At 32.7% G+C, this 114043-nt stretch overlaps 11 protein-coding genes across 12 annotated transcripts; 5 read left to right on the plus strand and 6 right to left on the minus strand.

Annotated features, from left to right (window-relative positions):
- Nucleotides 1-13048: 13048 nt before the first annotated feature.
- On the minus strand, nucleotides 13049-24520 carry LOC25495522 (proline dehydrogenase 2, mitochondrial). The gene is made up of 5 exons (XM_013595745.3): nucleotides 24444-24520; nucleotides 16323-16886; nucleotides 14068-14713; nucleotides 13314-13554; nucleotides 13049-13209 (listed from the first exon to the last, which is right to left on the minus strand). The coding sequence occupies exons 2-5, from the start codon at nucleotides 16863-16865 to the stop codon at nucleotides 13170-13172; spliced, it is 1470 nt and encodes a 489-aa protein (XP_013451199.2). The 5' UTR covers nucleotides 16866-16886; nucleotides 24444-24520; the 3' UTR covers nucleotides 13049-13169.
- Nucleotides 19976-24437, minus strand: LOC25495523 (proline dehydrogenase 2, mitochondrial). The gene is made up of 4 exons (XM_013595746.3): nucleotides 23861-24437; nucleotides 21005-21650; nucleotides 20270-20510; nucleotides 19976-20163 (listed from the first exon to the last, which is right to left on the minus strand). Exons 1-4 carry the CDS (start codon nucleotides 24401-24403, stop codon nucleotides 20124-20126), a joined length of 1470 nt encoding a protein of 489 aa, XP_013451200.2. The 5' UTR covers nucleotides 24404-24437; the 3' UTR covers nucleotides 19976-20123.
- A 10704-nt stretch (nucleotides 24521-35224) lies between the features above and the next one.
- LOC25495524 (proline dehydrogenase 1, mitochondrial) lies at nucleotides 35225-39541 on the minus strand. The gene is made up of 4 exons (XM_013595747.3): nucleotides 38851-39541; nucleotides 36289-36934; nucleotides 35517-35757; nucleotides 35225-35410 (listed from the first exon to the last, which is right to left on the minus strand). The coding sequence occupies exons 1-4, from the start codon at nucleotides 39391-39393 to the stop codon at nucleotides 35371-35373; spliced, it is 1470 nt and encodes a 489-aa protein (XP_013451201.2). The 5' UTR covers nucleotides 39394-39541; the 3' UTR covers nucleotides 35225-35370.
- Nucleotides 39542-50059: 10518 nt separating this feature from the next.
- On the minus strand, nucleotides 50060-53574 carry LOC25495525 (protein YIF1B-A). Of its 2 annotated transcripts, none has more exons than XM_013595748.3 (5): nucleotides 53421-53574; nucleotides 52189-52366; nucleotides 51433-51531; nucleotides 51180-51331; nucleotides 50060-50611 (listed from the first exon to the last, which is right to left on the minus strand). In XM_013595748.3, exons 2-5 carry the CDS (start codon nucleotides 52357-52359, stop codon nucleotides 50224-50226), a joined length of 810 nt encoding a protein of 269 aa, XP_013451202.1. In that variant the 5' UTR covers nucleotides 52360-52366; nucleotides 53421-53574; the 3' UTR covers nucleotides 50060-50223. The 2 variants fall into 2 exon arrangements, with proteins under 2 accessions (XP_013451202.1, XP_024641153.1); XM_024785385.1 differs by having other exon boundaries at nucleotides 52189-52369; nucleotides 53421-53567.
- Nucleotides 53575-55910: 2336 nt separating this feature from the next.
- Nucleotides 55911-58765, plus strand: LOC25495526 (uncharacterized). Its single transcript, XM_013595749.3, has 2 exons — nucleotides 55911-56375; nucleotides 57622-58765. The coding sequence occupies exons 1-2, from the start codon at nucleotides 56059-56061 to the stop codon at nucleotides 58499-58501; spliced, it is 1197 nt and encodes a 398-aa protein (XP_013451203.1). The 5' UTR covers nucleotides 55911-56058; the 3' UTR covers nucleotides 58502-58765.
- Nucleotides 58766-60144: 1379 nt separating this feature from the next.
- Nucleotides 60145-64489, plus strand: LOC25495527 (tryptophan synthase beta chain 2). The gene is made up of 6 exons (XM_013595750.3): nucleotides 60145-60317; nucleotides 61306-61630; nucleotides 62433-62649; nucleotides 62821-63358; nucleotides 63771-63869; nucleotides 63959-64489. The coding sequence occupies exons 1-6, from the start codon at nucleotides 60248-60250 to the stop codon at nucleotides 64213-64215; spliced, it is 1506 nt and encodes a 501-aa protein (XP_013451204.1). The 5' UTR covers nucleotides 60145-60247; the 3' UTR covers nucleotides 64216-64489.
- A 980-nt stretch (nucleotides 64490-65469) lies between these two features.
- LOC120575960 (glutathione S-transferase T3-like) lies at nucleotides 65470-65943 on the plus strand. The gene has a single exon (XM_039826886.1). It carries the CDS (start codon nucleotides 65470-65472, stop codon nucleotides 65941-65943), a length of 474 nt encoding a protein of 157 aa, XP_039682820.1.
- Nucleotides 65944-66747: 804 nt separating this feature from the next.
- On the plus strand, nucleotides 66748-67716 carry LOC120575961 (uncharacterized). Its single transcript, XM_039826887.1, has one exon. The coding sequence runs from the start codon at nucleotides 66748-66750 to the stop codon at nucleotides 67714-67716; it is 969 nt and encodes a 322-aa protein (XP_039682821.1).
- A 1586-nt stretch (nucleotides 67717-69302) lies between these two features.
- On the plus strand, nucleotides 69303-80433 carry LOC25495529 (cell division cycle protein 27 homolog B). Its single transcript, XM_013595752.3, has 16 exons — nucleotides 69303-69522; nucleotides 71578-71650; nucleotides 72224-72333; nucleotides 73129-73175; nucleotides 73445-73542; nucleotides 74782-75077; nucleotides 75322-75489; nucleotides 76141-76348; nucleotides 76768-76994; nucleotides 77295-77360; nucleotides 78425-78544; nucleotides 78867-78943; nucleotides 79036-79155; nucleotides 79232-79451; nucleotides 79571-79852; nucleotides 79996-80433. Exons 1-16 carry the CDS (start codon nucleotides 69418-69420, stop codon nucleotides 80044-80046), a joined length of 2268 nt encoding a protein of 755 aa, XP_013451206.1. The 5' UTR covers nucleotides 69303-69417; the 3' UTR covers nucleotides 80047-80433.
- A 2112-nt stretch (nucleotides 80434-82545) lies between these two features.
- Nucleotides 82546-83607, minus strand: LOC25495530 (F-box/LRR-repeat protein 3). Its single transcript, XM_013595753.1, has one exon. It carries the CDS (start codon nucleotides 83605-83607, stop codon nucleotides 82546-82548), a length of 1062 nt encoding a protein of 353 aa, XP_013451207.1.
- A 19413-nt stretch (nucleotides 83608-103020) lies between these two features.
- On the minus strand, nucleotides 103021-105656 carry LOC25495535 (F-box/LRR-repeat protein 3). Its single transcript, XM_013595758.2, has 2 exons — nucleotides 103762-105656; nucleotides 103021-103240 (listed from the first exon to the last, which is right to left on the minus strand). The coding sequence occupies exon 1, from the start codon at nucleotides 105609-105611 to the stop codon at nucleotides 103797-103799; it is 1815 nt and encodes a 604-aa protein (XP_013451212.1). The 5' UTR covers nucleotides 105612-105656; the 3' UTR covers nucleotides 103021-103240; nucleotides 103762-103796.
- Nucleotides 105657-114043: the final 8387 nt, after the last annotated feature.

Here is a 114043-nt window from a genome sequence, read left to right on the forward strand (position 1 = left end):
CATTTATATCCACAAACCATCCCAATAGTGCTTGTTGTGAGGGGATGTGTTAAAGAGTCTCACATCGGACAAAAGATGGTCTGAACATGTTTTATAAGTATAGGCAATCTATACCTCATAATCCGATTTTGTGGAATTGTGTTAGGTCGAACCATAATTTCTAAGAATTTCATATACCTTCTGAGTTTCTAAAACCGCACTATGTTTTTTCCGGTAACTAATACTATCAGTAATTAAATATGAACCCTGGTGAAAGGTAATTAGTTACCGCTGGGATATATTTTATGTAGTTCAAGGTGCTGAAAGCCATGTATAGGTGAGGACTATATATGAGTCATTCCAGTTGTTTTTGACTTCACTTGTAAACTGCAACTTGGTCATATCCCCAAGAATATTGGATCTAGAATATGCACATAGATTGACTTTTGACCTTCTGGCCAGGTTATATTATCTCACAAAAAGTACTAACAAAAACCAAATTTTCTCAAAGTCTATATTCAATTTGATTTTAAATATTTAATATTATCAATTTTGCAGTTCCGTACAACCACTTGTTAGATATGTTTAAATATTATATGCTGACTAGATTTTGACAGAACAAACATATTCTGAGTCTATCACTTTGAAAAATTTCCAAAGATATTGGATTCTCGAAAGAAGCATCACATGTTCATGTTGTTTATGTGGGAGCAAAATCTTACTTTTGTTCTTTTACTCTGGCAATGGAATTCAATTACTTCGGCATTGGTGGGCGATGGAATATGCAACTTGGACTTTGATTTTTGTACTTTAGAATTGATGGAGTATCTTCGTGGAAATTAATGGTGCTAGTTGAATTTTGGTTTGTACTTTTCGTCTTCTGTAAATTGTTTACCAACTTGTTGGAAAATTTGAACAATATTTTGACATATGGAAAATTTGAACAATATTTTGACATATTGATGCAATGAAAATGACAACTATATACTATCAAATATCCTTGAAAAAAACTATATATTATCAAATACGTACGTGCATTTTTATAGGGATCAAACACGTGCATTATCTCTGCTGCACCAGCTGATCGTTTCGTTAAATGGAACAGCAATAATCACACTTTGTTATTTTTAACTTGGATGGTAGCTGTCACGGCTCTCCCATCCGATCTGGGTTTAGAGGAATTTTGAAAAATAATGTTGGCTTCTTCTTATTTGCCTTTTCAGGTTTCATTTCAGATGATATTATTCTTGCTAAACTTTATGCTATTTACCATGGGTTGATTATAGCAAAAAATTTGGATTTTGTGGAGTTAGTTTGCTACTCGGATTCTCTTGTTTGTATCAATCTCATCAACGGCCGCCAAGAGATATATCATGTCTATGTTGTTCTTATACAAGACACAAAAGAGCTACTTCGTCAAAGTAATGTCAAAATTTGTCACACTCTTAGGGAAGAGAATCAGTGTGCCGATTTTTTCGTAAACCTTGGGGCTTCTTCGGATGTTGATCTCGTCATTCACGCTTTACCCCCATCTGAGCTACTCAACCTTCTTAGAAGCGACACTAATGGAACCTTCTTTCTTAGGTATTAGCTAGGTTCTGTTAGCCTTTTTCTTTTTCTGTTCTTGTTTTTCTTTTTTCTGTTGTCTCCTTTTCCTTTGTAACAAAAAAAATACGTGCATTGATTTTTTAGGATCCACGTTGATTTTAGTTTATAAAAGAGTTAATTCATAAAGAGTGTTAAAAAGAAATGATTTTATTTTATAAAAGAGTTAATTCAGAAAGAATGTTAAAAAGAAAATGTTTATTTTTTTGTCAAGTAGCTTAGTGGATAGAGCGCTCACACATTTTAAATGTAGAGAAATGGAGTATCCAATTTTGAACCCCAGCCCCTGCATATAATATGCAATATCCTACTAACTGAGCTCAGTTCACGGGAATAAAAAATATATATTTAAATTTAAATTTAAAAAGGATCACATCCGCGTTATCCACATTGAAGGTATAAATGGATTGCACTCAATATATTACTATATTACCTTATATTTTTTCAATTATTTAAACTCAACTACATTTTTTAAATATTCATAGCACTCTTTCAAAACTCTAAAATGAGTCTCACTAATCTCAACTATTAATAAAATAGTCGTTGTAATATTTCTTTTCATCTATCAATTGAAAAAAAATAAATCAAAAGTCAGCAGTGTCATGTAAAAGAGAGTTGTCGTGCAAGGATAATATGGTGAGTTTGGACACTCTCTTACCATGCCAAACATACAAGACACGCTGACAAAAAAGCTTAAACTTGTGAAGACACTCATCTGTGTCGGCCAATATTTATGCTCTCAAGAGTAATTTTGTGCAGGGAAAAAAGTTCGACTAAAAAGTAGTTACTCTTGAGAGTATAAATATTGCCCTGACACATTTGTCATTTCTCTTAGTAACATATGTACATTTCTTTTATAAATAACAATGTGTATATTTCTTTGAAAAAAAACAATGTGTACATGAATTAGATATAATAGTCACAAGGAGTGGACCTTTTTAAAATTAAATCGGTAACTTAAAATTGATTCTCAAGTTGAAACTTGGAATTGTTAAGTTAAATACTGACTTCAGAACGTTCAGAAGTGTTAGTGCAAAAACCACTTTAAATAAATAAATATGTTTGTGTGTGTTGTGTTAACTGTAAGTAAAAGTATAAGGAAGAGAATAAAAACACACAAAAATTTATAGTAGTTCACCCAATGTGGGATAATCTACTCCTCACAATCTTGTGAGAAATTCCATTATGATGCTTGAGATACCCTCTCAAATCCTGCACCAAACAATTTTGTTCCCTTGGAACAATTACAAAACTGTATTCTCGAAGCCTCAGCAGGCTTACAACCTTGTTTGCTAAGTCACACTAGACTTTACAACTTTCTGCTCAACCTAACACTTTAATACCCTTAAAGCTAGATGAGACTTTTCTCTTTACAATGTGTTATACCCTGTTTTTGGACCTAAAAATACTGGGCCCAATTTCATTTCAAACTTTGTCAATTATCAAATTTCAACTGCACAGTTCAATTTGTCTCTGCCTCGCAGTATTTTCAATCACAATTTTACCTATGTTTTTCTTGCATAAAACCTTTCAAAATGTCTTTACTTGTCTTGTAAGTCATTCAAAAGTGTCTCTGAATCATTACATTGCTTTTTCTACAGTTTACTTCAAAATTTGCAAAAAGTCATGCAGAAGGGTATTTTGGTCATTTCCTGCAGTGGGACCCATTTTCATCCTTGTGACTGTCTCTGAGTCTTTTCAGATTATTTTTAAACATTTCATCAGTAAACCTTGTTAAAATTCATTTCGAACTTGCATCTGAGTCAGTGTCGAGTCAATTTGATTCTGTTTAGGTCATTTTAGCCCTAGGGGCATTTTGGTCATTTCACATAAAATTTTGGCATGGGGAGGTTACTTTGAAGTACCTCATTTGGGTCATTGGTTCGTTTTAGTCCGTTTTGTCAATTTTATTTTTGTTTCGCTTTACGTTTGATCAAATTGCGTTTTTTATTCAATTTTATTTTTTACCGCATTTTGGTCCCTCAATTGAGGTCCCAAAATTGCGTTTCAGTCCAGTTTCTTTTCCAATTTTCATTTCAGTCCTTTTTGGTTAATTACAGTTTAGTCCTTAAGTTTTTTGTTTTTGCAGAAAAGTCCAAATTTCATTTTTTGTCCAAGCCGTGCCATTTCTTCTCCAGGTCCAGGTGTCACTATCCCATTGGTTCCAATGTACACACCTCAGCTATAAATACTATTCACAGTGCCACATAACCCACTAACCACGCGCCACTTCACCATAGAAAAAACAGAATCAATTTTCCTCTCCCAAATTCAGTTAGATCAAAAAACAGATTCATCAAGAACACAAAAAGATCTCAAAAACCCTAGAATTTCCAGAATCACAAAAATCACCAAAATCCTTTGAAGTTTTCGCAATTCTCAGAAGATTCATCAAAGAATCGTCATCATCGAATTGTCCTTTTCGCAATACGAGTGCGAATCCATTGCTGGACTCAAGCACGATCACGAAAAGCGCGAATCGGAGAAGAAGAGGAAAAAACGCAAAAACAGCGCAAGCAACCGAAGCCAGTGCGAAACAACGCAAGCAACGGAAGCCATTACGGAAACAACGCAAGCAACAGAAGCAAGCACGAACGTGTCGTGAGCAAGAAGAAGAAGAAAGCAGTGGATTCGAACGCAACAAGCCAAGCCAAACCAAGAATCACGTTCGTGAGCCAAAAGCAACAAAGAGGTAATCCTTTTCACTTCTTTCTCTCTTTCCTTTTTCCGTTTTTGTTCCAAAGTTTCTTCGAAGTTTAAACTCAGATCTACTCCGATTCAAACCTTTTTTGAAAAATCTAAGCTCGGATTCGAGAAGTACGTAAAAAAGGATGTTTAAAAACGTAAAAAAATTTTGAATCGGAGAAGTTTCGAACTCCGGCGCGGAGGCGCCACCGCCGTCCGCCGCGCCGGAAAAGCCATGCCAACCGGAGAAGATGATCGGAAAGTTAGAGAGAAGGTGGAGCTTCTCTCTCTAAAGGAGAGAAGAAAGAGAAAGAGGAGTAACAAATGAAAAAACCGGATTTCACCTCTATATATAGAGACTTGAACCGGTCCGGTTTATTTTCGGTTTTACTCCCTCGTTCTCAGCCTTCAGATCAATCTAACGCTCCCTGATGCTCCAGATTTTCTTGTTATGGTTTGGGCCTTTCATTTTCGTTTTTGCTGCTTTTTTTTGCTATCTGCACCCTGTCTCTTTGCTACTGGAACCTCTGCATGCTTAAATTTTCTTAATAAAATCTCCAAAAATTATCACATATTTCTTGATGAATTTTCATGCCTTTTTGATACTTCTCAATGGTTTTAAAATGATAAAAGAGAGTATGTGATATTTCTTGGTTAATTAGAGTGCTTAGGCATAATTTTGTGCATTTTAGTAGTATATTCCTCATGAAAACGTTGGCATGTGATATGAGTTCTTAAGATGCGATTTTTGTGATGAATTTATCACTGGTTATGGGTGCAAGTTGCTGCTTGTGTATAGTGTTTTTACTTCCCTCTTTGCTTTGCAATTAACATGCACTTTTACTAGTTAATAAAGTGCCAAAATATTGTGAAAGTGTGCTATAAATTCTAGCATAAAATGTGTCCTATTTTCCCTCATTTCGACACCAAACAAGACCTCTAAAATTTGTCATAATGAAGGAATTAGGGATCATGCATGTACTAGAATTCTATAACCACTTTCATGCGTATTTTTGACACTTTATTAATTTCTTTTCATTTCCTCCCTTTTCAATATTATTTTGTCTTGTGCATTTCTTTTACTCTATGCTTTATTTTACTAACTATTTCATCTCATGTGCCATACATTTCATAGCATTTCACTACCTCCTCCACTTTCTTTAGCCTAGCATTTATTTTTTGCAAGTTTTAATTCATTTAGAGGTGTAATTTGTTATCATTGGTTTGTAGCTTGGCAAAGGGGCCATAGAGTGTATTTAGGCAATTGTTGTAATATGGACTATGGACACTATGACGCACCGACACACACACACTCACCTTAGATGTATGCATAGGATTGTATGGTTAGGTGAATGTTTAGGTTTTAAACACTTAAAGAAAATCCATCTTTTTTTAAAAAAAAAAAAAACAATTGAACTTCACTTCAAAAATTTTCATAATAAATATGAAGTCAACACTTCATTTTTTCCTTTCTTTTTTTTCTTAAGAAAAATTCAATTCATCTTAATCATTTAGACTTTCTTTTTAATCACTAATCAAACCTCACTTTTTTGCTAAATCTAATGCTCATGAAGCTTCCCAATCTCCTTCTTCAAAACCATTTTCAAAACTTAAAATCAAACAATTAAAACAAAAAACAAGTCTTTTTAGCAAGAACTACGCCGGTTTTGATCCCGTAAAACGGTACGTAGGCAAGGGACTTTAACCCCTCCAAGCCGAAATAAAACCAAGTTCTACTTCTTCTCACCCCCATTCTTAACTAATCACACTTTCTTTTTTACAAATAAGCAATAAAACTAAAGCGTAGAAATCAACTTAGGAGAGCGGTTCTTATGGAATACCATAATCGCTCCGGGTGCCTAACACCTTCCCGTAGCGAAAACGACCCCCGAACTTAGAATCTAAGGGTTTTCCTCAATTTTGCCCTTCCCAAGAAAAAATAGAGAATATCAACGGTCAAAAGGTTCAAGTCCAATTAATGGCTTGGCACCCAAAAACCATGATAACACAATGATTTGAAAGTTTTAATTAAATCGAACAAGAGAAAGAGGAAGAGGCTTACAGGCCTCAGCTAACTCGCCGTATAGGTATGCCAGTGTCATCCCTCCCCATGAATAATTACGCATCCCCGCGTAGCCCTCCTCCATGGTCGTCAGATAGACCAACTCGATGCGTTTGTTGCTTCTATCACCAAACAACAAGCATCCAACAAGATATAAGAGATAACACTTCACACAAAATGTCATAACCATCTGCAGCTCCTCCATCTACTCTGTATCCGCCAATATGTTAGCCCTACCAAGGTACCTCGTATATAATTCCCTCAGCTTCGGATAACTAATGTACCCACCATACTCTGTACCGTAAATTTTCTCTGCCTCCTGCTGCAACACACCCAAGTGCCTCATCAGTAGTGCCGCCCCCTCATGTCTCAACATCTTCTTCCCATGGCTCAACATCCTCCCTTCAATCTGAAGATGCATAAGACATGCGACATCATCCAAAGTCACAGTCATCTCCCCCAAGGGCATGTGAAAAGTGTTGGTCTCGGGATGCCACCTCTCGCATAGAGTCATCAGTAGAGCATGAGGCATAGTGGCGTAGCCCAGGTAAACCAAATCATGTAACCCGCTCTCCCTAAGCGGATCCCAAAACCAATCATGACTTCCGTTTGGACGTCCGAGACTCAAAATCTTAGCCCCATGATTAATCGGTTTTACAACATGTAGCTTACGAATCTGAAATAATAGAAAAATAAACATAGTTTAAACAATTTATACATTAAACAATGTAAATATTTAACTCAACAAAATAAAACTTAACAAATGCAAAATAAAACATAACACATGTAAACCTTAAAATTTAAATAAAACACATAACAAAAAAAATTTAAATCATAATTAAACATAAAGAAAACAATAAAAGTTGAAATAAAGAAAATTTAAAGAAAATAATTAAACATAAATAAAAGAATTAAACAAACACACATATAAAAAAAATTATAAGAAACACATATATAAAAAAAAATTAAAACATTAATTTGTGTTGCATATGATAATTTAAGATAATTAAAAATAACATTTACATTATCTGAATTATACCAAAGCGGCAATGCCACATGCTTGGCATAAGAGTGCAGCAGAGATATATCTTCCGGTCCTCCAGGAAAGGGAGGCTCGAAAGGTAACACTGCTAGGGCAGGCGCTGCTGCAATGTCATCATCATCTGCTATATGCTGCTGCTCTGGTATATGATCCTGGTCATACCCACCATCAGTCACATCATGGTGTACATTATCCTGATAATTCAGGTACTCCACCTCCTGGCTCGGATCAACCACATGCGACTCTTCAGGCTGTGTAGCCTGAGAAGCCTCCTGCGAAGTCCCTGAACTATCCACCGTACGACCTCTTCCCCTCTTTGGGATGTGCCCGCTTTGCCTCTCCTTCCGATGGCTTTGAGTCATCGCACGCCTACCACCAATCATCTTAGATGGATCAACCGGGTTCTGATCAGACACATCTACACAAAAAATTTAAAAATTAACATCATTTCCATAACCTAATCAAACAAGTTAAACCTAAACTAAACATTAATATAATCAAACACATTAAAAGTACAACAATGAAGATCATTTCCATAACCTAAAATCATTCAATATAATCATCATTACAATAAAATTTATGTCCATCATTTCCATAATAACCTAAACATCATTCAATAATTAACATACACTTAATTATTTCTATATACTTAATCATTTGTGTCCATCATAATTCTCGTAACCTAAACTAACTAAAAAATCAATATACACTTAACCAAACTATAATTAACATCATTTCTATCATTTCCATAACCTAAACTAACTAAATAATCAATATAATTTTCATTGAGGCATTTGATCAAACGCTTTGTGTGCAAAGTATAAAACATATTCAAATTGTGTTCATTTGCCACCATTCAAAGCCACATTATGATTTTAACAACATAGGCAACAACTACATTCATTTATCAATTCATAAACTACACATGCAATCATCAAATTGTCAATTTTAAAATCAACCCTAACCACATGCAAACTACTCTAATTTTTTAAAAATGATTGATACAACTTACTTGTGATAATGTGCAGTTGATTTGCTTGCAATTCGTGAAAATGGCTTTGGTGAAGATTGGAAAGAATTTGAGAAGTTTGGAGAAGTTTTGAAACTGATGTGTTTCTGTTGCTGCTTCTGTTTATGTTCAGCACGCTTCTGCCGGATTTTTAATTCCTCGACAGTTAACTGCCGAGGAGACAAAAACATATTTTATTCGTGTTTCTCAACCTTATCAAATATGTCAACAACAATTCTATTTATCTTTATTGATTTTATTTTTACCCCTACTTAATACATGCATCCTCTCAATTCCTTTTTGTACAAAAAGAGAAGATCATTGCTAGCTGAACATAAAGAATTTTTTTCCCTATGTCAAGCTAACAAAAACGTTTATATGACTTTCAAAATGTTTACATTATTAAATGATACTATACAATATGCATTGTCACGTGTGTCTAAATGATTTTTTATTTCAGATTGTGATCATAACAGTGTTTATCATTTTTATGACACAATGCAAACCCAGCTGTCCTTCACCAAATGTATATAAGACAATATCAATCATTATCAAAGTATCACTTATCACTAATTAAATAATAAATAATAATTACAAGTTGTAAAACAACACACTAAGATGCTGGCAAATGGGCAATTTGGTGTACAAGATTTGCTTACTTGCTTGCTGATGTGGATTTATGCAATGTGACACTAGTTGCCAACGATCAATTCACACTTACTAATCACATAAAACAAGTTTAACACATTCTCACAATAAAATATTATCAAACTCATATATTTATATTGAGTTTAATTTATGAGGAGTGTTAAGAGCATACACATCCATACCTTGAGTAGTTTAAGTGGACCCTTTCAATTTTTATCATGTTTTAAACTTTTCAATTATTTAAACGTCCCTATTACATTTTTTTATATTTCATATTACTTATCAAAAAAATTAAAATGGATCCCACTAAACCCACAATAATCCATCAAACCTCAAAAGGTATGCGTTGTTTTCAATTCCATGTATTATTTGAAACAAACTTAGATGAAAAGCAAGCAGTTGTGCACCGCAGAGGAACGATGGAACACAATACCATGTAGCCTAAGATCATATTCAATATGAGGATTTCTCGTGTTTAAGACTTCGTACCTATGCCGTACTTATATTGGGGGAAAATAATTTTGAGTATCTAATAAGCACAAGGTCTCAAATAAGTACACTCTTTCTGTGAGTCTCTCTCCTTTTAAAAATTAAAATATTGAAATGTAATGATATAGTTATTGATATATAATTAGTGGATCTTGTTTAAGAAATTTGTGTGAAATGCTAGATGAGAAGGGTTGAGTGCTTAGTAGATACTAGTGTTAAAAAATTATAAATGAGTGATGTGTAAATGTGATCTATTTTAAGTATCTAAAATTAGGTTTCACCATTGTGGATGCCCTAATGTCAATTATCCATGGAGACCTGACTTGTCTAGGTTAATGTGAAGCTATCACCGATATTCATGTTCTTATGGACACTCTAATATTGTGTCTCTTATTAGATGGAATTCATGTGACCACCATACTTTAAAAATTGGTCTCACATAAAGTGGCGAGGTTCACATGAATTTTATCAAATATGATATTAAGTTTAGAGACAATGTTAAAAAGAGAGTATTCATGCATTTCTCTTTATATGCGCATTCAATGAATTGATGTCACATTATTTAATAAATTAAAAATATATATTTTACCATAGATGTATGTGTAAAATGTTTTACACCGACATTATATACAAATTAAATTCTATTATACAACATATACCACATCATTCCTAAAAAAATATCATCACATCATAATATGTTGATTTATTATTGGGAGTTGAGTAATTATAAAATATACACACGCCCTCAAAATCAAGTTGGCAAGTTATAGTAGTACTGCTAAGGATCATTACAAGTTTGTTTGCGATCTTTGTTTATTATTCAAATGACCCATTTTTGTTTTCATATGTGCTTGAACATGTTTGCGATAAAAGCGGTGACTTGGCAATTGACAGATGATTAATGAGTCATATTTAAAAAAATTGTGTCAGACATTTGGTTGGATGGATTAAATATTTATGATGGGTTTTGCTAGAAGACATCTTTTATGAGGGTGTTTTTTAACAAGTTATTCTATTAGCATTTGTTAAAAAACACAAATTAATTTTTATGAAGGTGTCTTTTAGCAAAGTTATAACTAAAAAGTGGAAACCACACCTTAAGGTGTGGATTGCTAAAAGACACCTTCATGGATGGCTTCTAGCAAAACCCTATTTATCAGATACTACTCTTCAAAAATTATAAATAAATGATGCATATGCATGAATTTTTATTTTTATTTTTGTACAAAAGCCAAAGGCCCAGCAGAAAACTCAATAACTAATTGAACATGCCTAGGAAAACAAGTCCTAGAAATATCATCAAAAAAGAAACTATGGAGCTCACTAGGTGGATACTCCAATCTAGTAACAACAAAAGAGTCTAAAGAAAGGATAAAGGTCGTCAGCCAATCAGCACAACGTTTACCCTCTCTCCAAGTATAATGAAACTGGACATGCCAATCTAAAGTCAAAAGGTTGTGAATACGCCGCTCCAACGTGGGAATGGCTCCACTAAACATACAACTACCAGTAACCATATCAATAAGAGTTTTAGAGTCACTTTCCACAATGAGCTGTGTAATATGTTCTCGCCAAGCCATATCCAAACCAAGGTACATGCCCCACAATTCAGCATGAAGCGCGTCACACACTCCAACCTTTCTAATGTAGCCTTTTAGCCATATTCCATCTGAGCTGCGAAAAAGGCCACCGCAGCCTGAATTCTCTCCACCACCTTTGCAAGCACCGTCACTGTTGAGTTTTATCCAACCTTCAGGGGGTTTATCCCAACCCACGTAGATCATCTCTTTTTGTTGAAGATTGCGATGAGGCGGAAGGGTTGAACAAAAATCATTTTCAAAGATACCTTTTTTCTCCATGTCCATAAGAACCAACAAGATGTCATGAAAATTGTCTTCCAGTTCTTAGTAGTTGCACATATGCCACACTTGCCGAGGTTGTTGAAAATCCAGTCCCTACAATCAAAAGTAAAGAAATCAATTATGAAATGAAATGGAACTAGGTGCAGCCATACCTGAATTGCGTAGTCACAATCTCGGAGCACATGAATGGTAGTTTCATCTTCTCTCCCACATCTAGAACAAAGTGGAGATATGCCCACTCCCCACTTGCTTCTACGAAAATTGGTAAGATGCGCAAAGTTTGAACACGATGAGGTCCTTTCTAGTCCCACAATGAATTCCAATCTCCTTCCAAGGCATGAATATCTCCATGTTGCAACCTATAAGCACTTTGAATGGTAAACTGAGAAGTATTAGTGCCTTCTCATCCCATAACATCAGACACATATGCATCAATTGGGGTTGGTAAAGCAACAACTTGATTCACAATATTTGTTGGCAAATTTTCACGCAAGAACCTTAGGTTCCAATCTCCCTCTGCATTCAAAACATCCCACATAGAAATGGTAGTATCAATGAAATTTTGGGAAGCTGTTGGGAGGAGCTTGGTCCTGTTAGGCACCCAATTATCAAGCCAAAAATTTGTATGTCTTCCATCCCCTATTTTCCAAAAAATATGGCATTGAAAATCATTGCAAACTCCAACCAAAGCTTTCCACTTTGTGTAAGTACTAACGAAACTTATGTTACTTGAGATTTTTATAGTTCTTCTTTACTTTGAAACTACTTGACCTCGTGTACTCTTGTTTCATAAATCTTCCTATACAAATTTTTTGGCTTAATTGCACTTTTGGCCCCCTATCTTTTCAAAAGTTGCAATTTCGGCACCCTAACTAATTGAAATACAAATCAGCCCCATGTATTGTATCTTTGGGGGCCAAAACTGCCAAAGATCCAATACATAGGGGGCTGTTTTGCATTTTAATTAGTTAGGGAGACCAAAATTGCAACTTTTGAAAAGATAGGGGGCCAAAAATACAATTAAGTTTTTTTTTACTAAAAATCTCCCTAGACATAGATATGAATCATTTGCAACCGAAAAGTTTTGATAAATTTATCAAAACAATGTCACAATTTGAAAGGAATGAATTATTCTTTTGTTGATTTTTTTTGTTGTAGTGGCCGGATTTTGAATCCCCACACCTTGCATATATTATACATTGTCTAAACCAACTCACGAGGATCTCTTGTTGAATATTTAACTATTATTGAGATGCCTTCTACTAAGACAAAAATGATTCCTTTTTTTTTTTGGAAAAACAAAAAAAATATTCCTAGGAGCGCAATTAAAAATTTGATAAACGAAAAAAAAAACCTATAACTAGCACATTTTTCTTCCAAAAAAGCAAAAGTATAAAGTTCCACTTACATCCCTTAATAGCACATTTCCAAATCAGTTTGAATAGTTCTAACACAAGAAGCACATTGTTGCTTCCAAATTAATTTAAATAACCGACATGATTAAAAAAATAGACTAAGATTGCTTAACCAATCAGCTTAAATAATTTAGTATTCTGCCTCATATTTTTAATAATGTGGGTAGGCAGACTTTCCCAAACTCACATAAAGCACAAACTAAAAATGTGACATTCATTTCCAACAAAAATACCATAATAATTCAAAATTCATTTCATTAAAATTGCAATTTCATCAAATTACAGCATTCGCTAATTTTTACACAATTTAAAAAAATCATGATACTTGCTTAATTACAAGACATGATTATTATTATTAACATTGTTAAAGCTCTTAAAATATTGCAGCTTTAAGTCTCCTTCCAAGCTCTTTTCTGTACAAAAAAATAAAAAATATGACTATGAGAAAACATAAAATAAATCATTTTCATGTCTCAAAATAATTAAAAAGGTTAATAAATATTTTTATTTTTGTTACCTTATGAGTTGCCTATCAAATCCAGAAGCAGCCAAAAGGCCTCTATTTTCTTCAGCTCTTCTCAATAGATAAGGCATAACCATCTCAACTGGTCCAAATGGCATATACTTGCTTACTCTAAATCCAGCGTTGCTCAAACCAAATGAAAGTGCATCTGACATTCCACATAGTTGTGCAAATTCAAGCTTGTGATTCACCTTTCCCATCCCAATTTCATATGCTTTTGCTGCAGCCAATTTCCCTACACAGCAAAAAAAAAAATCAATACATTTTAGATACATTAATTGAAATCATGGTTATTCTAGTATTCTTATTGGTACATGTAGCATATATATTTCAGATTTAAGGTGTGTTGGTTGATCGATGTGGGTCAATGTCTGATACCGACATATGTAGTTACATTTATTTACTTATATTTTCTTGAAATATTTCTAATGTCTACGTGTCAGTGTCAATATCATATATGTTGTCTATGTATGTATCAATGCTACATACCATTCAATCTAAAGATTGACACTTCATATTAATGGATGTCCGGCATGCGACGACACCAACACATATGATTACATTTTCTTAAAATATTATCAGTGTTCGACATGCGACGGCACCGACACATATGATTACATTTTCTTAAAATATGTTCTTTCAGGTGTTCATGTATGTGTCGGTGCTTCATACATTAGTCTATAAAGTCTAAAAAATATGAAATTGAAAAGTAAAAAAAACCTAATGAGTAAAATAATCTAATTAGTACCTGATTCAATGTTGTGTGTAGCAAGAACAACAGATCCTTTTCCATTAGCAAACTTCTCAAGCAAATAAGATGAACAATCATTGAAGCAATTATGTGTATCTTCAATAGTATCATGAATTGGTGACTTAGACCCAAAAGATTCAGCCAATGTACTTTCTGTGGACATATAAGCACCTCTAACCAATTTAAATCCCATAGGAATTCCAATTTCTTCAGCAGCTTTTGTTGCAAGAAACAATCTCTCCTTAGCATCTTTCAAATAAGTTTGAATTGTACCAAACACAATTGGATTATCATCTTTATTATGCATAATTGCTGATGAGTATGTGAAGTAATCAATAGCTGGTTGAACAGTAGTGTGTTCAGCATCAACCAAAAGTGGCATGTTTGCTTCAACACATTTTTTACAAAGTTGTTGTAATCTTTGGTTTGCTAGTTGAAAATCACTTTCTTCTTGTGGTGTTAATGGTTCTGGTTTTTTTGTAGTATGGTATAATGGACTTGATTCAGAGAAAATTGGTAGAGAATCTTGTTTCCATGGTAAATTGAATGAAGGGTCTTTTTGTTGCCATCTTAGGAGATCACTAATTCTTTCTAGTAATGCCATTGGACATATTGCAGTGATTTTCACAATCACAAAACTCACCTATCATAAAAAAAATCAACAAATTAGAATCGTGTGGGAAATGGGATCGCGTATAGTTGGAAATTTTACTCATTCATGCGATCGGCACATTCGTTACAGCTGGATCAAGTTCTGCAATGAAATTTGCATTGAAATATGAATTGTTCGATCTTGATCCAACGAATGTCTTGTTTGCATGAATACGTCAAATGCAAAAGATTTTGGTTCTTCACATAGTGTACCAATTTAGTATAAACACTTTGAAAATGAAATAAATAAAACTCTAGTTAGAAATGGTAAAAATCCAAACTACTAATGAACACTTTTGTCCAAAATACCAAAATCAAATTTCTAAACACTAGTTTCCAATTTTTGTTACAATGCCAATCACATTGTACATCAGCTAGGTGAGAGTGGGACCAACATTATAGATAATATATGAATACAAACATTATGATGGAAATGAAATAATGAAAACTCTTGTTAGAAATGGAAAAAATTCAAACTAGTACTTAAACCATTTTGTCTACAATAGTAACAATAACCTCTAAACACTACTTTCCAATTTTTAAGACACAATGCCAACCACATTGAACTTCAACTAGGTGAGGGACCAAAATATATATTTATTATTTCAAACATTATGATGAAAATTAAAATGATTAAATCTATGATTTTTTTTTTTTAAGCATTTAAACCTATGGTTAGAAATGGTGAAAATCCAATCTACTAGTTAAACCTTTATCCAAAAATACCAAACTCAAGTTTATAAACACCATATGCCAACAATATATGACCAATGAAGCACTAACACGTATCCGACATCGACACTTGTAATTACACTTAATTATATAATTTTTTCAAATTATTAACTATGTCAAAATGTAAGTGTCTTTGTCGTGTCTGATGTGCGTCCTTCAATGTCATGCCAACCTCATTGCCCTTAAGTTAGGTGGGACCAATAATATATAATATGAGACAAAAATGTTCACTCTGTCACATGATTCGAAGATTTTTGCAACTTAAAAAAGCACAAAAATGTGACTAGAAGTGCATGACTTGAACTGGCATATCAAGTTGCTTACTTGATGATATTAATACATGCAATGTGACACTTGTTGCCAACTCAATTCATACTCATCACAAAAAATATTATTATTTTTATTATTATTATTATTATGAGGGAAGAGATCCACTTATATTAAAACACGTTTCAAAAAATATTGAATATTCATAAATAGAAAGATCATCTTCGATCTTTATTTAAAGAAATAAAGAATCCCATTATTATGAGTTTATAATTGTATGATTAATGTCTACTTAATTATATCACTAATTTTAGGAATATGTCACTTAATATATTCTAAAAAGAATAAACAAAATCCAATTTTGTTTTTAAAAAATAGAGAAAATTCAAACAGAAAAAGTATTTGTTGAATGTATATGATGATGATTCACAGAAACTACTTAATGTTACATTATACGACCAAATTAATTTGACCAAAACCTCTTTTCTTTAAATAAAAACAAACAAATCTTTAATTAATCTAAACAGATCTTAACCAATTTATTTTACCATGATGATAAAAATTAATCAAAAAAATAAATCAAGATAAAATTAGAAACTTACAGAAGAAGGAGGAAGTGATTTGCTAACATCAACAGTATGAAGAAACCCTTTAAGATTACGATCACAACCATCATTCTCATGTGCATCTTCAACACCAAAAACAAGCATGCCACGTAAGCCAGCTTCATTAACAGACCTTATACTCTTTCCAGCAGTAATAGCATCTTCTCCAGCACAAAAATGTTCATAGAATGTTCTCTTTGTAACTGCCATAACTGCATCTTTCAATATTCCCGTTTGTAACAATTTTGATTGCATAGCCCATATTCCAACGTCCACGACAGGTCCTATAGCCGTTGCATGCAGAACGGTTGAGGATCTTATCAGCGTGGACGTTGGAACAGCTGAGAATAATCTCTCACCGTCGTTTAGGTCAAGATAAGATGGTTGTTGGTGTGACGGTTGTGGTGGAGAAGGTTGTTCTCTTTCGAGAATGGAGGCGACGGTGGCGGTGGCTGAAGGATGGTAGGAGTTTAATGGTTTTGTGGTGGTTTTGAAACGGAGATTCTTGATGATTTTTTGTGGGACCACACGAGTTGCCATTCAAAAACAAGAAATTTTGATGTTTTTGATTTCTTTGACGTTGTTTTTCTTCTTTTTTTTGTGATGAAACTCTCGACAACCTTCAGGGTTTTTTATCTTTCAAAGGAACACGTGATTTTGGTGTTGTTGTTCTATGTAACGAGGTTAAGGGTGTGGTTGTTTTTATAGGCATGAAAAGTTAATAGGGTTTGGTCAAGCAATGAAAAGTACAACGCTGCATGATGATGTTGTTGTTCTAATAACGTGGCTTAATCTTTTATCCTTAACAACCTTTTAATTTTAGTTTTTAAATTTTATCCTTAACAACTTTTTATTTTGATTTCCCTTTTTAATATAGTTTTTTATGGTTTAGTCGGTGTTTTTTATTTGTAATTTCTTTCCGTTTATAACTGATTGTAAATTAATCTGATTAACTTTCAACTTTAATGAGATAACTATGATAATTTTTAATAAGGCAAATATTAAAAAAAGTAATTATGATAGTTTAACAGTTTAATTTCTATTTGAAAAAACAATTTAATTACTATGCATAGAGGTGTAAATAATTATTTATTTTCCCTTAAAAATCATCAATTTTAATTATTTTTTCATTTGAAGTGGCATATCTTAATTTGATATTTAATTTAGACAAAAATAATCATAATCAATACTATGTATGAACGAAATGAGGGATTTTGGACAGATTTTTTTACTATTTCAATTATACCCTTAATTTTTTTATAATAATGTTATATTGTTGTGATATTAAAAGAAATAATTCCGTAGCATTTCAAAAACGCCTTGATTTGTTTTGATTTTTAACCAAAACGTTTGCATTTAATTACCATTTATTTTTTTTCAATTAAGATTGTAGGGGTAAAATTGAGCTAAAAAGTGATAAGCGAAAACAAGCTATAAACTTGTGTAAAAATGACATTTATTAAATGGATTATTTTTTATCAGGTAGGTTGTGGCTAGAGCTCACACATTTTAAATGTGGAGAAGTAGAATGTACGGGGTTCAAACTCCAACCCCTACATATATTATGCAATTTTCCTACCAACCCAACTGAGTTATACTCACATAACTTTTTTAATCATGAGAACTTATAAACAATATGTTATAAACTTAAAATAATGTCTTACTAGATAGACCCTTAAACCCCTTTTTTTTTTTTTCTTAAAAAAAAAACCCTTAAACCCTTTTCTTTTTTCTTAGGAGAAAAAACTTCAAACGCCTATAAAAATGCAAAAAATATAATTACTACTACCTCCGGTCCTATTTATAAGAGAAATTTAGGTCAACAAAAGTGAATGTATTTGGACTGAATTTTTAACTAGATACATCAACTTTTGTTGACCCAAAATTCTCTTATAAATAGGACCGGAGGGAGTATATCGCTATTTGGATGGTAACTAGTTGTGTCATGTTGCTGTGGATAAACTATGGCATGAAAAAAGTTAGTAAAATGGAGTGAAAAAGAGAGAGCGTAGGTAAAGGAAGATGAGTAAGAGTGGTAGGTAGGTGCTAAATTGTAGGGGAGAGTATGGACATGAGTTATAAAAGGTAACATGATAGTTTGCAAATACACGTAGATATGACATAGATACTTAAAGTAGAGTATGCATGTAACATGTTATTAAATTCAAGATAATACTGCCATCATCTTGATTCAGTCAATTCTACAATTTTAATTTCATATCTTACCAACTATAACCGCAATAGATCCAGGAGATTCCTTTCTATTCTAAAATTAATGGATATTATATACTTTTATCTACGGTTTATTCGGGTTTGTTTGAAACAATTCTAAGAAATTGGTCAGCTATTTGGAAGCTTAAATACTTTGGAACTTAGTTTGGAGGATGTGTCGGGTTGTTTGTCTAGGAGGATTCGACTTCATGACAAAGGTGTGATGTGTCCAACACATTGCGTTAGTTGTGTTTCTACACACGATGATCAACACGAGTCTTTCTCGCGTGTTTTGTCATCACTTGCACGCTTACTGAGAATTTTTCGGTAGGTCACCAATCATAAGAATACTCAAAGTCAAGCACGCTTAACTGTGGAGTTCTTATGAAATGAGCTACCGAAAAGAAGATGCATATTGTTGATATAGGTAGTACCAAACAATTCTTATAAGTCTTCCTTCAACCATGTAGTCTCATACCTACACGGCCTCAGGATCCATCTCATTCCGATGTGATTCGGCTTGTCTAGAAGTTGTCGGGAGCCGCTCATTGTCATGCCTTGTGCACCGGCGACCACTCCCCACCCTCGTCAGCCTTGGGTGTTACATGCCCACCAGCTTCCGCTTAGTTTGTCCCCGAACCACACCGTACTCAGAGAGGTCTGCTCTGATACCATTTGTAACATCTCAGACTGCTTTCAAGATTGCCGACTGACCCTACAAACCAACACGAGTCTTTCCAGCATGTTTTGTCAAAGTGCTTATAATTTACTTGTTGTAATTTCTTATGCGTGACAGAGAAAATAGGGCCAAGGAAATTTATGCAACAAAATTTGCTTCAATTGCACCTAAAATTGTTAGCTGCTTAGTAAGTAACATTTTTTTAGGTGTTACATGTAATACCTTCAAGTGTTACTGAAATCATTAAGTAACACGGGATTTACCTAACAATTGTCATATGTTACAAAATCTAAATAGTAACATTTGTTTTTTATTTAGTTACACTTTTGAAGTATTACTAGTGTTACATGTAATACCCTTAAGTGTTACTGAAATCATTTTGTAACACAGGTTTTACCTAATATTTCTCAAATGTTATAAGATCTAAATAGTGACATTTGTTTTTTATTTAGTTACAACTTTAAAGTGTTACTAAATCTCATATATGTTGTAGTGTAGCAGCACACTTCCAAATCATCAATTTGAATAGTTCTAACACAAGATGCACATTGTTGCTTCCAAATTAATTTAAATTAACCGACATGATTAAAAAAATAGACTAAGATTTTATTTTTGTTAAAAAAAATAGAATAAGATTGCTTAACCAATCAGCTTAAATAATTTAGTATTTTTATAATGTGGGGAGGCAGACTTTCCCAAACTTAATATGCACATAAAGCACAAACTAACTTCAAAATCTGACATACATTTCCAACAAAAATACCATAATAATTCAAAATTCATTTCATTGAAATTCCAATTTCATCAAATTACAGCATTCTTTAATTCTTAAAAAATTTCAAAAAAAAATCATGATGCTTGCCAAATTACAAGACATGATTTTTATACTATTAACATTGCTAAAGCTCTTAAAATATTGCAGCTTTAAGCCTCCTTCCAAGCTCTTTTCTGTACAAAAAATAAAATAAAAATCACTATGAGAAAAACATAAATTAAATAATTTTCATGTCACAAAATAATTAAAAGGTTAAGAAATTATTTTTAATTTTGTTACCTTATGAGTTGCCTATCAAATCCAGAAGCAGCCAAAAGGCCTCTATTTTCTTCAGCTCTTCTCAATAGATAAGGCATAACCATCTCAACTGGTCCAAATGGCATATACTTGCTTACTCTAAATCCAGCATTGCTCAAACCAAATGAAAGTGCATCTGACATTCCACATAGTTGTGCAAATTCAAGCTTATGGTTCACTTTTCCAATCCCAATTTCATATGCTTTTGCTGCTGCCAATTTCCCTACACAACAAAAAAATCAATACATTTTAGATACATTAATTGAAATCTTGGTTATTCTAGTATTTTATTGTTACATGTAGCGCACATATATATTTCATATTTAAGGCATGTCTGGTTGATCGATGTGGGTCAATGACTGATACCGACATATATTGTTACATTTATTCGCATACATTTTCTTGAAATATTTCCAATGTCTACGTATCGGTGTCAATATCATATATGTTGTCTATGTATGCGTCAATGCTACATACTATTCAATCTAAAGATAGACACTTCATATCAATGGGTCTGATGTTTGACATACGACGACACCGAAACATGATTATATTTTCTTAAAATATTATCAGTGTAAATGTTATTTGTAAATGTTACTCCAGGTGATCATGCATGTGTCTGTGGTTCCGTACATTACTCTATAAACCCTAAATAATATGAAATTGAAAAGGAAAAAAAAAAAACCTAATGAATGTAAATATATCTAATATTATTACCTGATTCAATGTTGTGTGTAGCAAGAACAACAGATCCTTTTCCATTAGCAAACTTCTCAAGCAAATAAGATGAACAATCATTGAAGCAATTATGTGTATCTTCAATAGTATCATGAATTGGTGACTTAGACCCAAAAGATTCAGCCAATGTACTTTCTGTGGACATATAAGCACCTCTAACCAATTTAAATCCCATAGGAATTCCAATTTCTTCAGCAGCTTTTGTTGCAAGAAACAATCTCTCCTTAGCATCTTTCAAATAAGTTTGAATTGTTCCAAACACAATAGGGTTATCATCTTTATTATGCATAATTGCTGAAGAGTATGTGAAGTAATCAATAGCTGGTTGAACAGTAGTGTGTTCAGCATCAACCAATAAGGGCATGTTTGCTTCAACACATTTTTTACAAAGTTGTTGTAATCTTTGGTTTGCTAGTTGAAAATCACTTTCTTCTTGTGGTGTTAATGGTTCTGGTTTTTTTGTAGTGTGGTATAATGGACTTGATTCAGAGAAAATTGGTAGAGAATCTTGTTTCCATGGTAAATTGAATGAAGGGTCTTTTTGTTGCCATCTTAGAAGATCACTTATTCTTTCTAGTAATGCCATTGGACATATTGCAGTGATTTTCACAATCACAAAACTCACCTATCACATAAAAAATAAATAAATTAGGATCGTGTGGGAAATCGGATCGCATATAGATGGAAATTTGGCTCATTCATGCGATCAGTATATTCGTTGCAGTTGGATCAAGTTCTGCAGTGATATTTGCATGGAATTCTACGTTGAAATATAAACTGTTCAATCTTGATCCAACAACTACGAATGTGTTGTTTGCATGAATGTGTCAAACCCAAAAAAAAAAAAAATAAATAAATAGTTTTTTACATGGTGTACCAATTTAGTATAAAACACCTTGAACATGAAATAATTAAAACTCTAGTAAGAAATGGTAAAAATCCAAACTACTAATGAACCCTTTTGTCCAAATACCAAAATCTAATTTCTAAACACTAGTTTCCAATTTTTATGTTACAATGCCAACCACATTGTACTTAAGCTAGGTGGGAGTGGGACAACATTATATATAATAATATTAATACAAACATTATGATGGAAATGAAATAATGAAAACTCTTGTTAGAAATGGTAAAAATTCAAACTAGTACTTAAACCATTTTGTCTAAAACAGTAACATTAACCGATCTAAACACTGCTTCCCAATTTTTTGGTTAACCCTTTATCCAAAAATACCAAACTCAAATTTCTAAACACTGCTTCCCAATTTTTTGGTTAACCCTTTATCCAAAAATACCAAACTCAAATTTCTAAACACCTAGATGCCAACAATATATGACTCAATGTCATGCCAACCACATTGTCCTTAAGTTAGGTGGGACCAACAAAATATAATATGAGACAAAATTGTTCACTCTGTCACAAGATTTCAACAAAAAAAGCACAAAATTTTTACATGAGAGCATGACTTGAACTGGCATATCAAGGTGATTACTTGGTGATATTGAAACATGCAATGTGACACTTGTTGCCAACTCAATTCATACTCATCACAAAAAGTAGCAATTCAATTAAACACACGCCTCACAATAAAAACACACACGTTCACTTTTCAAAGTCAAGGCCCACAACCATTTAATTCATTAAAAAAATTATTTAATGTAATAATACTCCCTCCGTCTCAAATTGTATGACGTTTTGGCCATTTCACACGTATTAAGAAATGTAATTAATATTGTGTGACAAAAAAAATTATGAGTTGTTTTACAAAATTATCTCTAATAAATGGTATGGAAAAGATAAATGAAATAATTGAAAGAAGAGAGAGTAATTAATAGTTAAGGATATAATAGGAAAAGTAACATTAATATTTCATTGGTATTGTAAAGCGACATACTCCCTCCGTCCCAAATTGTAAGACGTTTTGGGCATTTCACACATATTAAGAAATACAATTAATATTGTGTGGAAAAGGGATATTATGAGTTGTTTTACAAAATTGTCCTTAATAAATAATATGGGAAAAATAAATGAAAGAATTGAAATAAGAGAGTAATAAATAGTTAAGGTTATAATAGGAAAAGTAACATTAAAGTTGCATTGGTATTGTAAAGCGACATACAATTTGGGACGGAGGAAGTATAATTTAGGAAAAAAAATTTCCAAAGCGACATACAATTTGGGACGGAGGGAGTACAAAGTAGTTAATGGCCTTCTATTTCTAAAAGGGATTGGAGAAACTTCATTCACCTATAGTTTAAATATTACATGTGCTTTATATGTTTTTCAAGACATGCTAAAATATCCTTATTTCCTTTAACTATTGGGGTGAGTCCACATAAAAAATTAAAAAAAGTAAATATGATTAGAGATCTCTTATATTATTTTTATTATTACTAATCATATTTGGTATTCATAAATAAAAAGATCCTCTTCAATCTTTATTTAAAGAAATTGAAAAATCTCATTATTATGAGTTTAATTGTATAATTAATGACTACTTAATTTTTTTTTTGAAGAAAATTAATGACTACTTAATTATATCACTAATTTTAGAAATATTTCACTTAATATATTTTAAAAAGAATAATAAAGCTCCCATTTTTTTTAAAAAATATAGAAAATTCAAACAGAAAAACTATCTGTTGAATGTATATGATGATTGAATTCTATTTCCACGCTACATTATACGACCAAATTAATTTGACCAAAACCTCTTCTCTTTAAATAAAAACAAACAAATCTTTAATTAATCTAAACAGATCTTAACCAATTTATTTTACCATGATGATAAAAATTAATCAAAAAAATAAATCAAGATAAAATTAGAAACTTACAGAAGAAGGAGGAAGTGATTTGCTAACATCAACAGTATGAAGAAACCCTTTAAGATTACGATCACAACCATCATTCTCATGTGCATCTTCAACACCAAAAACAAGCATGCCACGTAAGCCAGCTTCATTAACAGACCTTATACTCTTTCCAGCAGTAATAGCATCTTCTCCAGCACAAAAATGTTCATAGAATGTTCTCTTTGTAACTGCCATAACTGCATCTTTCAAGATTCCCGTTTGTAACAATTTTGATTGCATAGCCCATATTCCAACGTCCACGACAGGTCCTATAGCCGTTGCATGCAGAACGGCTGAGGATCTTATCAGCGTGGACGTTGGAACAGCTGAGAATAATCTCTCACCGTCGTTTAGGTCAAGATAAGATGGTTGTTGGTGTGACGGTTGTGGTGGAGAAGGTTGTTCTCTTTCAATAAGGGAAGCGACGGCGGCGGTGGCCGAAGGATGGGAGGAGTTTAATGGTTTTGTGGTGGTTTTGAAACGGAGATTCTTGATGATCTTTTGTGGGACCACACGAGTTGCCATTCAATAACAAGAAAATTTGAGATTTGAGATTCTTGATGATGTTTTTGATTTCTTTGACGTTGTTTTTCTTCTTTTTTGTGATGAAAACTCTCGACAACACTTTAGTTTTTTTTTTATCTTTCAAAGGAACACGTGATTTTGGTGTTGTTGTTCTATGTAACGAGGTTGTTTTTATAGGCATGAAAAGTTAATAGGGTTTGGTCAAGCATTGAAAAGTACAACACTGCATGATGATGTTGTGTGAGATAAGATTAAACTCTCTAATTACGTGGCCTAATCTTTTATCCTTAACAACTTTTTAGTTTTTAATTTTGACTTATCTTATTCTTAAAATAGTTTTTTTTGGTTTAGTTGGTGTTTTTAATTTGTAATTTCTTTCAGTTTATAACTGATTGTAAAATAATCTAATTAACTTTCAACTTTGATTAGGATGACAATTAGACCCAGACCCGATGGTAAAACCCCGCTTTCATGGATATGGGCATGGATCCGGGTAATTACCCGCAACTTAAAAGGATACAGGCACGGGTATGGGCACTATACTACCCAGCCCCGCAACCCGCATATATGATTTTATATAATATAATAAATAATTTATATATTAATTAATTAATTAATTAATTTATCTAACTATTTAAGCTTAGAATGAAACCTAAAAATTGCTTATTACAATAATCTAAACCTAGCCTCTTGTTGCATTGAATAGGGATGGCAATGGGTACCCAATGGGTAGGGTACTATAGTGCCCATCCCCATACCCACATTTGTAAGAAATATCCATACCCGTGCTCGTACCCTCGTGGGCAACAACTTTAGTGCCATTCCCCATACCCTATGGGTACCTAAGTGCCCATACCCGCACCTATTACCCACACTTTAGCTATGAAAAAGGAATAAAAACATCACAATTGAAATAAAACTATGATCCAATAAAAAAACATCTAAATTAAAATATCCCTAAACAATTGTACATCGGCAAGATGAAGTTATTGTATTAAATAGTTTTTTTTATTTAGGTTTGAGTTTAGGCTTAAATAGCTAAATTAATTAATTAATTATACACCAAAAATAAATAATTATTTAAAATATTATATAAATATGTATATGCGGGGTTGTGGGGCTGGGTAGTATAATACCCTTACCCGTGCCCATACCCATAACAATTTGTGGGTATTACCCAGACCCATGTCCATACCCATGAAAGCGGGGTTTTACCCTACCCATTGTGGGTTTTTTTTGCGGGTATCCATTGGGTCTGGATCCAATTGTCATCCCTAGCGTTGAATCTCTACCGCCTGCCTGCCTTTCATTGCTTTTTGTTATCCATCTCTTATGCTTCTAGGTAACTATTTCTTGAATCTCATATTTCTAAAGGGATGTCAATTGGACCCAGACCTGATGGGTACCGCAAAATACTACGATTCATACTTTTTTTTATTTGGTTAAATACTACCATTCATACTATTTTATGAGTTGATTTGAAATTTTCTGGATCATAATTGTATTTCAGTTGTGGTGCTTTTTTATTGTCTTTTCAGTATTAAACTGCGGGTAATTGGTGCGGGTATGAGCTCTTAGGTGCCCATAGGGTATGGGGAAGGGCACTAAAGTTGTTGCCCACGAGGGTATGGGCCCGAATACGTGTATTTTTTACAAACGCGGGTATGGAGATGAGTATTATAATTCCCTGCCCATTAGGTACCCATTGCCATCCCTAACTTTGATGAGGTAATTAACTTTCAACTTTAATGAGATAACTATGATGATTTTTAATATGGTAACTATTAAAAAAGTAATTATGATAGTTTGACAGTTTAATTTCTATTTAAAACAACAATTTATTTTCCCTTAAAAAACATCAATTTTAATTATTTTTTCTTTTGAAGTCGCATATCTAAATTGATATTTTAGACAAAAACAATCATAATATTTATCAATACTATGTATAAACGAAATGAGGGATTTTGGACAGATTTTTTACTATTTCAATTATACCCTTAAAAAATGTTCTATAATAATGTTATATTATTGTGTCATTAAATGAAATAATTTTGTAGCATTTCGAAGACACGTTGATTTGTTTTGATTTTTCAACCAAAAGGTATGCATTTAAATACCTTTTTTTTTTTTCTTTCAATTAAGATTGTAGGGGTAAAATTGAGCTAAAAAGTGATAAGCGAAAATAAGTTAAAAAATGATTTTTTTTTTTTTTTGTCAAATGGCCTAGTGGCTAGAACTCACATTTTAAATGTGGAGTAGTAGAGTGTACGGGGTTCAAACTTCAACCCTTACATATATTATACAATTTTCCTACCAACCCAACTGTGTTATGCTCACATAACTTTTTTAATCATGGAAACTTATAAACTATATGTTATTATAAACTTAAATTAATTATATCTTACTAGATAGACCCTTAAACCCCCTTTTTTTCTTAAAAAAAAACCTAAACCCTTTTCTTTTTTCTTAGGGGAAAACTTCAAACGCTTATAAAAATGCAAAAAAAAAAAAAAAAAAATTACTATATCGCTATTTGGATGGTAACTAGTTATGTCATGTTGCAATGGATAATATGGCAAGATAAAAGTTAGTAAAATGAAGTGAAAAGGAGAAAGCGTAGGTAAAGGAAGATGAGTAAGTAAGAGTGGTAGGTGCTAAATTGTAGGGAAGAGTATGGACATGAATTATAAAAGGTAACATGATAGTTTGCAAATACACGTAGATATGACATGGATACTTAAATTAGAGTATGCATGTAACATGTTATTAAATTCAAGATCATATTGCCATCATCTTGATTAAGTCAATTCTACAATATTAATATGTTCATATCTTACCAACTATAACCGCAATAGATCTCGGAGGTTCCTTTCATTCTAAAATTAATGGATATTATATATTGTTATCTACGGTTTATTCGGTTTGTTTGAATCAATTCTAAGATATTGGTCAGTTATTTGGAAGCTTAAATACTTTGGAACTTAGTTTGGAGGATGTGCCGGGTTGTTTATCTACGAGGATTCGACATCATGACAAAGGTGTGATGTGTCTAACACATTGCGTTAGTTGTGTTTCCACACACGATGATCTGGCACATTTATTCCCTGCTTGTCCTTTTGCTATCCTAGTATGGCGTTTGTCGGGGCTTTGGTCCCAAATTCATCATACATTTTTTACTGTTGCTGTTGTTTCTGCTGTAGATACTATTTTTGTATTGGTCGAGATGTTTCCACTGAACAGAAAAAATTATATGCTGCCATTTTGTGGAGCCTTTGGAAACATAGGAATTTAAAGGTTTAGGAGGATGTGACAGAAGTTGCCGTTGCGGTTGTTGATCGTGCGTGTGTGAAGATACGGATTGGCTGCCTGCAAACACTCATACCCCCGCTGTGCGCACAGCTGCTACATCACTCCACTTTTGGATGTGCATTCCAATTCTGCAGAAGCTAGCTCTTCAGCTGTTCCAATATTATTACATAATACAAAATCTGAAGAAACAAAGCATGAAGAAAATGCAGTACAAGCTACTTAAAATGTAGTACAATAGCTTAAGTATAGTAGTACATTCACATATAAGATAGTACAATTCATTTGTATAAATAACTGGATGTACAGTACTCTTTTCAATCTTCAATGAATCAGTTTTTATCTTTCTTTGATTCTTAATATGGTATCAGTTTTCTCTCTCTTCTTGAGAGAGTTAGTTACGATCTAGATCTAGCTTCCGCCATTGATGATTCCTCTTCTAGCTTCATCAAACTTCTTTTTTTACTTGATTTTTCCTTGAATCTTCGTGATTCTTCTTCATATATCCTTGTTTAATACTCAATTCTGTATTGAGTTACTCTTGATTTCTTCAATCACATTTTTTGTGGTTTTTCAATTTTCATCTTCTTTGAAGCTATTGAAGCTTTGTTTTTTCTACTTTCCTCTTGAATCATGCCTCCTCGTGCAGTTCCGGTTGTAGTTCCACAAACTAACACCGATTCCGTTACTATGTCCATCCAAGTGAAGGACCAAATTCTGTGACTGTCACTCCTCTTCTCACAGGCTCCAATTATCTCGCTTGGAGTCGTTCGATGAAACGTGTGCTTGGTGCGAAGAACAAATTCGCCTTCGTTGATGGATCCATTCTGATCCCTGATCCTGATGATCTGAATCGCAATGCTTGGGAGCGCTGTAATCATCTCATACAGTCTTGGATTTTGAATTCTGTTTCTCTGCAAATTGCACAAACAATTGTTTTTCATGAATTCGCCATTGATGTTTGGATTGAGCTTCAAGAGCGTTTTTCTAAAGTTGATAGAATTCGTATCGCTTCTCTTCGCTCTTCCATCAACAATCTCAAACAAGGTGCTAAACCTGTACTTGACTATTTCACAGAGATGAAATCTCTTTGGGAGGAGCTCAATTCACATCGTCCTATGCCTATGTGCACTTGTCCATATCCATGCCGTTGTGAATCTATGCGCGCTACTAGAGAATTTCGCATGGAGGATCAAGTAATTCAGTTTCTCACTGGCTTGAATGATACTTTCTCAGTTGTGAAGACTCAAGTTCTTCTTATGGATCCACTTCCTTCAATCAACAAGGTTTATTATATGGTTGTTCAAGAAGAAAGTAATAATACTGCACTTACTCCAGTTTCTAGTGAAGATTCTAGTATACCTGTGAATGCATCAGATGCTAGAAAGCCCTATGGACGTGGTAAACCTTCTTCAGGACCACCTCAATCTAAGAACAATTCCAGATATTGCACTTTTTGCCATAGGAACAATCACACAGTGGATTTTTGTTACATGAAGCACGGTTATCCCAATGCAAATAAGCCTCATGCTTCTTCAAATGCTGTTGTTAATGAAGGCATTCCTGATTCTCAGAAAGATGGTGAAGGATCTTCCATTATCTCTCAAACTGGTCTTACTCAAGAGCAATATGGTCATCTGGTTGCTTTACTTCAGCAATCATCTTTGGTTCCTCAAGCATCTGCCTCAAGTCCTGCTAGCACCAATCATATTACTTCTTCTATTCCATCTTTCCCCTCAGGTATAAATATTGTTATCTCTTGTTCTATACATACTCAAAATAATCATTGGATTGTTGATTCAGGGGCTAATGAGCATATTTGCTCCTCTTTGCATTTGCTTCATTCCTTTCATAAGATTAAACCTATGCATGTTACTTTACCTAATGGTTCCACTGTGATTGTTCACTATGCTGGCACTGCTGTTTTTTCACCTTTTTTTCATATTACTAATGTCTTATATTCACCTCATTTCAGAGTTAACCTAATTTCTGTTTCCAAACTTTGCACTATTTTGTCTTACCAAGTCAATTTTTTGCCTGATAAATGTCTGATACAGGATATGAAATCCCAGAAGATGATTGGTTTGGGTAATATTTGTGATGGTCTCTATAGGCTGAATACTGCTTCATGCAATCAGAAGTCTTTTGTTTCTTCTTCCACAAGTCTTTGTGCTCCAGTTTCTTTGAACTCTTGTAATTCTGTTTGTTCTAGTGTAGCTATTTCCTGTATTCCTTCCAATGCTATTTGGCACTTTAGATTAGGACATTTGTCTAATCAAAGATTGTCCAAAATGCATAATTTGTATCGCTCTATTTCTGTTGATAATAAAGCTACTTGTGACATATGTCATTTTGCTAAGCAAAGAAAATTACCTTATCATTCCAGTCAATCTATTGCTAGTTCTAAATTTGAACTTTTACACCTTGATATTTGGGGTCCTTTAGCTCAAACATCTGTTCATGGCCACAAGTATTTCCTCACTATAGTTGATGATTTTAGTAGATTCTTATGGGTCATTTTACTTAAAACCAAAGCAGAAGTTTCTTTGCATGTTAAAAATTTCATTCACTTGATCCATAATCATCATCATGTTACCCCAAAATTCATAAGGACTGATAATGGTCCTGAATTCTTTTTACCTGATTTTTATGCTTCAAAAGGCATCATTCATCAAAGAGCTTGTGTAGAAACACCTGAACAAAATGCTAGAGTAGAGAGAAAACACCAACACATTCTCAATGTTGCTAGAGCTTTGTTGTTTCAATCCAAACTTCCCAATGTTTTCTGGTCATATGCTGTTTTGCATTCAGTTTTTCTCATAAATAGAGTTTCAACTCCTCTTCTCAAACATAAATCTCCCTATCATGTTTTATATGATTCATTGCCTGATATTCATTCTTTTAAAGTTTTTGGTTGCCTTTGTTATGCTTCTACACTTCAAGCTCATAGAACAAAATTACAATCTAGAGCCAGAAAGTGTATTTTCTTAGGTTACAAGTCTGGATTCAAAGGCTCAATTCTTTTTGATTTACATTCCAGAGAAATCTTTGTTTCCAGAAATGTTGTTTTTCATGAATTGATATTACCTTACAATTCATCATCATCCTCTTCTTCCACTAAAGATTGGCAGTATTTTCCTACTCCTTCCACTCATTTTTCTAATTTTGAGGATCCTGACTTTTCACAATCACCACCTTTTATCACACCACCTGCACTCCCCACTCCTTCACAACCTACATCATCACCTCCCAATGTCTCTATACCTATTAGAACTTCCATCAGGAATAAAGTTACACCTGCATATCTACATGACTACATTTACAATGCATCTGTCATTTCTTCTGCTAATAACAGTACCAGTCAATATCCCCTTTCCAATTTTGTTTAACATGCTCATTTATCTAACACTCATTCTGCTTTCGCTATGTCTCTTGTTTCTTATACTGAACCAAAATCCTATGATGAGGTAATCAAACATGACTATTGGAAACAAGCAATGCAGACTGAACTTAATGCTCTTGAACAGACTGGCACTTGGAAGATAGTGGATCTCCCTTCATCTGTCAAACCTATAGGGTGCAGATGGGTTTATAAAGTGAAGCATAATGCAGATGGCTCTATTGAGAGATACAAAGCACGTTTAGTTGCTAAGGGATATAATCAGATTGAAGGCCTTGACTATTTTGATACTTTTTCACCCGTTGCTAAGGTTACAACTGTGAGATTAGTTATAGCTTTGGCTTCAATCAATCACTGGTTTTTGCATCAGCTAGATGTAAACAATGCTTTCCTTCATGGAGAGCTTCATGAAGATGTTTACATGATTGTGCCTCCAGGTGTTGTTCCTTCAAAGCCAAATCAAGTTTGCAAATTGTCCAAATCTCTCTATGGCCTCAAGCAGGCTAGTAGAAAATGGTATGAAAAGTTGACTAGCCTGCTCATCAACAATCAATATATACAAGCTACTTCTGACGCTTCCTTGTTTACTAAGACAACTTCAGATAGTTTTACTACACTACTTGTTTATGTTGATGATATAATCCTTGCTGGAAATTCTCTCACTGAAATTACTTTCATCAAGAATGTTTTACATCAAGCCTTCAAAATCAAAGACCTCGGTACTTTGAAATATTTTCTAGGTCTTGAAGTTGCACACTCCAAAAGTGGAATCTCTCTTTGCCAAAGGAAGTATTGTCTGGATTTGTTACAAGATTCAGGTTTACTTGGCTCAAAGCCTGTTACCACACCTTCAGATCCATCCATTAAGTTGCACAATGACACTTCACCACTCTTCACTGATGTCTCTGCTTACAGAAGATTGGTTGGGAGATTGATCTATCTCAACACAACTAGGCCTGACATTACATTCATAACTCAACAGCTCAGTCAATTTTTGAGTAAACCAACACACACTCATTACAATGCTGCTCTAAGAGTTCTTAAATATCTTAAAGGCTCTCCAGGTCGTGGCATTTTCTTTCCTAGAGCTTCAGGATTACACATTCAAGGTTACACAGATGCTGATTGGGCAGGGTGTAAGGATACTAGGCGTTCGATTTCAGGCCATTGTTTCTTTTTAGGACAATCCCTTATATCTTGGAGAACCAAAAAGCAGCCTACTGTATCTAAATCTTCTTCAGAAGCTGAGTATAGGGTAATGGCATCAGCAACCTGTGAACTTCAATGGCTTTTATACTTGTTGAGAGATCTCCACATTGATTGTGTTAAGCTTCCTGTCCTATATTGTGACAATCAAAGCGCCATGCATATTGCAGCTAATCCTGTCTTTCATGAGCGCACAAAACATCTTGAAATAGATTGCCACATTGTGAGGGAGAAACTTCAAGCTGGACTGTTCAAGCTCCTGCCAGTTACAACACATGACCAACTTGCAGATTTTTTTACAAAGTCTCTGTTCCCACAGCCTTTTAACATTTTACTTTCCAAGTTGGGGTTGCTAGACATCTACCAACCTCCATCTTGTGGGGGGCTATTACATAATACAAAATCTGAAGAAACAAAGCATGAAGAAAATGCAGTACAAGCTACTTAAAATGTAGTACAATAGCTTAAGTATAGTAGTACATTCACATATAAGATAGTACAATTCATTTGTATAAATAACTGGATGTACAGTACTCTTTTTAATCTTCAATGAATCAGTTTTTATCTTTCTTTGATTCTTAATAAATATTATAGATTTTTAATATTATTATGAAAGTGCTTAAATTAAGATGAGAAAAATAACATATATAATGATTAAAAATATATATATGAATGCAACACACTTAAAAAAAGGCTATATATAGTGTTAATTTATCTGTGTTTCAGATGATTTATTTTCAATTTTGCAAAAAAGATAGATAGGTCAATATAGAGATTAGATTTAGTTGATTTAATTCAGTTTACATTCTAACAAAAAAAAACTGAACCGCTTTAAAATTTGTGTTGATGTTGTTTGAATCTGTTTCTGGCTTAAAAGTTAACTTCCATAAGAGCATGTTATATGGGGTCAATATCTCTTATTCTTGGTTGCACGAGGCGGCGTTAGTGTTGCCATGTAAACATGGTAGGCTTCCTTTCTTGTATTTGGGGCTGCCTATTGGCGGTGATCTAAGGAAGATTGTTTTTTGGTACCCTTTGGTTGATCGGATTAAAAGAAGGTTGTCTGGTTGGAAGAGTCGTAATCTATCTACAGGGGTCGTTTGATTTTGTTTAAGTTTGTCATGTCCTCCATTCCGGTTTACTTTCTTTCCTTCTTCAAGGCCCCTCAGGGAGCTGTAATCTATCCATGTCCTTCATGGGGGTCATTTGATTTTGCTTAACACCTATTTTGATATTCCTTTTCCGTTCTCTCTCATCACCATCTCTCTCCACTATCGTTCTTTCCATTCACCAATTCCGTTCATCACGTCGAATCATCTATGGGTTCTTGGCTTTGATTATCCCCTAATTCTCATCTTAGGGTTAATGGTATCAAAGAATATTTTCTCCATTCATATTGCGTTCATCGTGATTTGCGAAAATTTCATCTGTTTACTAATCTCGGTAATGTGATTCACCTTCATTGATGCTTCTTCATGGTAACTGAGCTTTGAATTTTGCTAAGGTTTTGTTTCAATTTGTTCTTCTTGTTTTTTATACACAGTGATATTGTGAGATTATTAAATTTGATAATTCTGATGCTTTTCTTGGTGTTATTGTATTGGGTTTGAAGTGTTTGATGATTTTACTCAATAAAATTTGACTCTGTTTCGCAATTGTTTGCCTAATTTGACTTTAACATTGTGTTGCCTATGAAGTGTTTGATAATTTGATTAATGAAATTTGACTCTCTAATCGTGAGTATCTCCATAGAAATCTGTTGCAATTTGTGTTTAGTTATCTTAATATTTTATGGCAATGATATTAATGAGAAATTGGGATTGAATTTTATTGATTGTGTTATTGAACTCAAACTCTAACATATTCTTATTTCATAATTAGAGGTACATTTCTATGATTTATGAGCTCAGCCTTTGAGATTTTTGGCTTGGTTATTTGTTAATTTATTAGTATCTTTAATCAATAGTTAGGCATGTGCTCACTTTGATGAATTTATGAGTTTCTTTCAGATTGTTTAATTTATAATGAATTTACATGGGAGATAGTCTTGTGTAGACACAAGTGTTTAGGCATAAAAAATTTAGATATGATCAAGTAGTGGAATCAAGAGATAGAATTAAGAAGGTATGTTGTACCAAAAAGAAGAATAATAATTAAGAAGGTATGAATATATTTATAGATAAGTAAATTACATGTTCTTTAATGTTTTGTTCTCGCGCTCCTATAATTTTTAAAAATTTCGTACATGTTGTGGTGGTATGAATATATTTATAGATAACAAAATTACAAGCACTTTAATTTATTTATTTTTAGGGAAAAAAAAAAAATCAAAGTGCTTGAAATTTACTTGTTGTACTTTCTTATTCTTGACAGAGAAAATAGGGCCAAGGAAACTTATGGAACAAAATTTGCTTTAATTGCACCTAAAATTGTTAGCTAGCCTACAAATTAGCTACAAGTTAGCTACTTGGTAAGTAACATTTTTTAGGTGTTACATGTAATACCCTCAAGTGTTACTTAAATCATTTAGTAACATAGGCTTTACCTAACATTTATCAAATGTTACAAAATTTAAATAGTAACATTTATTTTTGATTTAGTTACAATTTTAATGTGTTACTAAATCTCATATATGTTGCAGTGTAATAGTACATTTCCAAATCATCAATTTGAATAGTTCTAACACAAGATGCACATTGTTGCCTCCAAATTAATTTAAATTAACCGACATGATTAAAAAAATAGAATAAGATTTTTTTTTGTTACAAAAAAATAGAATAAGATTGCTTTACCAATCAGCTTAAATAATTTAGTATTTTTATAATGTGGGGAGGCAGACTTTCCCAAACTTAATATGCACACAAACTAACTTCAAAATCTGACATTCATTTCCAACAAAAATACCATAATAATTCAAAATTCATTTCATTGAAATTCCAATTTCATCAAATTACAGCATTCTTTAATTTTTACAAAATAAATAATAATAAAAAAAAAATCATGATGCTTGCCTAATTACAAGACATGATTTTTACTATTAACATTGCTAAAGCTCTTAAAATATTGCAGCTTTAAGCCTCCTTCCAAGCTCTCTTCTGTACAAAAAGTAAAATAAAAATCACTATGAGAAAAACATAAAATAAAATTTTTTCATGTCACAAAATAATTAAAAAGTTAATGAATGATTTTTATTTTTGTTACCTTATGAGTTGCCTATCAAATCCAGAAGCAGCCAAAAGGCCTCTATTTTCTTCAGCTCTTCTCAATAGATAAGGCATAACCATCTCAACTGGTCCAAATGGCATATACTTGCTTACTCTAAATCCAGCATTGCTCAAACCAAATGAAAGTGCATCTGACATTCCACATAGTTGTGCAAATTCAAGCTTATGGTTCACTTTTCCAATCCCAATTTCATATGCTTTTGCTGCTGCCAATTTCCCTACACAACAAAAAAATCAATACATTTTAGATACATTAATTGAAATCTTGGTTATTCTAGTATTTTATTGTTACATGTAGCGCACATATATATTTCATATTTAAGGCATGTCTGGTTGATCGATGTGGGTCAATGACTGATACCGACATATATTGTTACATTTATTCGCATACATTTTCTTGAAATATTTCCAATGTCTACGTATCGGTGTCAATATCATATATGTTGTCTATGTATGCGTCAATGCTACATACCATTCAATTTAAAGATTGACACTTCATATTAATGGGTCTGATGTCTGACATGCGACAACACCGACACATATGATTACATTTTCTTAAAATATTATCAATGTCCGACATGCGACGACATAGACACATATGATTACATTTTCTTAAAATATTATCAGTGTAAATATTATTTTAGGTGTTCATGTATGTTTCCGTGCTTCATACATTATTCTATAAAGTCTAAAAAATATGATATTGAAAAGAAAAAAAAAACCTAATGAATTAAATATCTAATAAGTACCTGATTCAATGTTGTGTGTAGCAAGAACAACAGATCCTTTTCCATTAGCAAACTTCTCAAGCAAATAAGATGAACAATCATTGAAGCAATTATGTGTATCTTTAATAGTATCATGAATTGGTGACTTAGACCCAAAAGATTCAGCCAATGTACTTTCCGTAGACATATAAGCACCTCTAACCAACTTAAATCCCATAGGAATTCCAATTTTTTCAGCAGCTTGTGTTGCAAGAAACAATCTCTCCTTAGCATCTTTCAAATAAGTTTGAATTGTTCCAAACACAATAGGATTATCATCTTTATTATGCATAATTGCTGAAGAGTATGTGAAGTAATCAATAGCTGGTTGAACAGTAGTGTGTTCAGCATCAACCAATAAGGGCATGTTTGCTTCAACACATTTTTTACAAAGTTGTTGTAATCTTTGGTTTGCTAGTTGAAAATCACTTTCTTCTTGTGGTGTTAATGGTTCTGGTTTTTTTGTAGTGTGGTATAATGGACTTGATTCAGAGAAAATTGGTAGAGAATCTTGTTTCCATGGTAAATTGAATGAAGGGTCTTTTTGTTGCCATCTTAGAAGATCACTTATTCTTTCTAGTAATGCCATTGGACATATTGCAGTGATTTTCACAATCACAAAACTCACCTATCACATAAAAAATAAATATATTAGAAAATTGAATTGCGTGTAGTCGGAAATTTGACTCATCCATACGGTCAACACATTCATAATAGTTCAATCTTGATCCAACAACTACAGATATGTTGTTTGCATGAATCCACCAAATGCAAAAAATTCTAGTTCTTCACATAGTGTACCAATTTAGAATTAACATTTTGGAAATGAAATATAGTTAGAAATGGTAAAAATCCAAACTACTAATGAACCCTTTTGTCCAAAATACCACAATCAAATTTCTAAACACTAGTTTCTAATTTTTGTTACAATACCAACCACATTGTACATCAGCTAGGTGAGAGTGGGACCAAGATTATATATATATATATGTAATATATGAATACAAACATTTATGATGGAAATGAAATAATGAAAATTCTTGTTAGAAATGGTAAAAATTCAAACTAGTACTTAAACCATTTTGTCTAAATCAGTAACAATAAACTCTAAACACTACTTTCCAATTTTGATGACAGAATGCCAACCACATTGTACTTCAACTTGGTGGGGGACCAAAATATATTATTTATTAATTCAAACATTATGATGAAAATTAAAATAATAAACCTCTAATTAGAAATGGTGAAAATCCAAATTTAGTTATCAACCCTTTGTCCAAAAATACCAAACTTAAATTTCTAAACACTAGATGCCAACAATATATGACTTAATGTCTATGAAGCACGAACACTCCTCGAAGGCATGTCTCGGTGCCCGACATCTACACTTATCGTGTTCGACATCAACACGGCATCAACACATGTAATTACAATGAATTATGTAATTTTTTCAAATTATTAATTATGTCGGCATATCAATGTCCATGTAATATCCGGTATTCATATCCGTACTTCATATAGCTCAATGTCAGGCCAACCACATTGTCCTTAAGTTAGGTAGGACCAACAAAATATAATATGAGACAAAATATTCACTGTCACAAGATTTCAAAGAAAAAAAGCACAAAAATGTTTACATGAGAGCATGACTTGAACTGGCATATCAAGTTGCTTACTTGGTGATATTAATACATGCAATGTGACACTTGTTGCCAACTCAATTCATACTCATCACAAAAAGTAGCAATTCAATTCAACACACGCCTCACAATAAAAACACACACGTTCACTTTTCAAAGTCAAGGACCACATCCCACAACTAAACCATGAGGCACAATATGTCTAATTTAATTTAATAAAAAAAATCATTAAAATATTAGTTTAATTTAATAATACAAAGTAGTTAATGGCCTTCTAATCTTCTATTTCTGAAAGGGATTGGAGAAACTTCATTCACCTATACTTGTTTAAATATAACAGGTGCCTTATGTTTTTCTAGACATGCTAAAATATCATTATAAAAAATGAAAAAGTAAATATGATTAGAGATCCTCCCATATTATTATTATTATTATGGTGCAAATGAGGGAAGAGATCCACTTATATTAAAACACGTTTTAAAAAATATTGGGTATTCATAAATAGAAAGATCATCTTCGATCTTTATTTAAAGAAATAAAGAATCCCATTATTATGAGTTTAATTGTATGATTAATGTCTACTTAATTAGATCACTAATTTTAGGAATATGTCACTTAATATATTCTAAAAAGAATAAACAAAATCCAATTTTGTTTTTAAAAAATAGAGAAAATTCAAACAGAAAAAGTATTTGTTGAATGTATATGATGATGATCCACAGAAACTACTTAATGCTATTTCCACGCTACATTATACGACCAAATTAATTTGACCAAAAACCTCTTTTCTTTAAATAAAAACAAACAAATCTTTAATTAATCTAAACAGATCTTAACCAATTTATTTTACCATGATCATAAAAAATTAATCAAAAAATAAGTCAAGATAAAATTAGAAACTTACAGAAGAAGGAGGAAGTGATTTGCTAACATCAACAGTATGAAGAAACCCTTTAAGATTACGATCACAACCATCATTCTCATGTGCATCTTCAACACCAAAAACAAGCATGCCACGTAAGCCAGCTTCATTAACAGACCTTATACTCTTTCCAGCAGTAATAGCATCTTCTCCAGCACAAAAATGTTCATAGAATGTTCTCTTTGTAACTGCCATAACTGCATCTTTCAAGATTCCCGTTTGTAACAATTTTGATTGCATAGCCCATATTCCAACGTCCACTACAGGTCCTATAGCCGTTGCATGCAGAACGGCTGAGGATCTTATCAGCGTGGACGTTGGAACAGCTGAGAATAATCTCTCACCGTCGTTTAGGTCAAGATAAGATGGTTGTTGGTGTGACGGTTGTGGTGGAGAAGGTTGTTCTCTTTCGAGAAGGGAAGCGACGGCGGCGGTGGCCGAAGGATGGGAGGAGTTTAATGGTTTTGTGGTGGTTTTGAAACGGAGATTCTTGATGATTTTTTGTGGGACCACACGAGTTGCCATTCAAAAACAAGAAATTTTGATGTTTTTGATTTCTTTGACGTTGTTTTTCTTCTTCTTTTTTGTGATGAAACTCTCGACAACACTTTGGGTTTTTTTAATCGTTCAAAGGAACACGTGATTTTGGTGGTGTTGTTGTTCTATGTAACGAGGTTGTTTTTATAGGCATGAAAAGTTAATAGGGTTTGGTCAAGCATTGAAAAGTACAACACTGCATGATGATGATGTTGTGTGAGATAAGATTAAACTCTCTAATTACGTGGCCTAATCTTTTATCCTTAACAACCTTTTAATTTTAGTTTTTAATTTTATCCTTAACAAATTTTTATTTCGATCCCTCAAAAACAAAAAAACTTTTTATTTTGATTTCCCTTTTTAATATAGTTTTTTTTTTGTTTAGTCGGTGGTTTTTATTTGTAATTTCTTTCCGTTTATAACTAATTGTAAATTAATCTGATTAACTTTCAACTTTAATGAGATAATTATGATAAATTTTTAATAGGGTAAATATTAAAAAAAGTAATTATGATTGTTTAACAGTTTAGTTTCTATTTAAAAAACAATTTAATTACTATGCATAGAGGTGTAAAACTGTCAATAATTATTTATTTTCCCTTAAAAAACATCAAATTTAATTATTTTTTTCTTTTGAAGTGGCATAGCTAATTTGATATTTTAGACAAAAATAATCATAATATTTATCAATACTATGTATAAAGAAAATAACTATTTCAATATACCCTTAAAAAAATTCTATAATAATGTTATATTGGTGTGTCATTAAAAGAAATAATTTCATAGCATTTCGAAGACGCCTTGATTTGTTTTTATTTTTCAACGAAAAAGTATGCATTTAATTACCATTTATATATATTTTTTTTTTCAATTAAGATTGTAGGGGTAAAATTGGCTAAAAAGTGATAAGCGAAAACAAGCTATAAACTTGTGTAAAAATGACATTTATTAAATGGATTTTTTTTATCAAGTAGGTTAGTAGATAGAGCTCACATATTTTAAATATGGATAAATAGACTGTACCGCGTTCAAACTTCAACCCCTACATATATTATGCAATTTTTCTACCAACTCAACTGAGTTATGCTCAGATAACTTTTTTAATCATAGAAACTTATAAACTATATGTTATAAACTTAAATTAATGTCTTACTAGATAGACACTTAAACCCTTTTCTTTTTTTTTTTCTCTAGGGGAAAACTTCAAACTCTTATAAAAATACAAAAAATGTAATTACAATATCGCTATTTGGATGGGAATTAGGTGTGACGTAGTTGCAATGGATATACTATGGCAAGAAAAAAAGTTAAAATGGAGTGAAAAAGAGAAAGCATAAGTAAAGGAAGATGAGTAAGACAGCTAAATTGTAGGGAAGAGTATGGACATGAGTTATAAAAGGTAACATGATGTTTTCAAAATACACGTAGATATGATGTGGATCCTTAAATTAGAGTATGCGTGTATCAAGGTATTAATTTCAAGATGATATTGCTGAGTTGGTCCATCATCATCAAATTGATTTAGTCAATTCTACACTTTTAATATGTTCATATCATACCAGCTATAACCGCCATGAATCCAGGAGATTCCTATTCTAAAATCAAATTATTTTATCTACTCATTATAATGCTGTTTAATCGGTTTTTGTTTGAATCAATTTTAAGATTCTATTTTAAAATACACACATATATTCTTGATAGAAAAACAAAAACATACACATATATTTTGTTCGTTACATAGAAGAATATAAAATTAGAGATTAATTCATGAACATAACTCAATTGCTATAGATAATACATTGTTATATGTAAGATTGAGATTCAACTCCGAGCGTCCCACTTAATTCACCTTAATATGAGAATTTTAGTCACTAACATACTTAACAAAAAAATAAAATTAGAGATCAATTTAATTGAGTTTAGTGGAAGGACCTACAATGTGACAGTATGACGAATTAAAATTAGAGTTTAGGAAGAGGTATTCACACCTTCAAATTGGATTATCTTCTTTCTATGAAACTATGAAAAGCAAAAATAGATAAATGAATATAAAATAGAGAACTAATGTTGTTAACATAGAGGAACGGATTAGTCTCTTATAATTTGTTCAATTTAGCGAATTAAAGTTTGAATTTTAATTGAAAGAGACATTCTAATTTACTATCCGATAGAATCTCGAATATAATTATCTATAATGATTGGAATACATAGAGACAAACAAATTTAATATTAGGGAATATTTTATCAAAATAAAATTAGAAATACAATGTTTATAATTATAATCTCAGTAATTATTAAAAAAAAAACTTTGTAATTGTAATCATAGATTAATAATTAAATATAAAATTATTATGAATCATGTCTAACTATGAATTGTGGTTTGTATATGCAACGAGTACGTTTGATTCGGTAAAAAATTGGGGAGTATTTTTTTTGTTTTACCTTGTTTTATTTAAAACAAACTATGAGATGCAAGGGACCGGATACAATCAAAAATTCATGTGCATCACTAAACCATGAGATAACTTTTTATCTAGAGTACATAGTATCAAAAATACCAAAATTCCCTTTTTTATTTTCCAACATAAATTATTTGCTCTATTCTCTCCATTATTGTTATGTCTCGTATTGTTTTGTTTAACACATACTATTATTTTGCGAATCAAATGCATCATATACTCTTAATGCAAATCTGGTCCATTTATGATGACTATATTTAAAGTTTTTTTTTTTTTGAAGGATGACTATATTTAAAGTTGTCAACATAAATACAAAATGTTATAAATTTTTTAATGTTTTCCTTCATTACAACAATCCAATAAAATAATACTTAGCATATAAAAATTATTTATCGAATTTAATTTGAACATTCACTTAGACAAACACATAGACCGATTAACCAAATAACTAAATTCAAGTGGTAATGAACTCCACCAAATAGCAAATTGTTTAAAATAATCTAAATTTAATTATTATTTGACCTAGCTCCAAATAATTTATTTTGGAACAACATGAAATTTTGCTCTATAACTCTTGATCAGATTTTATTTATCTCCCGACAAAATTTCAGATTACCAAACTCCCTTCCTCTATGAACGGAAAAATAAAAAAAAAACAAAAAACTCATAGACTAGTTACAACTTCCTACCCTATTAGATACCTCTATCACTAATCATATCCCACTAAGTCGTCCTCATGTCCATGGTAACCATGATTCCCTCTATTGGATTCCAGCCACTCCTGCCTAATTTACTCTTAAATCAACTAATAATTTGCTATTGGGTAGCCATCATAATCAAATAAGAATGTGTTCTAATCATTTGAGGATGGCTCATGGTAAATTACTCACTAACATAGAGCGTTGTCACTAAGGTATGTCTATTGATAATCTTTGCCCTACAAGATCTCAAGCAAGACATTCGGGATTATGACAACGTTAAACCCTTATGAAATAGAGTGATCATTCAAAACATATGAAATAAGTTTTTTTAGTCTTGGCACTTTATTTGTTAATCTTGAAAATACAAATTATTACTTTTGTCGATACAATAATACTTCCTCTTTTTAATATAAACTTACTACTTTTAATATTTTAACCAATGTTTTAAAGACACTCATTAGCAAATATTTTTCCTATTGTTGAGCACGTTGATCATCTCTTAAATTCTTTTTTATTGTATGATGGTGGGACTGGGGATTCTTCCAACAAGTTTTCTTTCTGGCGAATGCAATGCTTCATTTATAAAAAAAATAAAGGAAAAAAGCTACATATGGGTCCAAACGATAAATAATTGGTGGCCCTATGCCCCTATCTAATTTCCATAACAATCACATGCATGATGCATAAGCATTAGTTGGCTGAATATAACATCCACAATAACTAGCTCTAGATATGGAGACAATCGAACAAATGAGCTATCACCTTCTCCAACCAATTACATATTTCTAAATTTATGTAAATAACAAATTGTCTCTCAATATGGATGCTTGGAAAAGATAGAAGGAAATGAAACTCATGTTTGGTTTTGCACGATAGTTTTTTGGCACCCTTACTTCCTCTTTCTCATATACATTCACGACCTACCTAATTATAAATTGTCTAACCATTATAAAGAAAAACAACCAAAAAGAGAAAACTGATAAATAAGATCTATATTGGACTAAGCTCCACTCCTACCTAATACATAAGGATGTGGATTGATTATGAATTTGAAAAGATTCTTTTCTCACTATATAAGTTTCTTGCGCGTTTTATGTCGTTTAAATTATAAAATCTAAACGGCATAAATAATACCTCATAAAAACATCTAAAAATACATTGAAATATTTTAGATTTTAAAATTCAAATAGGACACACGAGAAACTCATAAAGCGAGAAAAGTTATGACCATTTGAAAAGGATAGATTGCAATTTCATAAGCTGATTCAGGGAAAGATTGTATGTTAATGAAAAAATGCATTAGGGACGTTACTCTTTTCAGCTTCCTCGGAAACTCTCCCTCTCCCATTTGAAAGAATTGGACATTGATGTGTTTGCAACAACATGCTTCAACTTATTATTTTGACTGAAGCCTCAACAAATTATAATTTAAAATGATATAATAAATAACATCAATACAATGATTCGCCAACAACTATTTTGACAGAACTTTTTGATCGATGTATTTTGTTCACCAACAACTAAAAGAAGTTATTAATAATAAGGGTAAGAGCAAAATCTTCAACTGGTGTGGAAGAGAAGAGTAGCAGTGAGACAGGGTGAGGAGAGGATAGGGGGCGGTGAGAGAAAGAGGGGAGATGATGTATTTGATTGGCGGCGACGATGGCAACGGTGGTGAGAAAGATGAACTGGACAGCCATGGTGGTGAAGGTGAATAAGAAGAGAAGAATAGCGTGGTTTCTGAGTTTTATTTATTTATTTATTAAAAAAATACATGTTTTGATTATTTTAAATCTGAACAATTGAATCGATTTTTACCACATGTCATTCATCCAAGACCTTAAATGTAGTAAATGGGACATGTGGTAAATGGAGCATACCTAAACTCTTCAAATTCTAGTTCAACGGATAAAAATACCAAAATTGTTAGATCATACGTCAGGATTCGACCCCCGACCACTTCACTTATGTGCGTAAGTTTGATGATTAGTTGTTTATCTCATCTATCTACCAAGTAAAATATAAAATTAGAGATCAATTGAGTTGAGTTTAGTGGAAGAGGTCGACTAGAATGTGACAACACATCAAATTTATAAATAGGATTACATTCATTCGATAAAACTCTGAAAGTAAAAATATAAAATAGAATATAAATAGAGAACCAATGACGTTAATCAAGAGGAACAAATATGACGAATTAAAGTTTGAATTTTATTTAAAAGAGACATTCACATTTACCATCCCACATAATCTTGAATACAATTACCTTATATTGAATGAAATCCATAGAAGACAAACCAATATAACGTTTGATAATATGTTAGCAAAATAAAATTAGAAATACAATGTTTATAAGCACAATCTCAGTAATTTAAAAGAAACTCTTTAATCGTAATCATATATTAATAATTAATTATAAAAACTCTTTTTTTAACATTACCCTTTCGGCTTCTAGGGAAAGGGGCTCTAGTAATTTGGAGTTTCACCATGAGGTAAGGATAACCTTGCTATGAATTGTTTAATCTAAAAATTAAACTCGAATTCTCTCGAATGATCGTCCTTGGTGAAGCTCATTGACCACTTGAGCTCAATTGATTAACTTAGTACTTATTGTTTTGCAAATCAAACACATCATCTGCACTTTATGCATATCTTATACATTTATGATGACTATTTTTAAAGTTGTCAACAAAAATAGAAAATTTTATAATCGTTAAAAGAAACAATAAAAAAATACCTTGGTATATAAAAATCATTTATGAAATTTCAAGTTTGAACATTCACTTAGACAAACACATAGATTGGTTAACCATGCAACTGGCCTCAAGTGGTTATGAGCTCCAACAAATAACAAAATGCTCAAAAGAACCTAAATTTGATTATTGAATTGAATCATTTTTTGTCAGATTTTACTTCCATCTTAATGAATTTTGAATTTTTTACTTCCATCTTAACGAATTTTGAATTATCAGAGTTCCTTCGCCTTCGACTTATGATGTACTATTGGGTGACCATCATAATCAAATTCAAATCCCACTGTCCAATTAAAATATGTTTTACTCTTTTAAGGATTGCACGTAAGAAATTACTCGCTAACATAGAGCGTTGTCACCGAAGTATGTTTACTAACAAGCTCTCATGCATGTCATTCGGGATTAATCAAGTTGAACATAACCTTTGTTACAAGTTGATTAATTAAGATGAATAAGTTCATAATTCTTTAGAGTGTGTTTGGACGAGGTAATTGGGAAATTTTGAAGAATTTAGAATTTTAAGTAATTTAAATGATTCAATTAAATTATTTTCATTTCTTAATACTTTTGTTTGGATAGAGTAATAAAAATTTCATTGTCTTAATGTTTGGGCAAATTTTATAATTTTTGAGCCAAATTTAAAAATTGAAATTAGGGGTCATATTATAATTTTTGAAAAAATGGAGGTTTCATTTTGCAATTTTTTGGGGTCAATTTGAAAATTTTGGAAAATTTGAGGACCAAAATGCAAAATTTTAAAAATTATAACAATGAAGAAATTTGAAATTCTTATCTTTTAGGTGTCATTTGAAACTCTCTAAATTTAACTTGGACAAAATGCTTAATAAATTTCCATTATTTTGAAAATTCTTCAAATTATTATTCTAACAATAGAATTCACCACAAAGTATTTAAATTCTCTCAAAACATTACATTACCTCAAAACACGCTCTCATCTAAACACACTTTTATTTCAATGAAATTTGAATCAAAACTTGAACATTGTTATTGTCTAAACAAAGCATGTTGTTGGTGAATTCAAAATGAATATTGATTGTGTTCTTTCTTGCATTTTCTACTTTTTTATTTTATTTCTATTGTTGAGCATGTTGCTCCTCTCTTAAATTCTTTTTTGTTGTATGATGGTGGAGCTTCTTCCACGAAGTTTTCTTTCTAGTGAATTCAATGCCTTCTTTATAAAAATAAACAAATAAATAATTATGGGTCCAAATCATAAATAATTGGTGGCCCTATGCCCCTATCTAATTTCCATAACAATCACATGCATAATGCATAAGCATTAGTTGGCTACATTTAACATCCATAATAGCTAGCTCTAGCTATAGAGACAATCGAACAAATTAGCTATCACCTTCTCTAAATTTATGTAAATAAACAAATTGTCTCTCAATATGGATGCTTGGAAAAGATAGAAGGAAATGAAACTCATGTTTGGTTTTGCACAATAGTTTGTTGGACACTCTTACTTTCTCTTTAGTCTTTCTCATATACATTCACGACCTACCTAATTATAATTTGTCTAACCATTACAAAGAAAAACAACCAAAAAGAGAAAACTGATAAATAAGATCTATATAGACCTAAGCTCCACTCGTATCTAATAAACTAATACATAAGGGGTCATTACTTTTCCCACCTTATGAGCTTCTCGTGTACCGTAAGTAGATTCTAAAATCCAAAATATTTCAACGTATTTTTGGATGTTTTTATGGAGTGTTAATGTCATTTGAATTCTATAATCTGAACTGCATAAGGCACACGAGAAACTCATAAGATGGGAAATTGAACCGTATACATAAGGATGTGGGTTGATTATGAATTTGAAAAGGATAGATTGCATTTTCATAAGCTGCTGATTCGGTAAAAGATTGTATGTTAATGAAAAAATGAAAACATGCATAGGTCCCCATCAATTATATATAGCTGGATTTGGGTTCATCATGCTGGAAATTGATATATACCAAATTCAGTACATTTTGAGAACTACCTAACTAATTTGAAAATATTTAAGTACAACACCAAATTAATACCATCATTTTAAATTTAAACTAAAAAATATTTGCTAATTTTTAAATACGTCACCATAACTTGATCGAGACACTGGTGAGTGGGATTCCTCTAAAAACACTAGTGGTGTTGAATAGTTTTAGAGAGAAAAAAAATTCGAAAATACAAGATTTATCTTAAAAGAATATCTATTCAATCTTAATAGATGAATGTTCTCAAAATCAGATTAGACATTAAATTATATAGGCAGTGATTCAAGGTTCGAATGCCAGATTGGAGTTGGATTAAGGTTCGATCAACTATTTTTTTCTTTTTTTAAGTTTTAAAATTATTATATATAAAGTCATAATCGATAATTTTTTTTTTTTTAAGAAGCTAAAATGGAATATTATTATCAACACCAAAAGTCTTTCCTAGCATAAGGTGTGCAGAGGAAAAACAAGAAATTTGTATAATATTTACAAACCGGGAAAAAAAAAAAACAACAAAAAAAAGCAATGAAAGAAATAACAATTAACTATTGTCTATCATGTCAAAGGGACTAAGCCACCATCCATTGTAGTTGAAAGAGAATAGAACAAGTTTCTCCTTCAACCACGAAAAGGAAAGAGACTTTATTTTGTCCACTATGCGCATAATCGAGCAATCTTTATTCTTGAAAATTCTATCATTTCTTTCTTTTCATATTTCCCAAACTGTAGAAAATCAAATGACGTTTAACAAGCTCTTACGCGCCTGAGAGGCTCCGCCACCAAAAATGAAATGTGTATAATGATCCGAGACATCGAACGGAGCCACCATGGAAAGGCCAACCCAATGAAGAATACCATTCCACACCCATCCAAAGAAAGAGCAATGGATGAATAAATGATTAGCAGTTTCTAGAGATCCGCATCCACAAGCACACATACAAGAATTATTATCTAAAACGTTACGACGAAACAAGTCATATTCGATAAATATATCTATGTAACAATGACTTGAGGGATTAAATCAAAAGCTCATCATTTTTTATACAAAAATAATGTTATTATTCTAAAACAATTCCTCAACTTATAGAAATATATGTATCAATGACTTTAGGGACTAAATTAATAACTAATCATGTTTATTAAAAAAATTAATGTTATTATTCTAAAACAATCCATCACCTTATAGAAATCAGCAGACCCGGCCTTGAGGGTGTGCAAGGTGCTCAATCAGGCCAGGCCTCCAAATGCTACGGGCCTCTAACGAAAATTAAATCTAATATCCACCCCCCACTTAAATAAAAAATATATATGTTATATCATTTTCTTTCTTTAGTACACGTTTGAGTTTTTTCTAGACTCTAGTTCTCTTTTTTGCACATAAATCGGATCCTATCAAACCACCCTTAATTTGTATAATCACTTAATCAGTCAATTTGAAAAGTTATTCATTGAAAGAATCACAACAATCATTTTTTTCTTCGTATAAACCATTCGTTTTACCCTTTTCCACAACAGAGGAGTGACAAATTCAAACGACACCGTTAGATAAATTTCATCTCTTTCACTTATTTTTTTTTAATTCCTTTCATGTTTAGAAGTTCTTTTGATTTTGATTTTTTTTTTTTAATGAAATTTAGCTACACAAAAAAGTTATGTTTTATTTTACTAGGGACCTATTTTAAAAAGAGAGCCGAGCCTTCTATTTCACAGGGATGGTCCTGGAAATCAGTCACTAATACACGCTACCATCAAATTGACGTCAAAGACTAATTTAGTTATTATCTCTTTGAAGATTGAATTGGGTTGTGAGAATTTTTATGACAGAATAAATTGTATTTTTATTCTAGAAAATTGTTCGAGACACCTTAATTTTATTCCCAATCGGAACGTAACTCTTAATCGATTATTTTAATTTGTAAAATTCGATCGAATCGTAACTTTTTACCTACTATTTTCAATACAATGAGTAATTTTGAGGTGACTAACACTAAAAACCATTAAAAGATAATGCAATGGACCAACTTATCTAGGCCCAGTACTTTTTCTATAAGAAAGTAAAGCAACCCTAACCCGTTTACTACAACATCCACTTCTCATTTTCACAAACAAATACAGCCGCTCCTTGTCATTATCCATTTATCAAACCCTAGAATCATATACCCAAGAATAATGTGACATTAACAAATAACCAAATATGAATGTTACTTTTTCAATTTCTTTCTTATTGGATTGCAAAATCTGAATGTGTATTTCGTTATTATTTTAAAATTTTAGAAATTTCACCTATCTAAATACTAAAAGGTTATAAATCTTACCTGTCTGAACTCTAAATTTCTGATAATTTCAAGGGGCTTAGGAAAATTCACGAGGATTAAAAAGGTTTAGGAAAATGCGCGAGGATTAATAAAGTTGTTTCAAAAGTGTCACAAAATATTCATGCAAATATTATTACTCAATCGTCACAAGATGCGTGCACGTGTGTACTAACTATGTCACTAACATCCACATAAAGTTATTGTATTTTTTTTCATTTCAATTTCAACGTATTTGATTTTTCTTCCGGAGTTTGATTTCGCCTCTGAGAACACACCATCAACATTAAAAACTTTATGGAGAGTTTAACTGTTCATTGCAGTATTACCCTATTCAAAGGATTACTCTTTCACGGTTGCGTACAATGATATTGTATCAAAATTAAAACATTTTTTTTTAACTGTTAAGCATATGAAAAATCAAAAATATATGCGAAAAGGCTTGTACTTGTGCATTTCTAATGAGGTGTATTCCAACCTTTCAAACAAAACAAATAATGGTAAAACAAAAATTTCCATGTTACACCTGACCAACATCAACAATCAAGAATTTTACTGTAAACTACTTCATTACAGAGTAAAAAGCTATGACTCTACAAAAGCCAATTGATAGTAATGTTGCCAAGCCAAATGAACAATGGGAACTGAACCAGAGCGATAAAGAGCAAGAGATAGTGATGTTTGCTCGAGTCGTAACTTCTGACCTCCGCAAAAAGGACTCGTTTCATAGTTTTTACCAAGAATACTCCCATACATAAACAGGTCCATGGCATTAAAAAGTAGTAGGAGTATCCAGATATTATTCTTCCAATGACAGCCAAACAAATGCCGGTGAAAGTGTATCCAGCATATGCTATGATGTCTAGCAAGGGTGCTTCGCCGCTTCCCAATGAAAGCAATGTCACCTTAAGCAGTGCAGCTTGCATAAACCAACCAAGCAATCCCTTGATGAATAACAAGTTCAATGCTTCTGGACTAAACCTGAACATTCATACATGATCGGTAAGAAACCAAAGCAAAACAAACTACAGAAACGAATTGGAAATGGAACCGTGTTTCAATAAACAGTTTCATTAAGCGCTTATCATAATAGTTGATTCCATAAACTCTCAGATACGTAAATCCAAACAGACTCTAAATGAGTTATGTGAAGTGAAAAAATCCAACTGTGAAAATCTTAAAATAACAATCATGAAAAGAAAAAAGCAATGTCTACAACAGCTAAGAAGCTAACTCATCATCTATGCCTTCCAATAAAGTTCTTACAGTTTTTTAGATGGAAATACAAATATAAAATTAAATTTTTGAATTAAAAAATAACAGCCAAAATATTTCCTGCAACCAATGCCAAGAAAAATGTTGAAACTAAAACAAATCATCAGACAGTGACAAAATCCCTTGCAGAAAACAAAGTTGTCAACATTCAACACTGCTAATAGAGTACCATGCCACATGTGTTAGGACCATACAAATTTGAGAAAATTAAATAGAAAATGTGTTTGCTCAGGACTACATTATCGAATCAAGGTAGAGGAAGAGGAATACGTACTTCCCATGAAGACCCAATGAGAGGCCAGCAAGAACGACGTAGGTACCAAATGCCATTAATGGAATGTAAAGGTCTGGTGCATTAATGTCATATATCGGTGGTTTATAGGAGAGCCTACCACCAACTGGCTCAGTGATTCTAGTCCAATGACCCTGAATCACAAAACAAACGAGATAAGAGAAGCATTAAGATGAAATAAGATAATCAAATGAAAATATGAGAGAAATAGAAAGAGTTTGAAGTTATTGCTTACCCTGTGCAGAAATGGAAACAAAACCACCTTCAACTTGTTTTTAACGTAATGGTCATTCACTTGAAAGTAGTATTGAGGATCAGAAAAATACCGGCTTATCTGTAATTCAATATACAAGACTCATTTAAAATGAAAACCTTGAATTTATACCTTATCTTATCCGTACATGACATGAGAGAAGATAGAAAATCAGGGAACATTAAGCTATTATATGTCATGTTTCAGATACGTTTTTTTTTCCGCTCAGTCGAGCCTACATTTATCAATATGTAATCATGGAAAGTGATATATTCAGATGAAAATCACAGGTTACCTCCTAACGTCTTAACAGAAGCAATCTTGTTCAAAACCCACAGAGCAACAAAGGTATGACATCTTCTTAAGAAATATGGTTTTCACTTTTCACAAAGAATCAAACCAGAGACATCCCTCTAAAGAATATTCGTATACATATCCCACAAGGTTTATCAGGTTTCATGGAATGTAATTTTGAACATCAAATTAGACGCTGTTCTTTTAAATGGGGATGTTAATTTGATTTCTCAATGTATCTTTGCATATCAATTTGGTCACTAAACTAAAGCATATTTTATACTATGAAGAACGAAATTTCCCTATACACCAATATATTTGGAGAACCGATTTGAGTATTTACTCAAATAACAATTCAAGGGAAAATATAAAGATCTAATCTTATGAACCCCAAGGCAAATTAAATAAATAATTAGAAGGGGAACAAAGCCATTTTGTTCTTACATTGCTCTGGACATACTCCGAGCTGGATCCTAATATTTTGCCGCCATATGCACCCAAGCCACCTCGAATAAGTCCTGAACCAGCAACTTGAAATGCACTCCCAAAAGGATTAGGCTGTGTGTTTGTTGGAGGCTGCACAACCCCAGGTTGTGATCCAACATTATTATACATTCTTACACTGCTACACAAAAAAAAACCACAAAAGAAGTAATGAGAAACAAGTTCAATGTTCATCAAAACCCGCATTCACGTCAACATAACAATATGTAAAAGACATAGAAACCCTCTTGAAATGAAAACAGATGTGGCAAAAATCAATATGTGATTGAATTGATTTTGAAAATCGATAGTTAAAAGTGAATTTAAGGTAAAATGATTTATGTTTGGATGTGAAAGTGAGTTGAACAATAAATTTGATTGTAAAAATCACTTTTGGTTATACGGTGACAAAAATTAAATTTGAGTGGCTAAAATGAGTTGAAGGTAAAATGATTTACGTATGAATACATTGATATAAAATTGAGTTGATCAGAAAAATTGAGTATAAAATTCAATTCTAGAATCAAAAGGTGAAACTTCTAGCTTCTAGTTGGAATCAATTATCAAGACAAAATCAATTCGACTCGAGAGAGAAACCAAAATGTTAAAATCAAGTATAAACCTCTAGAATCAATTTTGGTTGATTCAAAAGTGGAACGAAACATATACTAAATTAGAGTGTACAAATCACATTTGAGGCAAAACTACAAATCCCAGCTTCAAGTTATAATGAATTCTAGAGGCAAAAACCAATTCTAATCAGAAACTCTAAAACATACCAAAATCAATTAATCACTTTTCCCCAATGTGAATCCAAACATGCACTAATCAGAAACCAACATTTTCAACAAATCATTACAAATAACAAAACCATTCATAAGATTGCAAAGAAGAAAATCATAGACAATATGAACACCCATTTCACCAATTTATTCAATTATCAATAATTTAAACAAAACAAATAAAACCAAAATAATCACAGATTCAAAAACCCATTTTTACATAAAAAAAAATAAAATAAAAATAAAATCACGGTTGCATACAAATCTGAAGCAATATAGATAAAATTTGTAAACGACCCATTAAGTAAATTAGATTAAAGATGCAAACTTTATATTTAGAGATAGAAAAAGGCGTCAAAATGAATAATGGGTCGATCGAGAGAGATTGAATGTGTGAAGAGGAAAAAGGACCTGAAGAGAAGATGATGAGATTGGTGGCGGTCGAAACAAGAAGGGTTGTTACCGGCGAAAGGGAAGTGAGATCTGAGAGCTGTAAGAAGAAGAACTGTAGAGGCAAAAACGGTATTTGGAATGCTTCTTTCTGTTTTATTTGTATTGTTTTTTCGATTTTTTATTTTATTTTTTTAATCACATTTTCATTTTTCCCAAGTCCCTCTTAATTTTATTCCTTTTTTTTTTGAGAGAAATTAATTTTATTAGTTTTATTAATAGTTCAACTATGACAAAAATTAATTTAAAAAAAAATTTGATTATGTAAAATTGATTTCGATTAATAGTGATGTAAATGTAAAATAATTATTGTTTGTATACATTTATGCAAATGTAGGTCGTATTATATATTTATGGGTAAAAATTTAAAAGTTACAAATATAAGTTTTAAACATAATCAGTTTGGTCGACAAAATCATTACTATTTAAAAACAATCAAATATCTTAAAATTAATTCTACATTTTTAAAATCAACATTAACGGCCTTCGTGAGCTTAGCTCAGTTGTTAAGGACAACATATAATATATGCAAGGTCTGAGGTTCAAATATCGCCGCCACAAAAAAAAAAAAAAAATCAACATTGACTCATTTAGAAGGGAAATCAAACATAGACTAAATGCTCTCGGAGATTGATCGTAGTAGACTCGACGGGTTAATATATATAAATGGTTGAATACATTTTTTGATCATTTAAGTTCGACAAAATATTAGGTTAATCTTTAAGTTTTTTAAATTTCAAATAGGTCATTCAAGTTGTTAATCTAATGCACTTATTTGAGGTTTTTAAGTTTCAAATAGGTTTTTAAATCGTGTTCTTACTAGGCATGACAACAAAATATCTACCGAACTCACTCGATTGGACGAGGGCTTTTCTGCTTTGACTGAGTTTGAGTATGTGTTTGAGTTTTTCACGTTTTCAAAACACTGATATGAGTGCATAACAATGATATATGTACCCATCCGAACTCATACTCAAACCCTTCTCGAATGTAGAAAATTATTTTAGGGTTAATTAAGTTTTTAGTCCCTACAAATATTCACAGTTTTGTTTTTAGTCCCTAATAAATAAAATCACACTTTTTAGTCCCTGTGACATTTTCCTTAAGCATTTTAGGAACCAAAAATGTTGATGGAAATTTTTATAGAGACTAAAAAGTGTGATTTTATTTTGTAGGGACTAAAAATAAAATTCTGAATATTTATAGGGACCATTTACTTAATTAACCCATTATTTTATTACCCATTGAGATGTCATCTTATAAAAACTACGATTTAAATTTAAAGGAACAATAAAATTATTCAGTCAAGGAATGTTAAAGTAAATATATTGCAGGATAATACATTACAACATTGTCCTTAAAAATGAAAGAACAACATGTTTATAAAAAAAATCTATATAAAAAATACATGTTATAAATAATATTGCAGCAAAACTTTAGAAATTCCTATTAAATGGTGCATTTTAGGGTCAGATTACAAAATAGATAACTTTTAGAGGCAATGTGATAAATATTAACATGCATAGGACTCTTTTGTATATAACTTTTTCTAGTTGATGATATTATTAAAGATGGGGGAAGACTGAAGAGGAACCGCTACTGATTTGGAAAGTTGATGATAAGAACTTTCACTAAATATTGTGGTGTGGTGCTACAACTTTTTCTTTTTTGACAATCCGAGTGGTGCTGCTACTTTCCCTATTTATATTCTAAATTCACTAAAATGTTCATGTCCACTACCGAAAAATAAATAAGTAAATAAATGCTACTGTCTATCTACTCATATCTTCTTATTAATAATGCTCATAATACTACTACTACTACAAAGTAATAATGCATAATGTAACTCCAAACAGTTGATCTAGTGAATCATCATGACATAATTTGTATTGAATTTTAATCCTCCACTAATTCTTTTAGAATAAAGCAAATGTAATTCTTTTTGTAAGGGTTCATTTTAAACTGAAGAATCATCTTTGGTCTACATTTTTTATAAACCAAATCATATAAAATGGCAAAATTTGACGGAAGGATCAATTTGATCAACGTTTGTAAAATTCAAGGACCTATTTACTATTTTGAAAAATTCGGAGATGAAATTGACCCGTGCATATAAATTTAGAGACAAAATAACCTATTCGATCCCTCTTTTATTTCCACTAATTACTCTTTCTTTTTGTGTGTATTGCACTAAAAAAAAAGCAGAAAAATTAAAGTAAAAGCATGGTTCTTTTCCTTTTTCTCTTCAATTCTCTTTAATCTTTACCAATTCAATCATACATGAAGTCTCTAAATACCGTCATAATTTAATCGACAAGCCAATGAGGTTGCTCACACTTTGCCTCCAGTAACCATAGGTCTAATGTGCCATAATTTTTCTATTCCCTTAATGCTGCTACTTTAAAAAAATATTTTAATACATTGGTATATGAAAAATATATATCTTCTAATTAATAATTGAAACGTTATCCAATCTTGAACTTTAATAATGTGTCTTATCATTTCATATCTTCCCTCATAAGGAATTAAAACTGATCATGATATATAAATTCCCCTAAAGATTTCAATTTATGTTGTAACTCTTAGAAGAAGAAGAAAGATGTATGTGACTAGACCTTTGTCTATGTACAGAAAATCTCCAAGTAGTTTGGAGATACCACCACCAGATGCACCATATTCAGGCTATCTAGTAATCACAGATGAAGAAGCAGAATATGAAGACACATGTTGTTGGCGAATATGTCGGCGAAAGAATGTGAAGAAGCTTCCTTTCCCTCAAGACAAATTGTTCTCAGTTTTTCATCCTTCAGAGAATGAACAAACTACAAGTATTAGGGTTTGGTTTCTTCCTGTTCCTGATCATTCTTTGTCTTCTAACAGATACTATGTAATCCGAGCTAAAGGCAGACACAAAGGGTATGTATGTATTAAATATTTTGCATAGTGTTGCTTCGTATTAGTATATGAGTAAATTGTCATTTTGGTCCGTAAATGTGTGAGGTGGTGCTATTATAGTCTCTAAATGTATCTAAACTTTGAAAATATCTATGGATGTGTCTTCTGCTAGTAATTTTAAGCACCAAACGAAGAAACTGAACACATGTTTGACGACAAAATTGACGAACGAAAGACACATTTAGTGATGTTTTATAAATTTGGTGTATTTGTAGAGACTATCGTGACACTGCTTGACATATTCAAGAATTCAAACCAATTGAACTTAATTCTTCCATATGCTTACTTAGTGTGTTTGGTTTCACGTTTGCAACACAGAAAAGCACGTTTGCACGCTTCCCGATGCATTTTTGCCGTGATTTTCATCAAACTCCGTTTTGCAAACGCAATACCTAACATGCACTTAGTTACTTGTCTTTGTTTTCTGTGAGATTTTATATTTTTTCAACAATAATATGTGCCATATGATCTTCTTTTGTCAGTATGGAACTATAATTGATCATGTGCTCAAGCTTATAAGGTTGTTTAAGTCTTTTGTGCTGACATTAATGTTTGTTATTATTATTATCAGTACTTCAGAAGCCTGTCCAATTGTTATGCTTAGCAATTAGCATAAGCTGAATTCATAACTAAGATTATGTCCTAGTATGGATTAATATCTAACTTATAAGAGTTTCTCATTTAAGTTCATAGTTCTTAAAAAGAAGTAAAGAAGTCACTATAAGCTTAAGTATATGGAAACTCAAATGAGATAGCTTTTAAGAGAATTGAGATAAAATAACTATTTTTAACTTATATGATAAGCTATTGTTTAAAAAACTTTCATGTTTAAGAAAAAAAACTCATAGTTATTATAGATTTATAGGATTATTTTTACGTGTATGTTTGAAAACAATTACGATTAAGGCAAAAGCTACACTTTAGAGCTTCAACAAAATCGTAGTGTCATTGTGATTTCGTCAAACTCATCGTGGTTTCTGTTAAGAGTCCCACATTGGACAGGTGATGATCTAACAATGTGTTTATAAGTGGGGGCAATCCTCACCTTATACAAGCTGATTTTGTAAGGATGAGTTAGGCCCCGATGTGGGACTTGAGTTTTTCCCAATAGTTCCAGACATGCACATGTCAAATAACATTTGTAGTAGTGTGCCTCATAAAAATTCACACATACTCACAAAATGTTGAAACTTTTGTGATTTTGTAGGAAAGTATACAAATGTTCAAGAGAAGGTGACATAGTGAGTTGTTGCTTCAATAATCTCTTGAATGACAAAAGTCCAAAACCATTCAATCTAAAAGACTTGCACCAGATTTTCAAGATTCATACTCATCAAAGTGGTGGTTTCTTTGCAAAATCAATTACACCAGATGGAATTCCACCAAAATTCCTAAGAAAAAAAGGATGGAAAGTTAGAATTTCAGGTTCATATAGATCATGCAAACTAAATGAAGCTCTAGGTGTTGATTTTCCTCTAAGAGAAAAGCTTCCAAGTTTTCATTTTCCTATCTCAAGAAAAAATTCACCACCTTTAGTTGTAGGAAAATGGTATATTCCATTTATATTTGTGAAAGAAAGTGCAAGAAAAGTCAAACAACAAATGAAAAAGTCAATGTTTTATAGTATGACACTTGAGCAAAAATGGGAAGAGATTTATTCATGTGGAAGGAATGAACATGAAAATGAGAATCAAAATGAAGATGATGTTGTGATTGTGAATGTATATGTTGAAAGAGAAAAGGTATTGATATGTGGAACGGAGGCTACAAAGAATGGAACAATTGATAATAATGGTTTTATGTTGTTTAGGGTTTATAATCCTTATAATAAGAGAAGGGTTAGTGTTGGATTGAGTTCAGCAATTATTGAGAATATGAGATGGGTTGAAGAGCAAGGTGGTTGGGTTTATGGTAATGGGAGAGAGAGGGTTGTAACAGTGAAAGAAGAGGTAACATGTCAAAATGAATGGAATAGGTTTGGTTGTTATGTGTTGGTTGAAAGTTTTTGTCTTAGGACATTGGATGGAAAGTTGGTTTTGAGATATGATTTTAGGCATACTCATAAGATTAAGTGCAAATGGGAGTAGGAATCAAGTTTTAGATTTTCACTCTCTAAATACATTAAGGTTATATTTGGTAACACGGTACACTAATTATTCTTGCGTGTTTAGGCAACTTCAAACAAATCCATTGTGAATTTTGCGAAGCAAAAAATCAGAGAGATGGACTGAAAAGTCACATTAACTATTATAAATGGTGTATTTTTATATGATGTCGAAATATGTTACTAGATTTTTGATGTTAAAACCACATTATTGAATGCTAATTGTTATGGTTTTAACAAAAGTTTAAATTCTATCTTGAGCTTTAGTATATTGTTGTTTACTTAGTATATAAGCTATCATAAAATTCGAATAAATGAATAAATATTAATCAAACATTTAACTACTAATATTTGCCAAAAAAAACTACGTACCATGAAACTTTGTTACATAATTCATGTCTTGTCTTGTGACAATTAATAAAATGAATATGTTTGATTTTGGACACTGGAATTATCTGCAAAGTTTTGGTTATAAAAATCATTATTTAGATTATTAATAGTATAAACACATATATGTTGAAGCCTAATGAGAAACTTATTAGTCCACCTATGTGAGTGCCCATTTATCCACAAATTTTTAGGATGTGGGACTCTCTTATTTATTTCCAATTACAACACTACTAAATACAGAATAGAAATGAAACGTGGACTATGAATGACCGGTAGTATAAAAGAATTTTCTATAATCCCCAACCACTGGCATCAATCAAATTAACAGTCAAATCTTACTATGCTCCTGAGGCACCATCACTATCGTTCTTGAAAGTAAAAAATAAAAAAAAAACATATTTAAATATCTTTTGTTAATCATTTTGATCTATAAATGTGTATTTTGTTGATTAGTTTAGTTTTTATAAGTGTTTTTTGTTTTTATTTCATAAAATTATTAATGAAAAAGATATTTGAAAGCGTGTAGATAATTTCAATGCATTTAAGAAATATAGAACAACATCTCATACGTTCTCATGAACTTAACTTGATAAGAGATAATGTATAATATATGTAAAATCTGGAGCTCGAATCCAAACACCCCACTTATTAACCTTTAAGGTAAATTTCTCTAACCGATTGACTGCTTGACCCAAAAAAAAGAGAACAACCTCTCATACATCCAAGACCAAAATGTTTGTTTGTCCAAATATATTTTAATTGGTGCTATAGGATGGAGAATAAGTGGAGTGGAACATATAAACCAATATTTACTATATTTTATAAAAAAAATTAGAAAAAGAAGGTATGTATTTCCTTTACTTAAATAATCATATTTGAAATGTGTCAAATATTAAATATAGATATCTCTTTAATATTCAAAATTTGATTCGCCATAACTAAATTCATTGGTTTCTATTTTAAACATTTAAATAGCTTATCCAATTTCATTCACTCTTTTACATAATATACTATATATATATATATATATATATATATATATATATATATATATATATATATATATACCATCAATCCAAACATGCTTTAAGAAAATACAAAAAGAAACAAAATTGAGTTGGACTGCTGACTCAATAACTTCCAATAGTCAACAAATCCATACAACATTTTTGTCTTTAGTGTCTGTCACATGAGTAGTAGTAATAGTCAAAGACTCAAAGTCTCAAATTTAGTTTAATTTCTTAACTCTACATTTCAAGTTTCAACATCAACAACTCTTCTGACTATACTTTTATGTCCATACATTTCATGGTTTGAAGATCCAAACACAGAGAACAAAATGAAATCTGTCAGTAATATTTCATGTGTGTTCTCACTTCCTAATTCATCACCTTACTTCAACTTTCAAGGTACACCATCACCCTTGTTTTTTTTTTTTTTAATTATACACATTTTTTTAGTTAATTTAATTTAACTTAGGTAGATCTAATCTTAATTAATTTCCTCTTCAAGTTGTTTAAAACTCTGAATAACATGCATAAATGCTGTAATTAAATTCACATGAGTTTATTGAATTTGACAAATTTTGAGTAGACACAATACAAGATAGCTTAAGGTTTTTAATAATGTTTATATGGTTTTATAATGTAGATATTTTAAACACCTCCAGTTAATATATTTTTTATTTTATAATTGATTTTTTTTGTTATTTAACTCAGATTCAGCTAAATGTCAAAATTTAAATAAAAGAAAAAGTAATAACTTATCCAAGAAACATTGAACAAAAATGGAAATTTGAAAGTTAATCCTGGCAAGTTAAAATTAGCTGCATGGTTAAGCTAATTTAATTGGTTAACGAGTAAACACTCATTTTGGTCATCAAGGGTGGAAAAATATACTTGATTGCATCTTTCGTTACTCAGTCCTAAAACATGTCTTTTGTTAGTTAGTTTGGTTTGAAATGTTTGATTTGAAACGTGTCTTATGTTAGTCAATTTGGTCAAGACCAAGTCTATGGTGCACAAGGGACATATGTAATTGTTTCTACCATTGGATCAATAAGTCTCGCCGTTAAATTAAATGAAATTTATTGATCCAACCGTGGAAAAATAAACTTGTGCGTGGTGGTGGTGCAATACTATTTTGCTTGCGCACATTAGACAAAGTCTTTGGTCCATAACAAAAGACACATTTTCTTAGGTGGAACAAATTCTTACTTCACTGCTGAACTCCGAATTACCAGAGCCCCTATTCTTAGGAACCGAAGGGTTAACACAAAAATAAAGAAGACACATTTAGGGATATTTTTGTATTTCAATACATTTAATTCAAGTACTATAATGACTAGAACTAGAATGATTATCAGTGTTACATTTTTTTTTTGTTTTTGAACTTCAGTTGAAAAGCAATGGCCTCAAAGATTTTCCTTGAGTACAAAGCCAATGCATCTAAGGTATTCAAATGGATGCAAAGTGAGAGCAACATTGGATACTAATAAATCAATTGAAATTCCTCATCAATGGTACAATCTAATTGCTGATCTTCCAATAAAACCACCTCCACCATTGCATCCCAAGACTTTTGAACCAATCAAGCCAGAAGACTTGTCACCTCTTTTTCCTGACGAGTTAATCAGACAAGAAGTGACAACTGATAGATTCATAGATATACCGGATGAAGTTCGTGATGTTTACAGTCTTTGGCGCCCAACTCCTCTCATCAGGTTTGATTCATATCTACCATATGTCTAAGGTTTTAAATTGTGGTCGTGTCATGATGTTTGATATTGAGGAAAATCGCGATGAAATATGGTTGATGCCTGATGTAACCTCAATTTCAATCGTAGATAGGGCTGTTTATTGTTCGGTTCAAAAAGGAAAACCGAACTGGATATTGAACAGTTAGAATAACTCAATAAAACTGAACCGATCGTTATGAACAGAAGTGGTATGAAAGTTCAGTGCATTGGTTATGTGGTTCCGAACCGGAACTACATTTACAGAAAACCGAACTGTACTTTTTCGAACTGAACTGTACCAAATTACTATTATCGACTGATAACTAGGACTGTTGAAAAAATCCGAACCATATCGAATATTAGGTACGTTTTAAGAAAAACTAAAAATTGAACTGAACCATTAACTCCTCCGAAAAGAACCGAACTGTGACAGATAGCTCACGATATGAACGTGAACTATAAGTCACAATTAGATTCTTTTAGGTTCGGTTCATTTTTTTGGTATTGAAACAGTCTAGTTGCAAATCTTTTCCGAATGGATAATACTTAGATACAGTGCTATCGGCAATGCTCCTACTGCTCCATCAAAAAAGGTATCATTATTGTCACCAAATTTTTTGAAAAGGCATAAAAACTACTTGGGAGAGGAACAGTAAAAAAAGTAATTGCATCACTGCATGCAAGTTTAATCCTATTTTAAAACCCTGCATATATATAACTCTTTTCCTTTTCATCTTTCTGAATTCTAGCTAGAGGAATCTTATATACACGTTTCTTATGATTTTAGAGCCAAGAGGTTGGAAAAGCTTCTTGATACACCTGCTAGAATTTACTACAAATACGAAGGTGTAAGTCCAGCAGGGTCACACAAACCTAACTCTGCTATTCCACAAGCATGGTATAATTTACAAGAAGGTGTCAAGAATGTTGTGACAGAAACTGGTGCTGGACAATGGGGAAGTGCATTAGCCTTTGCTTGCAGCATATTTGGCCTTGGATGTGAGGTACGAAACTATTGGTATTAAATTCATGAAGATTTTATCTTCAATGTTTTACTAACTTCTTGCTAGTATACTGTTACATTTAACTATGTGTGTTACGCGCCTTTATTCTGGTTGTAAGTTACAAAAGCCATGAAACTGTAATGTTTAGTTAGTTTCTTAATCTTTGTGCAGGTGTGGCAAGTACGCGCTTCGTATGATTCGAAACCGTATCGAAGATTGATGATGCAAACATGGGGAGCAAATGTGCATCCATCTCCATCTATGCTTACCGAGGCAGGTCAAAGAATTCTTCAAAATGATCCAACAAGTCCAGGGAGTTTAGGCATAGCTATATCAGAAGCTGTGGAAATAGCTGCTAAAAATCCTGATACCAAGTACTGTTTAGGAAGTGTACTAAATCATGTTTTACTTCACCAAAGTGTTATTGGAGAAGAGTGCATTAAGCAAATGGAAGCTATTGGAGAAACTCCTGATGTTATCATAGGATGTACCGGTGGTGGATCCAATTTTGCCGGACTCAGTTTTCCTTTCATTAGGGAGAAGCTTAATAACAAAATTAATCCTGTGATTAGAGCTGTTGAACCTACAGCATGTCCTTCATTAACAAAAGGGATATATACTTATGATTATGGTGATACAGCAGGGTTGACTCCTTTGATGAAAATGCATACACTTGGCCATGACTTTGTTCCTGATCCAATTCATGCTGGTAACTAATTTTATATGCTAAAATAGTTTGTTTCATATTTATTTATTTTTTGTTTAGACCCCTCAACTATGAAGCACCAATGCAGATATAAACATTGGATACGATACTGAAACATATATATTGATAATAATTTGAGAATATAGAAGTGTCTGACACTAACACATGTTAGACATCAAACACTTCTTCAATCCAAAGTGTCTATGCTAGATAGACTCTCATTATAATCTGAGTAGAGCCACAAGGACCTAAATAGGGGAGAAAAGCTCTTCCAATGCCTATATTTTCATTCACAAAACTCGAGTGTGAGATGTTGTTTAAGGGAAACCGAACTCCTTGCCACTTGGACGACCTGGTGTTCTAGTGTCGTATTTGTTAGCATATCTTTTGTAACGACATTTTTGTTTACTTGTAGGGGGGTTGCGCTATCATGGTATGGCACCATTGATCTCACATGTTTATGAGTTAGGTTTAATGGAAGCAATTTCTATTCCACAAACTGAATGCTTTCAAGGTAATTTCTCCGTTCTTTTTGAACCGTCACTTTTGCAGAAAAAAATTGTTCTAATTTATTTGTCATAAAATTGTGTATTTTGATTACAGGTGCTATACAGTTTGCAAGGTCCGAAGGGTTGATACCAGCTCCTGAACCAACTCATGCAATAGCTGCAACCATTAGAGAAGCTCTTCATTGTAGAGAGACTGGAGAGGCTAAGGTTATTTTGACAGCAATGTGTGGACATGGCCATTTTGACCTACCAGCTTATGAGAAGTATTTGCAAGGTAATATGGTTGATCTTTCCTTCTCAGAGGACAGGTTGAAAGCTTCACTTGGAAATATTTCTAAAGTGACATCTTGAGTTTGGCCTCATTTTAGTACCAAGAGAGAGAAATTCCATCAGCAATCTTTTTACGGCGTATTATGTAAAAATATCGATGAGTTTGACAAAATCATTTTGGTCTAGTTTCTTAAGTGGGACTTACATGAATTTCGATCAATAATAAAGGTCTAGTATCTTAAGTGAGACTTACATGAATTTCGATCAATAACAAAAAATGTAACAAAATAATGTGTATCGAAGAATATGTCATACTAGATGCTATTGATTATGTTTTAGAGTTTTTCTCTTTTAATTTGGTGTGCTAGGAGTCTCTTTTCATTAAATAAAACTAGATTTAAACCTGCGCAACATAATGAACACTTATGTTAGAAGATGCAAATTAAGAGCTTGTTTGTTACGACTATTTTATTTTTGGTGGTTTAGGAATTAAGAAGCCCTAAGATACTAATGATACTTTCCTCATAAAGATGTTGTGGAACCTTATTCACAATTTGGATGACCTGTGGTGCGGTGTTCTTTTAGACCATCTCCAATGGTCTATTTAATGTGCCATTCAACACCAAGTTTGCTTCCAATGATGTGTTTAATGTGTGTTGAATGAGGGAAGAGAAGAGAGAGAAGGTGAACCGATTCAACACAATTTAATCCTGCCAGGCCGGACACGTGGCGCTCAGAAATTGGCCCAAAACGGGCGCGTGCGTTACACGCGCAGACAAGGCGCGTGACGCGTCAGACGTGCGGAGAGAGAAAGACTTTTTGGATAGATAATGACACGTGGCGCGTTTTAATTGGCTGTCCGGATTCTTATCATTTTAATAATTTGACCTCAATTATTTCGTTGTAAATTAATTTAAAAAAAAAAAAAATTACCAAAATTCATGATTTTTTTTCCTCTATAAATAGAGACTTGGATCATTTGATTTGGACACAGAAAAAAAAATCAAGTTTTTCACTATCTTCATCTTATTATTATCTTTCTATTAGCAAACTAAGTGAAGTTTTAATCTTATTTTTTGTGAAATGGATCCCAATAATAACCATTTCAACACCCAAAAATTTTCTAATTACCCATATAACTACGAAAATCCCAACAATTATCCAAATCCAAATCAATTTTATAACCAACGTCCTCAAAACATACATCAAAACGTACCTAATTTTGGTTTTTCACCAAATTTCAACCAGTCATCCTCTGTTCCAAACTTTCATCCATATTATGGATCTATGATGAGATATCCATCTCAAACACCCCCATTTAATGGTTATATGCCAATGGGGAATGAAAATTTTCCTAGTGTTGATGCAACCCAATATCCTGAATTTTCAACACAAATAACTCCTGGTGGCATGGCAGTTGCTGATGAAGTCACTCCAGAAGATTCAACTCCTAAGAGCAAGAGAAGTAAGGAACCAGCATGGAACACTCAACAAAATTTGGTTCTAATTAGTGCATGGATTAAATATGGAACAAGCAGTGTTGTCGGGAGAAACCAGAGAGGAGAAACATATTGGGGTAAAATTGCTGAGTATTGTAATGAGTATTGCTCATTCGATTCTCCCCGCGATCTAGTTGCCTGCCGAAACCGTTTTAATTATATGAGCAAAATAATAAATAAATGGATTGGTGCTTATGAAAGCGCTAAGCGTATGCAAGGAAGCGGTTGGTCGGAAGATGATGTTTTGACAAAAGCGCAGGAATTATTTGCAGGTGGGAAGAATATTCAATTTACTTTGAATGAAGAATGACACGCTCTCCGTGATCAACCACGTTATGGTAGTCAGATGGGAGGAAATGTTGGGTCAGGGAGTAGTGGATCTAAGAGATCTCACGAGGACTCTGTAGGATCTAGTGCTCGTCCAATGGGTAGGGAGGCAGCTAAAAAAAAAGGTAAAATGAAAAGCAAGGGCGATACATTGGAGAAGGTGGAAAAGGAATGGGTTCAATTCAAAGAATTAAAAGAGCAAGAGATTGAACAATTGAAAGAGTTAAATTTGGTGAAACAACATAAAAACAAGTTGCTGCAAGAAAAGACTCAAGCTAAAAAAATGAAAATGTATCTAAAGTTAAGGGACGAAGAGCATCTCGATGACCGGAAGAAGGAGCTGTTGGAGAAGTTGGAGCGTGAGCTGTTTGAAAATTAATTTTAATCAAATATTTGTTTGTATTCAGTCAACATTATCAGTGTTGTCTAGTCCCGACTGTTTGCTTTAATATTTGTCAGTGTTGTCTAGTCCGTAGTGTTTGCTTTAATAATTATCAGAGTGTTGTCTAGTTCTCACTGTTTGCTTTAATAATTATCAGAGTGTTGTCTAGTCCCCGTGACTTATTTGCTTTAATAATTATGTCCACTGTGTGCCCATTATTTCACCTACTATAACTTATTTCAAATCCGTCAGTGTCCACCACACAATGTACTTATATATAGGGACTCATATCTACTTTCAATTTCACAAGTCTCATTAAAATCTACTTCCAATTTCACAAATCTCATTCATATCTACTTTCAATTTCACAAATCTCATTCATATCTTCTTCCAAAAAACCTATCAATGGATCCTTTTGATTTGGAAGCCTACTTCCAAAAACGTGATGCTGAAGACACGTATATGGTCAACCGATTTATTCAGCGTCGAAAACAAATAGAGGAAGGTAGTGGATCTCGTAGTAGAAAATATTTCAATAGAGATCATGCAGCTGCAAACCAAAGACTAATTGATGACTACTTTGCCGATGCACCTACATACGACGATGCAATGTTTCGTCGTCGGTATCGGATGCAAAAACATGTTTTCCTTCGAATCGTTGGAGATCTTTCAAGTAGTGATAACTACTTCACCCAACGAATTGATGCTGCCAATAAAGAAGGTATATCACCGTTAGCAAAATGTACCACAGCAATGCGAATGTTAGCATATGGTGTGGCAGCATATGCGGTCGATGAATACATCAAAATAGGAAGTAGTACAACATTGGAATGCTTACTTAGATTCTGCAAAGGAATCATACGACTCTATGAGGAAGTGTATTTGAGAGCACCAACCCAAGATGACCTGCAAAGAATATTGCATGTTAGTGAAATGCGGGGGTTCCCAGGGATGATCGGCAGTATTGACTGCATGCACTGGGAGTGGAAAAATTGTCCTAAAGCATGGGAAGGTCAATTTACCAGGGGGGATAAGGGAACCACCACAGTTATTCTAGAAGCAGTTGCATCTCATGATCTATGGATCTGGCATGCCTTTTTTGGATGTCCGGGAACGTTGAACGATATAAACGTTCTAGACCGGTCACCAGTGTTTGATGATGTGGAACAGGGAAAGGCTCCGAGGGTGAATTACTTTATGAATCAACGTCCTTATAATATGACATACTATCTAGCTGATGGTATCTACCCTTCGTATCCAACTTTCGTCAAATCAATTAGACTTCCTCAAAGTGAACCCGATAAGTTATTTGCAAAACATCAAGAGGGATGTCGGAAAGACATCGAACGTGCTTTTGGAGTGCTTCAAGCTTGATTCAAAATATCCGTGAACCAGCTCGCTTGTGGGACATATGCGATTTGGGTATCATCATGAGGTCATGCATCATATTACATAATATGATTGTTGAGGATGAACGAGATACATATGCTCAACGTTGGACTGATTTTGAGCAACCTGGGGGAAGTGGATCAAGTACATCGCAACCATACTCGACCGAGGTGTTACCAGCTTTTGCAAATCATGTGCGTGGTAGATCCGAGTTGCGTGATCCAGATGTTCATCACGAATTGCAAGCAGATCTAGTGAAACACATATGGACAAAGTTTGGAATGTATCGTGATTGAAGATGATTTGTATCGTACTAAATAAATTACTTGTGTGTTTTATGCTTAGTTTGTTGTATTGCATTTTAAGTTATTTGTGTGCCGCGTGCTTAGTTTGTTGTACTTGAATTTGAAATTAAGAAAATAAAAATAAATTATTTTACAAATTTTTTTCTTCCAAAAATACTAAAAAATAAATAGTTAATTGTATTATTTTAATTTAATTATAATCGATAATTTTATGTAATTATAAAAACAAAAATTAAATAAGAATAAAAAATAAAAAGTGGTGGGGTAGAGTGTTGAATGAAAAACCATTGGAGAGGGTAAAAGTTGAATGTGTGTTGAATAAGAGAGAGAAAATGATGTGGAGTGTTGGGAATTGAAAAAGTGGTGTTGAATGGTGAAAACCATTGGGGATGGTCTTAGCAAATATGAGAGAGAGAGAAAGATCTCATCTAATCTTGCAATGCACAACCTTATTACTCCCCGATATGGAAAACTCTTTCAGTGTTTTGGAACGATTTTCACCGTGATGTGGTGAAGAAAACCGGTAATGGTAGACATATCGATTTTTGGTTTGATAAATGAGTTTCACATAATAGTGAGTTTATTTCTTCATGGAGAGATTAAATTAAAGCAACTATCTTTATGAGATATGTCTTGAACTAAAATAGAGATTGAGATGTAAACTTTCATAGTGATAACCCACCGAATAACGGGAAAAAGTTAAATTACATGCAAATACTTATGAAATAAAGTATTCATATTTTTTTATCCTCCAAAAAAATCATTTTTTTTATTTTAAATATTCTTATAAAAATGAGAATATGAAAAAAAAATCTAAAATCTATTTCAAATGAGAAATTGTTTTTAGAAGCTTCTCTTAAAAATCATTTTCTTTAACTAATTTAAAAAATCAAACTCAAAATTATTAAATATCAAAGATTAACTTGTTATAATCCATAAGAATAAGATTTAAATTGAGAGAATTGCTCTTCTCTCATCTGTTTTTGTTTATTTCCGCTTTATGTGAAATTAATGTATCCTAAAAAATGCACCTACAAAAATTAACTCATACTAAAAATACACCTTTGTGAGTTAACTTATGCTCGACTATTTTAATGGGATGAGAAAAAGAGGAGAAAAGCAATTATCTTAAATTGATAGTGACACCAACCAAGTTACCAACTAGCACTCATTTCAATTTTCATAACCCCAAAGTCACCTGACCGAATTTGAAAACCACAGTCCGGTCACGTGCCACCCTAATTTAAACCCGTAAAAAAAAACCAAAACCCAAAAAAAACCCCAAACATTTCATTTTCAAGTTCAGTTCTTCACTTTCTTCTCCCTCTTCCTCTCATTTCTCTCTCAAAATTCGAAAACGCGACAAAAAAATCAAATCACCATGGAATCGATTCTCATAAACTGCGTTCAGAATAATCTTCACCATTTCATGCACTCCAACGCTATCTTCATCTCTCAACTTCTCTGCGCTCAGTTCCCTTCCGAGGTTCTTCTTCTTCACTCTTTACTTCACTACTTTTTTTTCTCTATTTTTTCATTTTTTTTTGTTCATTTCCAAAACCTAATTGAAAAACAAGTTCGATTGCGTAACTTTACGAGCTTAATTTACTTCGATTTTTTATTTTATTTTTTATTTTGATTTTTAGTTTGATAGTTTGTTATGTTACTGTGAATCGAGATTCAGTGATTTTGTGTCAGGTTTAATTGATTTGTGGATGTTTCGAGATGGAGTGTTTGTAGGTTTGGATTGATTTGGATTCGGTTTTGTTTTAGTCTCTGAAGCACACACTTTTGATTGAAGGCGTGTCTGACACTGACATATGTGAATATGTTTAATTATGACATTTTCTTAAATTAGCACCATTGTCGACGTGTAAGTGTAGTGTCCATGAATGTGTTTGTTGAGTTAGTTAATGAGAAACCGTTTGGTTTAATTGATTTGTGGAAGTTTCTAGGATCAAGTGTTGTGTTGGTAGCTTTGAATTGATTTGGAATCACTTTTGTTTTTGGCTAATTTGGGATTTGAATTTTGCTTTAGGTTTATGTATGTTTGTGTGTAAAGTAGTGTTGTTAAATTAGTGTTATGGTGTAGCACAATTTGAACAAATAGTGGTTGTAGTGGCCCTGTAAATTTATTTAACAAGACTTCCTTAAAGATAGCTTATAAATAGCGTATGTTTGTATGAGAAGAAGTGTTGTTGAATAGCGTTTTAGTGTAGCAGAATTTGGACAAATCGCTATAATTCCTTGATACGTTATTTAGTATAAAATGTTGTCAAATATCGGTTGTACTATAAAATGTTGCACTATAGCGCTTTAGTGTAGTGGAATTTGAACAAACTACTATTTTTTCACTATACCCGATAGCCAACATTGATGTAAAGCTATGTGGCACCAACACTTCTAATCGATGACGTGTCATGTTTAGTGCTTCATAGTCATAGATGTAAAGTTATGATGATGAAAACGGTATATGATGATTTTCCCCCTCTTTTGGTATTTGAAGTTTATTGTGGAGTAAAACTTAAACGGGTTCCTTTGTGTTTGAAGGCTGTTTGCTGCTTCTTGGTACTTGTTATACCTGTTTCTAAAAGTTTTGGTATGATTTTAAATGGTTGTTTGGCAGTACATGAATCTGTTTTATTGTAGATATTTTAGGTTAAGGATTGGACGGTGTTTTGTGCTACTTTTCTTGAAAAGAATATTGTTGCCTGAGGACTTAACGTAAACCAACATTAATATGTTGGATTTATTAGCGATAAATGTGAATCAAACATTTAAATTGAAAATCAGAATTGGAAAATGTCCGTATCAAGTGGAATCATGATCCTTGTTGTCTTATACTCACAGATTTGCTGCTGTCAGCAATTTGGAACAGTTGAATTGTATTAAGATCAGACGACATACACTCAAAGATCTTGTTTTAATCCGATTCACTGCCGTTTGAATGCGAGTCATTCTGAATTGTTGACTGCAGTGAACACTTGATTATATGATTGCAGTAGTATAGAGAATTTTGGACCATATCAAGTGTGAGCTGCACTTTCAAAATGTGTAATATTAATTGTAATTTTTAATTATAATTATAATAATTATTAATATTATTAGGGAAATGCTAACTTGTGCCCTTAAGGCATAAGTTCAAAAGCTAAAGATAGAAGTTTTGTATTTAATGTTGTAAAAGTTTAATAATTTATATTTTCAATTCAAATTTTATTTATTATTTCCTTTTTTAGTTTCTTAAGTTGTGCCCTTAGGGCACAAGTGGGCACAAATTAGCATGACCCATATTATTATACATGTTGACCTACTCTTTTTAAATTCATAGGTTTCCTTCTTTTTCGTTGTTCCTGAGGAACATGTATTTCAATGTGCTTAACAAAGAATTTTGTATCCTTGTATTGTTTTTCAATTATTAGTTAGTTGTAGTTTGTGGAATTTGTTTTTGCCCTTTATTTAGCCATATATAAAGTCGTTAATACTTTGTGAAGGACATTTCTTTTGCACATTCTAAGTTAGTGTTTGGTTTTGTTTTGTGCAGACAAATTTGCAATTATTAGCTGCCTGTTACTTGCAGAATAATCAAGCTTATTCTGCATACCATATTTTAAAGGGTAAGTTTATTTCTCTATCATTTCTGGAGTTAAGTTCATGTTAATAATATTAGTGATTACTTTTTGAAATCTCGGTATCTGGCCCAAGGACTGACTAATCTGAGGGGTCCAAATCCCACTGTCCACTTGTGGGGGTCCCATTTAAAGCCAAAGCAAAGCTCTTTATGGACTAGCCCACTGAAATTGGCACCCGAGGGATTGAACCTGAGACCTTGAGAGGAGCACACTCCAAGGTCCCAAGCCAACACCCACTCTCACAAAATTGATTTTGGTGCTATTTCTGCCACCGTTTACATGTCTGCCTCTGACCATGTGAAAGCAACCACACAATGGCCTCTGAATAGCATTTTGCCACAAAATTGCCCTGTCAATGTCATGCTGCCTCGAGACAACATTGGTTCCTTTTTTTTTTTTTTTTTTTTTTTTTTTATATATATATTTTTTTCCTTTCAATATAACTATTTCTTTTCTGCTTCTTTAATTAGCTTTTAAAAGAATGATTTATTTCCTTTGTTTGCTATTGTCTTTTAAGTACTTATTATTTTTCATAATTTTTATCTTTATTGCTTGTAGGAACAAAAATGCCTCAATCTCGATACTTGTTTGCAATATCATGTTTTCATATGAATCTTCTTGGCGAAGCTGAAGCAGCATTGTGCCCTGCTAATGAGCCGGGTGCAGAGGTATAAACTTATAGCTCAATTTAGAATGTACTCCAAATTGATGATTTTTGACCCTATTATTAATTAAAATTTTTAAAGAAATATGTAGATGACAATATTGTTTGCCAAACAATTTTGATTTTTTTTATCTCTCTTTTAATGTTTTATTTTCTAGTTCAGTTTTGCTATTTATCACATGACATCGGACATGCTGATAGAACACCAACTGAAATTGGTGTTTAGTTAGTGTTTAGCAAAATTAAACACTTTTTTACTCAAACTACAGCAAGGATGCTGTTGCAGAGTTGCGAAGCTCCTGCAGAGAATGAAGTATGTTCAAACTTACCAAATGCACACCATAATTGTCTCCCAACCCCATACTTTACATCATATATATGGGATACATCACGTTTATTTACTAACTTCTACTAATTGTCACATATAATTAGATACATAATTGGTAGATAATTCTCCTACATAATTAAATACACACGAGCTACATAACTTTCCCACATAATTAAATACATAACTGTCCTACATGAGTTGACTGCCAAATTAAATACACATGAGCTACATAACTACCCCGCTTAATTAAATACATAACTAACATTGACACAGACTACCATATGACACAGTTCTACATCATATGCCCTCTTATGGAGTATATCTTTACCTTCCAAGTAGGTGAGTTAGTGGACTTTCCGGTCCCATCACATGCCAATGTGTTTAGTTGTTTTTTGTTATAATTTTTTGGTGCATTTTGTGGGAGATGATGATGATGACTTGATTTTGTTGATATTTTTTTTTACTATGTAGGTTCCAAATGGTGCACCTGGTCATTATCTATTGGGACAGGTTTACAGGTTTCAGCCTTCCCATTGTCCTGCTTGAAATCCCTTTGAATTTACTTTGTTAATTTAGTGATATAATTTGGCTAAATCACATCATACATGTATACAAATACAGTATTCAGTATTGTGCTTTATACAATGTGAAGATTTGTTCTTTTGTGTTCTTGGAACTGATTTTCTTTAAATCATCTTCAAATATTTTTCTTTATACTTTACCTCTTGCCATTTTCATATGATTTCACCCTTCTACCTTCTCTTTAATTACTATTCTGCTTTTCCAGGTACACTGACAGAAAGAAAAGGGCCATAGATCATTTTAAGCAGGCACTATCAAAGGATCCTCTAATGTGGGCTGCATACGAGGAGTTGTGTATATTAGGTTTGTGAGATGAACTCACTTGATTCCAAAATCTCATTCCACATACCTGATTAACCGATTGGGGATTTTTTTGTTTCGGGGGCTGCTTAGAGTTCTGTATTTTCATTTCGGACAAGTACACAGGGTTATTTTTAGCTTTGACCAGTTAATAAAGCTGCTTAAAAAACCCACTTGGGTGCTGGGTGGTATTGACTTGGGACCTGGGACTGTGCTCCTCCTTAAGGTCTCAGGTTCGATTCTCTCCGGTGCTAATTTGGGTGGGCTAATTTAGCTTCTTAAAAAATAAAATAAAAATAAAGCTGCTTAAAACAAAGCAAACATATTTAACTTTGTAGGATGTATTAGCATAATGCACAAATGTTTTAAACTTTTTCTTTCGGTGATTAAGTATCAGTCATGATGAGTTTATTGTGGTTTGTCCATAACTGGCAGTAGATGGAAAAAAAACAAAACAAAACAGAACCACTGAAGTGGCTACGGTTCCACTAATATTGAAATTGATAATAGGCAAAATTACACATGCGGTCCTTTAAGTTTAACCTTTATTTTGGATTGATCTTTAAGTTTTATTTTTCCCGAATTGGTCCTTTATGATACATTTTGTTTGCAATGTTAGCCTTTATGTTATCTTCTTGTTGCATTGTAGTCCTTCATGTTATATTTTGTGATTGTTGCACAATTAGAGATTAACAACATTCAGGTGTCCATTCATAACACCTCAATCTAGAGACAAATGATTCATTGTTTTAGGTTTGTAAATTTTAACGATTCCTGCTGAAAGAAGACATTTTTGCGAACAATGAGATACTTTGGTTTTTAAGTTTTTAGATTTGAGAATTTAGATTTAAATAAGTGACAGGAGAAAGGATATACACATATATGACATGTCTATATAAGTTTTCTTGATATTAAAATGTCACACATGTTTTATTTCGACGAAACTTGTTAAAAACGCTAGCATTAAAAGTATAATGTAACATAAAGGATCAATTCAGGAACATAAAAACTTAAAGGACCAATCCGGGAAAAAGGTTGGACTTAAAGAACGGCAGTTGTAATTTTGCGTTGATAATGCTAAGCAAAAGTTTGCCATGAAAGTAGTTTGAAAGTATACTTGTTTTTAATTGCTTGTTTAATTTTTTAAAAGAAATCTAGTTATCTAGATAATATTTTTCACTTTCACATGTTATGTTGTTGTCATCATCATTATTATGACTGTACGGTTTCCTGTTAATTTAGGTGATGCTGAAGAAGCTACTACAGTTTTTGGTGAAGCAGCTTCTTTTTGCATGCAAAAGCAATATCTGAATTGCTCAACCTCTCCGAATTTGTCAGCTGAAGATTGTAATGTAGTTGCGACCAACAGTGTCTCTGAAGACGTGAGTCCAAGGAAACTAAGACTCATGCAAGGTCTTAAGGATATTGCTGCAAACCCTCACGGATCATCTATAATTGGAGGAGCTGCTAGTCAACTTATCAGTAGTGGTTCATCTAACATGTCATTTTATAACACCCCGTCTCCAATGGCCACACAGGTAACTGTCTAGTTTTTTTATAGGCCTATTGATGTTTTCTATAACAATTTTGGAAAGCTAAACTATGCCAAGTTATAGTTTCCAAAAACTTGATATGATCAGTAGGACTCAAATACGTGTAAATGCGTCTTATTTTTCCTTAAATGAGAACACAGGTTCCTTGGTTAAGTAGATGTCTATTCGATGTTCAATTTTTTTTTTTTCTTCCATTAGAAATGACATGTTATACTGTCCTCTTTTGCAGTTGTCATCTGTTGCTCCACCCCCTTTGTGTAGGAATGTAATGCCAAATGGCCCAAATCTGAGCACACTTAATTCTGACAATTCTCCTAAGTCGACAGTTAACTCTACTATTCAAGCTCCTATTCAAGCCCCTCGAAGGAAGTTTGTGGGTGAAGGAAAGTTACGAAAGGTTGGTTCAAATGTTCTGCCTCTATTTGTATTAACTAAATAAACGCATGAATATTATGTGGCATTTTCTATGTAATAGACATTGATTTGATCAAGTGGCTTAATCTGAAGTACACAATAGCAATATCGGATACATCTTTCTTGACAGTAGTATGATAGAACTGGTTGAATAAACAATTAATACACTGAATATACTTCTTTTCTGAGAGGTATAACTCTTGGAAATCAATTATAAGAGAGAATGCAATACTCTAGAATTAATGGAGAGAAGGATGAAGATAAATAAGAGTTCCCTACAAATTTGAGAGCCTAGTCTCTCCTAACCAACCAATTCCAAGATAATCAAGTGCCCCTCCTATTCCCTCACAATCTTTATCAGAAGCATTATATTGCATGCATTGTAAGATGAGTTTATAAGTGTATTTTTCATACTGTAGTGTTACTCAGTTGACCATTTATTCTATTTAGCATTTTAAAGGATTGTTGGCATGATTGAGCTGATATGTACTTTTGGTTCAACGCTTGATAGTTCCAGAGTACAGACTGTATGATGTTATATTCTCTCCTCTTTGTTCACAAAAACTAGTTAACCAAAAATATGATTTTACCAAACTTTGCCCCCCCTCTAAATATGTATATATTTTTGTTTCAGATTTCGGGTAGGTTATTTTCTGATTCTCCTCGACGTAGTTCAAGACTCTCTAATGAAGCAAGTGTAAGTTCAAATGCTAATGCAACAATGTTGTCTGGAAACGGAACTAGTAACTCTTATAAGGGAGGGTCAAAGCTTGGCCCTATGACATTTCGTACCATGACAGTTCGAAAGGGACAATCATGGGCCAATGAAAACATGGATGGAGGTGATAGTTACTATATCTCACTACTTATTACATCAGTTTAATTCCTGTATTTGCAAATGCCTTATTAAATAGTGTTGATGTAATGTTAATTAAGCCATTCATTCGCTTTAGCACGTTGTTTCCCAGCTGGTGAATTTAGAGTTCTTTTTATCATTTGTCTTCTATGCTATTATCTTTCTAAAGATATTATCACAAAGAAATCAACATCATTGATAATTGTGCTAAGTTGATATTGTTTGGTGATACCAGATAGAATTTTGATTCTACGGCCAAGTGCCAACCTAATATGTTGAACTTTGATTAGATGAAATGTTTCTGTTTCCTTTCGCAATTGTGGGTTTGCAGATATTCTATCTTAAGGTAATTATTGTCTTAAATTTCCTTTATTTCCAATGATGACTCCCATTTCTTTATTTTAGGGATTCATAATGATGCTGTGGATGTTAGTCGTTTAAATATTTCATCAACAACTTCTTGTTCATCTGCTGCCGTTGAAGCTAAAGCGTATGAACAAGATGCAACAACTCTTCAAGTTAGTGGGCAAGCAACAAGTGAGTCTAAAGTCATCACTGGTGCATCCGAAATATTGACCATTCTAAGAGTTCTTGGTGAAGGCTATAGGCTTGCCTGCTTGTATAGGTGCAAGGTATGATATAATTTTTTTTTGAGAAAATCCAGATATCGTTTATATTAACTATTATTGAGAGTTCCACATTATATTCATAAGAGATGGCCTGAAAAATATTCATAAATGGGAGGTATGAGGTATCCCATATGGTTTAGTTAATCCCAACCCAAATTCTTACAACTATTTATTAAATAAGTTAAATTAGGAAAAAGAATAAGGTTTTAGAAAATAAAAAGGACCATGAAAAAGGAAAAAAAAAATCAGGTTAGCACCTTGGTCCTCAATTATGTTTCTTAATATCTGTTTATGGTGGAGTAGGAAGCACTGGATACCTATCTGAAACTTCCACAGAGGCATTACAATACAGGATGGGTTCTTTCTCAGGTAATTTTAGTGGTTCAGCTCTCATTTGCTGGTCTTTCAGTGTGTTAGAATATATGGAAAATATATCTTCAACATATTGGATTGTCTATTAGAATTGGTTTGTTGTATATATTTATTTGGATTAGGAGTCTAATATATTGATAGAAATAAGGATTAATGTCACATCTTCTGGAAGCTATGAAGCACGGACACAGACACCGGACACGACACGGACACTCACACGCCGACACGGATAATAATTTGAGAAAATGATATAATTTAGTGTAATCATAGGTGTCGTGTCGGTGTTCCGACACGGGACACTCCTAATCCGAGAAGTGTCCGTGCTTCATAGTCTGGAACTAATATGATATATCATTAACATTGGCATCAATACAGTTACTATTTTAAGTAAGGTTTAAATGTGTCATTGGTCCCTGCACTTTCATCAAATTTTGGCATTGGTCCCTGCACTTTTTTTTGTTTGGCATTGGTCCCTGCACTTTGTAAAAATATTGGTATTGGTCCCTCTGCTAACTTTCTGTTAAAAAAAAAAACACAAAACTAACGGAGTGCCACGTGGCCCAATCATTTCACGCCACGTGGCACCGATATCAATATTTTTACAAAGTGCAGGGACCAATACCAATTTTTTTACAAAGTGCAGGGACCAATACCAATAGTTTTGTGTTGTTTTTTAACAGAAGGTTAACAAAGGGATCAATACCAATATTTTTACAAAGTGCAGGGACCAATTCCAAACAAAAAAAAGTGTAGGGACCAATGCCAAAATCTGATGAAAGTGCAGGGACTAAAGACATATTTAAGCCTTTAAGTAATTTTTCCCTCCCTCCCTAAAGGTCTAAACCCTAGAATTTTTTAACTTGTCATGATTCTCTGTGTGTACGGTTATTTGGTTATTTTGATTCATTTTACCCACTCAGTAAGAAAAGGTTTGGCGGTTATTGTAAAAGCTGGTTTGTTTTACATGCCACTGGATTCTGAGATGTTTCTTTATATCGAAGATTCTTAGAGGTGCATATGCTAATTATTTGTCATGTTACTTTGAATATGTTTCGACGCAGGTTGGGAAGGCACACTATGAGTTAGTTGATAATTTAGAAGCTGATCGGGTCTTTAGTCTTGCTCGTCAAATTGCACCTTATAGTTTGGAAGGGATGGATATATACTCAACCGTCCTTTATGTGAGTTGACGGACATTTTCTTTGTAAAAAGCAAACCTGTCTCTTTGTTTGCATGTTTGAGGCTACATTATTTTGATGTTGATGCTATTTATGTCAAAGGTTTCTTGTTTGATGCTTGTCATGTACAAATTACAAAATAAGCTTGAACATTGATAATTATATATGGCTATAACGTTTTAACAATACATCCTTGTATTCTTTTTCAAAATAACAAATACTACATCCTTGTATTTCTTTAGCTTCCAGCTCCACTTTAAATATAGAATTTTACATGCATATCTGCATGTTTACTTCTTGACCAAAAGACTTATCTCTGCTTCAGCATTTAAAGGAAGATATGAAGCTAAGCTACCTGGCCCAGGAACTGATTTCAACTGATCGGTTAGCCCCTCAATCCTGGTAGGTACACATGGAACTTTCTTTTTATTATTCGGTGTGCTACGATCTAATCATTTATCCTGGTTTATTATTTATATTGAATGTTGTGGCAGGTGTGCCATGGGAAATTGCTACAGCCTGCAAAAAGATCATGAAACTGCACTGAAAAATTTTCAACGAGCAGTTCAACTGAATCCAAGATTTGCATATGCACAAACCCTTTGTGGGCATGAGTAAGAAAATTGTCCTTTTCGTTAAGGTACACATTCCTACTACATGATCTGTCTCGTAACTTGTTGCCATTTGCAGGTATGTTGCACAAGAAGATTTTGAAAATGGGATTAAGAGCTATCAGAGAGCACTCATGGTCGACCCAAGGCACTATAACGCATGGTATGGACTCGGAATGTTATATCTCCACCAAGAGAAATTTGAGTTCTCTGAACATCATTTCCGTATGGCTTTCCGAATCAACCCAAAATCTTCTGTGATATTGTCATACCTTGGAACTGCTTTGCATTTTTTGAAGGTTAATCTCTTTCTGGCTTGCTGCACTTAATGTATTTGTACAAACTACAACTGCAGTTGTCGTTTACTTTTATTTTTGTATCCAATAATTTGAAACTATGCTTTTCTATGATTTCTCAGAGAAGTGAGGAAGGTTTGGCCGTGATGGAGAAAGCTATTTTAGCAGATAAGAAAAATCTACTCCCGATGTATCAAAAGGCCAACATTCTAATGAGCCTGGAAAGGTTTGACGAGGCTTTAGAAGTCCTAGACGAGCTTAAAGAGTACGCTCCCTTCGAAAGTAGTGTCTTTGCTTTGATGGGCAATATCTATAAAAGGCGTAACATGCATGAGAGAGCCATGTTTCATTATGGTATTGCTTTGGATTTGAAACCATCTGCAACGGATGCTGCCACCATTAAGGTGATTAGTTTACAATAGCAATTTCCTAGTTCACTAGGTGTAGATGGATGATTGACCACTTTAGAACACTTGGAATTTCTGATTATTGTCATTGTTCATTTATTTTCTAATGTGACATGAAGCTTCTTATTCTGTTCAAACAGGCTGCCATTGAGAAATTGTATTTGCCTGATGAGCTGGAAGACAACTTGTAGCTCGACATTTGAAGTGCAAGATTTGAGTAATATATTTGCTTTCGGCTAATTGTGTATAAAAAGCAACACAAATGCTGGAGGAGTGTATTCATTCATGCAGCCGTCATCACATTTGCAACCATCTAATTTCCAGATCACTATAACTGACTTCAGTTTTGTAGGACATTCACCTAGGATTCGAGCATATATATGATGTAATAGGGTTATCGAAAAACTCCAATATTTGTACAAAATTGTTGTATTAGCTAGAAATCCGTGTATCCGTGTATTATTAGTTTATCCATAATTCAACAACCGTACTGGTTAAATTTTGTGCTAAATGCCTCATTCCATGTAACTTATTTAGTTTCTTCAAAAAAATATGTAACTTATTAGTTATTTTTTCAACTTCAAATCTTTTAGGTAATGCAGAACTTAGGGCATGTTGAGGAAGTGTCCACGAATACATCTCGAGATTTTTTTTCTTTCAAATATTGGGTTTTCAGCTTCTACCTACTTGTTGAATGACACAGCAAGTTATTTCTAAGCCAGTAATGCACATGACTAAATCATAATTGACACAACTCAAATTTATTTCATCTAGCATGCAGAAGCTATTTTTCTATTTAATGAGTTGTAGTACTTCACAACACAAGTGATTAGGAATTATTTTACCTTTGATGAGTTGTGGCTAACAGGGTGTCACCGATGGTGAACAAGAAACTATTTGGAATTGAAACTTATTTCATCTTGGCATGTTAAGGATTTTTTTAATTGACAAATATGACGACCATAAAATGAGTATTTGGGTTGGTTTCAAATGCGTAAATCTTAGCAAAAGTTATATATTAAATTTTGCCAGAATATAACACTACCAATAATTTAGTCATGAGTTGGCGAAGTAACATATTCACATAAAAATAGAGGTGTGAAGATATTCTGAGTTTATTCATAAGCTGGGGTAATAAAATAGTCATAAAGAGGTGATAGACAAACAATACTACCAATTATAAAAAATATGGACATAAATAATTAAGCTGCATAAAGTAATTCTCATGATAAAACATTCATATCCATATTTGAAGCAACCACATTGACGACAATAATTAAGCTTCAGTTTTGCATTGTTTAATTCAATACTAAGGCAATTCTTTTAAACGGATAAAACTTCTTCCTTCCAAAATACAATCTATAGTTTCATATCTTTTTTCCTAACTCAAAAGAGCCAAAAACTAAAATAATTTTGACTATCATAGTTTCATATCCTAAACAAAACTCGACAATAGTTCTCTAATCTCTTCCGCATATCTACTCCAAAGATGTTAGTCATCTTACTCCCTTGTAGTGTTCTCCCACTAATTTCTCTGCATCATAAATGACAAATGTATGTTTATACTGTTAGTGTCAAACAAACAAATCCAAAAATAGATATATTTAAGCATGTAGATGAACAAAGAACAAACAAATGGCATATTATGGTACTTTCTAATTGTGTGCATTACCTCCAAGTACCAAGCGGTAAAAACAAATGAAACTAAAACCATATACATATCATGAATGTTCAATGGAAGATTACAAACATTCTGGCTCTAAAATATTCATCATCAATATGATCAGACATCATACATTCTTGCTTTTTGCGTCTTAACTAAGAGTATTAACATCATCATTAGATTCTTATCTCATTTTAAAAGAGGCAGGAATGACACATCCGAAATATCATACATAGTATTTTTCACAAAGAAACAAAATCAAGACGATAACTTCACTAACATGTAAAGATTTAAATAAAACTGACAATTTATCAGAGAAAAAACACCAACAAGAATAAAGCCAAATCCAATAGTCTCAATGAAGATTGTTATATTTTCAAACTCCACATTTTCACATTCACAAATCATAAATAAAAATAAAAGTGGGACATATCAGTGTATAGCAACACTTATGTAATCACTCCATTAAAATGTCAGGTACCAGTTAAAATATAGAATAATAGGTATAAGAGTAGTCCAAGTAGTTAGGACTTAGGAGGTTGAGCTATGAATTGAGTAGAAACTTGAAGGAGAGCTTCACTCTTACTATTTCTTATTTTCTTAATTCAATTGGAGAAGCAATTGTCCAAGGTCAAAACAGAACACTCAGAGCAGACATGCAGAAGCAAGTACGAAACACAGGTACACATATTATCAAGTTAAACATACTTGAGTTATCATACTTCAAACACATATCATTAATCAATTCATATGCCATATGCCTTATTTACTTCATATTAACTTTCAAGTTGGATTAAAATACAAAGTAAGTTTGACTGCAGAGTTGCGACTTATGACGCTGCCATGTTGGGCATCGGCATTATTTCACAAATTGACTAAAATGGTTGTCAAAAATCCACCATCCGGCCATGGCCTAGCCTTTTAAATTTGTAAGATGACATTTTAAAAAGGAAATTTCTCAGAGAAGTAAATGTTGAAACAAAAAGAACTTACAGTGTTCAAACTTCAGCATAGCAATTTCAGAATACTAGCAAATACGGCATCCACGACGCAATAGAAGTTCCCTATTTTCGTCACTTACATCAATATCCCCCAAATTAATCTCTCTCAATTGTGTGCAGTTTTCTACCACATGTTCCACACCCTTTTCTGTGACATTTTTACAATTATCAAGTTGTAATTGCAAAAGCCCACAACAATTCTTTGAGATCACAGAAAGAGTTTCATCATCAACGCTTGTATTTGACAAGTTCAACACCTCCAGCTCGGGAACTGCAAAGTTCATTCCATGTAGTTTCACTTTTGAACAGAAAGCTAAGTTCAAATGTTTAAGCTTACAACATTTCTTTAAAACTTGACAAATACCTTCAGATATTTGTGAGCAACGTGTCAAATCAAGTAGCTGTAAATTGGGGAAAATGGAAGTAAACATTATGATTATTTCATCTATTAACCAGTAATTTGTACCCAAATAGAGAGAGTTTAACTGAGGGTATACACCAGAATGCCCAACAGTCTCTTTCCCAATACATGTGTTTTCCATTTTAATCTCGGTAAGCAAAGGACAGTTTCTAACGAGTGAAAAAAAGGTTGTTTCTGTGAGATAACCACCACAAAGGTTTATAGATACCAAATTACCAAGAAACAAAGAGAAATCAACAACATGTTGATCATTTAGACTAGTAATGTGACAAAGTTCCAAATGTTGTATACATGGAGACTTGGATAGCAGACGGTGAATTGTATTAACGAAGTTAGTCTGATTGTCATAGGCGACCAAAGGGAAATAGATGATGAGTTTTGTGAGCAAAGGGAAACAATCAACAATGTCTGTCAGACTGTTCTCGAAAAAATAAACACAGTAACAACTGAGAGAGGTCAAAGTTGTAATATTTTGGGAGAGAGCTTGCAACCCATCTGTGGGAAAGTAGCATTCGTCGAGTTTGAGTGATGTGAGTTTCAATGGGAAATTTGAGAGTTGGTTGAGAAGATCGTCAAGGTTGCGGTGATCCAAAAAGTGTTTGAGGTTGAGGGTATTCAGGTTAGCGAACCTTTTGAAGAGAAGAGGAAGGAATAAGCGTGCTTCCATTTTGAGAGTGAGTGAAAATCGAAGATGATTGGTGATGGAGAGGAACTGCTTGGAGACGAGGGAGAGAGACCTCAAGTATTCGTCATCCTTGTTGTTAAGGAATCTGAAGACGCATTCCCAACACTCAGTCGGGTAAATATGAATATGTTTCTTCGTCAACCATTTGTTGTGAGTGCCTCCGGCGCTGGTGATGAGTTAGGGTTTTGCGGAGTCTTAAAAGCTGAGTTTTAATGTAAAAAAAATAAAATGAGAAGAGAAAGATGTAGATGGTAAGGTTCAATGTTTAGGGTAAATTTTCATTGCGCGTTCCAATAATTTACGGTGAGGTACGTTGTTTTTTTTTTTTTTTTTTTTTTTTTTTTTTTTTTTTTTTTGTACATGTGAGATACGTTTTTATTGTTATTACTAGATTTTACGTTTTTATTGTTATTATTACTAGTTTTTTTTTTTTTTTTTTTTATTTTTTTTTTTTTATGGCCAGGATTCGAACCCCGTACTTTGCATATATTATTATCCATATCAACTGAACTAAGCTTACAAGGACATTGTTATTGTCAGTTTACCCCTACGAGGGTTATCTTTTTCTCATCACAAACAATCGTGAGATTTTTTTTTTTAAAACAAAACAATTATTAGTTACACTCTCTTTCTCCAACAATTTATTTTAACACGCTTTATCTCTCTCCTATAACAAACAATTATTAATAATCAAAATATTGTACACATTTTTTAAATAATTGTAAAGCAAAATAAAAATTAATAATTTCCAATTTTACATTAATCAAAACAAATTTTAACTTAACTTTCTTTCAACTCCTTTAATCAAAATTAAGATATCAACTATGATTTCAACCAATACTAGGTTCGCACTATGTGACATAGATTTGAATGTTGAAGATAACCAAAACAAACTTTAGTTTTCCAAATACATTTCATTTTAAAAAAGCTTTGTTTAAAAAATACATTACATTAATTAGTTTTATTGAAAAAAGATAAGAATAATTAAGAAAGGGTATAATTGACAACTCTTACCCTTAAAAATACCAAAATTATAGTTATTTAGAATATGAAAACGACCGAATTCTTTCATTGAATTGTAACAAAGAGTACATCAAGTATTTATACATTTTGATTGTACTAGCTAACACTGATTGTCCTACACAAACCAAGGTTATTGTACTACACTACTTCAGTGACTTGTACTTCAAGTTATTGACATTGTCATGCTTTTCTTCCTTTTGATATGCATCGTGCTATATCCCTCCACACGTTGGAGGGTGATGGATGTCTAACATCCCCAACTTGGACAATAATATACTGAAAGGTTGTGGAAACAAGGACTTCATTTGAGTATGTGCACCAAAATTCGTCAAAGAATCATAATTTACTACACTCTAACTCCCAATATTTTCAATTGTGATCTCACCAAGTTGCTTCTGTGAGCTAATCACAATTGCGAAGGTTTACTGACGCCAAATTACCAAGAATCGAAGACAACTGGGCAAATGTTGATCATTCAGAAACCTACTATGTTCAAGTTCCAAATGCTAGAAACCTTTATAACATTTGGATAACAAACATAATAGTCCATTATAATTATTACATATTTTTTCCAATTTATTTTGTAATATTTGAAAATCTTATAAATTAATACTACTAAATAATTACATAAATATATAATTTTACATGAGAACAAATACATAATGAAATAATTTGATAGATTTTATAGAAAACAGCTAACACTTAAAAACAGATAACAGCTAACACTCGCTTCTTTCATCAAGCAGCTATCCAGAGGCGTCGTTGAAATCACATTTCAGTCCTATTAAATAATGAGGGGCATTGGGTTTTTGATGTCAATGATTTATGTTATTTGATTCTACATTTTTATAAGAACCTCTATACTTCACTTAATTATGCCCCACCTCCGTTTTACACGATTACCTCTTTCCCTCCGATTAGAGCATGATCTTGCTATCCATAACTCAGGAGTTTCTTTAGAAGAAACAAAGAAAGATTTATTTAGCATGGCAAATCTCAAAGCTCTTGGACCTGATGGAAAATCTCAAAGCTCTTCCACCCTTTATTCTTCAAGTCTCAATGGGAGGTGGTTGGATCATGTCTTCATCAATTTGTGCAGAAATGCTTGCTTTCTTCTACCAGTATTCAAGAAGTAAACCAAACCATCATTAACTTAATCCCTAAGTGTGATGATCCTAATCTTGTAACTCAATTCAGGCCAATTGCATTATGCAATGTGATTTACAAAATCATCACCAAGATCATATGATTATACATGTAGAAAATTTCAAGATTGGTTAGTTTCTCAATTGCTTCAATCATCTTCTTGTCATAACATAAACCTTCTTAGCTATTGTGACCTTTCAAATAAAATTCCAACTTCACCAAACTAACATGAAGTCGCTGAAGTAATATAACAACTAAAAAACAACTTTTTTACAAGAAAATGAAAAGAAGCAAAATAACTACAACAATATTATGGTAAACCTCTACATTGAGAAACAATGTCACCCTTGGCTCTGAGGTTTACAATAGCCCTAAAGGACGCATGCATAGTATAATTTGGAATTCAGTGAGCAAAATAAAGCAGGATCAAAACAATTAAATTAAGCAGGAAAGAAAAAATTTCAGTATCAAATTAATGACTGAATTCATACTGTACTGAGCACTAGAAAACAATTAAATTAAACATGAACTATCTCAATTCTTGACAAACTGGTAAAGTTTAATAATTTGGAGATTTAGTTCTTTCAGTAATTCTATTAACAACTCTTCGAAGCTTATCATTATTAATCTGGAAGTTGAAACCAATGGTATAATACATTTGAATTAGGTATAATACCATGGCTTTTTACCTAATAAATTACTAACTCAAATTACACAATGTCCGCCTGACTTCTCATCTGCCCTGATCAAAAACTTGCCTGCATTCTTTCATTTCATGGAATTCATTACCAAACAAAAAATAAAGCATAGGTAACCCAACATTTCATCCCTCTCTTTCTGTTGTTTACTTGCTTATGTCAGTTTATTTTTTATTTTTTATTTGATTCAACCTGATTACTTCACCTTAGCATGGTAACACCCTAGTCTTAAATTTTGAGTTGGAGAATTTTGAGAGAGAGATAAAACTTCTTATATTAAATATGAGCTGGCAAATTTTCTGTTACTGATATGAATGTGAAAGTTGTTGTTGTTGAATTAAGTATGTGTACTCATTGTTGATGCAATACATTATAATGCACGGTATGTACTCACAATAGCATTGATGTCGTAGTATATGCTAGACATTTTTGTTTGGTGTTTTTCAAGAAAGGAAAATGCTTGTTTAGAATGAGATTATATTGGTGTTAAGTTGTGATGTATTTATAGAACAAAGGGACGATAAGCTCTTAGCAGGGTATGATGATTTAGGAAACGATTTGTTTACTGCTTTGCGTTAAAAATAGCTTAATTTGTTATGCACGTTCTGTTTACTTCTCTGCATAAAAAATAGGTCATTTTGTTTACTAAAGATTGAGATAGCGATAAGCATGAAAAAATAGGACAGTCTGTTTACTAAAGATTGACATATTGATAAGGATGAAACACATGAAACAAATTAGTAACCATTTAGCAATTTTGTTGTGTATCACGGAAAATAATAGGAGATTCTATTTACTAATGATTGACATGTTGATAAGCATGAAAGAAATTAGTAACTATTTAACAATTTCTGCCGATTTTTGTCTTGGAAACAAAATAGGAAGAATTTGTTAATAAGAGTGATTTTTTTTATTTATTTTTATTTTTATGTTTATATGTTTAGTAGGTAACGATTGTTTTTAAATAATGAATAATTCTGCAATTTGATATTTTAAACAGAGGCAATACAGTAAAAGCAAGCACTGGATTAGGTTAAAATTAGGGCAAAAGTTAGCAGGTTAACTTTAATAAATAAAAGATATACCAACCAGTAAAAACAAGGTTGTTTCTGTGAGATAACAACAAGCACCAAGGTTTACAGACACCAAATTACTAAGAAACACAGAGAAATCAACAACATGTTGATCATTTAAATCAGTGTTACAAAGTTCCAAATATTGTATACATGGAGACTTGGATAACAGACGGTGAATTGTATTAAAAAAGTTGATCCTATTGTTATGGGAGACATCAGAGAGAGTGAGAGATGTTGAATTCTTCTAGAAAAGGGAAACAATCAACAATGGGTGACATATCCATGTCACAAAAAAGGGAGACAATAATTTATTTGTTTTCAACGTTAAATCAAATTAAAAATCTAAAACACAACATATTTTTAGTAATGTTTTAAATTTCATCCAACATTACAACTTAATTTTCATCTAACAATGTTCCAACTACGTAGACCAAATTAAAACGTGGACAAAAAGTAATCTTATTTTGTAAGAAATACAAAAGACTAAAATTTTAATTATTCTCTAAGAGTTCAAGTAGCAGCACCTAAATACATTTTTGATAGAAAAAGCAAAGAAGAAACTTAACAAGTGAAGCAAGTATGTCATTTTATTAAAGTTTCCATTGAATTTATATGAGTATTGGTCTAGATGATATATATTTAATTAGTGTTTTAGCTTATATTGAGGTTTGGTTCCGTTGGTAAAATACAAACTGCACGCTGAACCAAACCAAGTTGTAGAGTAAAAAAATTATCCGAATACATCTAAATCAAATGTGATTTTCTGCGGTTTCGGTTTGGATTGGTTCGGTTTACAGGTTTTGTTATGGATTGGTTCGATTTTGAACACCCTAGTTGGAAGTTTGAACGAAAAAATGACAATAAGTTATCTTTTACTGCTTTAAAATTATTTTTTTTCCTTGTTACAGCCGAATAATTGAGTCGACCAAGTCTATAATTGAGTTAACCAAGTCTATTTGGTAACTGCATTGAATATTACTAACCAATCTTAAAAACCGTGGTTGGGTCTAACACAACCCCACAAAACCGACTTGTGATGTGAGGATTGCCTCCACTTATAAACACATTGTCAGGCCATGTCATGTCCGATGTGAGACTCTTAACACCCCCCCTCACGACCAGCACTATTGGGCTTGGTTCGTGGACATAAATGGTGGGTGGTCCGATAGCAGAAACCTGATAGCAGGTGACCCATAGATTTTGGAGAGGCTTTGATACCATCTTAAAAATCGTGGTTGGGCACCCCACAAAACCGGCTTGTGAGGTGAGGATTGCCTCCACTTATAAACATATTGTCAGGCCATGTCATGTCCGATGTGGGACTCTTAACAACCAATGGACCATTTCCTAAATTTATTGTAATTAGTAGTATCATAATAATACCATATATTTAGGAGGAAGTTCTACCTTCAACGGGTAGAAGGAAAAATCTATATATTGACTAGCTTAATACATATATAGACACATAGCAAGGTAGAAGGTACATCTTCAAAATAAAAGTCAGTGCTTTTCCTTCTACTCTCAACGATTCTGGGCATTGTTTGTGAAGCTATTTTAAGATGTGCAGGAACCGGATACTCATGTTGCTATTTTCCTTCCATCGTATAGCCGTTGGGAAAAACCTAACCATGGGTGGCTGAAGTGAAATATAGATATAAAATTACATCAAGCAGCAGGTATATCACCTACAGGATGTTGTTTATGTAACTCAGAAGGTGTGTTTGTGCTGACCCTGTCGGCATAGAAATCAATTCAATTGAGTGTTATTGAAGGTGAAGCGGTTGCGCCTCAAGACTAAATTCAGATGGCCGTGGATAAAACGTGGAGTAAGGTGGTTTTTGAAACTTATTCATGTATTCTTGTGGATTGTATCTACTCCATAGTTCGTGGTGTTTCGGAGTTTCACGCTATAGTCTCTAATATTAAGTCTATGTTAGATTTATTTCCGGACTTTGAGGTGAAGTTTGTTATTGTTAGGTGAGAAGCAAACATGGTTGTTCTTGGGCTAGTCACTATGTCTTTGAGTTCCCGGCGTGTTGCAGACTGTGAGTTTTTCGCTTTAGTTAAAGGGTCGAGATTGCTAATATTACAGTTCTTGAGCTTATAGATGTGCATAATAATTACCTCGGTGGTGAAATTGTGAGGAAGATGGTTTATTTAGTTTTGATACAAGTATGTAGTACACCTTAGACACAAACGCACATGCATAATGTTAAGTGTTGTGTGATTAATCATTTATTTTCATTTTAGTTCATGAACTAGCCGTCACAGTTTTAGGCATGAGCAAATAAATTTGGAAAGACAGAAAATTAGGACAGCAGTAACAACCAAAAAACATAACACTTGACCTGCAAACCATGTCAAATTTATCGTCAAAATTAAATTAGGTGTTTGGAACCACTAGCATGACATTTGATCAATTGGCTAGCAATACATACGAATGTTAAAAAAATACCAAAAAATCAAACCAAAATTTGATTGATAGTTCATAAATACAAAGGGAATGATTGGAAAAACTAAAAAAGTAGGAAATCAGTAGCAACCTGGAAGCATACGCATAAAAGAACAAAAGAAACGATATATAGCAGCCACCAAAACCCAAACATAACTTCAGAACCCCAAAAGAATCAACAAGAAACTGCAGACTCGAAGCAAAATCAAAACTGCAGAACCACAACAGTAGCAAACAGTCCAACCTAGAAGCAGTAAGAGAATAACTCCTTCACAAAAACAATCTGTTAAAAACAGATCAAAGTCAATTTAGAATTTGTATTAAAATTTGATAAAGAGAAGATTAAGTTTTCCTATAAAATTAACATAATGAAAATACATTTTTAAGTAATATAATTGCAGGTGTATTTGTGACCTCTTTCGGTTTTCTATCCATATTTTCTATGTAATTTATTTATAATGTCTTTTTTGTATCTAAAACCCACAAATTATATTATGAAAGCTGACTAACTGGAAATCAATTTCAGACTAAAGTTTTCAATGGAGGAAATTCATTTGTCTGAAAACAAAAACAACTTACCGTGTTTTCAGCATAGCAATTCCAGAAGAATACTACCGAACAAGGCATCCACGACGCGTGAAGAGTTCCCTAGTTTTGTCAGTTAAATGAAAACAAACCCTCAAATAAATCTCTCTCAGTTGTGTACAGTTTTCTATCACATGTTTCGCTCCCTTTTCTGTGACATTATAACAATCTCTCAATAATAGTTTCAAAAGCCCACTACAATTCTTTGAGATCACATAGAGTGTTTCATCATCAACCTTCGTATCTGACAAGTTCAACACTTCTAGTTGGGGAACTGCAAAGTTTATTCCAAGTAGCTTCACTCTTGAACACCCAGTTAAGTTCAAATGCCTAATGTTACAACATCTCCTTAAAACTTGACAAATACCTTCAGATATACGATCGCACCAACGCAATTCAAGATGTTGCAAACTGGGAAAAATGGAAGCAAAACTTATGATGCTTTCATCACTCAACCATGAATTATGACCAAAATAGATAGAATTGTGACCAAAATAGAGAGACTTTAACTGAGGGTATACACCAATATCCGTCAAAGAATCAGAATTCTCTACACTCTTTTTTTTAATACTTGTGTGTTCCATTTTGATTTCACTGAGTGAAGGACAATTCGAAAGGAGTGAAAACAAGGTTGATTTTCTAAGCATCAAACATGAATTAAGGTTTATAGACACCAACTCATGTAGAAACAAAGAAAACTCAGCAACATGTAAATCATTCAGAAAATAACTGTTATTAAGATCCAAATGTTGTATACATCTACACTTGGATAACAGAGAGTATATTCCATTAATAAAGTCAGTGTCATTTTTGCCTGTGTTTAAAGAGTGACCGAGGTTGAGTTGTTTGAGCTTAGGGAAACAATCGGCAATGAGTAAGAGATGAGAGCTATTAAGAGAATCAATGTCGGAACAATCAAGAGAGGTCAAAGTAGTGACCTTTCGGGAGAAAGCTCGCAACCCATTAGTGGGAAAGGCATGCTTTCTTGAGTTTGTATGATGGTTGGAGATATTGAGTGATGTGATATTTAATGGGAAACGAGAGATTTTTCTGAGAAGCTTGTCAAGGTCATAATTGTAGTACGAGAGGTTCAGTGAGTTGAGGTTGGTAAATCTTTGGAAGAGGCAAGGAAGGAAATGGCGTGCTGAATCATAAACAATGAATGAGACTCGGATACGGTTGGTGATAGAGAGGAACTGTTTGGATACGGCTGAGAGAGATTTCAAGTAGCGGCGAGTATAGTGGTAGTTGTCTTTGTTGTTGAAGAGGAATTTGAAGACGCATTCCCATCAGTCATCAGGCAAATTTGAATATATTTCTTCCTCATCAACCAATTGTTGTGAAGAAGAAGTTATCTTCTTCTTTTTCATTGGTTTTTCGGTGAATTTCGATGGTGCTAAATTTTGGTGTGAAGATTTAAGGGAAGAAGATCTTTTCCTTTTCATTGGTAGGGAATTGAACGAGCGTCGTTGTTGGTTTGGGTGGTTTTAGGGTTTATGAACAGAAAAGAACAGAAGTAGGGTTAGTTTGTTTGTAAAGTAATGTCTTGTTCGTTCCATATATATACCAACCATTTAATGGGCTTTTTTGTGGACTCAATTTCCTGTAAATAAATTAATTTTGCACCTCGATCAATATTTGTTACATGAATACCTCAACAAACAAATCTTTATATTTTAACATTTTCTAATTCTTTTATTCTGTATTTTTCAACGTTAATGACCCAACAAAAACACAGTTTTGTCCCATCTTAAAAAAAATAAAAATTGAACAAATCTTAAAAAAATAAAATTGTGTAACAAATTCTTTTATTAATTGTACAAATCTTTTATTAATTGAACAAATCTTAAAAAAATAAAAATTGTACAAGTCTTAAAAAAATTTAACATTTTCTAATTCTTTTATTAATTGTACAAATCTTAAAAAAAAATTGTGTGAAATGGAAACAGATTGATAGGAATTTCAAATCGAACCACCAGTTTCCATTTTTTCTGGAAAAAAAAATAAAACCCCAATCGGTCAGACCTGCAAAACCGTCCTGGTCACCCATCCTAAACAAAGAGGAAGTAAAAGAAATAATGAAGTCGTAGAGATAAAAGATGAGAAGTTCGTGTACTTCTAACTCACACCGGATCTATTTGATGCAACAGAACTACATTATTGTGACTTTTTCTTTTTTAGGCAATCTAATGAAAAATGACAATTGTTTATGTACATGTTCACTCCCATATTTTACTATTTATGCTTTTTTTGGAATTAAAGTGGCCTAACCCCAAAAGAAGAAAAAACTAAACATTATGCATCTAGGGGTCGGTATCCCCATATCATCGGCTAGCATCATCAATTTAAGCTTAAAAGTAAAATATTGTTCATTCCCTCTCTTAGTATATGGATTAACAACTGGACTTTGTTCGTAGACTCAATTATGAATTATCCCGGACTTTCACGATTTTTTTATACTTATCCCGGACTCTAAAATAAATCTTTCCAAATAAAATTTTAATTTTTTTACAAGAGACGGATAATTATGAATTATTGAAGCAAAAAACAATAAAAACTTCGACCTACAATAGAAAGGCAGAAGAACTTAAAACTTCTACAAATATTAGAAAGCACAATTCTTAGCATGTATAACACGTGCTCGCAGAGAAGTCATCATGTAAAACATCTACAAATATGTCTAAGTAACTAATTCTATTCATTGAGTTTCTAGATGACCAATTTGGTCCTTCCTGCGAATGTACTATTGAAGAGGGTGAGGAAAAATTTATCACGAGCAAAATCTGATTTGAAACACAAGTTAATTAGTACAATAGTTTCAAAAATAATTTGAGAAGTTTAAGCTTGTACTCAAATTTGAGGAATAAAATGAATCGACATTGATAATAATCCCTTTTTCAATTGTAACTCAATTGGCTGCAAAGTCCACACCCAATTGATAATCACCACAACTAAAATAAATACGCTGCGGCTAGATACCATAACTTCGATGATGGAAACATAATGACTTTGGATCCTATTCGTATATACCTAAACTAATTGTGTGATTAATTTGGAACTCAATGAGTAATTATTTTTAAATTGTGTGAAACTTATGGTGAAAGAAAAGTGCTGCACTGGTCGAACAAACCGTTTAAAATTGTGGGAAGATGGTTTATTTAGTTTTGATATAAGTATGTAGTACTCCTTAGACACAAACACATACACGTGCATAATGTAACACCCATACTAGAAATTACATAGGATATCTAGCATGTGCGTTAAACTTGGCACTTGATACATTAAAATTACAATAATTAAAAATTTCTCTGAACAAATTATAGAATTACTCGTTTGATACCTCTGGAATAGTACCACTAGCGTGTACATACATCAGTCATAAAATGTGCAATTGTACGACTGACGTGCATAAATTACCTACAAGTGATAAAATCGTAGACTGATACAATACTAGTAAACATAATCGTTCAGATTCTTCTGCTACCTCCTCATGAACTATCCTTCTTGCGCACCACATGTGCATCTGAAATAAAATAAAAGGGATTGGGGTGAGACATGATGTCTCAGTGAGTTGCACCTATCCTAGGCAATCTCGGGGAACCTAGGATCGTCATATGTTCTAACATGACCCATTTCGAATTTATACAGTTTTATCATACATAACCGAGCGATCGGGGATAACTAGGATCGCTACCTAGAATACTAACATGATTATATCATAATGTCATATTCTTATTCATACATATACTCATAATCATAATCATAAATCTTGACTTATGTCATTAATTATACATTTCACTATGTGCATATAGACCAAATTATTTATTCGTTGTAGCAAAGAGTGTTTTCGCATTTGTTACTATGAGCCGTACCTCATAGGCTACATTATTTCTTCATTGTATAGCAAACGGATTTTTCACATTTGTTATTATGAGTCGTACCTCATAGGCTACATTATCTCTTCGTTGTAGCAAACAGAGTTTTCTCAATTTTATCATGTTTTCTCAACTAGAAGGGACTGTCGGATGCTAAGTAATGCACAAGACTCGTAAGGATGTTTTTGAAGAATTATACATATGAATGAAGAAGTATTTAAATATACGATAAGAAATGTGTCTGACACTTGAAAAGGTTGGGCTCTCTACAGCGCATCCAACATTGATTGCTGTTGGATGAAAAATTGAAAGATTAAACACCAAGTAATTATACTTTGATCTATTGTTGTGTGAATTGAAAAAATAGAGTGTGGGGGTCCTGCATAAAATAGAACACACACATTAGTAGTGTTTAAATTGTGGTATTTAATTTTAAATACTTGATAATGATAAAAATAATAGTAATTATTATTTTATTCGAGAATATCATTTTCCATAAATTTAGCTTATGGTGGTTGTGATAAGAATAATAATTTAATTATTATTATATTTCCTTCATTCAAATCCAATAGTTTGTTTCCTCCATTTTTGTGGATTTGTTTCTTTTGATCCTATCCACAAGTGTTGTTGAACTGATTAATGGATAAACTTCATTTTAATCTTATCCATTAGAGTAATTGTTGTCGCAATTTTTGCTAAAACAGTTACAGAATCTCTATATAAATAGAGGACTCCACTCAATTCAAAAAACACATCAAAGAGTTTCATTGAGTTGTTGGGAACTCTTTCTCTCTTCTCCCTTTCTTGACTTGTGTTGACGAGTCTTTCTTCTCTTCATCTCCTTTTTCTGTCCCTTCGGATTTAAGAGTGTTCTTAAGACCATAGTCCCTTTTTCGGTTTAATGTTCCTTCGGAATTAAGAATGGTCTTAAAAACATAGTCCCTTGATAAATGTCCCTTCAGAATAAAGAGTACTTTTAAGATCATAGTCCCTATTTGGAAGAACAATGTCCCGTCGGAATTAAGAATGATCTTAACGGTATATATAAAAAGTATTTCAATATTTTTTATTTGAGGAGAAATGATGGTATCACCATATTTGAGTGGTCGTAGTACCGTATTGATAGTTTGGAAAACTTAAAGTTAGAATGGTATTAACACCATATTTGAGTGGTCTCAGCACCATAACAGAGTGGTAACAATACCATATTAAAGTGGTTTCAGTATTAAAGAGTGGTCTTAGTACCATATTTGGAGGTGTAATTCTTGAACGGTTTTCTACAGTGAGTAGTTAACCGCACAGTTGTAGCTGAGCTTGTTTTATCCTGGAGGCGGCGTGGTTGATAGTCTGCTTTGTACAATTTTGGGCAGTGCCACGAAACGTCTTCAAGAGAGCGACCTGATCGTGACTCAACCTAGTAACAACTTCGGTAGATAATAGAATTTGGAAATCCAAATACAACAGTTTGGAAATCCAAAAACAACAATTGCTTTTACAAAGTACAAACAAAATTTTATATCTAAATTTAGGTCAATTCTACGATTCTAAGTAAAATAATGATATCCAACAATGGATCATTAAGCCTGAGAATTATTATTCCAATGGTTGAAACAAATTTGTAAATGATACAACACATTTTTACTTGTTCATCATAGCACTAGCCGTAAAACAGATGTCGAAGTTAAATTTGGTCGTTGGAAGCACTAGTGTGATATTTGAGCATTTGACTAGTTGACTAGCTATACATAGGATTGTGTTAAAAAATAATAATACCAAAAGATCGAACCAACAAAACTGAACTTTGATTGTAGTTCAAAAATTGAACCAATTCAGCTCGGTTCAGATTAATTCATGAACTAGCCGTCACAATTTTAGTCATGAACAAACAAAATTGCAAAGTTAGTGATTGGAAAAAACAGAAAACTAGGACAGCAGTAACAACCAAAAAACATAACACTAGGATGACATTTGTGTTGCTGATATTTAAGTATACGAGGTTGTGAATTTTGTGTTGCAAATATGAATGTGAAACTTGTTGTTGTTCAATTATGTATGTGCACTCATGGTTGACGCAAGACATTATAACACACGGTATGGACTCGAAATGCTATACTTTTGCCACGAGAAATTTAAGTGCTCTGAATATGATTTCCGTATGGCTTTCCGAATACCCCCGACATCTTCTGTATCATCAAAGTGTGTAGCATCAATGTCGCAGTACAAACTAGAACATGTTTGTACTCACTCCTCCAATAGTCATAAAGCAGCTTGCAGTAGCTGCTGGTTATGTTGATAGATTAATATAAACATGCACTTTGATGATAATTTTCGGTATGTAAGATTATACACTTTGATGTTATAATCATATTGCAGGCTTGCAACAATGAGGAAGACTGTTTATTTAGTTTTGATATGAATACTGATAGATATAAGTATGTATGTAGTACTTCTCATACACAAACACACGTACAAAAAATAATTTATATCTAAATCTGGACCAATTCTATGTTGCTAGTAAAATAGTGATATCCACCAATAAGTCTGATGCTTATTGTTCCAATGGTGGAAACAAATTTGTGAATGATACAACACATTTTTCACGTGTGCATCATAACACCAATAAGTAGGATATAAGTAGCAACCCAAAAACAGAACAGTGGACTTGGAAATAAGCTAAGGAAACCAACTAAAATCACACCCCCGAGCACAAGATGTACCCAGATACGCGCAAAATATGAATGGAAAAACCAGAAAAGTAGGACAGCAGTAGCAACCCAAAAAACAGAACACTAGAACCCAAAACTGATAGAAACTCACTTCAATCAAATGAACATAAATGACCAAAAGAAACACATGAATAACTGCTGCAGCCAACATAACCAAAACATGAAACCCAAACCGAAAAATAATCCCCACCAAAAGTCCAGACCTGAAGCAAAATCAAAGCTGCAGACCCTCAACAGTGCAAACACTCTCACCGAGAAGCATTATGAATAACTGCTGCACAAGAAAAAGACCAATCAGAACCAGAAATCTTTTCCAATTTCTATCACGCAGAACATGGGATTCCCACTTGAGCATGTTTCACATTCATAACAAATAAAGCTAAAACTGTCCCATAGCAATATCTCATCATGTTTGTGACCTTTTTTTAGTTGTGTTTCCAAAAATTTTATGTAATTTATTAATCATGCATGTCTTGTATAGAATCTAAAACCCACAAATTATATTATGAAAGCACTAATTAGCAACAAAGCAAAATATATTTCAAACTAAAGTTTTCAATGAAGGAAATTCATCTGTCTTAAAAAACGAACAACTTACTTCAAACTAGCAAAGAAGCTTCCACTATGCAAGATGAGTTCCTTATTTTTGTCACTTATAAATTGTGCATTTTTTTGCCACATGTTTCACTCCCTTCTGTGTGACATTATCACAGTTGTACAAAAATAGTTGCAAAAGCCGACAACAATTCTTTGAGATCACATAAAGAGTTTCATCATCAACGCTTGTATTTGACTAGTTCAACACCTTCAGCTTGGGAACTTCAAAGTTCATTCCATGTAGCTTCACTTTTTTGCAATAGGCTAAGTCCAAATGCTTAAGCTTACAACATTTCTGTAAAACTTGACAAATACCTTCAGATATTTGCTGGCAACCCGTCAAATCAAGTAGTTGTAAATTGGGAAAAATGGAAGCAAACAAAATGATTATTTCATCACTTAACGATGTATTGTAATCCAAATAGAGAGACTTTAATTGAGGGTATACACCAAACTCAACCAAAGAATTAGAATGCCCTACACTCTCTTTCCCAATACTTGTTCTTTTCATTTTGATCTCATTAAGTGAAGGACAATTTCTAACGAGTGAAAACTGGGCTAATTCTGTGAGATTCAAACATGAATAAAGGCTTAGAGACACCAAATTACCCATAGAAGAAGACAGCTCAACGACATGTTGATCCTTTAGATAATAATCGCACTCAAGATCCATATGTTGTAAACATTGGCACTTGGATAACAGATAGTGAATTCCATTAATGAAATTAGATCGATACTTGAACGAAGGGTGAATGAGGTTTGAGTTCTTTGAGCAATGGGAAACAATCAGCAAAGAGTATCAGGTTGTTGTTATCAAATAACACGTAGGGGCAAGTGAAAGAGGTCAAAGTTGTAATGTTTTGGGAGAAAACTTGCAACCCATTTATGGGAAAGGTGTTACCGTGTCGGTAGGGGAGTGGGAGGGATGTGAGTTTTAATGGGAAATTTGCAATTTGACTGAGAAGATCGTCAAGGTCAAGGTCAACATACTTGAGCCTGAGGTCGACGGAGGTTAGATTGGTAAACCTTTTCAGGAGAAGAGGGAGGAAAGGGCGTGTTTCATCTTTGACACAGAGTGACAATTTAAGACGATTGGTAATGGAGAGGAACTGCTTGGAGACGAGGGAGAGAGAATTCAAGCAATTGTCGTGGATGATGAATTTGTTGTTGATGACAAAACTGTCGATCATGAACCTGAAGATACATTCCCAGCACTCATCAGGTGAAAAATACTTCAACTTCTATCTAAACTGGTCATGCACACGTCTAAAGCATAATGAACCAAAAACCAAAAAACTAATTGATAAACTAAGAATTAACGTTCTGTTGCAAAAATAAGACTTTAAATCCTGCAAAATCTGATTTGAAACATACTAAGTGAAGTAGTTGCAATTTTTTTTTGAGAAGTACGAGATTGTGATTATGAAGCTTTTGCATCCCAAAATGAAGTCACTAGTTTAGTGTTCTACATGAGTCGGTATGAATAAACTTTTCGAAAATTGTATTTATCTTGCAATGATGAAGTCTTTTAATTAGGTATTTTTCGCAGAAGTTGAAATCTGCCTATATAGCTCAACATGCAGAAACTTACAATCGTCTGGACCAAATAAATAGTTGATACATTTCATCAAATTCATCAGCAAATAAAGGATAGGTAACTAGAAAATTTCATTAATGAAATTTGTCACTCAACATATCAGATGGAAAACTCATACATTACTTATCCAACTAGAAAGACTTAGTCACTTTGGGCTCCAATAGTTATCACAAAACAATGAATGAGAAAATGAACAAAATATAGAAATTTCTTCTGTACTAAATTGAGCTTTGGAACATTTCTAGTTCTAGCTATTTCTTTAATTCCAAACTTGCTTATATTTCTTTGACCTGCAACGTAGTACACAACCAACTAGATTTGTTCATATCAAATTATTTTAATTTATTTTCTATATAAGTTTCTTGATGCATAAAATCTCATTTAAATAATAAATTTTCAAGTCCAAACAAACTTTGCACCTGCAACATATTTAATTTAAAATATTTCTATAATCAATAGATTTTAAAATCTCTTCAGAAGTTTTAATTTATATCATAATCATAAAAATGATTATAAAAAATTCATTTCCAAATCGTTAAAATGCATATGATGTCATTTCTTTAATATCTCACGAAAATTAACTCTTTCAGAGAGCTTCATATATTCATTACTATCACGTGAGCCATACAACTATATTGCAACACATCTTTCATATAAATTGACCCTTTGTTGTGATACTAAATTTAATCAAGCAAGAAAAAAGTTCTTGAATTCACTTCATATAATCAATTACCAGAACTCATTTTAATTTTAGGCTAAAATATGGTTTTGGTCCCTGCAAATATGTCTCGTTTTGGTTTTAGTCCCTGCAAAATTTTTTTGTTGTTTTTGGTCCCTGCAAAATATTTTGTTTTTGGAAATAGTCCCAGGGACTATTTCCAAAAACAAAATATTTTGCAGGGACCTTTTTCAAAATCAAAAGATTTTGCAGGGACTATTTCTCTAATAAATGGTTAAGTCATCATGTGACACGTGTGCAAATTATCACAAAAGTGGAGCCAGGGACCAAAACCAAAATGAGACATATTTGCAGGGACCAAAAACAACAAATTTTTTTTGCAGGGACTAAAATCAAAACGAGGCATATTTGCAGGGACCAAAACCATATTTTAGCCTTAATTTTATTAAAATCCAACCTGTTAGCTGTGATGGAGTGGAGATCTAGAGAAGAAAACACATGAGAAGAAGAAGACTTACTCACTTAACGAGAAAAAGGAGAGTACTTTAACAGTAATTAATTTGAACCATTAATATTCATCCAAGGGTTAAGATTGAATCCTCTCTCTCTCTATATATATATATATATATATATATATATATATATATACACATTCAAGTGTGCGGACTACAAGTCCAAAAAGTTTGACTTTACAAAACGAGTTTGATTTCATTTAATCTTTAATAGACTTTAATTCATGATCCTCATTATCACTCGTCACATATAACTAAGTTAAATCAAAAACATCGTCAACGTTGACTTTCATTTTGGTTCCACCTCATTCCATTCATGACTTAATTTTTCGAGATCTCTTTCTTTTTCATCAATTTCAGGTACCAGATCAATTCTTCTGGAACTTAAAAATAAATTGTGTCAGATGACTCTTTTAGAGTTTACCCATCATTTTTTGGGTTATCTTTCCTTGTATCTCCTTTTATTGTTTGATGATTTTTATATTTGGAACCAATTGGTCTACCACACTTCATGCGCGGTTGATGCTCATTTGCAATAATCCGACATGGACAACTATTTCGTCTGAAGCATAGCGGATAGTAAGTGTACATTTCAAAATTTACAATTTACAATATTTCATTTAGCATTTGGTTTCTAACTCAAATTTTTGAGTTAGATTGGATCATAGTTGGCAATTGCAAAACGCATAAAAAATGGTTTGTTCAAATTCCGTTACACTATAGTGCCACTAAAACTGTTATTTTACAATATTTTATACTGAAAAATGTATTGCGGAACAAATGTGATTTGTTTAAATTCCGCTATCTAAAAGCACCATAGCCGCTATTTAACAACACCAGACTGAAATCGTTAGCTTCTGTCTACAATTTTCAGTGTTATGTTTGTATATTATGCCATTTAGAAGGATGCTTGGTTATATACATTATATCAAATATCGTAATGGTTCAAGGATGTTTGATAAGATTTGTAAGGACCAAGTAGTTTACTCTTGTAGAGTTAGCTTTTTGTGGATAAAATTCATTCATGAAAACATATGTTTGAGCATAATCAAAATGACAGTGACTCTGTAACGGGGTTCAAGGCTTTGAGAATCTGAAATCGACTGTGTGGGCACCGCTTCAAATGACCATGGACTTATTTTCTTTTATTTTCAAATGACCTGAATGTGAGTTCAATTCAAGTCTTTTGAGATTCTAAAACAAACATTTATTTTCAATGTTACCGAAAAGGGGTGGAAACTACAGAGGGACTGCCGCATCAGTAAAAAAGACGATGAAAGTGACAAACAATGCCAATGAAGTACCCCAAACCTAACGCCTATAACGCCTGAAAACAGGTCCAAGACACCTAGCCACAAAACAACAACAATTCTGCTACGCAATACTCCACATAAGCAGATAAAAAGAACTTCTGCTGAGAAACACTGAAAATATCCATCGGCTGCTAAATGTAAGTGTTCAAGTGCAGTGCAATCATAGTAACGATTATGTCAATTGCATTGTTCATTTTGATTTTGATTTGGGCCTACAATACCTACAATATGGGTATAGAACACTATATTGCATAAATTTGCCACTCGTAACTGTAAACTAGAAACTATGATAATCTGCACCTAGCCTAAGTTTGATAAATTTCATCAAATTCATTAGTGAATATAGCATTTATAACATCAACAATCATGTTAATCAGTAACAATTAGGTTAATAAAGTTTTCCGGTCAACAAATCATTTTGGAAAACTACACATTAATACGACAGAATAAACTTTTTGCGCAAAAAATTATAACTCAACGATGAATGGGAAAGTAAACAAAATAAGTTATTGCGTTGAAGAACCGCTAGAGAATCATTTGTTTATAACAGAAATTCAAACCCTTGGATCAATAAGGCATGCAAATATCAGTTGGCTTGCTCTTAAATTTTTTAGAAAGTAACGATGAGTTGCTAAACATTGTTTATACATACCATAATTTTAAAAATGTTGCAGCATGCCATCGACTGCTCATTGTATGTGTTCTTGTATACAAGTCACTCTCAGCGATATAGGCTTTAGTATGTCTATGTAATCATCATTTTGAAAATAAAAAAAATACAATACTACTTGAATAAACATGATATTTATCATTATCGATAATAAAGAGTCATACCCCAAATTTTCACAGTTAAAGATGTAATGGAATGAGAAGCATATCCATATTTGAAAGTCTTGTAAGTTTCATGATGCTGAATTTTGAGCCATGGTATATCTACGTAGATATAATGAAGATTTTATAAAGTCAAGTCCCATGTGCCATCAACTATGCAAAGAGAGTTAAAGCTATTATTTGACCAAATTCTATGGCACATCATAAATCTAAAAAGGAGTTTTCACAACTTCGGATGAATAACATTGAAAGAGGTATTTGCGAAGCTTAGTTTTAATTATTAAATATAAAAGAAAAATACAATTCTACTTCAACCAACATTAGAGAAAATGATCCGGTCAATCTAATATGAAAAAAAAAATACTTGAGGTCTTCTGCCATTTCAACCACTCAACTGGAATTGATGACATCGTTTTTGTAGTTTCAGTATACTCCTAGCATCCATGCAACAACATATGGAAGCAGAGACCTAGCTGACGCATCCTTCCAACAGAAAAGAAAAAGTCTGCAAATGGAGTTCAATTGCCCAATTGATTGAAATGACATCACTACACCAAGAGAGAATCACACAGCGAAGAAAAAAGACCAAGAAAGGCTCACCAAACAGACATTATAACAAAGAAAACTTGACAGAAATAAAAAATCAGAGAGTCAATGAAAGATGTCAAATGAGGTTACTAAAGAAGTCACAGCCAATGATCTCGAGATATTGTTTCAATTAAACAATATTAATTGACAACGGCAGGCAGGGTAACACTCACTAAACTGACATGAAAACAAACAAAACTTGACAACAGCTCACAAAAACACGCCATTGCGGCCTATAGCGCCACCATAGTGGACGCCGACATTCCTCTGGCTGTTAAAAAATCCGGCATTCCACCATTGCGCCACAATTTAACAACTATAGCATTACACTGTTCACTATATACAGATATTAAACTATTACTTCAGAGAATTATCATACACAGACTAATGAGTAAACAGACATTTGAAAGTAATTTCATAGGAAATTAAGAAACTTACAGAGTTCAAAATTTCAGCACAACCCTTTAAGAATACTAGTAAAGAAGATATCCATGCTCTCTTAGTTGTGTGCAGTTCTCTACCACATGTTTCACTCCCACTTCTGTGACATTATCACAAAATTCAAGTAATAGTTGCAAAAGCCCGCTACAATTCTTTGAGATCACATAGAGAGTTTTATCATTAACCTTTGTATTTGACAAGTTCAACACCTCCAGGTTGGGAACTACAAAGTCCATTCCATGTAGCTTCACTTTTTTACAAAAGGCTAAGTTCAAATGCCCAATCTTACAACATATCTTTAAAACTTGACAAATACCTTCAGATAAGAGATTACAACGATTCAAATCAAGCAGCTGCAAATTGGGGAAGTTGGAAGAAAACATTATGATACCTTCATCGCTTAACCATTTATTTTTTCCCAAATAGAGAGACTTTAATTGAGGGTATACACCAAACTCGACCAATTTTTCAGAATTCTCTACACTCATACTCTTCCCTATTCCTTCCATTTTGATCTCGCTAAGTAGAGGACAGTTTCTAGTGAGTGCATACAAAGCATATTTTGTGAGCTTAAGGCAACAACTAAGGTTTATGGACATCAAACCACTAAGAAACGGAGACAATTGGACAACATGTTGATCATTAAGAAACGAAAGTTCAAGATTCAAATGTTGGATGCCTTGACACTTGGATAACAAACGAAATATTCCAGCAGAACTATGGGGGCCAAAACAATGTCGGAGGGTAAACCTCGTCAAAGGAAGACCTTCCCTTGCAATACAGTAGAGCAAGTTATTTGTGATATTCATAAACTGAAAATCAAGACAGGTTAAGTCCTTCAAACTCACAATAGAGTCAATAAAATGTGAAGTAACAACGAACGCTTCCTCTTTCTTATTGGAAGGGGAAAATAAAAAAGACCTTAATGCTGGTCTCTCACGAAGAGCAGAAGTAATTCCATCCATAGTCATTCCATTTAATGGATCACAACTAAACATGATGACTTCTTCGAGAAGCTTACAGTTGTGGAATAACTGGAAAAGGGATTGGTTGTTTACAGGAAATCTAGAAAGATTAACTTTGCGGAGTTTAAAAAGTGCAAGTGATAGAGCTTCCACCCCATCGAAACAGCTGCATAAATAATTAGTGTTGTAACCACGGGGGTAAATGTAGCAACAATTGGAGTAACTGATGTCAAGTTCTTCAAGCAAAGGGAAACATTCTGCAATAAGGAACAGATCACTACCGTTGAAATTAACGATGTGGGAACAAGTGAGAGAGGTCAAAGTTGTATTCTTTTGGGAGAAAGCTCGTAACCCATTTACGGGAAAAGTGGGTTGGTTGGAGATATTAAGTGATGTGATGTTCAATGATGGAAAACGAGAGATTTTACGGAGAAGAGCATCAAGGTCGCCATGAAAGCGTGTGAGGTTGAGGGAATTAAGGTTTGTGAATCTTTTAAAGAGGCGACAAAGGAAAGGGCGTGTTGGATTGAGGATAGTCAGTGTGAATCGAATTCGGTTGGTGATGGAGAGGAGTTGCTTGGAGACAAGGGAGAGAAAATTCAAGTAGCCACAAATGTTGCGGTTGTTGGAGTCATCGTCGTTGAAGATATCTTTGGGTATATCTGAATATGTTGATGAAATAGATAGTCGCGAAGATTTGTAAACAGAAGTTCCCTTCCCCTTCCTTTTGATTTCTTTACAAGAATTGAGAGGATAAAAGTAGTGACGATCTTTGTGTTCGTCGCCGTTGATGATGAATTTGAAGATAAGTTCCCAACACTCATCGGGTAAATATGAATTTGTTGTCGTTGATGATTGGATACAAGTTCTCTTCCTTTTCATTGTTGTGTTGCAGGTAGAGGTGAATCTTCAGTGATAATAACTTTTGTCCCCCTGGCATTGTATATTAGAAAATGCAATGAGAAAAACAAAAAACTAACAAAAGCATAATAACAATAAAAATAGTTTCAAATAAATTCAAGAAACTTAGGAATATTTCAATCCGCAAAAATATAATATAAACATTACCGATCAAGTTGTGCTTATCTCCCTCCGTCCCTAATCATAAGACCTTTTTGAGAATTTTTTTGTTCCTTTTTATAAGACCCCTTTGTTATTTCCAACTACATTAATTATTTCTTTACATGCCTCTATTTATCATACATCTTTTTCTTCAATCAGCAATAAGTAGCATATGAAAAACATAAACTAACTCTCTCTCTTAAGGATAAAATTGTAAAACCAATAGTGATTACAAACAACTTTAATACAAATATCCGTTTTCTTAATTCCCGTGATTTTAACAAAAAGGTCTTATAATTAGGGACGGAGGGAGTAACATATATCCTTATTTTCCAATGCATGCTCTATTAATTCATTCTGTATTCTACATAATGGCTCATCAAGTGTATTTATTTACGGATATGCATCCTACCTTCTCGAATTCTACTACTAAAAAATAGTAATAAAATGAAATAATATATAACGAGTATTAGTATATAATTTTTTTTTTTTAAGGAGTGTATTAGTATATGATATAATACCATAAACTTTATTATGTACTACCTCCGTCCCTAAATATAGGAGCCTTTTGCTAAAATCACGGAGATTAAGAAAGTTGGTTGTAATATTAAATTTGTATAAAATTACTATTGTTTTTACAATTTTATCCTTAAGAGAGAGAGTTAATTTATGTTTTCAATATAATATTTATTGTTGATTGAAGAAAAAAATGCAAAATAAATAAGGGTATGTTGGTAAAGAAATAATTAATGTACTTGAAAATATCAAAGAGGTCTTATAAAAAGGGACAAATTATTTTTTCAAAAGGATCTTATAATTAGAGACGGGGGTAGTATTATTATTCTCAATTATATACTTCCATCTGCCCCCAATTATAGAGTAAAGAATTCTTGTGCGCGCACGTGTGAAAATGTTGAATTTGGTCAAATTTTTTTTTTTTTTTAAGTGGCTTAATGAGCTATTTGGTTGGGCGAAATATAAAGAAAGTGTCGATTGAGCCCGGGCGAGTGCCCGAGCTTGCCGGGTGGTGGTTCCGCCCATGCCCCCTATTTATATGCCCATTTATTTTTTTCACATTTCGTAAAAAAAGTTGTTAGTGCAAATATTATCAAATTTTTCTTTGTTTGTATTTGTATTACATTTGACTTTTCATATTTCAAGATAAGTTTTTTTTTGGCCAAGTTGCCTAATGACTAGAGCTCATACAATTAAATGTGGAGAAGTGGGTTGTCCGGGTTCGAACCCCGGACCCTGCATATAATATGCAATATCTCTACCAACTGAGTTAAACTCACGGGGATATTTCAAGATAAGTTAATAGTATTAAATAAGAGTATGTTTAGGAAAAATAAATTCATGCATCTAATAATTTAAAAAGAGGTTTATATTTAATTAAGGAAATTTTTTTTGTCAAATAGAGGATTATATATAGAGACTGAAAGAGTATATTAATAGAAAACTGAACTTCTTTGTACCAAAAAAAAAAATTGAACAAAATATTATAAAAAATGAATTTTTAGTGTTGAAATTTATGATATAATGTTATATTGTATTTAATTTTTTATTTTAAAAATTATAATCTATTTTTAACGAAATATTTTTAAAAACAAGTGACAAGTATTTATAACTTGATTTTTGGAGGAAAAGTATTTATAACTGTTTTTTTTTTTTTTTTTAAAAAGTAAACGATATTCATTCATTCAAATTGATAGACTACATCGATACAATACAAATCCAAATTCGCTAAAAACAAATTCACAGTATCCATGTTAATAGCATAAAACGACAAACTATCTATGCCTACAAATATGACTAATATGACTATATTCAAGTCTCCGAAATACTCATGTCTCCGGATCTGCAACTTTGACGACGCCAAAGTCATTGTCATCGATTGGGTCTGCACTTACTCAAAGCTAATCTTTCAACCTGAACCAAATAAACATTGCACTAAGACGGGAAATAAAAAACACACCGCACAAAGACGGGAAATCAAAACAAACGTTGTCGTTCAGAGACGACGAAATCACAAAAACAAATGAAAGAAAACAAAAAATATGTGAAATCACTTATTCAATTAGGATAGAAGGAAAAACAACTCAGAGGGGTGATTTTTGGATCAAAATTGACCCTAAATCACCCCTCTGACAAGAAGAAGAAGAAGAAGGGGGTGACGGCTAGGGTTTGAGAAGGAGAGAAGAGAGAGAGAGTTATAACTGTTAAATAACTAAAAACATGTGACAGCCCAAAAATAAATAAATAAATAACGCGACAAAAAAAAATGTCGTAAAAGTTGCTTCTATGAAACAAATATGCTACTTTGTTAATTATTTTTTTGAGTTTTGCTAACTAGTGTCCTTAGGGCAATGGTTAAGGAATAAAAAAAAGAAAATAATTGTGAAATTTCAAGTAGAAAATGTTGCTTTTTACTATTTCAAAAAGTTGAATGCACATTTTCCAAAATAAAGTTACTACTTTAAGTTTCTTATCAAGTGCCCTAAGGGCACTTGTTAGCATTTCCTTTTTTTTTTTTTTTTATACTAGTTTAGAGCCCCGACGTTGCCCGGATTTTGAATAATTTTATGTGCACGAATACACGTGTAAGTATATTAAATTGAATTTATTTAAATTTACAATTATAATAATATCTTAAAAATAAATGTAAATGGTGAGATGAATGTCCAATGCAAGAATAAAAAGTGTAAGAAAATCAATAATGAATTAGTCCAAGTGGTAAGAGTTTTGGGTTCCTGTAAACATGTGGTCATGAGTTTGTTTCGTGGCTCATGCGTATAAGAAAAAAAATCGATTGAAGGGAAGAACCCACCTTTTGTGCCCCGCCGATTCTTGACAGAGATTAGTCATTTTTAACGATGATGGAATTTGTGAACCTATGTAATATTCCGCTTAAAAGTTTCATAGTATTTTACTTGTCGATTCATCTTGTGCGGGTTTTAGGTAGAGGGGAAATTGAGTATTTTCACCTTAAGGGTGTAGAGACATTTCATTTTTCTTGTATGTTTCTCTCTCTAAAAAACTCTTAGGACATAATTTTCTCCTTCCTCTCTCTAGAAGGTCGTATTCCACCCCTCCTTTGTCATTCAATCCTTTGAGTACAACACTCTTGAGTGATGATCATGGTTTAGGAATGATGCAAGCAAGAAGATTTCATCTTTTGGTCTCAAACTCAATTACTCTTGAGGGGCTTTTTGTTTCAGATTCAATTTCTTGTAAATCACACTTTTGCAACTCGATCACTGCAAGTAAAGCAATTTCATTTGTTTTAAACTAGTTTAATTCAAAATTAAAAATAATGATTGTTAGGCTGAATTGAAAAAATAAAATAAAATATTGCTTAATTTTTGTTGAGAGATTTAATATTATATATATATATATATATATATATATATATATATATATATATATTAATTAAAAGCATATTCTTGTCAAAAAAAATAAAAATTAAAAGCATATTCATTCTACTTTTTATCCTCAAATTTGTACGCATCACTTAATTTCATCCTCAAATTTTACGAAATAGTTCTCAAATTTGTACACAGCTCAATTTCAAGTCTCACCGATGACAATTTTGATGTGTCACATTAAGCGTTGACGTGAAGTTTTCAAGTCAGCTTTCACGTGTAACGGGACAAATTTGATCGAGAAATTTTGATTTTTTTTTTTGGAATTTGTTTTAAACGAAAGTCACTACAAACTGTCACATTGTCAAATTGATCCTTGGATTATTCATTCAAAATCAAGTTAGTGTCTGAATTATGTCACTCACTATCAAATCGATCCCTAAATTATTTATCTTATTTGATCCCAGATATTGTCAAATAAAAATTAAAAACTAAAAGAATGTGTTTAATAGAGTAAATAGCTCTTTTCCAAAGTTTCAAATGGTCACGATTAGAATAAGTTGTATTTTCCACTTATTATCCTAGTTTATGGTCACTATTGATTGACCACTCTAGAACACTTATAACTTCTGGTTGTCATTTCCCATGTTACCTGAACCTTCTTCTTCTGGTTGTCATTTATTTTCCATTTATTTTTCATTTAATATTGAGAAGTCCGAGATTGTGATAATGAAGCTTTTGTATCTTGAATTTAAGTCACATTAGTTTAGTATTCTACATGAGTCGGTATGAATAAAATTTACGAAATTATTTAAATTAGCTATTTTTCATAGAAGCTGTAATCTGTGTATATACAATATCTGATATTTAAATATATGAGGCTCTGAATTTTGTGTTGCTGATATGAATGTGAAACTTGTTGTTGCTGATTTGAGGTTGACGCAAGACATTCAACGCACAGTATGGACCGGAAATGTTATACTTTCTGAACATATCTTCTGTAAAATCAAAATGTGTTGCATTGATGTCTTAGTACAAACTATACTCATCAAAGAAATGTGTGATTAATCATTTATTTTCATATTAGGTAGACATTTGAATGTTAAATGTTTAAATATCCTATAAGAAATGTGTTTGCAAAGGCTAATTCAATAAAAGAAAAAGACCAATCAGAACAAAGAAAACTTCTCTCAGCTGCACTGCAAAGTGATCACCGAAGCACCGAAAGAACTCACCCAAAAACATCCCTTCCAAAACGAGCGCAGATACAAAAAGCCGTCAACAGAAGAAACAATCTGCTAAAAACAGATCAAAATGAATTTAGAATTTGTATTAAAATTTGATAAAAAGAATAATAACATGTATCTGCCAATATTGAAGGGCTTGCATATGTCTACAGAACAAATGGACTCCTCCTACTCTATAATAAACCATCTATATCTTGTTGTGTCTTCCCTGCTTCAATTTTTTTAAAGCTTTTCAAATTTCCATGATGCAGAACATGGATTCCCATTTTAGTATGTTTCATTTTCATAGTAAATGAAGCTAAAACTGTCCCATAGCATTATCTCGACTTTAATATGATATTTAAAAATATAGTCTGTTGACGTTGAATCCCATACTTGACATAACAAAACTACTTTTTTTAGTAACATAACTATAAGAATATCATGTTTGTGACCACTTTTTGTTTTCTTTCAATAATTTCTATGTAATTTATTTATCATGTCTTGTTTCGAATCAAGGAAAAATCTAATTCAATGAAGGAAAATCATTTGTACTAAAAAAAGAAAACAACTTACAGTGTTCAAACTTTAGCATAGAAATTTCAGAATACTAGCAAAGAAGGCATCCACGATCCAAGATGAGTTTCTTATTTTTGTCACTTACATGAAAATCTCCCAAATAAATCTCTCTCAATTGTGTGCAGTTTAATACCACACGTTTCAGTCCTTTGTTTGTTACATAATCACAATCTTCAAGTAATAGTTGCAAAATCCCACAACAACTCTTTGAGATCGCATAGAGTGTTTTATCGCTAACTCTTGTATTTGACAAGTTCAACACCTCCAGCTTGGGAACTTAAAAGTTCATTGCACGTAGCTTCACTTGTTCACAATAGGCTAAGTTCAAATGTTTAAGCTCACGACATTTCCGTAAAACATGACAAATACCATCAAATATTTGATGGCAACCCTTCAAATCAAGTAGTTTTAAATTAGGGAAAATGGAAGCAAACATTATGATGATTTCATCACTTAACCACGAAGTGTAACCCAAATAGAGAGACTTTAATTGAGGGTATACCCCAAACTCAACTAAAGAATCTGAATGCCCTAGGCTCTCTTCCCCAATAGCCGAGCTTTGCATTTGAATTTCACTAAGTGAAGGACAGTTTCTAACGAGTGAAAACAAAGTTGTTTCTGCGAGAAGATAACAATCATTGAGGCTTATAGACACTAAATTACCCATATAAAAAGATAACTCAACAACATGTTGATCCTTCAGAAAATAAATGCAGTCAAGATTCAAATGTTGTATACATTGACACTTGGATAACAAATTGCGAATTCCATTAATGAAATTAGTTTCATCGATGACCAAAGGGCGTTTGAGGTTGAGTTCTTTGAGCAATGGGAAACAATTGGCCACAAGTAACAGGTCGGTGTTGGAGAGAAACATGCTATAACAAGTGAGAGAGGTCAAAGTTGTTATGTTTTGGGAGAAAGCTCGCAACCCATTTGTGGGAACGGTGCGGTTCTCTATAAAGAGCGACGTGAGTTTCTTCAATGGGAAACTAGAGATTAAGCGAAGGTTGTTGTCGACTTCAATGATGTGGTAGAGGCGAAGGCAGGTGAGTTTCGTGAACCTTTTGAGTAGGCGTTTGAGGAAAGGGAGTGTTGAGCTGTAGACCGTGAGTGAGAATAGGAGAGAGTTGGTTACGGAGAGGAACTGTTTGGAGACGAGGGAAAGAGAATTCAAACAGCGACGACTGTCGTGTTAAAGATGAATTTGAAAATAGATTCCCAAACTTCGTCAGGTAAATATAAATATGTTTCTTCTTCAACGAATTGTTGTGAAGAAGAAGATTTGAGAGAAGTTCTCTTCTTCCTTTTCATTGGCAGTTTCGGTGATGGTTTAGGGTTTTGCGTGAGAACAGAACAAGGGGCAGTTTGTACTGTAGCATACTATTTGTTCCTTTTAAATATACAAGAAAGTGGGCTTTTTGTTTTGGACTCAATTTTTTTTTATTAATGATAGGAAGCACCAAATTTTACTAGCTAGTTTTTCTCTTAGAATTTCTCTTTTTTAATGGGTATTTTTCATTTACCAATTTGAGGGAATTTAAGATTCCCCTCCTCAAATGAGATAATCGAGAACGATTCTCTTGTTTGGATAAAATAATAGAGAGAGATTGGAAAATTACATGATTTTAGAGTTAGAATTTTTCATTTATCAATTTTTGAGAATTTAAGATTTCACCTCAATCTTTCAAAAAAGATTTCACATGTAGTCAACCACCTTTGGATTGCACAGTTGAGGAAGTTGTACTTATGCATTTTCTGCCCTTTTGTTAGTATTATTAGAGCATCCAGCTTTCCTCTTTATACCTATGCTTGAATTTGAAGCTATTAAAATGGCTTTTTTCTATTTCTTATATTGAATATTATTGGAGGTGCATATGCTAAGTACTTGCCATACTACTTTGAACCTTATAGTTTGGAAAGGAATGGATATATAATCAACAGTACTTTATGTGTGTGTGGTTATACATCTTTTTTGGTAAGAAACATACCTGTATCTTTGTTTGCTCCCTTTTGAGGCTAACCTTACAGTTGTCGTTCACTTGTGTTTTTCTATTCATGATTTTGAAACTATGCTTTACTATGATTTCTATGATAAGTGAGGATAGGTTTGTCGTGATGGAGAACCTATTTTAGAAGATAAGAAAGGCCGGCATACTAATGAGCCAGGAAAGGCTTGACGAGGCTTTAGAAGTCCTAGTTGATAAAGGTACGCTCCCTTTGAAGGTAACGTCTTTGCATTGATGGGAAATATCTATAAAAGGTGTAACATGCATTGAGAAATGGTATTTTCCTGATGAGTTGGAACACAACTTGTAAATTGACATTTGAAGTGCAAGATTTGAGTAACATGTGTGCTTTCGGCCAATTGTGTATAAAGCGCATCACAAATGCTGGAGGAGTGTATTAATTCATTTGTGTGTAAAATATCTCAGATAAATGAGGATAGGCTGGTCGTGATGGAGAAAGCTATTTTAGCAGATAAGAAAAATCTACTCCCCATGTATCAAAAGGACAACATATTAATGAGCCTGGAAAGGTTTGGAGAGGCTTTAGAAGTCCTATACGAGCTTAAAGAGTACGCTCCCTTCGAAAGTAGTGTATTTGCTTTGACGGGAATTATCTATAAAAGGCGTAACATGTATTGTATTGTATTGCTGATAGACTGTTTGGTTGGCCTATTCTCTTACAAAATCTAGTGGACCAATTTGAATATTTTAAAGTTTTTCAACAATGGGAAACCTTTGAAGGAGAGCTTTGCTCTTATTATTTCTTAATTCAATTGGAGAAGCAATTGTCCAAGGTCAAAACAAAACACTTGGAAATTGATGCTAAAATAAGCTATGTCTATTCCAAACATATTACCACACACAAAAATATGTTTTTGATATTTTTATATGTTTTGTTTACTTCAAAATACAAATCTTACCTAGTATAGTAGAAAGTTATGCAGAACACGAAATGGGCTATATGATGATTTTTCTCAAAGCCATACAAAATACATGAGCTATATCACACTTCAAACACATATCATTAGTCAATTCATAAGCTATATGCCTTATTTTGTTCATATTAGCTTTCAAGT

The sequence above is a fragment of the Medicago truncatula genome, chromosome 6, assembly GCF_003473485.1.
Source record: "Medicago truncatula cultivar Jemalong A17 chromosome 6, MtrunA17r5.0-ANR, whole genome shotgun sequence".
Classification (NCBI taxonomy): Eukaryota; Viridiplantae; Streptophyta; class Magnoliopsida; order Fabales; family Fabaceae; genus Medicago; species Medicago truncatula.

What these genes read in the sequence shown, in the direction of transcription:
- LOC25495522 (XM_013595745.3), bottom strand. Translation starts at nt 16,865, where the DNA reads ATGGCAACTCGTGTGGTCCCACAAAAAATCATCAAGAATCTCCGTTTC. An exon ending in AATCACTTCCTCCTTCTTCT is followed by an intron (nt 14,714 to 16,322) that starts GTAAGTTTCTAA and finishes TTTTTATGATAG; the next exon opens with GTGAGTTTTGTGATTGTGAA. An exon ending in TTTGATAGGCAACTCATAAG is followed by an intron (nt 13,210 to 13,313) that starts GTAACAAAAATA and finishes TTTTTTGTACAG; the next exon opens with AAAAGAGCTTGGAAGGAGAC.
- LOC25495523 (XM_013595746.3), bottom strand. Translation starts at nt 24,403, where the DNA reads ATGGCAACTCGTGTGGTCCCACAAAAGATCATCAAGAATCTCCGTTTC. An exon ending in TACACACAACATTGAATCAG is followed by an intron (nt 20,511 to 21,004) that starts GTAATAATATTA and finishes TTTGTTGTGTAG; the next exon opens with GGAAATTGGCAGCAGCAAAA. An exon ending in TTTGATAGGCAACTCATAAG is followed by an intron (nt 20,164 to 20,269) that starts GTAACAAAATTA and finishes TTTTTTGTACAG; the next exon opens with AAAAGAGCTTGGAAGGAGGC.
- LOC25495524 (XM_013595747.3), bottom strand. Translation starts at nt 39,393, where the DNA reads ATGGCAACTCGTGTGGTCCCACAAAAAATCATCAAGAATCTCCGTTTC. An exon ending in AATCACTTCCTCCTTCTTCT is followed by an intron (nt 36,935 to 38,850) that starts GTAAGTTTCTAA and finishes TTTATGTGATAG; the next exon opens with GTGAGTTTTGTGATTGTGAA. An exon ending in TTTGATAGGCAACTCATAAG is followed by an intron (nt 35,411 to 35,516) that starts GTAACAAAAATA and finishes CTTTTTGTACAG; the next exon opens with AAGAGAGCTTGGAAGGAGGC.
- LOC25495525 (XM_013595748.3), bottom strand. Translation starts at nt 52,359, where the DNA reads ATGTATAATAATGTTGGATCACAACCTGGGGTTGTGCAGCCTCCAACA. An exon ending in TGTTTCCATTTCTGCACAGG is followed by an intron (nt 51,332 to 51,432) that starts GTAAGCAATAAC and finishes TTTGTGATTCAG; the next exon opens with GGTCATTGGACTAGAATCAC. An exon ending in TCATTGGGTCTTCATGGGAA is followed by an intron (nt 50,612 to 51,179) that starts GTACGTATTCCT and finishes ATGAATGTTCAG; the next exon opens with GTTTAGTCCAGAAGCATTGA.
- LOC25495526 (XM_013595749.3), top strand. Translation starts at nt 56,059, where the DNA reads ATGTATGTGACTAGACCTTTGTCTATGTACAGAAAATCTCCAAGTAGT. An exon ending in GCTAAAGGCAGACACAAAGG is followed by an intron (nt 56,376 to 57,621) that starts GTATGTATGTAT and finishes GTGATTTTGTAG; the next exon opens with GAAAGTATACAAATGTTCAA.
- LOC25495527 (XM_013595750.3), top strand. Translation starts at nt 60,248, where the DNA reads ATGAAATCTGTCAGTAATATTTCATGTGTGTTCTCACTTCCTAATTCA. An exon ending in TATTTGGCCTTGGATGTGAG is followed by an intron (nt 62,650 to 62,820) that starts GTACGAAACTAT and finishes ATCTTTGTGCAG; the next exon opens with GTGTGGCAAGTACGCGCTTC. An exon ending in ACAAACTGAATGCTTTCAAG is followed by an intron (nt 63,870 to 63,958) that starts GTAATTTCTCCG and finishes TTTTGATTACAG; the next exon opens with GTGCTATACAGTTTGCAAGG.
- LOC120575960 (XM_039826886.1), top strand. Translation starts at nt 65,470, where the DNA reads ATGGGGAATGAAAATTTTCCTAGTGTTGATGCAACCCAATATCCTGAA.
- LOC120575961 (XM_039826887.1), top strand. Translation starts at nt 66,748, where the DNA reads ATGGATCCTTTTGATTTGGAAGCCTACTTCCAAAAACGTGATGCTGAA.
- LOC25495529 (XM_013595752.3), top strand. Translation starts at nt 69,418, where the DNA reads ATGGAATCGATTCTCATAAACTGCGTTCAGAATAATCTTCACCATTTC. An exon ending in TGCATACCATATTTTAAAGG is followed by an intron (nt 71,651 to 72,223) that starts GTAAGTTTATTT and finishes TATTGCTTGTAG; the next exon opens with GAACAAAAATGCCTCAATCT. An exon ending in CTAATGAGCCGGGTGCAGAG is followed by an intron (nt 72,334 to 73,128) that starts GTATAAACTTAT and finishes TTTACTATGTAG; the next exon opens with GTTCCAAATGGTGCACCTGG.
- LOC25495530 (XM_013595753.1), bottom strand. Translation starts at nt 83,607, where the DNA reads ATGGAAGCACGCTTATTCCTTCCTCTTCTCTTCAAAAGGTTCGCTAAC.
- LOC25495535 (XM_013595758.2), bottom strand. Translation starts at nt 105,611, where the DNA reads ATGAAAAGGAAGAGAACTTGTATCCAATCATCAACGACAACAAATTCA.